At 34.9% G+C, this 131,458-nt stretch overlaps 12 protein-coding genes across 14 annotated transcripts; 9 read left to right on the top strand and 3 right to left on the bottom strand.

The window, feature by feature from the left end:
• Positions 1–6,812: 6,812 nt before the first annotated feature.
• On the top strand, positions 6,813–9,022 carry LOC100249482 (adenylate isopentenyltransferase 5, chloroplastic). Its single transcript, XM_002277555.4, has 2 exons — positions 6,813–7,324; positions 7,418–9,022. Exon 2 carries the CDS (start codon positions 7,441–7,443, stop codon positions 8,431–8,433), a length of 993 nt encoding a protein of 330 aa, XP_002277591.1. The 5' UTR covers positions 6,813–7,324; positions 7,418–7,440; the 3' UTR covers positions 8,434–9,022.
• Positions 9,023–12,685: 3,663 nt separating this feature from the next.
• Positions 12,686–14,458, top strand: LOC100254593 (glycine-rich RNA-binding protein 3, mitochondrial). Its single transcript, XM_059736832.1, has 3 exons — positions 12,686–12,968; positions 13,073–13,141; positions 14,045–14,458. Exons 1-3 carry the CDS (start codon positions 12,761–12,763, stop codon positions 14,203–14,205), a joined length of 438 nt encoding a protein of 145 aa, XP_059592815.1. The 5' UTR covers positions 12,686–12,760; the 3' UTR covers positions 14,206–14,458.
• A 4,281-nt stretch (positions 14,459–18,739) lies between these two features.
• LOC100252921 (DUF21 domain-containing protein At4g14240) lies at positions 18,740–26,756 on the top strand. Its single transcript, XM_002280138.4, has 13 exons — positions 18,740–19,194; positions 19,848–19,924; positions 20,452–20,535; positions 20,658–20,771; positions 21,870–21,953; positions 22,102–22,173; positions 22,758–22,825; positions 24,732–24,819; positions 24,957–25,030; positions 25,124–25,496; positions 25,594–25,640; positions 25,729–25,810; positions 26,444–26,756. The coding sequence occupies exons 1-13, from the start codon at positions 18,951–18,953 to the stop codon at positions 26,552–26,554; spliced, it is 1,518 nt and encodes a 505-aa protein (XP_002280174.1). The 5' UTR covers positions 18,740–18,950; the 3' UTR covers positions 26,555–26,756.
• A 7,136-nt stretch (positions 26,757–33,892) lies between these two features.
• LOC100258051 (uncharacterized) lies at positions 33,893–38,981 on the top strand. The gene is made up of 6 exons (XM_002280107.5): positions 33,893–34,254; positions 34,861–35,097; positions 35,895–36,006; positions 36,084–36,258; positions 37,412–37,652; positions 38,527–38,981. Exons 1-6 carry the CDS (start codon positions 34,080–34,082, stop codon positions 38,820–38,822), a joined length of 1,236 nt encoding a protein of 411 aa, XP_002280143.1. The 5' UTR covers positions 33,893–34,079; the 3' UTR covers positions 38,823–38,981.
• A 2,711-nt stretch (positions 38,982–41,692) lies between these two features.
• On the top strand, positions 41,693–57,743 carry LOC100259704 (uncharacterized protein At5g19025). The gene is made up of 2 exons (XM_010651557.3): positions 41,693–42,616; positions 57,400–57,743. The coding sequence occupies exons 1-2, from the start codon at positions 41,982–41,984 to the stop codon at positions 57,443–57,445; spliced, it is 681 nt and encodes a 226-aa protein (XP_010649859.2). The 5' UTR covers positions 41,693–41,981; the 3' UTR covers positions 57,446–57,743.
• Positions 57,744–59,145: 1,402 nt separating this feature from the next.
• LOC100264888 (pentatricopeptide repeat-containing protein At5g19020, mitochondrial) lies at positions 59,146–61,684 on the top strand. The gene has a single exon (XM_019219962.2). It carries the CDS (start codon positions 59,507–59,509, stop codon positions 61,589–61,591), a length of 2,085 nt encoding a protein of 694 aa, XP_019075507.1. The 5' UTR covers positions 59,146–59,506; the 3' UTR covers positions 61,592–61,684.
• A 1,719-nt stretch (positions 61,685–63,403) lies between these two features.
• LOC100247741 (mediator of RNA polymerase II transcription subunit 33A) lies at positions 63,404–80,360 on the bottom strand. Of its 3 annotated transcripts, XM_019220042.2 has the most exons (13): positions 80,273–80,360; positions 79,750–80,148; positions 78,316–78,426; positions 76,426–76,764; positions 75,818–76,137; positions 75,626–75,717; positions 74,692–75,052; positions 73,111–73,321; positions 67,083–67,197; positions 66,714–66,890; positions 65,906–66,560; positions 65,384–65,590; positions 63,404–65,016 (listed from the first exon to the last, which is right to left on the bottom strand). In XM_019220042.2, the coding sequence occupies exons 2-13, from the start codon at positions 80,022–80,024 to the stop codon at positions 63,899–63,901; spliced, it is 3,981 nt and encodes a 1,326-aa protein (XP_019075587.1). In that variant the 5' UTR covers positions 80,025–80,148; positions 80,273–80,360; the 3' UTR covers positions 63,404–63,898. The 3 variants fall into 3 exon arrangements, with proteins under 3 accessions (XP_019075587.1, XP_010649855.1, XP_019075589.1); XM_010651553.3 differs by lacking the exon at positions 80,273–80,360 and having other exon boundaries at positions 66,714–66,875; positions 79,750–80,214; XM_019220044.2 differs by lacking the exons at positions 79,750–80,148; positions 80,273–80,360 and having other exon boundaries at positions 78,279–78,382.
• Positions 80,361–83,747: 3,387 nt separating this feature from the next.
• Positions 83,748–90,357, bottom strand: LOC100263189 (ribonucleoside-diphosphate reductase small chain A). Its single transcript, XM_002279907.5, has 9 exons — positions 89,938–90,357; positions 88,244–88,404; positions 87,667–87,715; positions 87,456–87,582; positions 85,675–85,740; positions 85,443–85,559; positions 85,101–85,263; positions 84,939–85,009; positions 83,748–84,216 (listed from the first exon to the last, which is right to left on the bottom strand). The coding sequence occupies exons 1-9, from the start codon at positions 90,092–90,094 to the stop codon at positions 84,105–84,107; spliced, it is 1,023 nt and encodes a 340-aa protein (XP_002279943.1). The 5' UTR covers positions 90,095–90,357; the 3' UTR covers positions 83,748–84,104.
• A 2,354-nt stretch (positions 90,358–92,711) lies between these two features.
• On the top strand, positions 92,712–94,849 carry LOC100252854 (endo-1,3;1,4-beta-D-glucanase). Its single transcript, XM_010651730.3, has 7 exons — positions 92,712–92,868; positions 93,026–93,047; positions 93,871–93,997; positions 94,087–94,177; positions 94,256–94,345; positions 94,408–94,508; positions 94,592–94,849. Exons 1-7 carry the CDS (start codon positions 92,712–92,714, stop codon positions 94,736–94,738), a joined length of 735 nt encoding a protein of 244 aa, XP_010650032.1. The 3' UTR covers positions 94,739–94,849.
• A 2,803-nt stretch (positions 94,850–97,652) lies between these two features.
• Positions 97,653–102,495, top strand: LOC104879244 (endo-1,3;1,4-beta-D-glucanase). Its single transcript, XM_010651552.2, has 7 exons — positions 97,653–97,907; positions 99,041–99,062; positions 100,196–100,322; positions 100,747–100,837; positions 100,987–101,076; positions 101,319–101,419; positions 102,167–102,495. The coding sequence occupies exons 1-7, from the start codon at positions 97,760–97,762 to the stop codon at positions 102,305–102,307; spliced, it is 720 nt and encodes a 239-aa protein (XP_010649854.1). The 5' UTR covers positions 97,653–97,759; the 3' UTR covers positions 102,308–102,495.
• A 4,904-nt stretch (positions 102,496–107,399) lies between these two features.
• On the top strand, positions 107,400–118,392 carry LOC100246022 (mitogen-activated protein kinase 15). Its single transcript, XM_002279683.5, has 10 exons — positions 107,400–108,218; positions 109,868–110,276; positions 110,454–110,581; positions 110,731–110,790; positions 114,232–114,381; positions 114,494–114,649; positions 114,764–114,975; positions 116,494–116,595; positions 116,712–116,872; positions 117,485–118,392. Exons 1-10 carry the CDS (start codon positions 108,195–108,197, stop codon positions 117,772–117,774), a joined length of 1,692 nt encoding a protein of 563 aa, XP_002279719.2. The 5' UTR covers positions 107,400–108,194; the 3' UTR covers positions 117,775–118,392.
• A 703-nt stretch (positions 118,393–119,095) lies between these two features.
• Positions 119,096–129,996, bottom strand: LOC100240933 (BTB/POZ and MATH domain-containing protein 1). Its single transcript, XM_002279512.5, has 4 exons — positions 129,380–129,996; positions 126,132–126,480; positions 122,995–123,271; positions 119,096–119,578 (listed from the first exon to the last, which is right to left on the bottom strand). The coding sequence occupies exons 1-4, from the start codon at positions 129,793–129,795 to the stop codon at positions 119,394–119,396; spliced, it is 1,227 nt and encodes a 408-aa protein (XP_002279548.1). The 5' UTR covers positions 129,796–129,996; the 3' UTR covers positions 119,096–119,393.
• Between the last annotated feature and the right edge of the window lie 1,462 nt (positions 129,997–131,458).

The raw sequence follows: 131,458 nt of genomic DNA, 5'->3' as shown, positions 1-131,458 counted from the left end.
TTCTTCTACTTTTTCTCTCCCATTTTCCTTTAAATTTATTGGAACCAAACATAACCTAAAATTATTAAAGCAACTCCCACATGTTTTGCAATGGATTGCTCCACTCATTCAAAAATTATTTTATTATTATTATTATCATTATTATTTGTTGGTTTAAATGCTTCAAATAAAAATGTTACCATTGACCAATACCCATCTCAATTCCTTCTCATTTTTTTAATAAAATAAGAGAACCGGCTTGTATACATGTGCATTGAAATGGTCATAAAGAGGAAGGCTGAATGATTCTAAACCCTAAAATATGTATATATTAGATGGGTTTTTCTTTTAAGGTTGATAAATCATAAAATATACTTGTGTGGATTCGACTAAAAACTATATATATGGTAACCCCATTATTGACCCACCTCATGATTTCCTTTCCCAACTTTTGATGTTATGACCATGGGAAATGATTCTGAAAAGATAGAAATGAGAAGAAGAAATATTGAAAGGACTAACACTTGGGTTGGACATGGATGGTTGACCCTTTTGCACTTTGTTCTTCTTCAAAGAGAGCGTGCTTATAAAAGCACATAATGGAAAGGCTAGTGGAGAGTATATTTGACATGCTTTAGGATTTTAGCTTGTCCTTGATGACTAAAAATATATTATCATTGTTATAGTTGTTTTAATATCCATCTCATTATGTTGTTCTAGTGGCACTCCCATTTGAATGTTATTTAAAAAGTCGTTTTATGTGCTCTCGCGCACGCACGCACACATGAAAATTAATCATTTCATACCATCATTGTCAAGAGAAGAAACCATTTTTTTTATGTGACCTCTTTTGTGTCATTCCATTTCTTTTTTCAATATAAATCGATCTTCTCATTTGACATATATTTCTTTGTGATCTTCAACATAAACTATGAGGCAAGTTGATATTTTTGGCATAAGATAACGTTCAAAATTCTTCTCCTTATGATCATTTCAAAGTTTTGATTGAGAAGATCTAAAGATAAATATTGTTTGCATACTTGATATGGAGGTTACTTTCTATTATATTTTTAGTTATTTGGCATTTCCCATTTTTTAACTATTATGGGTAAATCCAATTAAGTCGAGGCTGAATCAAAAATTGATGTGAACATATGGAAGTAAATATTGGTTGCACACTTGATATGGAGGTCACTTTCAATTATATTTTTGGTTATTCGGCGTTTCCATTTTTTAACTATTACAAGTAAATCCAATTAAGTCAAAATTGACTTAAAATATGATGTGAAGATAAAAAAAAAAGTAAATATTGATCACATACTTGATATGGAGGTTACTTTCAATTGTATTTTTAGTTATTCGGCATTTCCTTTTTTAACTATTTTAGGTAAATCCAATTAAGACGAAGTTGACTCAAAATTTGATGTGAAGATACAAAAGTAAATATTGATTGCATACTTGATATGAAGGTCACTTTCAATCATATTTTTAGTTATTCGGCATTTCCATTTTTAACTATTATAAGTAAATCCAATTAAGTCGAAGTTGAGTCAAAATTTGATATGAAAAATAAGTTGATGTGAATTGAATGAATTATTATATTGGTATTAGAGTGATGTATTAAAAATGAATTTTATATAGGGTCGTAATGATTTGTTAGTTATTTAGTGTAGATGGGTACTCTTGATTGTGGAGTGCCCATCATTGCGAATGTGGGTTATTCAAATACTTAAAAAGAAGTGATCATCGTGATCTTATTATAAGATGATGCCACTTTAGAATTTGAATACCATATCCTCTCTTGGCTTGCTTTGGTTAGATGTAGTAGAAGCCCAATGAATACTCTATGATTTTCTATCTACCCTACTCTAGTCCCAAAGGCCACAGGTTTTACTTGATTATAATATTCAACACCTATTTAGTAGCTACTAAAAAAAGAACCCAGAAAGAAATAACAAGTTGATACAACTATCAAAATATTTAGAAGCCTTGAATAAGATCACCTCTTTATTACCATATGTTAGTATGTTAGATTCGTCAACTTAGATTAGTAATTTTATTCTAGATATTATTGGATTACTCTACATATTTTTTAGTTTTTGAATATCATCAATTCTTTTAGGGTTTGAATATAATCAATTCTGATTAAGGGTTATATATTTGGAGCATGAGGTGCTACTTTGAAAACATTAAGACAAATATAGGTGCTAGTTGATGTAAGACCCTTGGTTGAAGGTAGCATTTGGTCCACGTAAATGTATGTATTTGATTAGATCCATGGTTTTTTTTTTTATATTTGCAGAGTTTCCAATAGGTTCTTTAGGTGGTTTTCTATATATATTGCATATTATGAGTATTTTGATTGATTTGTTTATTCTTATTAATGAATATATTAATTTGATTGTAATAATTCATAATTAAGTAAAAATTAAAATTTTCTACTTAAAAATCAAGACTACCTATTCAACCTCTCTAGCTAGTTTTGTGAATTAAGATAATAATATTCAATTGGCAACAAAACATATTAAAGTTTAAAAATTAAAAATTTTCTGAGTCCTTAATCTTGATTCATCTCGTCGCGACGAGTAGGATCATCCATAAATAATGTATCTTACATTTATGGAAACAACAATCACCATTGAAAAGCTTGTATGGAGTTTTTCATAAAAATTATAACTTAAATGGGTTTGGAATTCTATTGAAATTGAATGGAGACTTTCAACAAAATTTGATGAAACTAGTAGATCTACGAGAAAACTTAAGTCGAATCATAGATGATATAAATTCAATAGCAAAGGCAGTAAAGCAAACATTAGGGCCTTTAACAACACCTTTAATGATGTAAACCTTAATAAATTTCACATAATAGTAACATATAAAAGTGCTAAAAAGGATGATCCTCAAATCTAAGATGTTTAAAAAAAAATTAGAACCATTAGTGAGAATTTGTGATGTCTCACATCGGATAAAGGAGAAAGTTTATAATGCTATATAAGTATAAATTCCTAATCTTGTAGATACAATTTGAAGCTCTAAAGTCCCATTTGGACTTAGAGACAACAAATATCTTATAAAAAATGGCAAGGAAGAAAATCGGCACCTCATAAATTCACTTTTAATTTTTGTATATGTTTATCATTTTAATTTTTTAGCTTTAATTTTTATTTTAAAATTAAAGAGATAAAAGTTATTGGCAAATAACTAAAGCATAAAAAAACTTGTTTACTATTTTATAAAATATAAATCTTAAATAAAAATTAATTTGATAAGATAAATTATAAATACAACTTTCATTAATTTTAATAATTTAAATAAGCTAACAACAAAAAATAATCAAACAAATTTTTTAATGAAAGTTCCAAAAATAACATTTTATTTAAAATCTTATTTGAAAATTTGAATAATTTAATTTTTATTTAGAGTGTAATAAATAATGTGTCAATAAAAATAATAATTTTATTGTTAGTTTTTATTTGACTATCCTAAACTTAAAAATAGCAAAGAAAGTAATACAAAGAACTTAAAACGAAATTGAGTATGATGATTGTGAATTAGATGACTCCTATAAAAATAAAGATGAAATTATTTTGATTGTTTTTGTTGCATTTGAAGTTGGTTTCGATTATGATCTTCTTTAAAGAATCAAAATGATGAAAGTGAATTCGATTATGGTGATATTACTCTTGCATTGCCATGCCTCGTATGAGGAATGCCTAAAGATAAAAGTTGAAAATGTTAAAATGAGTAGAAAGACAAGAACTTTATTACAAGAAAGAAAATGTTTTTAATAAGGTGAAATTTCTTGAGATTAAACTCTACGTTGTAATCGATAAAAATAAAGTTTTGACACTTGAAATGATGAGAAATGACATGCAGGTAGTAATGAGATTTTATCTATGGCTCAAAATATTGAATGAAATAATTAGTAAAGGAAAACTAATCACTAACAAACGTGGTCATGTTTATTTTAGTTAAGTTTGAGATTCTTGCTAAAAGGAAAACAACCTTTGTAAAGGCTAAGGAGGGTGTTCCGTTTATGAAAGCATCTTCTAATACCATTTCCTTCTACATTAAATCCAGACATAATGAAAGTATTACAAAAAAAATTATTTAATAGGTTTAAGTCTCACATAAATAGACTAATGAATGAGTCAAACTTGCTATAAACCAAGAGTCAAATACGTATGTCTCTAAAACTAGGTAAATTTGAGTTAAGAAAGATTAACTTAGGTGTAATGTAATCCTCAAGCTAAATTAGCTAGTTTAGGTTCACAATTTTATTTCCAAATATTACTAGATTTACTCGATGTGCTTTTTAGATTTATAGTAGCCTTTGACGACATAAGATTATCAAATTTGACTCAAGTTCATTCAAGTAAGCATATTAATTGTTACTTTGATGTGCATAAATTACAAGATGGAAAAAAGAAAAAAATACAAAATTTGCTAAGGAGCGGTTAAGCACCTAAGTAATTTCCATTTTTTTTTTTCATTTTGTTTTTTTATTGATATTATCAAATGTCATCCAGTAGAGTTTTCCTAATATAAATACGTCTAATTGCATTGAAAAAATGTGTCCTAAATTATAATTATTATTATTTTATGTATTTATAATACCCTCAAAAGCCTAATGCATATTCAAGCCAGAGTTACAATGGTTGACTATATCCCCATATATTTATCTCATATAAATAAATACATCTAATTGCATTGAAAAATGGGTCTTGAATCACTATTATCATTATTCATATATGTATTCACAATATGTTTAGAAACCTTACGCATACTCAAACCAAAGTAACAATGATTGACTACATCCCCATATATTTATTTTCTTCGTCATGAAACTCTTTCTCAAAGTTTCAAAATTTAAAATAAAAAAAGAAAAAAAAAAACCCTAGTATCGAACAACCAAGCTAGCTTGGTACCACAAATAAAAATGCATTTAAATCTTAAAAAAAATAATAAAAAAATCTTGAGAGAATAAAGGATAAAGGTTGCACATTTCTAGAGAACTAAGCTAATTAAGTAATAATTAATTAATATAAAGTACTTCAACAGTAATTTCACATGGGTTCTCCATTTTTGTTATTCTTCCTTTCGGTAGCTCCTTAGAATTATGGTCCTCACGACTGCATGAAGACAAATTATTTTAATGGTTCCTCAAGTAACATTTAAAATATTAACAAAAGTAGATAAAGGAAAAAAGTTACAAGATTCTGGAACATACAAACAATAACAATTTGGAGCATTAATTCACTCTTAAAAGTCTATTAAGATTCCAAATTTTGACTAATTACACCTGAACAGTTCTCAAATTCTTTCTCCCTCCAATTAAAAATTATATTTTTTTGTAGAATTGGAAAAAAGAAGGAGAAAAATGGAAAGCAGAATAATTGTCATTTGAAAGCTAAATAATATTTGTTGGGCGGTGAAGAAGATAGAAAAAAAATTAGTCAAAGTTTCCAAATGGAAGCTAGCTATTGGCCATTTCATGATAGGTGCCAAAATGATAATTTAAATTTTTTATAAAATAATGTGATTCATCCATTTTTCACCCAATGTTGTAACTCCACGTAACACTTATTATTCCCATGTGTAAATAAAAAATTAATTAAAGCAAGTGAAAAAAAAATTATTTTTAAAACATCCTAAAACAAACCTTAAAATAATTTTAGAATAGAATTTCTTTTTATGAAAAGCAACTCTAAAGCAACTATACTTACTTTTACTCGTATTTATAGCTCAAAATTAGAATCATTGTATGTCTATATATAAATACCTAACAATAGGGTATATATATATTTAGTTTGTGTTCAATTGTGAAGTCTATATCATTTTATTGTGCTTCTTACGAGATATCAAGAGTTGAGCTCTTGTTGGGCTTATGGGAATCAAACTATCCGATCATTACATGAGGTTGAAAGGAATAGTGCATCAGAGAAATTTTTTTATGTGATAAATGATAAATTTATCTCTATTATATATTTAACTATTTTTTTATTTTTTTTATTTTATGTTTTAGGGTTTTTGTTTAGAGAGTACAATCATAACTAAAATGGTTTTTTTTTCCAAAAATTTCGCCATTGTACATTTTTTTTCTTTGATTAATGGATTGTTGAGTATTTATATATTCTATGTAGAAATTACATTAATCATCGAACCATGTTAAAATATCGTGTGTTTTTTTAAAATTTTCTACTCATTTATATGCGCGGTTTTGGTTAACACTTTGTAGTACTACAATATAATATATGTTGAATTTATTTTTTAAACAAATTAATTTTTAAAATAAATTTCAGGTCCTTTCACCAACTTTTTTTTCTTTTAATTATAATTATAGAGAGAGCATCAAAGAAACACAGTGATAAAAATAGATTATTGTAAAAAGAAATTTTATTTATTTTTCAAATTGTCTTACTCCAAGAGAATTGTTTTGAAAAGGTGGCAGAGACTAGATTCTCAAGAAAGCTTACATATAGATATATAAAAGAAAAGGTATCCACACCCACTAAAATGAAATTCTTTTTGCCCACCTCTTTTTGAAAACAACTCTGCCTGCCGCCCCATTCTGATTCTTGTGCAGTGTGGCTCTGTTTATCATCAAACGAGGACATGAACTCCAACCCAAACGAGGAACAAGTCATTTACAACACAAACAAACGCAGCCTTACAAAGACTCGAAGGTTACATACAGACTTACGGAGTACTGGAATGTACGCAAAAATTAAATTTATAAATTAAGATAGAAAAAATGGAGATAGGTGAAAAAAAAGTTGAGGGGAAGTCTCCATAGAAATGATGGGAGCTGTCCCATCTGAAAAAATTCTTGGTTTTATAATATGAACTATATAAATCTATGGAACCACTTGGCACAGGCTTACCAGTCCTCGGCACTTCGCCACAATAAATAGCCAGCCCCATCTTTGGTTGCTACCTGCAGCCAGCTGATTATTATTGAGAGCTTCCAGGAAGGTGATCTTTCTCCCTCTCCATTTTCTCTCAGTCATTGTCTTAATCATCTTGACAAGCCCACAAACAAAATTTCATTTTCTTGACCCCCTTATTTTCAAGTAGTGTTAATAGAGATACAAGATAAGCATTTGTGTACAGTCTTTTGTGGGTGGTGCTCAGCTTGTGAGGAAAACAGTAGTGGCTTTTGCGTATAGTACTTTTGAGAAAGCCCTTGGGTTTCTCATACACCTTTGCTTGTTTGTTGATTTCCTTCACTATCGTCTTTTAGCTTTTTTTCCGCCATAGCCACTACTCCGCTCCATCTGCAGATAAAGTGCTTGGTACAGAGTCGTACAGTGTTCGGGTCGCCGCGTCGTCTGCGATATTTAAGGTATGGTGGTCCTGGAGAATGGGTGGGGTACAGTTTTTTTGAATTTTTTTTGAGGGGTACTAAATTTTGTTTTGCGTTTTTCTTGATGAGCAGAAGTTTAAGATATACTCTGCTCCATGATGAGGACTATCTTGTCTGCCTGCAAGCAAGCACAGACGCCCCTACTGGATATTTCAGGGCTCAACATGGAGCTCTTCAATCCGCGGCGCCGGAAGGAGAAGGTGGTGTTCGTGATAGGAGCCACCGGCACGGGGAAATCGAAGCTTTCGATTGACCTCGCCACGCGTTTTCCATCTGAAATCATAAACTCCGACAAAATGCAAGTCTACAAGGGCCTTCACATAGTCACGAATAAGGTGACAGAGGAGGAGTGTCGCGGCGTCCCTCACCATTTGTTGGGGATAGCTGATCCTAATACCAACTTCACCGCCATGGATTTCTGCCATCACGCATCACTAGCCATCCAATCCATCACCGCTCGCAACCGCCATCCCATCATCGCCGGTGGCTCCAATTCATTCATTGAAGCTCTAGTGACTGACGTCCCTGAATTCAAATCAAGGTACGAGTGCTGCTTCCTCTGGGTTGACGTCTCATTGCCTGTACTTCACCGCTTTGTATCAGAGCGAGTTGATCGGATGTTGGAGGCGGGGTTGGTGGAGGAAGTAAGAAGAATCTTCGACCCGGAGGCCGATTACTCACGGGGAATTAGGCGGGCAATTGGAGTTCCGGAAATGGATCAATTTCTAAGAGGCGAAAGAATTGTTGGGGATAAAATTGCAGCTCAGTATCTGAGAAAAGCCATTGCTAAAATCAAAGAGAACACCTGCAAACTAGCTTGTTCCCAATTAGACAAAATTCACCGGCTGCAGAACATCAGGGGATGGAAAATACATCGCCTGGACGCCACTGAAGCCTTCCTAAAACGAGGGGACGACGCCGAGGAAGCGTGGGAGAAGCACGTGGCAGGGCCGAGCATGGACATCGTCGGCTGTTTCCTCCGCCACCAAGACTGTGTGCCCAACATTGTGGTTCCGGTTCCGGTTCCGTCCACTGCCATCATCGGCTCCACCGTGCCCATGACCGCTGTGGCGGCCGCAAGTCACTAAAGGCTGTGGGACCCACAAAATCTTACCCCCGCAGTAATAACACGACACCACCTGGTTGGCCGCCACGTATCATATTTTTCCGTTTTTGTTTTTCTGGTTTTTGCCTTTCTGGTATTTTGGAGGTTGGTAAGATTAAAAAAGAAAAAAAATTACGGCGGCTCCAAAAAGGAGATCGCCATGATGGCCGTTAAGCAGCATGCTTTGTGCAGCCGTACGATTGGAGAAGGATCATTTTAGAAAACAGAGAGGGTGCCTACTTAAAATGCGGGCGCCTATTTTCCGTACAGACTTTGGTGCGTGGCGTTTGTGGAGGCACTTTCTTTGTGGGGTGGGGCCCATCCCCTATTTGTGAATTGTCGATGTGGGAATAGTAATAAAGGTATGGACCCACTGTTGTGTACCATTTCTTTCCCATGTATGGAAGTGAGACGAGAGAGAGAGAGAGAGAGAGAGAGAGAGAGAGGGGGACAGGATGAGATGAGAGAAGACATGGAGAGAAGACGTTTTTGGTTCTACCTGTGTGCCACCTTTGACATTGGGTTGTATATGTATTGGTTGTATGAGTCTATGGAATATATATAGTTTTGAATATGATTCCAACATCTTTAATTTAAACCGTTGAAAAATGTCTCAAATTTGGTATTCTTTTACGCTTATATCAAATATTTTTTAAATTGATATTTTATTATAACTAGGTTTTTAATTATAAAATAAAGTTATAAGGACATTTTTATAAATATTATAAGTAATGAGTAAAAAAAATGTTATAAAATATAAATGAAAATATGAAGACTATATACGATAGATAAAGACGTAAAAATAAAAAGGAAAAAGATATTTGATAAAAATAAGAAAGGAAAACACGAAATGTTTCGAGACTAATAGTTATATTTGTTTCCTATTATGTGATAACATTGTTATTTCTAATTTGAAATGATTTATCTAACTACATTAAAATTTTGTGTGCCTTTATACATATATTATTTGATCTTTGTATTCTTACGTTTATGTATGACATATACATAACACAAAGTGTATAGAATTTATATGGAATGGTAGATCAAAACAAAAGCATAAGCATGGTAGGCACGCGACCTTTGGAATATGCAACAGGGGTCGGTTTTGTAGTCTTGAAGAAGAGTGGTCCTTTGAAATGGTGGAGTGAAGGGTAGTGATTGAACCTGTGAACTACCCAATTATTTTATGAAAAATGTAAGGGAAATTTTGGTGGGAATCAGAGTGTATGGACAAAAGAAAAAAGGGGTTATGTATTGGTAGGACCAATCCAGAAACCATTGTCGTCTTCATGCCACATGATTCCAACTATATAATATGATCTCCATTCTCTCCATATATCCCCACTCACCACCCCATATTCAAAAGCCTATTGTGGACCCACTATAGAAAAAAACCTCTTTTGGCTTTTAACGGTCTCTTATCACAAAAGTTCACCCGTTGGATCAATATTACCTTTTGCCTTCTAGCTAGCTACCCTAACCTTACCTTTGCATCCCAAACAAAAGGAATGTAATCATTCTAGTTTCTAAGCTTCTAAAGTCATGGGTAGTGATAGTAATACATGTACAAATGTGCTCATGAATGTGTAATCAAAATAATATTTTTACATTGAGATTGACAAAACGAATTGATACATGCATCGACCATAAAAGAGCAAAGACCAAGGGCAATTTTGTGTTGTCCTTTATTTTTTTCCCCTTTCTCCTCTTATCTTTTTCAATTTATAAAAAGTTAGGGTTGATTGAGATGTGATGAATTCATGTTGACCGGAGAAAAAATTCACACCTTTCATTACCATATCAAGTATTTGTTCTTAGTAGGCAAATTACAGAATAAAGGTCAAATGGAACACTTTCAATCACTATCTTAACATACATCCAGAATGGTTAAGTAATGCATATATATGTTTAAATTGACAAATTTGTAGTTTTCCAAAAGAATCTAATTTTGTCTTTTTTTTCATTCATATTAATCAAAGATTTACACATCCATCAACGAATCAAGCATTTGTTTTCAATGAGCAAATTACAATATACAAGTCAAATGGACCACCTTCGATTGCTATCTTAATATACATCCAATATAGCTAATCAATGCATATATGTCCTCAAATTAGCAAATTTATAGTTTTCCAAAAGAATTTAGTTCGTCCATCTTTGAGAGTACCCACAAAGGACACCGCATTTCTATCATGCAATAATGCACGGTCTCGACATGCCCTAAATCAACCCAATATAATTATTATAATTTTTTTTTATTAATTTGTCATAAGTAAATAGATTATACGAAGGGTGTTTGATAAATCAACTTATTAACATAATATAAATTAATAACTTAATTTAAGTTATTAAATGTATTAAATATGTTTGATAAAAAAAACTTAATATTACAATCTAAAATTAAGAATAACTTTGACGTATCATTTTAAGTATAATTTAATTTAAAATTAATTTAAATCATTAATAATTATGTATTATATTTTATCAAACGTGGTCAACAACAATAAATTAAAATTTAAAAAAAAAAACCGTATATACAAAAGGACAGAAGTGTTAGGCTAAAAAGAGAATCCATAAGGTGGCAAATGCCTCCAAGATGTCTTACTCAAGATTGAATCAACATCCTCCGACCTTACTCTTTAGGAGGGTGAAGAGCCTTTGGTTTTTTGACTTTTTCTCTTTCTTTGAAACTATTTTGGCAGGTCTCTTGTACTATTTTCATACACGTAATTGCTCTTTTGGTTGGGTATTGGTGGTCTCTTTCATATGATGAATGTGCCCAACTCAAAGGACAAAGACTGTTTTGGCTTAAGAATTGAGACATGGGACTCCATCCACATGTCCTTCAATTCTTTAGCCAATGGAAATTGATATTAACTTACCTAAAGTCTCATCCCCATCCAAAGGAATCCACGTTTACCATTAAACTATGCATATACAGTAACTACCTTTTTAGCTCTCACATTAACACATTAATTAATTGGTTAGCTATTTTTATTATTTATACAAATATTGTTTGTTGGCTTAAAAACCCGTACCTTTAACAAACCAAATAAACTAACTCTCACATTAAAGTTAGGGATCAATTCCGATATTATTTGTAATGATTTATTCTATCATATGTAGATGTTGGGGTACAACAATGTCGCTTTTAAGCTCAAGAATATGTTATTTAAATGATGACTCTTAGAACAAGTCTGTGTCATATGATGTCAAATGTTACAAAATGTTTGACCTATTTTCATTGATTATCAATTGGTTTTCAAATAAGATAGTCAAAATTTAATCTAAAAATTAATATTAAAACCAAAGTCATGAGTTCAAATCATGGGAGCCTCTTATTGGGGAGCAACAAATGAGATGACCAAAGCCTGATCCAAGAGTAAATATTATCTACTCTAAAATCAAAATATTTTCCCGATTTTAAAATGCATTTATATGAATAAAAACAATTCATACATATATAATACTATTTTTTTTCCCGACACAAGATGGGATGTCACAATATGTTTGGCATATTTTTCGTAGTCGGGAAGCAAAGACACAACTTATTATGCTGATTGAACTATTTTGTATAGTTTGTAAAATGATCCCTTGCCATTAGTGGCATACTCTAATGGATGCCTTTTCCCATATTGCTTCAGTGGTCTAATCAACATATATCACAAACTTCTACCAGACCTTAATCAGATACAGCTAGCTACAAGCATCTTGGAATAACTTTTTCCGTTCGGTTAATGGAATCAAAATTTATCTTTGTCGATTCGATACTCTCATCTGAAAAGAAAACTCGATCAGTTTATTATATGAATTGTTATTGTGGCTCCATGTTTTTTCTTCTTCAAATCTTTTTCAGTCCTTCCCCTGATAATATTCTATTCATCCAACGTGCTTGATTTTTATTTTTATTTTTTTTTCCAAATCAACTTATTCGATGCACTGTCATAAAATAAAAGACGTGAAACAAAATTGTCCTTTCGATTTTTTACTTGGGCTGTGTTTAGAATAATTTATTTTTAATTTTTAATTTAAGTAAAAATTTTAAATTAGAATAAAATATCATAATTTTTTTGAAGTTAAAATGGGATTTTGGCTTCTGTGAGGTTGATTCAAACAGGGCCTTAATTGGGCTTAATTGGGCCGAATTGGTTTACCTTTCTGCATGGCAATCTAAAGAGTTGGGCTTCATTGGGCCTATTTAGCATTTAACCAGGCCTGACATGAAACCTTGGGGCTGGGTTTTGGAGGCTTTCATACTTGGTTGAAAGGGTGCTTTTGGTTCGTGTAATTTCTGTAAATTAGGGTTTGGAATGGCCCTGTTTGGGTGGTCTCCATCGTCGTTCTCATTGCTTCAATCCCATAAACATTCTTCTAAAACCCTAATTACAGTTTCAACAACCACCAATCGCAAAATCCATCCAGTTTCAATCTCGTCTGCGTCGCCCGGTCTCCGTTATCCATGTCTCCGGTGCTGCGCAACTGACGATGAATCTTCTTCAACAAGAATCTTTATAAAAGGTGTCCTCGCCTCTTCACCGGAGTTCATTGCCAATTTGCCACTCATTCTTTTAAATCCATTTTACATGAAAAAATGAACTTGTTGTTTCTGGCAACTGTTGCAGGACTGCCACAATCCACCTGTGAGGGAAGTCTGAAGAAGGCATTTTCACAGTTTGGGGAAGTCAGCAAAGGTTTTTGTGTACACATAAGAATACCTTATTCAACAATACAGAAATTCATAAATGTCTTCAATTTTGCAATCGAATATATTTCACAGAGAGTACCAATCCCCTAATACATGCCACTAATTGAATATTAGTATGGAGAAGTATCTTTTTCTTAGATTATTATCAATTTTGTGTACACTTCATACTTTTTTGAGCTGGAGTTTTGAAACTTGAGAAAACTTGACTCATATCTATGGAGATTAGAGGCACCCATATTAGGAACACTTCCAAGGGCTATTTTGTGTATATAAATCATTTGTGTGGCAGTTTGACATTTATGAAAATGGTTGGAATGAATGAAATTACTTGAAAAGAGGCTTGCAAAGACGTGTACGGTGTATCAGCTTATGAATGGGGAATTTTAGTCCATGGGATGTAGTAGGTAATCCATGGAAATAGAGTTAATGGGTTTTATGATGTTTTCATCTGAACAAACTTGAGGAAAGAGATGGTTAAAAATGAGGTTTGATTTAATGGTTGCTATAATGATAGAGAAGCGAGATAGGGAGGTGCATTATCAGCTCATACTATTAAAGGGTGTCTCAAAAATTCAAGCTATCAAGTCTCTTTAAGCTTGTGTAGCCTAGCCACAGTTAAATTTGTAAGCTTAGACACATTTAAAGGAAGTGAAAACTTACTTCCCTTCAGAAAGAAGAAGAAGCATTACCACATTTGGAAAATTAGAAATGTGTGCAGTTTAAACTCATCCAATGAATGACTCCCATGCTAAATATTGAGATGGAGATATTAGAATTTAGAAGTCATTTTATGTTTGAAGTTGCTCCAAACACATCCATTCTAATGTTACACATTCCTGCCAATCTGATCATTAATTACTCCTCTCTCTTTCTAATCATCATCTTGCAGTGAGAATCAAGAGAAATAAAATTTCTTCTCAACCTTTGGGATTTGCATTTGCTTGGTTTACAACTGAAGAATCTGCTCAATTGGCTGTGAAAATGATGGATGGAAAGGCATGCATCTTTGATAATATTTTGTGTTTCGCACTAAATTTTTTGAGGCAATAAAGCCCTTTTCATCAATTAAAAATTGGTTTCCTGTTCAGTTTTTTCATGGCAGGTTTGTATTTGTTAAAATTGCTAAGCCTGGACCTTCCAAAAGGCATGTGAAGGCAGCACCATACAAGTTCTAATGTAAGGATCTTCCAAAATTCTCTCTCCTTTCAATGTGTTCAGAAGTAACTCCCAGAAAGATTAGCTTCTCATTAGATTATCTGAATTGCTTATTCAACAACAAAATTCATAAATGTCTTTTATTTTGAAATAATGTACAATTTCACAGAGGACCATTTTCATAATGTATGCTATTATTTGAATCTTGCTAATTTGGAATGAGTGAAATTACTTAAAAAAAATACTTGCAAGGACTTGTATGAATGGGGAATTTTAGTCCATGGGACTTGTTTGCTAATTCAGAGATACGGAGTTGGTGAGTGTTATGATGTTTTAGGCAAAAATGTTGGTCTTGTGATAGTTGAATTAGTTATCCAAACTAGAACAATATGAACCTGAACTACTATCAACAAGCCTTATATTTGTGAAAAAGGGCAAGCATGTTGTTGTACTCACTCAATTGATCGGGCAGAGAATTGTCCTCTGAACAAGCTTGGAAAAAGGGTGGTTAAAACCGATATTTGATTTAATGGTTGCCATAACAATAGAGAAAGAACATAAAGAGGTAGTAGTATTCTTTTTGGTCAAAAGGGTGTCTTAAATTCAAGCTATCTTTTGTTGATTTCAAAGGTACCAAGTCTCTTTAAGCTTGTGTGGCGGCCACCTACTTTCTAAGTTCATACCTTGAAGGAAGTGAAAGTTTTCTGTCCTTTAAAAAGAAAGAATATGACTCCATTGTGCTGTTTAACATCATACAGTGATAACTGCCGTGATTCCTTCACATGGATAATCATTTTTTGTTTGAAGTTGCTCCAAACATATTCATTCTGATGTTACAAATTCCTGCCAATATAATCATTGATTACTCTTCTCTTATGCTAATCGTCATATTATAGTGAAAGTGACCTGCCAATATAATCGTTGATTACTCTTCTCTTATGCTAATCATCATCTTGCAGTGAAAACGATGAGAAACAAAATTTCCAGTCAACCTCTGGGATTTTCATGGATTACAAAAGAATCTGCTCAATCGGCTGTGAAAGTGATGGATGGACTGAATGGTATGAATCATCGGTAATAGGTCGCATTTCTCACTATAGTTTTTTTTAGGCCATAAAAGCCTTTTTCATCTAATGAAAATTGGTTTTTCTGTTAGGTGTTTCCATGGCAGGTTTGTATTTGTTACAGTTGCAAAGCCTGGACCTTCCAAAAGGCATGCAAGGGCAGCACCATACAACTGTACAAGTTCTTACATGGACATGTTCAGCTCGGTTTGGAGTTGTAAAATTGGTAACACACAATTGTTAGTGTCTTGGATGTTCTTCGGTGTCACTCATTTGAGCTTTACCTCTCCTCCATTCTTTCCCTATTCATTTGTAACTTGCGATCTTCAAAAGGGATAATTTCATTTACATCCAGTAAGCTCGTGTAAATATATTTAATCATTGTAAATTTATTTTATTTATAATTAAAAATATTACTCAAGATTAATAAAAATATAAAGATTAATTAAAATTCATGAGGGCAAATATGTCAATTTAATAATTTGAAATAAATTTTAAATTATTTTTATCAAACAACTTTCATGCTTAAAGTAAAAAAATCAGTAATAAGTTTTAAGTTAGTAGTTTAAGAATAATTAAGCTTAATTTTATGAAATTTAACTAAATAATAAATTTTTAGTAAAGTTGTCATCATGAAAAAACTATTGTTTTTGTTTTGAGCATGAATTATTACTTAAAAATAATCCAACTATCATCAATTTTAATGATAACTTAAAAATAATTTAGAGATTAAATATTTATTAAAATCAATAATTTTTATTAATTTTAAAAATGAAAAAGTTAGGAGCAAAATTCTGTTAAAAAAATCAATTATAAGAAACAATTTTTTTGAATTATTGTGCATAAAGCTACTAAGTTTTTTTTTTATATAAGTACTGTTTATATTTTTAATTGTCAATCAAAATATTGTATAAAAAATAATTGAAAACACTAAAAAAAAAAAAAATCTCAGGAAAACAACCTATTTTCATAATAAATTCTTAAAATTATATTTTATCTCAAAAATTTATCAAACTTACTTGTTTAGTAAAAGTTTTGAAAAATAGTTGTTTAGAATAATTTTTTAAAATTGTTTTATGATATTTTATAAAACAAAAATTTGTTGAAAACTTAAAATATTTTTAAATGTATTTTAAAAATAATTTTTATGAGTAATATTTTATTTTAATCATTTTAAATATTTATATAACTCAAAGATGTTTTTTAAAACATTTATTTTTTATTCTTAAATGAAAAAAATAGAAAATAAATTTAAATGAGGTTTTCCAAAAAAAATTTAAAAATAACAAATTAATTTTAAAAATAGTTGCGTCCAAAAACAGTTTTGTACTCTTATTTGTCAATTTGAAGAATAAAAGACTGATGAAGGAACATGATAGCAAGAATTCTAGAGTTTTGGCTCAAAATGACCCATTTATTAAAAAAAAATATAACATTTAACCACTTTTTGAAACTTATGTTCAAATTGGCCTCTTTGGTGTCACATATGCGCCATGACATTAAAAAATATTTTTTTTCATCATCATTTTAGTTAAATACTCATTTGACAACTGAGACTTTATTTTTAAATCGAAGCCTCAATTGACAATTGAGATTTTATTTTTGAACTAAAGTCGCAGTTGTCAACTAAGACTTCATTTTAAAACTAAAGCCTTAGTTAGCAATTGAAACTTCACTTTTAAACTAAAACCGCAATTATCAACCGAGGTTTCATTTTTTAACTAAAGTCGCAATTACCAATTGAGATTTCATTTTTGAACTAAAGCCGCAGTTGCCAACTAAGACTTTAGTTATTTTTTTTTTAAATTAAAATTTTAATTAAAAATTATTAAATTACAATTTATGATTGAAATTTAAAAAATATACTTAAATAATAAATTATTTATATTTAAACTTAATAATCTAGTATTACTTCAATAAATATAAATTGATAAATAAAATATATTATAAATGAATATTTTATTTATTAATAAATTAATAATCTTAAAATAATTAACTTATATAACATATAAATAATATATAAAATTGTATCATTTATTAATTTAAGATATTTAATTTGTTGTTTTTTAAGATATTAATTTATTTATATTATGACAAATTTATCTTTATCAAAATAATAGTATACTTTTAAACCACAGTTACTAACCATTTCAATTATAATTTTTTTTTACTTTCAAATTTAATTAAAAACTATTAAATTAAAATTAAAATTTATACTTTAAAAATAAATTATTTATATTTAAACTATTATGTCCATAAAGATAAATTTGTCATAATACAAATAAATTAATATCTTAAAAAACAAAATATTAAATATCTTAAATTAGTAAATTATATAATTTTATATATTATTTATATGCTATATAAGTTTATTATTTTAAGATTATTAATTTATTAATAAATAAAATATTCATTTATAATATCTTCTATGTTCAAGTAATACTAGATTCTTAAGTTTAAATATAAATAATTTTTTATTAAAGTATATATTTTTAATTTCAATAATAAATTGTAATTTAATAGTTTTTAATTAAATTTGAAAGTAAAAAAAATTAGAATTGAAATATCTTAATTAAATTTGAAAGTAAAAAAAATTATAATTGAAATATCATTTAGCAAATGCGGCTTAAAAATATACTATTATTTCGATAAAGATAAATTTGTCATAATACAAGTAAATTAATATCTTAAAAAACAATAAATTAAATATCTTAAATTAATAAATAATACGATTTTATATATTATTTATATGTTATATAAGTTTATTATTTTAAAAATATTAATTTATTAATAAATAAAACATTCATTTATAATACTTTCTATTTATCAATTTATATTTATTGAAGAAATATTAGATTCTTAAGTTTAAATATAAATAATTTATTATTTAAGTATGTTTTTTAAATTTTAATCAAAAATTATAATTTAATAATTTTTAATTTAAAAAAAAATTAATTAAAGTTTCAGTTGACAACTACGACTTTAATTCAAAAATAAAGTCTCAATTGGTAACTACGGTTTTTAAAAATGAATTCTCAATTATCAATTAAAACTTTAGTTTAAAAATGAAGCATTTTGATAATTGTAACTTTAACTATATTTTTTAAATGGTATGACACTTACGTATCAAAGAGTTCCATTTGAATTTTAAAAAGTGGTATATATTTTTTTAATAAATGAGACATTTTGACCCGCAGCTCGGAATTCCATCACGTGTTACCGAGTGTTGACTTACAGTTTTGCCTAATTTGTCAATTAATGCATTATTGCGTGTACTGTGTACAGACAAGCCCTAAGTTTTAAATTACAGTTTTACTCTTCCTTTCAGATATTTATATATGAAAGGAAAAGGTGATGCATGAATATACCATTTTACCATTTTATCCTTTGAACCAAGTATCATCGCAAGAAAGGAGGACAGAAAGCCCCTACCCTGCATTCAACACGTGTACAGGAAGTACCGCGAGTCTAATTCTCGTTCTCATTCGGGATACTGCAACTCTCTACCAAACCAGGAAGAGAGAGAAAGGGAGAGAGAAGAGTCTCTGGAGCTCTGATTCTTTGAATCTGAATTCGATGCAGCTGATTAATGCTGTGGCCATTGCTCGGATGGCGGCGAGAAATCTCGGCGCCGAATCCCTCGGCGGTGGTGACATCGCCTTCGGCTCCTTGTGGTTCTTCATCTATGTCGGGATCTGCTGCTTTCTCGTCCTCTTCGCCGGTATTATGTCTGGTCTCACCCTAGGTCTCATGTCTCTCGGCCGCGTCGATCTCGAGATTCTTCAGCGCAGCGGCACTTCTGACGAGAAGAAGCAAGCAGGTCCCTTCCTTTCTTTCTCTCTTCTACTTTTCCTCCCAGCTCCGTTTGGTTTGTTGGGGAAATTAGGAATATGAACGTTTTGAAACATCTGTATTTGGTAATTTTGGTTGAGTCGATGCAAATTTTTTTCATTATTGCGAGATAATCGCCGTAAAACCATGGCATTTAGATGTTTTTTTATCTTATTTTCTTTCCAAAATCTGTTCAGAAACGAAATGTAGAGTGGTAAATACAAATCAATCATTGAGTTGTAATTAGGTGGATTGAAAAGCCTCACAATGGACAGTGTGAAGATCAATAGGAAACATGTAAATAAGCCAGAGAAGCCTGACAGTGGAGGGAGATTTTATAGCAATCGATGAAAAAGAGGTGATAGATATGCATTGAATTCAAGCCTGGTGATTGGAAATGGATCCTAGGGGTTATAGAAAATGGAGATTTTTTATCAATACATTTTTTTTCCTCAACCTGTATTACCGAGCATAAATGAGTGGCTAGTCCTAAATATTAGCAGAAGGCAAAAAAGGCTTTATTCTCTCTTCCATCTTACTCTCCTGTGAGGTTTTAGCACAATAAGTAGGGTTTAAGAAAAAAAGCTTGCTTCATGGCATTATTTTTCTAGACTGTGTTAATATTATTTTTTCTTTATTCAGCTGCTATCCTTCCAGTTGTTCAAAAGCAACACCAGCTTCTTGTGACTTTGCTTCTTTGCAATGCCTGTTCCATGGAGGTAACCGTTTGAGATTTCTCTTTTGGATGCATATGTGATAGGCTCGCTTGTTTTCTATGGAGCTTTAATTGTAAGCATGTCAAGCTTCTTCTGTTTCTCAGAATTGAGATATCTTCCAAAATCCAATTCATCTGTTCATTCTGCCCCAGTGAAAAGAATATTATGTGTTAATCCTGCCATACAGGTTGGAGACAGAAAAAAAAAAACAAATTAAATGAGAACCAAACATGTTACGTTGTGCAATAGAAGTTTTTAAGAAAGAAAGTAGAGCGAGAAAATAGCGAAAGCTGAAGTGTTCATCTAGATCTGATATTGTTTGAAGGCAGCATATTTATTAAATGAGTTATAAGGGGCCAAGTCACAGACATTAAATGCATAGTGCTAATATACCCACTGTTAGCTTTAGCTGATATTTATTTTATATTGATTTCTGAACTGGTATTTGCTTTCTGTTAGAACTTAGAACATTCTGACATAAGCTTGAGTTTTACTGATAGCAGACTGCTTTACCCATGTGCTGCCTGCAGGCCCTCCCATTATACCTGGATAAGCTTTTCAATCAGTTTGTTGCTATTGTGCTTTCTGTTACTTTTGTCCTAGCTTTTGGAGAGGTACATTGCAGTTTTACACTTCCATATCTTTTTTTTTTTCTTTTTTGGATAAGTTCTACACTTCCATATCTTGGCTTTAAGTTAAATGGAGTTTGATCCTTCCTTTACCATTGCTTTATCAGGTTATTCCACAAGCAATATGCAGCAGATATGGACTTTCTGTAGGTGCAAATTTTGTATGGCTTGTCCGTATTTTAATGATAATTTGCTATCCAATTGCTTATCCAATTGGGAAGGTAATTTTCACTATACTTTGTTGAGATTTCAGTAACTTTTTATGAACCTGAGTTTGTTTATCAAGATTGCTTAGAAAAGCTCCACTTCCTTATAGTTCATTTAGTAGACCGTTTTTGTTTTCTTGGGTCAATCATTGTCAAATAGTGGGTGATGGAAGAGGAGGTTGTCCATATTAGAGAAGGATAAGTGAACTTGTGAGGTGGTTTGGGGAGTTGTAGGGTCAAATTGCTCCTACATATCATATGAGGGGATAATTTTATAAGGCAACTACAAGGATTATAATCATGTTCCATAGTAGGAAATGTTGGATGGTCAAGAAACAACTTGCCCATAAAATTTGTGTAGCTTGAAATGGTTGTTGAGATGGATCAGTGGCAAGACAAGAAATTACAAGATTAAAAATGATTGCAAATCATGAATATTAAGAGGCAAAGATGAGATGAGAATGACATGAATTAGGAGCTAACATGTGTAAATCTGAATAGAGTAAAAGGTTTTGTGCTATCAACAAATGGTTGGATGAGCCTCTGTTGCACATACTTAAGATATTGATAGTTTTCTCACTTTTATAATGGATATTTTGTTGGTGCTTTGCTTTATTTGTATATTTGATGCTTCTTAATTCTCTCCCATGCTTTCCTGCCTTAAATATATAGAAATTCTGGATTTTGATTAAGTTTGACAGCTACAACCATTGGAATTATTGTTATTAAATAAAAACAGTAATGGTGGAGGGCTGCACTTACGCTCAATGTTAAATCACATTTTGAAGAAATGCATGCTTTTCCTCTCTACCTGTGAAAATAAATGGCCTTCCAGACCTCTTTCTTGCCTATTGATTTATCTTTTGTCCCTGTACCTATATTCACCTATGTAAACCTGGTTGTTGCAGAGTGAAGCCTTTACCTAATTTTAGCTTCCTTTATTTATTCCTGGAAAAATATAAAACCAAAAGGTTTCACACCTGTTAACATCTTGTTACTAATTTGAGGTTTTCTTTACCAACTCAATTTTTTATATTGTTTAGCATGATATCTTACTGGCTAACACTGAGAATTTGCAGTAGCTATAAATTGAGTATTATGATTTGACTCCAGATTCTAGACTGGGTACTTGGTCATAATGAAGCATTATTTAGACGGGCTCAATTGAAAGCACTTGTCTCCATCCATGGCCAAGAGGTAAATTAAATTCTGGAATTTGTTTCCAGCATTTCATATATATATATATATATATATATATATATATATATATATATATATATATATATATATATCATATCATATCATGTCATGTCATATCATAACGTGCCACAATCATTATCTCTAGGCTGGCAAGGGAGGTGAACTCACACATGATGAGACAACAATTATAAGTGGGGCTCTCGATTTGACTGAGAAGGTAGGAATGAGATTAAATTTTCATGTCAGATGCTGTTGGTTTATTGTTTGATTGCTTGTCCAAACATCATTGCAACACTTCTGACGGTGCAGCCATTTATTTATAGAAAATAAACACTTGGAAATGCAGATGAAATTATGAAAGATGTTGCATACTCGTCTGTTCATCCTTGTTCTTAAACTTGCACTTTGCCCATAGATAGTGGTTGAAATATGCAAGTGGTGGTTCTGTTGTTTTTGGTACATGTAAATACTAGTTAATCCCTTTCTTTGTGCAAGTCATGATTCTTCATCTTTTTCATGATGGAAAGTTTAACTGTATGATATGCATTTTATGAACATTTTTTTCCCCTTAGCCAAGGGTGGGAGAATTTTTGGGATAGTGAATTAAGTTTTCCCATCAGAATTTTATTGTTAATTCAAATTAAGTTGTGGATATTGCTTCAGAACTGGTCCCACTATGCACCTCGATCCAAAATGGCTTACCTTTGCATTTAATCCTCACTTCTGACTTCAGTCTTAAAATATTGAGACAACTGATACACTTGCAATCAGCATCCTAACGTCCTTTTCTTTGGCGAGCAGACTGCTGAGGAAGCTATGACACCAATTGAGTCAACATTTTCCTTGGATGTCAATTCAAAATTGGACTGGTAAGTCCTAACTAAACTTTTGTTGCTGGTATGCTTTTTGCCTTTGTCAATTTGTCTTGCTTTTGTTCTACTGGTTTTTGGTCTGTTAAGCTCTTAGGATTAGGACCCTGATTAACCTACTACTGCAGACACTTATATGATCCTGTCAATAGCATATGTAATTGAAAGGAATAATCTTGAATCTCAAACAGTTGGGATAATATTGCAAAGATCCTTATAACTACCAGAGACATGTTGGCTACATGGATCCTTTTTGCAATTCTGCTATCCAGGAGCCATATCTATTGTTTAAGCCAAGGCCATGTAAACTTTGAAACCAAAATTCTCAATACACAGTGCAAACACATAGATATAGTGGCTACATGAATCCTTTTTTCTGTTCTGCTTAACCAGGGACCATATCTGTTGTTTAAGTTGAGACCAAATTGGAAACCTAAGTTAATATTATTTTATTTTATGTTTTTTTTTCAATTTTTTATTTCTGGAAGTGGCTAACAAAATTAATTTTAAAGTTCATAAGGGCCTGCTGATTTCTTCCCTCCCCTTTCCTTTTTTCTAAAATGAGTCTGGTTATCCACCCTAAAACTGTCCTCCTTTCTCCTTAAGTAACATCGGCAGTTGTGGGGCATAAAGAATAAGGAATTTATCTTAGGGGAAGGGGTGGAGGATGTAACTAAAATGCAAAATTTAGTCTATTAGTAAGTGTATTTTGCCTTCTCAAAAGAGGTCAAGGGTTCAATCTATCCACAATCAATGTTTGACTTTATTTTTTTGGGAGGGGCATGTGTCTTCCTGGGCCTAGTTGCCTCCACTAATGAGCAGGGTTGGGGTAAGGCGTTGATGGAATTAGTCACTTAATTGGTATACACACATGGCACATGTATGTAGAAGCCCTGGTTTAAAATCAGTTCTGTATATATGGAATCAATTAATATGTTATCAACACTAGAATCATCTCATCTATAGTTCAGCTCCCAAAATTTGTGGAGTATAGCCCAATGGCAACTATACCTCTTCCTCCATTTTTGCAAAACAATCCAGATAGCAACCATTTGTAATTGGTCAGTCCCTGTTTTGTCATCCCTCAAAAATGTAATGGCCAGGATCTTATTAAAAAAAATGAAGAAAAAAAAAAAGCAAGGGCTAGGATGTAGTTTTATGTGTGGGTTTTAGTTCACTGGTTGACAAAAGCATTAGTCATGACTATCTGGCACAGCCTGGGTTACAGGGCTTCAGTGGTTGCAAACATTGTTATAGCACTTAACTAAAACATTGAACACCTCATGGATCACATCATACAGGAATTCACTATTATGATGATGAAAAGTATATATATTCAGGCAGACACCTGAATCACAATTGTCAATTATTTGTGCATAAATGGTGCTTATGCATACTGTAATAATGTCAAAGTGATCTAGACAAATAACTACATATATCAATAAGAGTGTCACATTGATGAGCTTGAGTTTTGATGCCTGGATGGTCTAAAAGGTGGCAACCATATTTATGGCATGTTGCTCTAAAACTTGCACAATTGGACTTGTATACTCATCAAAGAATAGGCTACACTTGTGTCATAGTCAAGGTTGTTTATTTGTTTATTTCATTCTGCACTTTGTTGTGCTTGGCCTAGAAATGAATGGGTTTTGGGAATGCAATGAAAAAATGTCTAAATTTCTTTTAACATATCTCAAAAGATGCAACTGCCCAATAGTTAGTGTATGTGTCAATAGTTGTAACCATTCCCCACCTTGAAGATAAAGGCTTTGTATCTATTGGATGCCTGAAATTTCAATGATCACCACCTGTTTTCCATTTTATTGTTATTCTGACTAGAAATTATGGAACAAAAGTATATATCATATCCAATATGTTTTCTTTAACTTTTTTCTCAATAAATCAGGGAAGCAATGGGGAAGATTCTTGCTCGTGGTCATAGTAGAGTTCCTGTCTATTCTGGTAATCCAAAAAATGTTATTGGACTTTTACTGGTAAGTAGTGGAGCTTAAAGCTTTCAACTAAGTTTCATGTGTTGAATGTACTTTTGGTTGGATTTGAGCTGACCTTATAAAGGGGTGGCTTTTCTCTTTGCTGGTTCTTATCCTTCTCAATCACTGGTTGGAATTAGGTGAAAAGTCTTCTCACTGTAAGAGCTGAGACAGAGACCCCGGTTAGTGCTGTTTCGATCAGGAGAATTCCAAGGTGTGCTCACTTCACTTTAAATATGCACTTATATGCTATTTCTAGAACATAAGCATGGGATGTGAAGTGTCCATTTGCGGGATGTTTCCTCAGGGTGCCGGCAGATATGCCTCTATATGACATATTGAACGAGTTTCAGAAGGGTAGCAGTCATATGGCAGCTGTGGTGAAACCTAAAGGGAGAAACAAAAATGCTCCACAGGTCATGGATGGAAAAATAACTGAAGAAAACAAAATCACAGGTGCAGATTCCCAGTTAACTACTCCTTTGCTATCCAAGCAGGATGAAAAGTTGGAAAGCATTGTTGTTGACATTGAGAAGGCTTCAAGGCCAACCATTATAAACAGGCAATCTCAACATAGTGATGCAGCAACAAATGGATTGCCACGGTTGTCTGAAGATATTGAAGATGGTGAAGTTATTGGCATCATCACCCTGGAAGATGTATTTGAAGAACTTCTGCAGGTAATCCAGAGTCCATTGATGTCTCACTTCCATTTTTTTGAGTTTCTCCTTTTTCTTATAGTAAACCATACAGTAATAATTTTCTTTACTTACGCAGGAGGAGATCGTAGATGAAACTGATGAATTTGTTGATGTACATAAAAGGTATTGTTGGATTCAAGAAGGGTTTAGTTGTAGTAATGTAAGGTGATTGCCCAAAAAAAATAAAAGGGCTTTTCCACTGTTTTTGCAGAATACGTGTTGCTGCTGCTGCTGCTGCATCATCAATAGCACGGGCCCCATCCATTCGGAGGTTAACTGGCCACAAGGGAGCTGTAAGTCAATATTATATATTACTTGTTTTTGCCCTGGTTCACTTTGCATTCCTTATTTGTCAGCATACTGGCATAAAGTAAACAATATTTAACCATTGAGAATCAGGTTTCAATGCACATTCTGTTGTGATTGTGATTGGATGCTATCTAGATTGCTCAATACTTTAAAATCCTACCAAACAGGTCAACACTGATTTTGCATTTGGCCCTATAAGAAGGTAAATCTAGTTATTAAAAAAAAAAAAAAACAGATGCTTTAGGAACATGGAACACCAGAAGTAATCAGGGTTGAAAATATCATTAGTATGGTCAGTGGTTTGTTTCTTAAATAGTTTGCATTAGAAGGTAAATTTAACAAATAAAACAGCCTTTATAATGAAATAATGGCTATTACATTTCTAACTGTTATATTCAAATATGTTTACATAAAGATTTTGGAAAGATTGTGAACCGGCAATTAATTGGTGATGCTTTCTTCACACACACCACATATACAGGGAATGGATGTAAAAGATTTTGTTGCATGCTGCATTCACATACTGCACTATCAAATATTATTTCCCTTTTCAATGCTAGATTAAGTTCTCCCAGTGAGAGAAGCTTATTTTGTTGTCTCTTGCAACAATTCCTCAGGGAGGGCAAACTAAGCAAGTGCAATCTCCAAAGAAGTCTATTGAAGAAGATTCAAATTCTGCAAGGTTACATGGGAATCCCGGGGAGTCCCTTCTTGGGAACAAGAGATGAAGAGAATTTTGGACTGGAATGTAAGTTTCCATTAGGCTTGGAAAGTGAGGTTATCAACATTTTGGGAAGAGCATTGTATGATCAGATTATGATGTTAATATGCTTTCTTTTTTTATTATTTCATTGTACAAGATGAATTAGTGGCAAAACATGTGAACATAGTAATACTGTTTCAGTCTAATAGAATAAATTTTTTCAGAAAGAGAAGGTCAAGCAGGCTGTCATGTAAGAGGTACAAAATACTCGCACAGCCTTTCTCAGGGGCTGTAGATGATATATATTCTTTATAAATTAACTTCTTGCTATATATGCCATACAATTTTTTTTCACTCGGAGGGATTGGCGATGGAGAGGAAGAAGTGCATCTGAGATGGGGTTATGTGCAGGGTATTTTGGATCAAACACAAACAAAGCTGTAAAAAGGGTGAGGTCTCCCTTTTATATAAAGTCACAGAGGTATTATATTGACAGACATGATACATATACCTCTTGACATACAAAGACGAAAGAAAAAGGGAAGTGTAAACCTCTATCATACACTGATGTTTCAACACCAGACCAACCTGTCTTACCAGGACATGCTAACACATCAAGCTTTGCACCCGTCCCTTGAAATTCAAATGCCTCAACCCCAAAACTTGGTCATCTCAGCTATCAAAAACCACAGCCCAACGCCGAATACTCCACCCACCAAGTTTCATCATCGACGGCATCTAGACTCATTCATTCCAACGTAGAAGAATCACCACACATCTCCATATGATATAAAGCCGGCCACGCTGCTCTCTGATGTGCTTTGAACACCATCGTCTACACTGTCGCCATGACCGGAGCTTTGGCATGCACAACGGCAAGTGCTGAGCCATGTGTATGCGCAAGCTACTTGAGCTTTGAATCTTTGAATGGCGTAGTGGTGAAGGTGATTATGATCTGCAGGCATGGACTTATATAGAGAAGAAAAGATATGTGAAGAGACAGTAGATGGTGGGTGACAAGTGTTTGCCCCTAATTGGCCCAGCATCACCTTGACCCATCTAGATTAAAAGATGACAAAACAAACCAGTCAGCTTGTCCCCTTTGCCAAACTCCGGAAAAGGACTAATTATATAACTTATACTTTGTTGAACAAGCCATCTTTGTCTCCCCACGCCTCCCATTTGTCCTACTGTGTGTTTTGTAGCAGCAGAGGCACCCAATATCCGGATTTGTATGGCTGCATTCTTTAAGACGTTTCCCACTGTGTTTGCCAAAGTTTGGCAATTTCAATGTCTCCCTGGGCTCACTCACCCCATTACCAAGTCCAATCGAAGGATGTCACTCTCTACACTCCTCAAAAAAACCCACAAAAATAAACCTCTCAGCCTGTTACTAGGATTATTTCAAGAAAACCATAAGCAATTTTGTAGTATTTTTTTTATGATTGCATGGGATTTGGATGAATGCGTATTAGTCTAAGATAGTCGAGGTGAAATCATTATGGGCTTAACCCCATTTTTCCATGTATACATGGGCTTAAGCTCATCTTGGGTTCTGTCTCTCACCCTGCCCGACAAACCTAAAGGTCTGAAATCAAACAATTTCGCCTTTTGACTACTTTTTCCTTTTCAATCACTGAACTGATGCTCTTTCCATTGACAAACACAAACCCTCCTGTAAGTGAACATCAGATCTCCACACATTATCATGAATACCTTATTCAGACTTCGCAGGAAAAGGTAGGCTGTCGAGTGTCGACACGCAGTTGGGCGTAGATTAGCAACAAGCAATATGCTTCTAAAAGTAGGAAAAACAAAAACATTAACACCAACACACGTGCATAACGTTTACAAATTACAAAATTACAAATCCAGACTTGAAGAACAAGCGGCTGCATCATCTTTGAACTCAACCATGTACATGGTATTATGAGAATATCGTATAATTCTTAGGTTATTCTCTGTGTTTGCTTTTTTATAACGGTTGATCACTGTGCATGACAGAGGAAGAGAGAGGGAGAGAGAGAGAGCTGTTCAAGGCAAGTTGTATTCTTCCATTGATTCTATTGTTTTTGGGAGTCTACAAAAAGTGGAGGGTATACACACAGACAAAAGGAGCTAACAAACCCTAGACAAGGGAAGGAAAAATTAAACAAGAAGTTAGTTACCACCCAGAACTGTATATAGAATATATATTAGATTGAGGTGATGATATCTAGGAGTACTTGTGCCAACGTAGAAGCATAGAGATGCAGACCCTCATAATGTACAGCTTCCCTTTCTGTTGCTTCACCATTCTCTTCCACTTTGCAAATCTCTTGCCCATTACTTTCTAGTTTCGCTAAGCATGATTGCTTGAATGTAGGGTAAATTTATTGAGAGCTGATCTGAGGGTGACAATAGATTCTACTAGCAAGATTAGATCCACCTGGAGACTTAGAGGTCTGATCATGGGGTCAACTTGTACCCTAAGAACACATCTGCATCACGTGCACTTTCTATCTCGGGTTTTAACTTCACCGATTCCTCAATCAGTTAAACATGCCGGCCACTCATCGCCGCCTGTGCTAAAGCAGTTGTAAATAGCAGACAATTGCCTTATCTTCTGTGGGTGCCAACCCCACATCCATCATCTTGTTTTGGAGACACATTTTTTTAAAAAAAAATACTGGCTTCACAAACAGATACAGTGAGTGAGAGATAAATTGGGTGTGGAACTTTTTGGAGACGACCCCAGGGAGGCGACCCCATCCCCCTTCAAGAACAACCTCACATGAACTCCTCCTATCACGAAATCGGTGAGAGGTTGAGAGCTGTCCAGTGTAGCTAGCACACAGTCCTCCCTAGTCATCAATGGGATTCTAATCAAGGGTCCCATTCCACGCGTCCGTCCAGGTCCCAGTGCCATGTTAAAGAATGGCAAGGAAATGAATCCATACCTTATCTTAAAGCAAAAGGATCAAGGATAAGATCTTTATATTATATCATGTAAATTTTGTGGACCTTCGGGATGAACTGAAATGATATCCAGCTAATAAGGGTCATGACCTGCATAAGTTTCAGACAGTTTACTCTCATCCATTGGAATGGAACTTCATTCAACCCAAAAAAAGAAAAAAAATCAAACCTGGTGGGGAGTCTCCTTTTGTTGCATCTTGATCGTATCGGGACGTACAATAATGGGGGAAGCAAGCAAAGCCAGATGTGACCAGATGATCAAGCACCAAAATCACAATATTCCTTCTGAAGGAACATCAGGGGAAAAGAACTAGCAGAAAGAGAGGAGCATGCAGGCTCTTGAAGTTGAAGTTGATGGATGAACTTCCAACTCAATAATTCCATTACAATCTCTGGTTGTTACCTGAAAGTATGCTATAGTCCAAAAAACTTACCTAAATCAGATCTGGTAACAGATCTTAAGGAAAATATTTGTTAATTTCTATAGAAAGTAAAATCTCGACAACAAGTGGTATGGGTTGATGGTTGTTGGGTGGTGTTGTAGTGTATGATAGTAATGACAACATGCTCTTTATCATTCAAATAATGCATGGTTTGGTGTGGATACAGATTGTTCCAAGCCCACCATCTCGTGAGGTTCAAAATGAATGATTCCATTTTTAATTCTTCATTTCATTCAATGCAATGATAGGATATGCTTCAACCAAAGAACAGGACAACAGATATTTAATTAGGGGTGCATGGCAGACAGTGGAAGGAGTACTTCCCTTCCCTAGCTTGCTTCTTCTCCGGAGCATTTCACATGAAACATCATTATGTCTTTGCCTTATACATACTTGATCCACCTTAATGTTAGGTTTACTTTTTATGAATTATTTCCATGGCCTGTTGGTCCTCCTGTATATACCACGTCTAGTTTTCTCCTTCACATGTTATCGGACTCACAATATCATATGGGGCCTCGTTTTTATACTACCAAACTTTAGAAGGATGATTGCAGCAAATATCATTTTTTACAAGTCTAAGAATTGAAGCATGCCATTAATCAAAATCTCCACTCTTAACTAAATGTTCTACCAACTGGCTTGAAAATTAATCTTTCTCAAAGACACCAAAACTGCCATATATTTTCATATTTTCTTATCTTAATTTGTTGAAGCCATTGGGTGTTTGATGAAAGGCCTTGCATGTTTTCCTTTGGTTGCTGTTATCATCAAGGACCTTAAGGATGGCAAAGGGCTCATCCCAACTCTATCCCTTTAGGCTATGTTTGGTTCTTGGAAAATGAGAGGAAAATACAATAGAAAGGAAAAGTGAAAGAAATTAAAAAAAAAAAATGAAGAAAAATAAAAAATATATTTAAATTCAATAAATTATTTTTATATATTACTTCAAACTCGTTTTAACCTATTTTAATTCTTTCATATAAATATTAAATAATTTGAAAAAGTATACATTTTTAATTAATCATAATTATATTTGATTTTCTTTGGTATTTTTCATAGGACAATCAAATATGATAAAATTATTTTTCTTAACATTTTTTCTTTCCTTAGTACTTACCGGCAATCAAATAACTATTCTAATAAAAAATTTAAATTTATTTTTTTAAAAAAAATAATTACATTAAAATAAATATATTTTATAAATAAACACTATAAAAATTTATAATTTATTTGAGAAATAGCTTTTCAAAATTATCTTATGTGTTAAAAATGGAAAAATGAAAAAAAAACATATAAATAATTGCATCACCTTTTAGCTTGTCATAACCAAGCATGAGGTGTCAAAATACATGTAACCAAGGATGATGTGTCACAATGCATGCAATCCATGCATAAAGTATTGGAATGCATGCAACCAAAAGAACACTAAGTCGTTGTCATCATGTGACACCTAATTGGACATGGTGACTTATGGATCTACCTCACCTACTTAAGCAATTATGAGGATCAAACACATCGTCACATATCATCTCTCCATACAATAAGAAGGATAATAATATTTTCCTTTTGGTCAACATCTAAATAAGTTATGTCATAAGCTAACTTGTTTTAGATTTCTATTCACACCACTATAAATAGAAGTATGAAAGAACTCTTATAATGTTTCTATTATGAAGGTTGGATATTCGAATCATCATAATAGAAGTACTACGATAATTCCAGTTTGAAATTCTTGTTATGCGTGATCTTATAATGCATGATTGTACTTAGTTTTAGAATTATATATCTCATGCTTATACTGTCATATGTACATATTATTTTTCAAACATCATAAGATATGATTCAAAAATGTGCTGATCAAATGCTATGTTTATATATATATATATGTGTGTGTGTGTATGTGTGTATGTATGCATGTATATTAATAGTTAAGATGGTTCTAATTTGTTGATCAAGAAATGATGTGTATGATTTAAGGAAGTTCTGTCTAAGGAGGTTGGATTTTAAGCAAACCTATGGTAACCCCCTCTAATATTTCCATGGAACTTACCCAACACGTATTATATATTAATTGAAAATCACTAGTGCTATCATTAGCATTATTTTTTGTGCTTTACTACCATTGCTGTGATTGTTACATACCTTAAACCATTATCATGTCATAGAGATGAAGGGGCATATTGTAGCCAATTGATCTTGTGATCTTTTATGCAGAGAAATCAAAGGGCATTGAAGTAGTTTATCTAAGAAGTGCACTAAGAGATCTAACTAGGAGCATTGTGTCTATATGACACCATGTTATAGGAGATTTATATCGTCTACGGACACATATATGATATATGTTGATGAAGGAAGGGACAAGGTAACAACAATATTTACATGGTATTGAAATGTGCTATTAGTTGGAATGACATCGTACCCGTCAATAATGAATGTGCTTGATTGTTATGCATCGAGTTATCCAATACTGTATATCTAAGTGATTATTGTACTATATATTATTTATTATGAGTGTTATTTGCATGATGAAACTGTTTTTCTTGTTTAGATTGACCATCCTAAAACCTATATTAAAACGTCAACGTCAAGACCACCTAAACATAGTCACTACCCACACATCCCAGTTGTCGTATTACAGTTACTATTGGTGATGTACCCCCCTCCTCCTCTTTCTTTTGCACTATTGTCAATTAGTAGCCATGAGTTCTTCAAATGGAGGTGATCTTCTCCTTGATGATTTGCATAATGATTATTTTGGCTTTATGTTTATCTTTTTAGGCTTTCTATATTAGTTTTGGGCTTATTTTATCAAAATGGACTTAATATTAGGCTGCTTGTGGGCTTTAAGGATATTGGACTTTATTTGAATTATTGGGTTTATGCTGTCTAATTTCAGTCTCATTACTTTGGCTTTGAGATTTTAATTCTTGTATGCTTTACATGTTATATTGGACTTGGTATTTGTTTCTAATTTGAGACTTGGCTTCTATATTACATGAGCTTATTTGTTGGTGAGAGGTGACTTTTGGAGGAAACTTGGATGTCCACGACGTGAAAGGCTAGATGAAAACCAAGCGGAAGGCTATCCCAATAGCATTCTTCTATACTATTGCTTGCTATTTTTGCAAATTACTTATTATTAATAAATTTAGTTTAACTTATTTGTTACTAGGTTTTTTTATTCACACACGAGTTTTTAATTATTATTATTATTATTTTTAACTCGAAAGGGGTTTGAATATTTCTTTATCCCGCCTGATTATATATAATTGTTAGGTATTTCTTTCAATAATTAAATTAAAAGTAACTTAATTTAAAATTGTATTTTTCTGTTTGTAACAAATAAAATAAGATATTATTTTTTCATAAATTAATTATATAAAATTATAATATTTATTTATCTATAAAATATATTTATTTTTAATACAATAATTTTAGAAATTATAAAAAAAATCAAAATATAAGTGGGATATACTAGAGCAGGGGTATGATAATTACTTGGATCTTACCTCACTTCAATTTTTTTGGAATAAGGGTAAGAATTAATTTATATTAATAGGACGAGGGATGAACCCATATGGAGTTTTGGGTCCCTATGGAAATTCTTAAGGATCCTTTCATATCCAAACCTCAACTATAAATTATTATTTAGCTATTTATAATATCTTAATTTAGTTTAAATTTTGGTTGCTTAAATATAGATACGACGCTTTTTCATTAAATCATAAAGTTATTAGAAAATTTTATCAATAAATAATAATTTATAGATTTGACCCACCTAATCCGACGGTTGGCCTGTCGATCCACTACTACCGGAAAGTCAAACACAACCGATTGTAGAATCTAAAATTACGCGTACAACATGTTATCAAAACTCCTCCCCTCCTACCAGTCTAGTCTGGGAGCTAAACTTTGCCACATAAGCAAGCGCTCACGTGATATTTCATATTAGACACAATGGTGACCGTACAAATGGCTAATTTTTCTACTGACGTGTCATTTTCGTGGCAGGAAGTGTCCGAACCGGACAACAAATCTTGATGATAGCAAACCGCAGAAGAACGGGATTTACCTCAATCCATTGCCTGGAGACTACTTTACAGGTGATCTAGAGGGAGAAAGTAGAGACAGAGAGAAAGCAAAACGATGTCGTGTTTAGCGTCATGCTGTGCGGCTGCCACGTGCGGCCTCTGCTCCTCCGTGGCCTCCGGAATATCCAAGCGCTCGGCGAGACTCGCTTATTGCGGCCTTTTCGGCGGGTCACTCATCGTGTCCTGGATTCTCAGAGAAGTTGCAGCTCCTCTGTTGAAGAAAATCCCATGTGAGTCCGAGTTTTAGAACGATCCTTTTCGTTTTTCCGCTGTTATTTTGATTTGGGTATGTGGGTTATTGATTTTTTAGCTGTGATTGTTTGATATTGTGATTACTGTTGGAAATTGACTTTGGGTTTGTTGTGGCTGATGATGTTTTTGTATTTAATGGAGAGGAGGATTTTCAATCTATGAATGATGATTGAAACTTGAAGATGTTGTAGGATTGTTGATTTATTTACTGAAGGGCTCGATTACACGCTGTTTGAAGCTGAGAGAGTTGACTTTGATGAAATTATTGGTCTTAGTCCATACAAAATTGCCTGTGCTTGAAGATATATTCTTATAGAGTGGGCCTTTCCTGTGGAGCAGTACTAGGAGTTCACTTGAATTAGGGAAATTTTGGAAATGGGAATGCCTTTTTTAAAGCTAAGTGAAATTGTTTTCTTCTATTTTTTTAATAGGACGTCAAGAGCAAAGGTGTCTTGGATTTGCTTTGTTGTCTCTTTTTACTGGATGAGCTTGTGGAATTGATTTGAAATTTCCTAGAGATTGTATACAGTTGAATCCAGTTCTATTGCTCTGTGACAAGATTTTAGTTTGATTTTTTATTTCAGGGATAAGCACTTCTCAGACTCATTCAACAGAATGGTATCAACAAGAAGCTGTTCTCCGTGTTAGTTTGGGGAATTTCTTGTTTTTTGCCATATTTGCGCTTATAATGATTGGTGTTAAGGACCAAAATGATAGACGCGATTCATGGCACCATGGAGGGTGGGTTGCAAAGATGGTGATATGGGTTTTACTGATCATCCTCATGTTTTTTGTTCCAAATGTTGTCATCTCAATCTATGGTCAGTTTCGCCCCCCATGGTGGGAATTTCATTTGGAGCAATTATCAAATTTCCATTTGGTGCAATTATTATTGTTGTGATTCATGTAAACAGTACAGATGTGTTCTTGAGAGATCTAAATTTGGTTGCTTCCACAATTTTTCATATGATGATTGGCTGCTTCCACAGTAAATGAACTGTCTTACATGGCCGTGGAACTTAAACATCTCTAGAAATACTTCTCTTAAATATGCTTTTTTAGCACATTTTTACAAAACTTACAGAGGAAGGGACTGATTTTTTATTTTTATTTTTGTTTTATAAAGATCTATGGTTTTTATTCATGGAGCAAATTAGTTGTCATCGTTGAAGCACTTCTATTTTGGCATGTGCAACATACACAGAGCACGTGTTGGGGTTTCAGGATCCACCATTTCCCAGTTCACCCATCCATCTCTCTCATAGGTTAAAACTAATTAGATGGTCACATAATGAGTAAGAAACTTTCCTTCCTCGTTATGATAAATTGATAATACATGGCACCACTGTTATAATAAAATTAAAGTTTAACCAGGTGATGATGATCCTATCTTGTCAACTGAATTTTCATCACAAGATTCTCATTGTTGATACCAACCAATAAATTTCTGGTCATATGTGGTGCCATGCGAACCACATTCATAGGTGGTAGGAGTGGGTGGGTAGGTAGGAAGGCAGGACAAAGTTACCCATTTTCCTGCCAATTCTCAAATTTGCACTTATTTTTGGATCGGTGCCAAATCCATAACTTGACCTTCATGAACTTACTGTCTTTCCAGGAACCCTATCAAAATTTGGTGCGGGATTGTTTTTACTTGTTCAAGTGATTATATTACTCGATTTCACACACTCATGGAATGATGCATGGGTAGAAAAAGATGAACAGAAGTGGTCAGTTCAAGTTTCTGTGTCTCATCATTTTCACTGTCATTCTTTTTGTTTGATTGCTAACCTTGTTGGATATTTAGGTACATTGCTTTGCTTGCCGTATCAATTGGATGCTACCTTCTAGCATTTACATTCTCAGGGATTCTGTTCATTTGGTTCAATCCCTCTGGCAATGACTGTGGTCTCAATATCTTCTTCATTGTCATGACCATGATTCTTGCATTTTCTTTTGCAGTGATTGCACTGCATCCAAGGGTAAGGGTGATATTATGTTTTTTGTTCAATTATGCCCCTATGTTTTGATGTGCTTGTATTCATCACCCCTTATCTGTTAGAATTTTTATCCATGTGCTTATTTTATGAAGATTCTCTTCATCCTGTAGTCTTTTTGTTTCTCCTGAAGAAACTATCATTATTTGAAAAGTTAAATGAGAAAATACATGTAACTTGTCTATTCAACAATGAAAATGATCTCCAAGGATATCAACCTGGTATAAATTCAACCTGAAAAGTGCTTACATGTTATTAGTTTCTTCATACTAATTTCATTGTTGTTTGCTTAGGTAGAAAAATCCATGAACCCCTGAGTTGACCCCTTCTTAACACAATTTAATTTTTCAAAATTGACTCTTTCTTCACAAGCTTCTAATGAACTCATAGATGGAGTGATTTGATATAAGTCAAAGGTTCCACAATAATTGGCACTATTGACTCTTGGCCTTGTAACATGTGGAATCTGGGTTTGGCCCTTTTCAGCTGAACTGTGCTATATAAATTCTAGGAACCACTTACATTGACCAGTCTAGCATAAAACAAAAAGAACAAGGACTGGCAAACCGGTTTTCCCATTGGGTTAAGGACAAAAGATATTGGCCTAACCAGATGACCTTCAACCATCTGCTTGACAAGGCTTGTCAATCTCTTACACTGCAAGAATTAGATTGAATGGCTAACATCATCAAAACACGAGAGATGCATGCAGACATGATCTTCTAAAAGTGGCCATCAGGCGAAGGGCACGTTCCCTTTAAAATGTTGACATGCCAGCAGATGGTGGCATCAAAAGTTACAGCATGTTCCTTTGACCTCTTGGCTGGTTTTTGTTTTTTTGATGGGTTGCTAGTTTTTCTACTGTATTAGAAGTTCTCTGTTGCTCAACCTGTGTTTTGCATGAGCCTCCTACTCCCTGGTTCATGCATTACCAATTCCTACTTTCCCATAATCATTGTTGGGGACATCAACCAGAAAATAGCTTACTGGTGATGCATGTGATGCCATGTAATTGGTGTCTTGACAAACTGGGGAGGCTGAGGCTCATGCTAGAGAGGAGCAATTTCCTTAATTAACTTTGAAAAGTGAAATGGTATTTATTACTTACAAGATTATTGTGATTGGGGATTCCTCACAGGTCAACGGTAGCCTCTTGCCTGCTTCTGTAATATCACTTTATTGTGCTTATGTCTGCTATACCGGTCTCTCTAGTGAACCTCGAGATTATGCTTGCAATGGTCTCCATAACAAATCTAAAGCAGTCTCCACAAGTACCCTCATTCTCGGGATGCTGACAACTGTTCTATCTGTCCTATACTCTGCTGTGCGTGCTGGATCGTCAACTACGTTTCTATCCCCACCATCTTCACCCAAATCAGGTACTGAGAACTACATCAAAGCCTTCTTAACTTCTGAATTTTTTAACGCAGATGTTTTGAAATTTATATCCTAAAAGTATCCAGTTTCATATTTTGGCTGTTTAAAAGATCAGTACCAAACTAAAAAATTGTTTGGCATTGGCCCGTGCTAACCGTCAGAAAATGAGATTTCAGAAGTGCTCCTTGATCATATGGCAAGTATCCCATTGGAAATCCCAAACCAAGTACCTCCCTACTTTAGTTGTCACCATCATTCAAATTTAATGGCTATATTTTGGGATGCATCTTTGCTAGTTTTCTCTGGCAAACCAAAGAGGTTGACTGGTTAGGTGTTAAATACTAAAGTATTCTGGTGATTGGAAAATATATTTTAAAGTTCTATCCAACAGCTTGTTGGGCCTCATGTGCTCTAAATATGGTTGATGCCTGATGGGATGTTTGGGAACTCCAAATAAGATTCCTGGGGCATTTTTGGATGACCACTTGGTAGAGCTGGTATATTTTTGAAATCCAGGATTACTTGGATAGCTATCTTGTGCAAAATTAGAATCAGAGAGACATAAAAAGGTTTGTGAAATCCAGAACTTTTGAGACACTTCGGCACTGAGTGGGCAAGAACAATTACCCATGGGTAAAAGTTTCCACTTTCCAAGCAGCTTCAATGACCTCTTTTTAGAAATAATGGATTCCACCAGTTCTCAGAATAGCTGCCACTACACTTGCATACTAGGGTCTTTCACTTCTAGACTATCTTCTAGAATGCTTAAAATTATAAGATTCACCAGAGAAAAAGGAGACCCCCTTTTTTTTTTTTAGGTTCACAATGTAATCTTGATGTTGCTAAGTTATTAAGTACTTAGTTCTTGGGTTGTAGGTGGCAAGAAACCTCTTCTTGAATCAGAAGACACGGAATCAGGAAAAGAAAAGAAGGAAGAAGAAGCAAAACCAGTTAGTTACTCCTACACATTCTTCCATTTGATATTTGCTCTAGCGAGCATGTATTCTGCCATGCTTCTTTCTGGATGGACGTCCAGCAATGATAGCTCAGACATGATAGACGTTGGCTGGACATCAGTTTGGGTTCGGATCTGCACTGAGTGGGTCACTGCTCTGCTTTACGTTTGGTCCCTTTTGGCCCCTATACTCTTCCCTGATCGTGAGTTCTTTTAGGCCTCCTATTTACAATTGATCTGGGGTTTCGGAGGCCATAGCTATTTCAAACTCTTACCATATCAGTATGAAGCTTATTTTGTTATAACCTTCCATGCTTGAGTAGTGTGCATGTACAGGAGACAAATATAATGAAAACGATTTCTCCATTTCAAACTACCATGCTAGGTAAGGTAACATAGTTCCCCATGCTAGTGTGTACTTATTTAGCTGTTTATTTATTCTTTTTGTCACTTTAAGTCTCTGAAGTCTAATGGAGTGGGATGAGTAATGGAAAATGCCCTGGAAAATTGATTTCATATCAGACTGGGTAAAATGGGCAGAATCAAGAAACCTTTGGGACTCCTCTTGTAGATCACACCACTGCAATAGTTGGTTTTACACTTGCCTGTTTGTATCGAATTCTGAGAAGTCAAAAGCTCGTTTTTAAGCTTTTATATCTGTTTAGCTAATTTTGTTGAAAGTGCTTATAACTTAAAAAGGAAATTGATATGAAAGCCATGAAAATATTGCTTTTTGCAGAAGCTTTATTTTGGTTTTATATAAGAAGTTATTTCGTGTTTGATAAAACTTTTATAATATGATATTGCCTTTTAAAGATTTTGACTTTGCCTTCAGCTTTTAATTAAAGCAAAAAATAGGAAGTTACCCCAAATGAGACCTTAAAATTGCTTCAGTTTTGATCTTCTCTTTTGGGCTCAGATTCTATATTTGTTTGAGCCTCTGCTTCCAAGTGCTTCTCCTCTTAAATAACCTGTGCATAAGTTGAAAGCTCTTTATAATTACTTGCTGTTTGAAAATTTTGGCCCTGCTTAAAATGATCCACTAATTTAAATTGTCTTTACTTTGTTTGTAGCTTTTGAAATATGTGGTTTGTGTTGTTGTGATAGTGGAAGCATTAATGTAAACATATTAATGGAAGAACATACCATTATTAAGTCGCAAGACATTCCTTTTTCTCTCTATTCTTTGTATCACCACCTTTAACATAATTCCTTTTACACCACCGGGGTGTCTCTCACTCTTCCTCTCATTTACACCTTGGTCCACACCTTGATGAGTCATCTTTCTCCATCGGGTGTATATATAATCCTGTAATCTCATCTTTCTTAACTTTTTTCTCTCATGTCCTAAAATATTTATAAAAATATTCCTATTAAGTATTAATTTTCCTTATTTTGTAAGAAATCTAAGACAATCATATGTGAATTTAAGAAATATTCTATATAATATTTAAAAAAGAAATATATTCTAAATAGAAATTTGAGACATTTTTCTATATTTTTCACCTTAAATCAAATTTTATTAAATCAATCTTTTATCTCTTCATAATAGATGATTTACTCATGTATCTTGCTTTCCTCTTTGCCTCGGTTCCTTCATGTACCATAATTTTATTGTATACTACAATATTCTTATTTCTTATATCACATTCTAATGATAGATCGATTGTCTTCACCTTAATCAAAATTCCTTTTATATTTGTCTTTTTGTGCTATGTTCTCTTTGCTCTTTCAAGAATTTGTTAAACATCTCTAACCAAAAGTTTTGATATCATTTATTATGTCAATGAAAGCTTTAATATAAACGTATTAATTAAAAAAAAACAAAAATATAACAAACAACACATAAAGGTACATAAGGTTTTAATGTAGTTCGATCAATCATATCTACCTTAATGGTTGAGAGAGAACATTTTACCATGTAATAGAAAATATTATATATGATAAAAACAAATACAACTATTGAGTCTCAAGACATTCAATTTTTCTCTACTTTTCGTATATGTCTTTGACTTTTTCTCACACCTACATCCTAACGAACCTTTTTGCTCAATCACATATCTCTCACTTTTCCTCATATCTCTAATCTTATACAATTATCATAAGTCTATTTTTCTCTCATAATTTTTTCTTATTCTATATATCTTCACCCCAAATCATAAGTTTTTTTACTCCATTAAGTGGCTCACACTCTTACTCACATACATCACATACATGCTCTATCGAGTAATCTTGCTCCATCAAGTATCTTTCACCTTTTCTCACTTTTGTATTCATCACGTATAGTTTTTACAAGCTCATATTTGTCTCGTAATTATTTTTCTTTATAATTTAAAATACTTATAAAAAAATATTCTTATTAGTTTTAAATATTTCCTTCGCAAAATAATGTATTTGTTAGGAATTTGAAAGGCTTCTCAACATTTTCACATTGGGTGGGCTCAGTCATTCATTGAAAGTGTTACTCATTGGCATTGGCATTCTGCCAATTGGGCCATCGCCTTCTAAATCATCTGACTTTATTTTGAGCTTTTGATAAATATAGACTCTTTTGCCCCCATCTCTTCCCCTCTATTAATTAATGTGTAAATTATTATTTCAATTATATTTATCCTAAACAATTGGTAGATAAAAACTTGTGGGAAGCTTTGAATCCAGTTATGACAAAGATTGGGTAATAGATGGGGAGAATATGGGTCATCATCATCACCTAATCAAGCTGTGCGTTGCAAGCCCAGTCGTATTCAGAAGCAGTGAACTGCACGCTCATCTCTGAACCTGGCATTTTTGGTCACGCAAGATTGTCCTAAATCTGGTAAAATCTGCATCCTTGGAAAATTCCTGGAAGTTTCATTGTACTTCAAAAGGGGTGGAATTGGACCAAACATAAAGTGAATATTACTGTTACTTTTTTGTTAGCTGGTAAATCTAATGCACATGGGTTTGAGTCTTTGGGATGAGGTCTTGATGGAATTTTTATTATTATTATTTTTTTAATTTCTTTAAGGGGAAAATATATTTTTATTAATTTTAAAAATAAATTACTAATTATTTAATTAATGAGAATATATGACTATTATTTGGAAACCGTCGGCAGTCGGCTCAGGGCACCTGAGGCAATTCTCAGGGCTTTAACCGACGGGGAGAGATTCGAAGGTGTTCAACACTGTCCGAAGGCGCGTGGCCGAGGATCTGATCGGATAGCTTCTAAGCGTGCGCACCCTTGGTCTAGACTTCAGATAGATAATTTTACTAACCTGCGCACCCCCGGCACTTTTGCCTTTCGCTCTCCCTTTGGGTTTAGCTTTCGTTTCACAAGACACAGCTGAACAACAACTCTCTTTCTCTCTGCAACACATGCGCCGAGCTCACTAACATGCGCCATCTTCTGTCCACCATCACCGCCATGCCCGTCACTTCATCTCCTTCTCCCAAACCCAGAAAACCCTCCATGAACCCTAATGCTAACCCTAATTGCTCCTTACTTTGCAAACACTCTCCCTCCGCAACCCTTGACATTCTCATCCTCATCCTTGTCCTCTTCTCAGGCACTTTCCTTATTACCTCTTACTTCTCCTACATCGTGCAATCTCTCTCTCTCATCCTCCCGTCGATCATCCTCTCTCACTCCTTATCCTTCCGTGAATCGCCCGGTCCGTACATTCTAGGGTTTCTGGTGTTCTTTGCGGTGTTCATCGTGACAATTGAGCTCTGCTGCGGCTATAGGTCGAGGAAATGTGATAACCCGGGATGCAAGGGTTTGAAGAAAGCGATGGAGTTCGATTTGCAGTTGCAGACGGAGGAGTGCCTGAAATCGTCGTCCAAGGAGATCGATGTGTTGCCGTGGAAGGGTGGGAGTGAGGCGAATCCTGATTACGAGTGCTTGAGGTCTGAACTGAGGAAGATGGCGCCCCCGAATGGCCGGGCGGTTTTGCTGTTCCGCGCGCGGTGTGGATGCCCAATCGCGAAGCTCGAGGGGTGGGGGCCGAAGCGAGGGCGGCGGCACAAAAAGTGAGTTTGATTTCTGGTTCAGTGCAGTTGAATTTCCAGTTATTTATGTTTGGTTTTCTTTGATCCATTGCTTGCGTGGCATCTTGTTTGCTTCTTTTCATCAATATTCATGGTTAAAGTTGTATAGAGTTGGGAAGGCATTTTCCCAAATTCATGTTTGGTTTTGCTAGTGCAATTAGGCATGTGATAATGTACATGAGATGGTATTTCTTTTCCTTTTGTGGTTAGGGGATTGAGTTTAGTCTTAGATTCATAATTGATCAGTCGGTTTTCTAGGTTGTCTGCCAATGTTTTGCTGCTAACATTAAAAAAGATATTTTTTTTTCTTTTGTGGCCCCTTGCAATGTTACGCCGAACTTGGATTGATGTTCTTTGCAGAAGGAAACAGTTGCACAGTGTACCCCTTAGCCCAGAACATGACAGAATGTTATTATCATTATTATTTTTTATTTTATTTTATTTTTTGTGATAAATGACAAAATGTTATGTTCCCTTCCCGTGTTACATGGTACTTGGATTGCGGTGATACTTAGGATAAATTTGGTCACACCATACATGCCTTGGCCCAGAACATGGTTGGTTGAGTTGGAGACAGGCTTGTATTGCATTTTCACCTAACCTATATTGTTGATAGCATGCCAAGTATCATGGATCTTTAGTTTGGAACTTTAAGACCCTGATTTTATTTGTTCCTGTCAAGTTCTTGTCCATGCTAAGTTTGCACTACAATATCAATCTTGGAAAAAGAAAAATTTATCAATCAGCAAATGATACAAAACAAAGCTAAATTCTTTTGCATGAATTCTGATCACCATTCTGAGATTATTGAATAGGTTAAACCTTGATCTTGGTTTTGTGTATGAATAACTTCTTTGTGCTTATTTTGGATCTTATGGAAGGAAAGAAAACAAAGAGCCTTTGAAGATCCTGAATTGACAGACCATGCTATTTTACTCTCCTTTATGTACATGGTTTTAGAGTGGGTCAGGGTACATTTAGGGTCTTGCTTCATTGTCTTAATTTGACTTCATAGATTGGTTGGGCTGTTAGTGAAGTGAGGGTGTTGTTTTTGTGTATCCTTCCCTTTTTTTGGGCTTGTATGCATTGTGTATATTTTAGGTGCTTTTAATACAATTGTTTGACCTATAAAAAATGGAAAAACCTTGATCTTGGTTGTTCGGTATGGATTTAAACAGCTGCTTATTTTGTAAAGTTCCTAGGCAGTAATTTCCCTTTTAATTTTATCGAACTGATTTCATCCTAGAAAATGGTAACTCAAAGTTTATTCTGTGTGGTATTATTTGATGGGTCCAATTTTCATGGAATATCTTTTCCATTCATGTGATTCAGTGGAAGGAGAGTTGAATCTTTGATGACAAGGACTTCTTTTTGCAAACCATTGTGTTGACAGAAATGTTCTCAACATGCCTTGTTTTCAGAAGTGGCAAGATTTAGGTTTCATAAATTTTCAAAATGATGGGAATGTTTTGTATAGTTAGCTTCCTTGCCAAGTTGCTTCTTTTGAGAGTTTCTTTGCAACCCCCAACTTCATACTTTTTTTTCTTATTAAATTACTAAGGATTTTGAGCTGTCTAAATTATGGAGGATGCGCTTGGATGAGGGGTTTGGATTTTCTTAAAGAATGTGAATGAAGGGATTTAACATCATAGGAATCAAAATCCCCGGGATTTCTTAGTTCCAACAAATTGGTGGGGTGGGATGGGATGGCGGTGACTAGACGATGGGAATTGTTAAGTTGGGCATAGTTATGGTATGTCTACCCAATTCTCAGAAGAGAGGATTTGGAAATGATTCTTATACATGTGGCTTGTAAAGAGTGGATTTGGGCTTCAATTCTCCCAATTTTTTTTTAAAAAAATCCCTATAGCTACATGCCAACCAGTTTCCTAGGTATGGTTCTCCCCCCTCATTTCTGCGGTGTGGGCCTATCTCTTCTTCTCCATCTCCTTCTAAGGGCAAGCTTCCAGTGGAAGGGTTGAGGGAGTGTTTGTCTAGCCAAAGGGGTATTTTCAGTGCGCCCTCTGTTGAGCCTGAAGGTGTGTTGACTAGGCCTTTGTGCATGATTTTGAATGATGGTACATCCGTGGTGTTCTCGAGAAACACTCTAAACAATGGTAATGGCAAGGAAGGAATGGGTTTGGAGCAAGAATTTCTCACTTTTTGGGACTGCTTTAGTAAGCTAGCATCTTTTAGTACATTTGTTGGGCTGCTGATTGATGGTTTGGAGGAAAATTTTTTGGCCCTCATGAGGAGAATGGAGCAAAGAAAAAGGGGCAATGCTATGGGGATCAAGAAAAAACCAGACCTTAGGTCTAAACTCGAGAGGGAATTGTGGTGGCTAGAGTGCTCCATCAGCTTTTACTCTACTTTAGGCAAAGTAAGGAGTGGCAAGGGCAATTGAGAGATAGCCAAGGTTTCTCAATGAATTTTTTCATCCTTCTTTACAATGTTAGAGGGATAATGAGGGGGATAAGTGAAAAGTTATTAATCTCTTATCTAGTATCAGAGGGTTGACCTTGTGTGTTTGCAAGAAACTAAACTCCAACAGATGTTTGTGCAAATGGTGAAGCGTTTAGGTGTTGGTCCAAAATGGGGGAATGGAGGTTTTTTAGGGAGCTTTGTGATATTAGAGGGCTTTGGAATAAACCATGGTGTATGATTTCAATATAGTTCGATTCCTTATTGAAAGGAGGAATTGCCTAAGAATTTTAACAACAATGAAGTGTTTTTAGAAAATTATAGAGGAGCTTGCGTAAAGGGACCTTCCTTTGGCAGGTGGTCCATTTACTTGGTGTGGTAGTTTGAATAATCAATCTTCCTCCATATAGGTTTGCTTTCTAATTTTCAGAGTTTGGAAGAATTATTTCAATAGTTTGACTAAGCGCTTTTGGCCAAGATTGGTTCTGAAGTGTTTTTAGAAAATCATAGAGGAGTTTGTGTAAAGGGACCTTCCTTTGGCAGTTGGTCCATTTACTTGGTGTGGTAGTTTGAATAATCAATCTTCCTCCATATAGGTTTGCTTTCTGATTTTCAAAGTTTGGAAGAATTATTTCAATAGTTTGACTAAGCGCTTTTGGCCAAGATTGGTTCTGATCGTAGTCCCATTCTATTAGATGGGTGGGATAAAGAGTTAAAACCTTTGAGCATCTTTTTATTAGGTGTTATTAATATTTTCTACATTTACGTATAAAAAAAAAAGGAGTAAAATGTCTTTTTTAGATTTGAAAATATGTTATTGAAAGGGTTATGGAACATCATTCTTGCGTTGTGTGGTGTACAGTGGGTCTTTCCAAATTCTGTAAAGGAGGTCCTTAGTAGTTGGAAAGGCTCTTTTGTGGGGAGGAAAAGAAAAGAAGTGTGGAAGGCCATCCCGTTATTCATTTTTTGGACTATATGGAAGGAGAGAAATAGGCTAGCTTTTAAAGGGGGGGTGTTGGCTTATCAGAAATTAAAAACGTCACTTGTTTACATTATTTGGGGTTGGGGTAAAGTGTACATTGATATGGAGTCGAATTCCCTAATAGGTTTCTTGGAGTGGTTAGCCTCCAATTAGGGTTTGGTTCGTTTTGTTTTTTGTTTTGAGGGTTGGTAGCTTTGTATACTTCCTGTATGCCTTGAGGCTATTGGCCGCTTTTATATATCTTTTGCTTATCAAAAAAAAAAAAAAATATGTTATTGAAAGAGGAAGGGTTCAAAAATTCAATTAGAAAGTGGTGGGGGAGCTACTCTACTATGGGTTTATACATACATACATATATATATATATATATATATATATATATATATATATATAGGCAAAAGGAGGGCTTGCATTAAAAATGCCTAAAGGATGGCGAAACAAGTACACATGAAGTATACAAACAAAGCCCAGTAAAGGCAAAGATGTAAGGAGTTTTTTTTTTTAAGAAAAAAAACCTTCTCCTTACTTGACATTTAACTAATCTACAAAATCTAACAAAGACAATGTGTATATATATATAAGCAAAAGGAGGGCTTGCATTAAAAATGCCTAAAGGATGGCGAAACAAGTACACATGAAGTATACAAACAAAGCCCAGTAAAGGCAAAGATGTAAGGAGTTTTTTTTTTTAAGAAAAAAACCTTCTCCTTACTTGACATTTAACTAATTTACAAAATCTAACAAAGACAATGTGTGTTCCTTTATATACACCCTAGCCTAATTCACAAAAGTATACATGAAAATAAATTTAATAGCTTGGTTGGACTACTCTATGTCCTTGAAAGTCCTTCTATTTCTTTCCTTCCAGATAGTCCGCAATAAGCATAAGGGAGCAACCTTCCATCCTTTCTTCTTTTTTTTTATCCATGAAAGAGCTAACTGATGAATGCTAAACCCATTGCACCCCAAAAAGAGAGTAAATCAAGTTCCACAACATACTTGCCTTGGCACAAAACAGGAGTGAGTGATCTGCCATTTCCACCCATTTTTTTGCACTAATAACACTTATTTGGAATATTCCTACTCCTTGTGAACTGGTCAAGAGTAAGAAGTCTACCCCAAGATGTTTTCCAAGCAAAAAAAACTAATCTTCACTAGGTTTGTATGGCCACATTTTGGAAACCAAGCTAAAAGCCTTGAAATGTGATCTTAAAGCTTAGAATAAAGAGGTTTTGAGAACGTTGCCTCCAATAGAGATGCAACTTTGAATTAGATTGATTTTTAGGGGACAAAGGAAAGGGAATTCATTCTTTCAAAGGAGGAGAGTGAAGCTAAGAGGAAGACATTGGTGGAGTATTTTAAGTAGGCAAAAATGGAAAAAGTTTCATGGAGGCAAAAATCAAGAGAATTATGACTTAAAGAAAGAGATAAAATACAAATTTCTTCCATAAAATGACTAATGCTCATAAAAGAAAGAATCATTTGGATAAAATAAGGTTAAATGATTAAATTGTTGTCCAAGGAAGTAGACATAAAGGATGGGGTGGGTGGTGCTTTTTATAACCTTCTTTTTGAGTCGAAGGATTGGAGACTAAGCATCAACGAAAAAATTTTTGAAAAAAATTGGGTAGTGAAGATTCAGGGCTTCTAGAGACTTCGTTTTTCTGAGGAGGAGGTTTTTGTGGCTCTTTCTAGTTTGTGTTAGGGTAAAGCCTTAGGAACATATGACTTCTTTGTGGCTTTTTAACACTTTAGTTGGGATTTTCTGAAAAATGAGGTGATGGGCTCTTTTAGGGAATCCTATGAGCTGGGCACTTTTGAGATAAGTTTAAACACAACTTTTATAATATTAATCCCATGTTGAAGATTTTAAAATTTTCATTCCAACTAGTTTGGTGGAAGGGTTATACAAGCTTTTAGTAAAAGTCCTAACTAATAGACTCATAAAGGTGGTGGGAAAAGTGTTTTTGGCCAGGGTTGCTAGGGTTTTGGGATGTAGAGTGAGAAGTCTCCACACCAAATATCCAAGCCTTCTGTTCAGAGCTCCATTTAGACCATCTTGGGTTTGGGATGTGGTAAAGGAGAGATTTCAGAAACAATTTGTTATGTGACTTTGATAAAAAACACTTTCTCTAGCTTGCCAATTTACTTCATCTTTCTTTTTTTTTATTCCAAGGAAGGTTAGTACAAGATTGGAAAAGATCCATAGGGATTTCCTTTGAGGGATGAGGCTTTTGAGAGCAAGCTGCATTTGATGAATTGGTCAACAATTTGCATGGAGAAGAAAAATGGGGGCTTAGGTATTAAAAGACTGTCTATCCTTAACAAAGCTTTACTCGACAGGTGGTATTAGAGATTTGCTTGTGCAAGTGAATCCCTTTGGAAGTGGCTAATTTTAGGGATGCATGGGGAGGAAGAGGGGGAATGGTGCTCTAGAGGAGTGAGGTGGGCATGTGGAAGGCCATTAGAAGTGGATGGGATCGCTTTAGAGTATTACGGTTTTTTGGGTGGGAAATGAGTGGGGAGTGAAGTTTTGGATGAAGAGATGGATGTTGATGAACCCCTAAGAGAGATTTTCCCTATGTTATTCTTGACAGCCACCACCAAACATGCATGGCTAGTTGGGTTATTGGAGTAAGAAAGGGAGGGTAGTTGTTGGAACCTAAGGTTCACAAAATAGATCCATGACTTGAAGCTAGATGTGAGGTGGAGGCTTTTTTTAGGTGATTGCAGGCGCATATGATTTGTAATGATATAAAGGATCAGATGTTTTGGCTGAACTCAAAATGTGGAAATTTCTTGTCTATCAAAAAAAAAAAAAAAAAAGAAGTGGAAATTTCTTAGTTAAATCTGTCTATTCCTCTTTATCTAATGAAAGATTGGATGCATTCCTGTAAGCAGGATTTGGAATCCTTGGGTCTCGGTGAGGGTGAGATTTTTCACTTGGGAAGCTACATGGATAAGAATATTGACATTGGACTAGCTTAAAAGGAGGGGATGAAATATTCTGAATACATGCTATTTGTGCAAAAGAGAAGAAGAAACGATTGATCACATTCTCCTTCATTGTTCGAGGCAATTATGCTTTGACAACAAGAGGAAGAAAGTTTGGAAAGCGACCCCTTTGTGCTTATTTCAATCCATTTGGAAAAAAAAAAGAAAAAAAAGAAATAAGAGAGTTTTTTTTATAATTTTGAAAAAGCAAATCAAACAATCAAACAATCCTTTTTATGTAATTTTTTGGAGTGGATTAGAGTATACATAGGAGATGGCTCCTTGTCCATGTTGGACTTTATTGATTGGCCGAGCTCTAAGTAAGGCGGGAGAGTTGTTTAATTGGCTTTTTAGCACTTTTGCATACACTGTGTATACTTCTGCCCACCCTTTTGTTGGTGCTTTTTAATATATTTGTTCTTTGCCTATCAAAAAAGGAAAAAAAAAAGAGTTACATGCCAAATGGCAGAAATAACTTTTCAGAACAATTTCTGATCCAACTGCAAACTAAAATGGGATGCAAATTTTGATTTAGAGTTGAGAGTTGGTTCGGAGAAAGGGGACAACACAGTTTGAGCCAAATCCAAATAAGGAAAATTCCCTATTAGTTCCTTATTTGAGGTGTTGGGAGTGGGTTTCACAATAAAGATTCTTCATTTTGTGGTCCACTTCAGAAGATAAAATTATCAATATTTTTTTTATAGGTAAATAATCATGGTATTACATAAAAGTGCCAAAAAGAGCTCACCAAAGTACATAGAACGTATTCGACGGTCGCCAAAAGGTGTCAGAAAAAGGAAAAGGGACAATAAAAAAGTAATCATTCCCTCAATGAGAACCCTACCAATCAATGAAGTCACATAAGGACATTGGGCTTTTATCACTATTCACATATGGTGAAAAGAGCTAGGCTTATACCTGAATGATACTATACAAATGAGAACCCTACCAATCAATGAAGTCACATAAGGACATTCGGCCTTCATCACTATTCACATATGGTGAAAAGAGCTAGGCTTATACCTGAATGATACTATACAATTGGGGCACATAGACTGCACTGTCGACTTCTGCACTCTTCAGGGGCCTTGGATCTGTGGTCATTAATATTTAATTGCTGTGAATTCTGTGTTCTTCAGAAGACAATTATCCTGTATTTGGAATGGACAAATTTGAGGAGAAATGAACTGATTGAAAATCTGAATTCCAATGTTAGAAATGAAGGAAATTTTTTGAAAGGAGAATTTGGGAGATTTAGAGTTTTTTCATCCTTCAAAAACTGTTGAAATTTTTCTAGATTTGGAAGCATTAAGATTGAAGTTGGGTGAACACTTCCTTTCTTTGAACATTAATTTTATCGTTCATCTTCATTACCCTCTTTCTTTATCCACTTGTCACATCTTTATGTTTTTCTTTACCCTCTTTCATTCTGGTCAACCTCTTCTTTTTTATCCATGATTATTTACTATTTTTGTATTAGATTTTTTACAGATTTGATATCAATATAGAATACTTATCATCGAACTTTTTTTGAGGTTTTTTTTACATATTTAAACTTTAAATATAATATACAAAATAAAACAAGGTTGATGACATCCTTTTTTTTTTCAATAATTTCTAATAAATATTAACCTCCAAACCATAATTTAAAGTTTGCTTTCAACTGGGGATTGCAATTTTTTTGCAATATATATATTAAGTTCCTGTTTGGATTGAAAGACAAAAAGGATTTTCCTCGAGAACTCTTGTTTGTTTAGTCCTTTTAGGATCTTCATTTTAGTTATTTTATTACTTCAATTTTACTAATGGGTTAGCCTCTTACATTTAAAGTTTGTTTATTATTTTATTTATTTTCTGTTTTCATTTTTCTATCAAAGCTGGGTTATGATGGTTAAAAAAAGGTTTCTTTTCCATTTCTTTTGCAAAACCAAACAAGGGAAACTAAACTGCCTTGGATTCATTTCTTTCCCTTGCCAAACAAGAGGAAGGAAACAAAACCCTATTCCTTTAATTTCATTTTTGCTAATTGGGTTCCTTTCCTTGAGAATTTGGTTCCAGATAGTGGGTTAAATTGTTAATGGCTTATTGATTGATGGGCATGGGAAATTTTTGAGGAAGAACAAGCCAGAGATCTATTAGAATTTTATTTTTATTTTTATTTTTATTAATTTGGGGGGGAGGGGGTGTTGCCTGATCTTGCAAGCCATGTTCACTTTGAATTGTATTGATGATATGTATTGTGCTACTTAATTAATTTGCATTTATTATATTTAAAAAATAAAAAATAAAAAAAGATAATAAAATTACTCAAAATTAGCTTTTCAACATCTAGACAAGATAATACCTCTCACATTTTCACTTATAACCTTAAACATTTTCCTGGGTCATTAGTCCTTTTTTTTTTGATAGGTTGGGTCATTAGTCCATTTTGTTGCAGGTTTGGTGCCTGTAGTGGTTTACATTATGAAAATATTATGGTTAACTTAAAACAAAAGAAAAGCTGAGGGAGGTTGGAAGCTATGAAGAGAATGGGAAGTGAACTTCTGAGTCTTTGGTTTTGATAAATGTGCTAAAAACAGATTAGTTGGCCAAGTAAAATATAGAATCGCATGAAGATCATTTCATTGGGCTTTCGATGATGTGCAACTAACCTTTAGGCAACCAGTGAAAAAGGTTGTACTCAGGAAAGTTGACTGCCCAATTGTTGATTTAGCAAAGAACTCGTCATGCTGATTTGTTCTATAATTTTACTCCTAAAGGTCAGTTCCTGATCTTGCATTTCAACAACAATCTAGTCTTCTTTTGTTAGTTCAAAAAAGGGTATTGTTTTCTTTGGGAACCCTTAATGGAGTTAATGTGCATGTTTTTGCAATTTTAGAAACATTTTACAAAATTCAATTTTAAAAACATTTACAAAAAGAGGGTGTAATTCAAGTACACAGGGTGAGAACACACAAAGACTAAAGCCCCTATCCTCCAACCAGTCCCAGCAATGAAGTTCTGGAGCAATAATATTTGCATTTTCAACTCCAACCCTAGACACAACTCAAACAAGGAATTGATTAAGTGACGGGTTAGAGTGCTTCACATCTTCTAAAGTTCTGTTATTAAGCTCTCCCCTTACGTATTAAAACAAGCAGAGAGGCTAACTCCCATATTTTCCTGACCACTTGCTGACCCCTCTATTCTGCAGTTTGACAGTAACTCCTTAACGAACAATTGGAACATCCACCAAAATTCAAGCAAGAAAAGCAAAAGATCTCAAAGCAAACACCAAGTTGTCTAGATTTTCTGTGTTTCCAATTATGATAAGCTCACTTTCTTTCCAAATTAATTCTCAAATTAGAAATGACTTCCAGAAATAGGAGAATTGACATAATACGTGACGTTAGAAAACATGAAGGGAGGAGGGAGTGTGCTTTCTATATTTTATTAATCTTAAAAAATAAAGATTGTAGCAGCACTCTATACAGTTCTATAATCATCCGATTACTCCATATAATACTCTTGCTAATAAACTCTAGCACCCCCACTCCCTTTCAATCTGAAATATAAAAGTTTCATTTCCCAATAAGGTTAAACAAATAGCCAAGTAAATGTCTCCAAGCTAGTCTTCTGATATGACTTAAGAAGTGACTACATCATGTTTCATTATTGCAAGAATGAAATGACAAATCACCTCAACATGTTTAGTGCACTCATGAAACATAGGAGGATACTTGGAATATATGTAGCCATTTGACTATTACTAAGTAAGAGGGAGTGGGTAATCAAAGCCAATCCTCCACTGCGATGTGGACCTTTGTTTTTTGGTCTTTCAAATGGTGTTTGCTTGCTTAGCCCTACAATCTTGTGGAACACGATGAGGATGTTGTGTTTACATTTGGGTGGATGAGGTGTTAATTGTGATATTTCACATCGAATAGGAGAAAAAGTTTTTGACACTATACATGTATGAGCTTCTCTTAAGAATGTAGATGTGTCATGGAGGGATTGTGACATCCCACATAAGATAGAAAAAAAAGTTCCTAACACTATATATGTATGAGCTTTTTTTAATTGTGTAGACCTATTTTAAAGTCGTAAGGGTTTTATTGGGTTTAGAGCGAAAAATATCTATATGGGAGGGAGTGGATCGTTATATTGGTGCTCTAACTTTGGCTCTGTTGTGACTCCCATAAGCTGGACAATGTGTAATGGAGAATAGCCTAGCATTTGGTGGTGCCATTGCATGGAAGGAACAAGAGCTTGTTTGGCAACTGGAATTGGAGATGGGTCATAAACTCCATTAACTTAATGCCCTTCACTAATCATCTTCTTCATTAAGAAATCCTAAAATGCATGGTAAGAAGAGAAAAATGTCATAGAAACATAAAGAGATTTGGTTTAATTTTCTTGTGAATAAAAGATTCACAAGAAAGTTTGAAACATATGACTATGAGGTTAGGAGTGAGAAGATAGTTCCTTTTTCCAACACTTAGGATTTGGAACCCATCTACAAGGATGATAGATGAATCTATGGACAAATTAGCAAAGGTGGAAAAAAAATGGAAAGCCTACCAATAGTGAATTGTGTGAGAAGAGGCTCCCAAATCTATAATCCAGAAAGGAGAATAAGAGGCTAAAAAAAATAAAGTAATGGAGAATAGTGGTCGTTTATATCTACTTGTGCAGTCATGATTGGATCTCTAGCCTTACTAGAGGAGAAAAGAATAGACTCAGAAGTATTACAACTTTGTCAGATATCACCTGATTTATCTGGGCAGTTTTACCAAACCTGTCCAAACATTTCTCTATCACATGATTGGTCTTGCCACAATGCAAACAATATCTATCTCTACACACTGTATAATGTCCTCCCTTTTACTCTTGGCCTGTTGCTCAATTGGTAAACCTATTTATCTCACAACCATTTGAAGAAACAAGAACAACTTATTTATTTGTTCACTATAGGAGAGGCTCCACAAAAGAACCCAGACTAACATGATTACTCTAGACAGATAAGTGTTCACTGGAAAGGATGTTGTTCAACATTCTTTAGACCTAGACCAAGACCTGAGAAATTTATCTTCTTCAAATTCCTCATATTGCTTATATAACATATTAATATTATTAGTGAGAGGATGGTACACACAGTTTACCTTGCAGTCCATAGTACTGGTAGAAAGAAACCCCACTACTTGTACATGGGAAAAGAACTGCTTATAGCTCATAAGTCCTTGAAATATTTTTTAATCATAACAGTGTTATGAAACATGGCAGTGGTAGCAATATGAGGTTCCATATATTCCATAAACAGGGTTTTTGTATCCCCTCTTCTCTTTTGCTTTTGCCTTTAGGCGCTTGTTATGTACTCCATGTATGCTTTGGGTTGGGCTTTGGGCGCCCTTTGTTCTTTATATATTATGTTGTGTTTTTACCTATCAAAAACAATATATTCCATAAACAGGTCATGATTATTAAATTATCCTTATGCCATTTTCATTGTCCTTTAGGTCATCAGATATAAACTTTAACTTGTCCTTGCCTAAGAGATACTTTTAGAGCTTTGGTCTGAAATAGATGGTTAGATTTTTTTATTTATTTTATTTTTTAATTTTATTGTAGTAATTTGGATATGACTATTGTCTCTAATTGACTGGGGTGAAATCTTGAAACTACCATCTAAATCCATGAAAAGAAAACAATCAAACATTGCAACAGATTGGAGAAACTTACTTGGACAGTAAAGGAGGTGAAGGGGAATAGGTAGCAGGCACACAAACAGCAGAATGAAACATACCCATTGACAGTACCTATTCAATAGGCAGTCACCATAGAACACCTAGTAGAAGAAGAGGAATTCTAGAGGTCTATTGGTACTCCACTATTAAGAAGATTTCATGATGAAGCAGCATTCTTAGAATCAAGAAAGAAACTCAGCCCAATCTGGACAGAAGTGAATATAGCAGACGTAGCTGGAGTTTTGATTTCCAGGGCAGGTTGTGGATGCTAAAAATTGGGTCTAGGGTGGTGGGTGCTAGCTGGATGGGTCAGATAGAGTTATTAAGGGTGATAGGTGGCTTTGTCTATCATAAAAAAAAAAAAAAAATGGTGCTAAGATAAGATGTTAGAGAACATGAAAGAAGAGAGGTGGTGTTTTTTTTTTATATATATATTTTATTAATCTTCAAAAAATAAATCAATAAAGATGATAGCAGTAAATTATACACACACACACACCCACCATAACCCTATTACTAAAAGTACAAAAATAGAATACGAAATGAACTTTAATAGGTGATAATTGTTCTCATAGAAATGAAGGCTGTCATTCACATGTAAAGAATGGAAAATCTCCATTCAAGACTTGGCCCTCCCTCCAATCTGAAATCCATGAACAAACCACTTCCCTCCATCATTCTTACAAAACAACTCAATGGCCCCATCATCAATGCAAATGTAAGGAGATGAGGAAAAAGTGGATCTTCTTGCCTTTGCCTTCTCAAGCTTTTGAAAGAACTTGTTAGCATCCCATTAACCGATATCAATCATCTAATCATGAACATACAATTTAATCTAGTCTATATCTATATCTAACTTCTTTTTAATAGACAAAACAAGAGTATATATCAATAGTCAATCTATCTCTAACTAAACCCTGTCTTGTCAATTACTGAAAGTAAGAAGTCCTAAATCACACTTATCAAAAAAAAAAAAAAAAAATCCCAAATCACATGATCATGTGTCCAGAAGCTCATACAAACTACCAACCTGAGAAATATGGATGTGTAGAGCTGCCTTTCATTCTAATGCACTTGTGTTTTATAAACCTGTTTTCTTTTTTTAGTCACCAACATTCCTCAAGTGGCCTTAAGATTTCTACTGTGCTGCTTATTACCAAGCACAGATTCATCCAAAAAAAAAAAAGACCAAATTTGCTGCCTTGTTTGTGTAGACCAGCCTCACCTGCAACTGTTTTGAATTATGATATGCTAGTCCTAACCAACAAAGGCATTGACCTATATACCTATAAAAAAAAAAGGCATTGACCTTTATCAGATGTACTTTGGTTTGCATTTTGAGTTCGAGTTCTTTTCTGGGGAAATAGCTTTGTTTTTTTTTATAGGCAAACAAAGCATATTATAGATAAGAGGAAAAGATACAAGAAAGAGCTTATACCACCCTAGTGGGTTCAATTCCCAATGATGACTAGCTATGCTTTATCCCATGGGGAAAATAGTTTGAGCCTTGATGGACTCTTAATTGTGGTGGACAATAATGCAGACGTTTCTCAAGGTTCAGTAGATGTGGTTGAAAATGATGTTATCTTTCTGCCTGTTAAATCAGTCACAGATAAAAACAATGAGCATACTCCAGGTATATACCATTACTATTGGTTTGGGTATCAATTCCTATGTTTGAGGTGTGCTATTCATGAAAAACCTATCCTCAGGTTTTTGGAAATTGGCAAAAGAAACCATGATCAAGATCATTTTTGCCTCCTTTACACAACTGGTTAAATACTAGTTGGCAATCTGGATACAATCTACCCGGAGGAGTTTTCTTGTGTTGTACCAACTGAACTAAATGTTTAATTCTATTAGGAAATTTGAACTTCTTTTAGGATAGAGAAAAATGCCATTTCTTTCATATTGAACAAATCTAAAGCAGTAATGGTTTCTACTATTAGGTTTTACTGGTTAAAATTTAATTGCTTGGTACAGGTTTCAATTGATCTATTGAAACTTATTTCTCTGTATGCTCCCTCTCCCGGTCTGAAATTCTAAAATGCATGTGTTAAACAAAATTTGGATTAGGCTACCTCTAACAAAAATGTATATTGTTTTACTTGATAATTATTATTATTATTATAACCGTAGATATCCGGGCCAGCTTACGTGCACCTCAACTAATCCCACGGGGATCTGAAGTTAACGGGCCCTAAGGGGACTCGAACTGGTGACCATTGGGGAGCAAACCCAAGGCTGGACCAACTGAGCTACCCCTCAGGGTTTTTACTTGATAATTATGACTGCTCACCAGTAGAAGGAGTTGTGGTTATGCATGAACTTGTGCCTGTGCTAGGCTGTAGGTCTAGCCAAATTTCATTTCAGTATTCTGTGATGCATGGCATTTATTAATCACTTGGATGGTTGAAGATTGAAGGCAATCCATCCATAAGATTATGGCCTTCTATCGTTCAAAATCTTAGGAACTGCCAACTTGCATAGTGGCAAACATGTTCTGTTACCTTGCATGCTATCAATATACTCAAAACATTAAATTTTTCCCATTAATCGAGGAAGTTTTTAAATTTATTATTAATAATATTTTTTATAGTTCTATTGAGATGGGTATAATTTTCAAGTATGCTTGGTACTTGCAGGGCTCTGGCCAGTCTGGCTCTAAATGGAGGAGGAGACAACCGTTGATTGTTTGTGGTGGTTTCTACCATTGGGTTCCATTCACATATTTCTCCTTTACTGTCTTGTTTTGACTTTAAGATTTTGAATGTTCCTTTCTTCTTTCTGGAAGAATTCACATTTGATTAGAACCTTTTTTTTTTTTTTTTAAATCGTACAAACTTACTGCAGACTTTACCAATGTCTGAAGCAACCTTTAATGTGTCCACATCACAGTGGAATGTTGTCTCTCACTGCTACAAGGATATACCAGATTGATGCGAATAAAGATGTGAAGTAGCAAATGGATATTCTATCACTTATTTTAGCTGTGTGGCATCCATTCTTATTCTTGGTTAGTTTTCTTCTTTGGGGAGCACCTCAACAAGGGGTATGGCTATTGAAAAAGTATCAATAACATTCAGAAGTATAACTTAAAAGAGTTTCCAGGGAGATAGGGTACTCAGCAATATTCTGGGCAAAACTTTGGTGTTATGGACTTTGCTCTCCTCTGCATTTGGCACTTCAATCAGTGGGTGGTGGACAGCAACAATTGCTGCCACAGCACATGGCCCAATTAGGAGGCTTGATCGCTTTAAAGTCCTTTCCATCTCATATGAAAATATTGGTTTTTATGAATGTCAATTTTTTATATATATAAATAGATGTAGATTAATCAAAATATTAATAAAAACTTAAACGAATCATAGAATAAAAAAAATAAAAATACATATATTCAGGATATTTTATGAGTATAATTGATATTTGTATGATATAATATGTAATATTTGATAATTTTATTATGTGTGTTGATTTCCCCCTCTCTCTCCTCTCCGACCTCACGTCCTAATTGCACCCCTTTTTTATTTTTTTTCCTCGATCCTCACCCCACATTTTAGCATTCTTTTTCTTTTATTTTTATCTTCATTTTCATCTTTACCCACCCAATCCCCCATCCCACGTAAACTTTGTTTTTTTTTTTCTTTTTATTTCTTTTATTTTTTCACACTCAATTGTTTTTCATATTATATTTTAAAACAAAATAAATTTTTTAAATAATAAATTATAAAATGATTTTTTTCACCAAAAGTATATTATGCAAAATGATTTTATTATATTCAATGTTTTAATGTGAAATTCATAACTCAATTTTTTTAAATAAAAATTATTATTAAGATTTTAAAAAGGAAAAGTAATTTAGTAAATATTATAAACAATAAAAAAATTCAATTTTTATAATTATTATAAGCAAAAAATTTAATCCAAACACTGCCATCGGTGGTCGCCGACTTCCATCCCTTCTTCAAACCCTAACCACTACCGTTGCTGCTGCCTCCTAGGACATTGGAGCCCTACTTAGGTCGTCGGAGCCCCACGCAAGTCGCCCATTTTTTATTTATTTTTAATAAATATATATATTTCTTTATTAAAAAAAATGCAAGTTATAAATCTTACTTAAAAATTATCATCAGATGATTGAATTTTGTCATTTATTATATTTCGTATGTAATTCACAACCAAATGAGGTTAGAGAGAGTTTTTTATTAAAAATTGTATATGTGGAAAAAAAATATATGACAAAAAAGTGTTACGTTTAGTAAAAAGGATGTTGCAAATAGCAACCCCTAAAAATATTGTTAATTTTATTTTAAATTTTCTCTTTTATTTTTCGTTGGCTCTTATTGTGTGATCAAGACAATGGTATATATAGGAAAATAAAATTTAAGGAAAAGGATGGGGGGAGGGAAAGGGGAAGGAAGGAAATGAGAATTGGGAAACGAAGGAAAGAAAAGAAAAGAAAATTAGAGAAAATAGGAAAGAAATAAAATTAGGATTTTGGGCGATGGAGCGTCGAAAAGTTGGAAGAGACGATGTTTTAATTATTAGATGTGTAAATTTTATTTTTAAATAAGATGGTGGATGTAAACAGTTTCAGCCGATGCATTAATCAAAGAATGGGAATCCATTTTCAGTTTTTTCTTGATTTCCAAACATACCCTAAAAGCGGCCATGGGTTCACCTCCGAAAATTTGTTTTCATTCGAGAAATTAGAATAAATATCAAAGCGAAGAGGTCTGATGGTCACGTCTCATGATCGGATCCCCCAAACCCAAATTCATCTTTGGGTCTTTGATACCAAATCTGAAATGGGTCTCCGCAGCTCCCTCTCAACTTCCTCCACACCCAATAGATCATCTCCGGGCTTTCTTCAATGGGAACAAGGACACCCAACACTCCGATTACGAACTCACTTTGGTTTCAGCCCTGAAATCATGTTCATCCCTCCTAGCCCTTTCCCAAGGCCAGCAAATCCATTCTCTGGTCTTCAAATCCGGCCTTCTTTCCAACATTTTTGTCAAAAATAGTTTGATTAGTTTTTACGTGAAATGTAGGCTTATTTCCAATGCTCGATCGCTGTTTGACACTTGCTCGGTGTTGGATCCGGTGTCTTGCAACATTATGCTTGCTGGGTATGTGAAATCTGGGTCGTTGGACAATGCTCGCCACCTGTTCGAGAAAATGCCCATTAAAGGTTGTGTCTCGTACACTACTATGGTAATGGGTTTGGCCCAAAATAATTGTTGGCTTGAAGCAATTGGGGTTTTTAAGGACATGAGATTCGCAGGTGTCATCCCAAATGAGGTGACATTGGCGAGCGTGATCTCAGCTTACTCGCATGTGGGTGGGATTTTGAATTGTCGAATGCTTCATGCATTGTCATTCAAACTGGGCCTTGAAGCCTTGAATATTGTTGCAACTAACTTGGTTCACATGTATTGTGTTTGTTCGAGTTTGGGGAATGCCAGGGTTCTATTTGATGAAATACCTGAACGGAATGTAGTTACCTGGAATGTGATGTTAAATGGGTATTCAAAATCAGGGCTTGTTGATTTGGCTAGGGATTTGTTTGAGAGGATCCCTGCAAAAGATGTGGTTTCGTGGGGTACGATAATTGACGGGTATGTGCAAATTGAAAGGTTGGGTGAAGCTTTGAGGATGTATCGATCAATGCTTCGAACTGGGGTGGGACCCAATGAGGTCATGATTGTGGATTTGATTTCAGCTTGTGGACGGACAATGGCAGTGAGTGAGGGTCAGCAATTTCATGGTATAATAGTAAGAACAGGCTTTGATTGTTATGATTTTATACAGGCAACAATCATTCATTTCTACGCTGCTTGTGGTGAAATCAACCTTGCTTTTCTGCAATTTGAATTGGGTAGTAAGGACCATGTCTCTTCATGGAATGCCCTCATTTCAGGATTTGTAAGAAATGGAATGATTGAGCAGGCAAGGCAATTGTTTGATGAAATGCCTGAGAGAGATGTTTTTTCATGGAGTTCGATGATTTCTGGTTACTCACAGAATGAGCAGCCTGATTTGGCTTTACAACTCTTCCATGAAATGGTAGCTGGCGGGGTCCAACCGAATGAGATTACTATGGTAAGTGTCTTCTCAGCAATTGCCACTCTGGGCACTTTGATGGAAGGAAGGTGGGCTCATGAATATATTCTTAGCAACTCCATCCCTCTCAATGACAATTTGAATGCAGCACTTATCGACATGTATGCCAAGTGTGGAAGCATCACTATTGCCTTACAACTGTTCTATGAAATCCAGGACAGGGTCTCTTCTGTCTCACCATGGAATGCGATTATATGTGGGTTAGCCATGCATGGCCATGCAAATGTGTCTCTTAAACTGTTTTCCCAGCTGCAGAGGGTCAGAATTAAACCCAATTCGATCACATTCATTGGGGTATTGAGTGCATGCTGCCATGCCGGGTTGGTGGACACAGGGGAGAAGTATTTCAAGGGCATGAAGAATTTATACAACATAGAACCCAACATCAAGCATTATGGTTGTATGATTGATCTCTTGGGTAGAGCTGGACGGTTAAAAGAAGCTGCTGAAATGATAAGGAAGATGCCGATGAAGGCAGATGTGGTGATATGGGGTACACTGTTGGCAGCTTGTAGAACACATGGGAATGTAGAAATAGGAGAAAGGGCTGCCGAGAATTTGGCAAAGTTGGACATATCTCATGGGGCAGGTAGGGTTCTTCTATCCAACATATATGCAGATGCAGGGAGGTGGGACGATGCATTTTTGGTAAGGAGAGCAATGCAAAGTCAGAGAATGAAGAAGTCACCCGGGTGCAGTGGTGTTGTATGATGTTCTAATACACTGTTAAAATTCCTGCTTAATTATGAACCTGACATTCCCTTGTCTCTAAGAATCTAAAGAAATGAGAAAGAATTTAGTACACATCAGATGTCTTCTTGAATATAATTTAGTACCAACCAATCCTCAAACAAACTACTAACACCTCCAATGTGGAAACAATAAGTGTATTGATAGGGTTAACTAACTTTATGCAAATTAGCAAGTTGTTATTAGCACATCTAACTAACTACTACCCTTAATAGGTCCCCTCAAACTTATAGAAGATAAGTTTTTCTACTTTGAGTTTGCCTCTTGGAGATTGGAACTTGGAACTTCAAAGAGGGCACATGATGCAGCTCTATCTATTTCTGCATAAGTTTTTCATCGATAAAACATAGATCTAGTTGTATATAGTTGGTCCTTACATGAATAACAGGATTTGTCATAAGCATCAATATGCTTAAATTATCACTACCACAAAATTGTACTTGGGTAAGGTTGACTTGTAATACCAAAAAAAGGTCTGTATCCAAGACATTTTTGCAACTAAATTTACCTAACTTTTCTACTCAGCTTCAACGGAGGATTTAGAAACCTTGTGTTGGATTTTAGAGTGCTAAGCAATTAAGTTTGGTCCTAGACACAATAGCTAGATAAAGACTTCGTACCTTGCACCGTCCTAATTTAATGCCCAATTTGTATCACAAAACCTAACAAGGTCTAGAGTAGTGGGTGATTGTCTAGGTAGCAAGCCAAGCTCCAAAGTTCTACCTAGATATTTTAATACTTCGTGTGTACTGCTTTCATCACTTCTAGGTGTTTCTAATGCAAGCCTTTTATTACCTATCAAAAAAAAAAATGTAAGATTATTTTAACTTCTTTCCAATGAGCCTTCAAAGGGTACTACTGCATGAATTGACACATCTTATTAACGCTGAAAGCATTTTCAGATCTTGTGATGTTAATATACTGCAAGACCCCAACTAAGCTTTTGTATATCTATGCAATGTTTACAAGATCACTTTCATATGTTGTAAGTCGAAGTCCACTTGTCATTAGAGGATTGACTACTTTACAATATTGCAACTTAGCTTGACAGAACAAATCAGTAATATATTTTGTTTTGGAAGGTGAAGTCCCTCTACAATGTATTTCACTTAGATGCCCAAGAAATAATCCACAACACCAAGATCCTTTCAAGGCAAACTTCTTATTCTGTTATTCAAGCTAAGTTTTCAATTCCTGCACTACCTTAGTGAACAAGGCTAAAGAAATTCTACTTTGATCGTTGGGTTTCATCTGTAGTGATATGGTTGGTCTCCCCTAAATTTTTTTTTTTTTTTTTTTTTTTTTTTGTATATATATATTTTTTTTGATAGACAAAGAGGACCATTAGAATAAAAACACGCCAAAAAACAGGGGACGCTCCATATGTACACAGGCTGTGTACAAAAAAGGCCCAAAACAAGGCAACAAAAGAAAGATAAAGCCTAAGAAGAAATAGTTAAACAACAACCCGATCACTAAGGTAATAGTTGAATCCGGAGACTTGTTCCCAATCCAAGAACTTCGGATCAATCTTGTCAATTGCTTCATCTCCAAGCTCCAAGAACTTCAATGGAGGTGATTTCTTACCAAAAAAGGTGTCAAAGCCTGCAAAGAGTCACAAGAACTTGTTTATGCCAAATAACAAAACTGTTTTTGTCCAATTTCAATTTGGAGAAGGATGAAGAAGCTGCCCTGGCAAAAACAAAAGAACTTTGATTCAGAGGAGAGTTTGGCCCTGATGCCATTTCTAGAATCTAAAGAAACAAGAAAGAATTTTCTGTGAAATGAACTTTCATTCCTACGAGTAATTTATACATCAAATATCTTACATAGAGCTGATTACTAACCAATCCTCAGACAAACTACTAACACCTCCAATAGAGAACAACACATCTATTGACAGGTTCAACAAACTTAATACAAGTTAGCAAGTTATTATCAACACATCTAACTACTATTTCTTAACAGCAGTACTCAACTTTCATAACTCCAGTGCTTGTCCGAGTTCACTAGCATATCCACTTCATTGAAGATCAGCCACTTCAAGGTCATGGTTCCAAGTTCCATGTTAGTACATCACCTGAACCTTCCCTTTTTTCTTTAACAGAGAAGTTGCTACTACAATTCCTTGAAAATTTTCCGCTAAAACAAAATTCAGAACCTTCATCACAAAATGAAGTTTATTTATGCACAAATTTTCCTGGACAAGAGGCAGTGAACACTACTATATTCTATGGAGCACAATTACCATCATATATTGAAAAAGAATTATATCTCAGTTTCAATTATCAGTTCAGCAGCTGCAGCCATTGTACCAACCCCACCAATCCCCAGCAAAGCCAGAGCAAGCTCTTCTTCATTCCACTGCCTTAGCCCCTTGCTTAGTCTCTTCAATACATTGACGTCAACCTCCAGGACCCAGGTTGGAGTGCAACCAACCATCAGGCTTACAAACCCTGACACATATGCACGCCAAGTGGCACAATCACAACCCAGTGATATGTTCCCATCAAGGGCACTCGCAAGGAATTCCATATGGCTCCCAAGGATTTTTGGACGTCGCTTTGATGCTGATGATGATGAGTCCACACCCCACACAAAAGCTCCACAAAGCACTGTGAAGTATGCAAGTGCATACCCCCCAAGCATTGCAACCATTCCTCCTGACCCCTCTTCTTGTTCAGACCTGTGGACGGATATAAACCAAGATGGCAGAGTTTCTTTTATCAATGACTGAACCAGACCCAAGCCACCAGAGAGCCATACTAAAGAAGCTGCAAGTGAAGCAATGAGCTTCACTCTTGCCAGTGCTGCTCCAAGTGAAATTTGGCCATATTTCATTTCATTCTTAGCCTTCTTCAGCTTCTCTGATCTCTCTCCAGAAAGCTGACTACTTGCTATTTCTCTCACAAAATGCATCAAGAGGGAGACAATCTCTTCTGCCATGAAGACTACATCTCTGATAGACCGGTAGGCACGTAGATATAGAATCCCTGGGGCAACTGGAGAAATCCCACCACAAAAATGAGATCCAAATCCATGGCCAAGAAGGGCTCCCACACCACCATTGCTTGATATAGGAGTGGTTTTCAGGCCAAGTGTGGCAGTGAAGCAGCTTTTGAGAAGCTGTACCACTGCATCGCTGTTGTGGAGAAAGACTGTACGAGAAGCAGAAAAGACGAGAAAGTCACTCCAGCGCTTTGCCTTTTGGGTCCATAGGGAAGCTACAATTGGCATACAAGGCCATGGGCAATCTGCAGCAAGTGCCTCCAGGGCTGGGCCAGCCAGATTCAGAAAACGCTGTGAGGCTCTGTCAATCTTATAGGTTATGGTGAGGCTAGCAAAAGCAGCCAAGGGCAGTGGCAGGGTAGCTGGAGAGTTTCCTCCTGCAGAAATACGAGTTCCAGTCATAATAATGAATAACTATCATCTAACAACAGAACAGTAATCATTCTAATTCATGCCATTTCAACAGCCAAAACCTCTCCCTGACAACATTTAAGAGGATTATCTACAGACAATGCTTCAGCTCAAAATAAAGGGTGAACCAAGTGTTCTATTCACCAAGTGTATTTATCTATACTTTCAAGGCTCCCCACTTAAGGCACCATTCACTAGAACAGTAAGTCCAAGATGCTGCCTATGGGGTGGGGTGGGTTGGGGTAGGGCCCTTTGGTTCTTTTTCCTTCAAAGCATGCAATTTCATGAAACAAATAGAAGCATTAAGAACTTGTACTGGTCACAAGAGAAAACCTGCAGCAAGGCTTGGGACATCAACACCAGTGGCAGCTAGGATTTTCCTGATCTGTTCCTCAACATTAGACAGATTTGCAGCAGGGCTTGGCCAATCTGTTCCATTCATAAAAACTGGATTCCAGACACCTCGTGTTACTTCAGCCGAGAAGTAACTTATAATGGTTGCTAAAGATGCAGGAAGAAAATCAGCTAAATCTTTAAGCCCTGAAACAGTGAAAATTTCAAATTATTACACATATATACATGAAATAAGCCATGACAATTAGTGATGGTTTCTTTAGGATCGGGGACCACATTGAACCACACTGAAACTTTTCTTATTTTCTTGGGTTCCCAATTCAATCAAATTACAATGTCAGAAAATATCTTAGGTACCCTGTTGGACTGACTTTTGATCGTCTGCCAGGAACTCTCAGGTGAACTTTATTAGAAAGGAAAAAAAATCCATGTGGTGTCTCCCTCTGAATGTGGATTTAGATCACAACAATCACAAAAAATGAAATGAGACACCAGACTGACCTGTAGCCAGTTCACGAGGAGACAGCCTTCCATGGGCACAGGCTGTTAAAGCAGCATCAACCACAAAAGGTACAACTTCCAGGATATCCCATGCAGGTAATTTAGGTCTTAAAGGATCGTCACTTCCAGGTCCAGATGAACTACTACTTCCAGAAGTTACAGAAGACAATGACTGACTCCCTCTATTAATTTTTCTGAACATCATGTTGAGAAGCCCATCAACAATCTGATGAACAGGTGTTCCATGAACAAGACCTGAGAGGGTTGAAGCTATACATGCTTGATGCTGTCGATACCAGACTTTTAGTTTTGGAAATGAGTCCAAAAATATGGGTTGTTCAGATGATGAACTTGCAACACCTGAGAATCTTGTTTTATTTCGATTGTGGATAGTTCCAGAAGATACTAGGTGGGAGTTTCGAACTAATAGGAGGTATTCAGGAGTTAGTTGGGACCCAACTGGGGGTACATCCCCCACACCATGTTCGAGAGGTGGATGATTAAACCTCCATAGCTTTAGAAGAAGAGTAAATGCATTTGAAAAGATAGCATGGGCATTGATTTCTTCCCCTGTTGTGAGTGTCCATGAGACATTGGGCACACATGACCCAAAAACTTCACAGATTGGCATCAATGAACCAGCTAGATGAGGTACCTGGAAAGCATGGTAGAAAAACCTCACAGATTAGCTGACAAAACATGAACTATGCAGGAAATACCATTGTTCATCAAAGTATCTGGTCAAACCAACTAAAATTTTTTTCTCTATCAGCATAGTAGATGTTTGGTCAGTAGAAGCTTAACATACCAAGCCATGTAATGAGAAAATCTGGACACAATCAACAGAAGCTATTCCAACAAGAAGTATGTTCAGCATTGGAGCATAAGCTATCAAATGGCTGTCACTCCCAGAATAATCTGCTGGAACTGGTGGAGAAAGTAATCTAGTAATGAAATGAACAATGTGTTCCTGCAAGCATGCAGACTAGAATGTAATTACATATTTAGGGCAGATGGGTAGTCTGCAAAAAATAAATAAATCTTTAAACAATGAATAAGGATGAGTTTTGGGTTGGAGATTTAAATAAATATACAGGCATTTATGAATATTGCCTGGTGGAATTAGGTATCAAAGATTTAAAAATTCCATTCAAGTGTAAAAACATTTGCCTCATACCTGTATATTCCAGCCCCGAATCAAAGAGGCTCCACAAAGGATAGTAGCAGCAGATATCTTCTCATCATCTGATCCTCTGACTGCAATCTCAAATACTTTCTCGAGCTCTGCTAAACTTCCATCAAATTGATGAGCTTAAATTCAGTTGCTTTACTGTTGAGTAAATTTACAAAAAAGAGCATCTGATATACCTGGCTTCAGGAAAGAAAACAGTGTAACTGAAGACCAGGCCATACGCAAGTATAAGGGAATCTAAAAGTTATCACATAGAGGTTACCCTTAATTCTTTTGTTGAATGGAACCATCATCAATTAACAGAATGAATTGAACATAGAATGTCCAACCTCATGATGTGGTCAAAATGTGCTTGAGGAACATTTTTTTTTTTTTGCTTGATAGATAAAATGTGCTTGAGGAACATGGAAGTCAGTTTCATAATTTGCTTGCCCATCAAAATTGGTATCTAAGGGTTGGCTTGGGCATACAACCCCATCACTAAACCCCGAGGCATATCTTGCAGAGAATTCATCATTTAGAACCCAGTAAAAGTGATACCACAGGAATGTAAAATCACCAAGTAACATGGAACTTGACAAGGTCATTGACATGATATCTCTGAGTCTCAAAGTCAAAAGAGGAGCAGATATGAAACTTGATGACAGCAACTTAATAGGGAGAAGCTTTATGCAATAAGCCAAAACCCTAGGCCTCTTTTGTGGAATAATCATCATTCAAAAGTGAAGAAACTAAGAATAATTGAATTGGATATTCAATCGTATGTTTTTACATAATTGGGTTTCTATTTAACATGTACATAGAGAGAAAAATATGGAAACAAAAATAAAAATATGGAAAAAATAAAATCACACAAATCACCACAATATCTACCACAATTGGGGCCTCAATCACAATATCCTACAAATCACCTACAAATCATACCAGATTTCCACACTCCCCCCCAAGTTGGATCATGGATATTAATCATGTCCAACTTGCAAATAAAATCTTCAAAGCTTGATTTATGTAATCCCTTGGTGAATATATCTGCCAATTGTTCCCTTGTAGGGGTATAAGTCATGCAAATAGTCCCCTTCTCAATTTTCTCCTTTATAAAGTATCTATCCACTTCTATATATTTGGTCTTGTCGTGTTGAACAGGATAATGAAAAATAATAATGGCGGTTTTGTTGTCGCAATAGACTTTGCTGGGGAGTTTCTACTGTAATGTGTAGTTCTTCCAATAGTTTCTGCAACCATAGTTCTTCACACATACCTTGTGCAACTGCTCTGAATTCAGCCTCAACACTGCTTCTGGCTACTACACTCTGCTTCTTACTTCTCCATGTTACTAGATTCCCCTAGACATAGGTACAATATCCGATAGTAGACCTTTTGTCTTCTGCTGATTCTGCCTAATCTGCATCTGTATAGATCTCTACCTTCTTACTATCACCCTTCTTAAAGAATAGTCCTCTCCCTGGAGAACCCTTTAGACATCTGAGGATCTTATACACTGCTTCCAGGTGACTTTCCTTTGGTGAATGCATGGACTGGCTAACCACACTTATGGCGAAAGCAATGTCTGGTCTAGTGTGAGAAAGGTAGATCAGTCTACCTACTAGTCGCTGATATCTCTCTCCATCCATGGGTTTTCCGTAGCTTTCCGTCCTTTTTCTTGCCTTGATAGGAGTATCGCTTGGCTTGCAACCAAGCATGCCAGTTTCAGTCAACAAGTCAAGTACATACTTTCTCTGGGAAATACTAATGCCCTTTCTTGATCTGGCGATCTCCATTCCTAGGAAATACCGCATTTGGCCCAGATCATTTACCTCAAACTCTGTGGCTAAGACCTTCTTCAACCTCCCTACTTCTCCTGTGTTATCTCCAGTGAGAATGATGTCATTGACATACACGATTAGGATGGTCATCCTTCCATCGTTGGACTGTTTGAAGAACATAGTATGATCTGACTGTCCCTATTAGTATCCTTAGTTCTTAATCACCTTTGCAAATCCATCGAACCATGCTCTCGGTGATTGCTTGAGACCATATAAAGATTTCTTCAATTTGCATACCCTAGTTTCTTCTTCTTTCTTACAAAACCCTGGTGGTAGTGTCATAAACACTTCTTCTTCCAGCTCACCATTCAAAAAGGCATTCATGATAACGAACTGATGGAGTGGCCAGTCTAGGTTTGCTGCCAAGGATAAGAGAACTCGTATAGTGTTCAGCTTTGCCACTGGTGCAAATGTCTCGGTATAGTCGATGTCGTAAGTCTAAGTGAAACCCTTTGTAACCAGGCGTGCTTTGTATCGTTCTACTGTGTCATCCGCCTTATATTTCACTGTGAATACCCATTTACAGCCCACTAGTTTCTTCCCTCTTTGCAAAGTCATCACTTCCCAAGTCTCGTTTTTTTCCAATGCCCTTATTTCTTCCATCACTGCCTCTTTCCATTTTGAAATCTCCAAGGCTTCTTGAATGTTTTTAGGAATCTGGATTCTATCAAGGTTAGTTGTAAAAGCACGACACTTTGCAAAAAGAGCATTATAAGACACAAATTTCGAGATAGGATGGAGAGTACATGAACGAGGTTGCTTCCTAACAGCAATAGGTAAGTCATCTGTTACCTGATCAGGATTGGAGCCAGACTCCCAAGGGGTTAGAACTATCACCGGTTCTGACTATTTTAGTGCTTCGGAGGTGAGTATCTCATTGGACTTCGATTTTGACCTCCTTGAGTAGACGAGTGTTTCCCTATTTGTCTGTATTTCTGTATCTCTCTCTGAGTTCAAGTGTCCTTCTATATTAGGCGAAGGGGTAGATATAAGGCACGGAGTGGATTTGAACACAACAACATCAAGGTAGTCTAATGTTAAGGGTGGTCTAGCTTCACTCACGGACTCCCCCTGAAGCGAGTAGTAGGGAGTATGCTCAAAGAATGTGACATCTAGGCTAACATATAATTTCTGTGAAATTGGGTCATAGCATTTGTAACCCTTTTGTATGGAAGAGCAGCCAAGAAAGACACATTTAAGTGCTGGGATCCAATTTGTTCCGCTTAGGTGCGTGAATGTGGACAAACACAGTGGACCCAAAGACACAAAGTGGAAGATGTGCACCGAGTCTAGAATGGGGAAAAAACTCTTGGAATTTCTAGAGGGGTGTGACAAAAGATAGGACCCAACTAGGCATTCGGTTAATAAGGTATGTGGCTGTCAAAATGGAGTCACCCCAAAATTGTGAGGGCATGTGAGAGGTAAACAACAAGACACGAGCAACTTCAAGAATATATCTATTTTTCCATTCTGCAATCCCATTTTGTTGAGGGGTGTCAACACAAGAACTTTGATAGATAATACCATTTTCTTGTAGGTAAGTGCTCAAGAAGTGATTGAAATACTCAGTACCATTATCAGTATGAAGAATTTGAATTTTGATGTGAAACTGAGTTTGTATCATAGAGTGAAAGTTCATGAAGACTAATCGAACCTTAATTGATTTTATAGAGTGGGTGTGTATGCATTAAAGGAGAGGATTTTTTTTGTTTTTTCCCTTGTTGTATGGACCTTTTTGTAAGGGGGTAAGTCCCTTTATACTGTAATTCGGTGGGTCGCTATTTTAGCGCCTCTTTGCAATACAATTATATACTTATTGATAAAAAAAAAAATGAAGACTGATCGAACCTCAGTTTTTATCAGTCAACAAATATACCCAACACAGGCGAGTGTGATCATCAATAAAAGTAATAAACCATTTTTTATGAGTCCTATTAGGGGTACGTGAGGGTCCCCATAGATCACTATGAATTAGAGTAAATGGTATGAATGGTTTATACTTAGATTTAGGAAAAGACGCACGATAGTGTTTGGCAAGTTCACACACTTCACACTGAAAATCTCATGAAGCTTTATTTGAACATAGTGAAGGAAATAAATGTTGCAAGTACTGAAAACTAGGATGACCCATCCTTTTGTGAACAAAAGTTCACTTTCCCTAGGACGAGATGCAGAATTACAAATAGTAGGACACTATCCAAGCACATCAATTTCGTCGAAGTAATATAGACCCTCACGTTCCTTAGCACTGCTAATCATCTTCCCCGATAATAGGTCCTGAAAAACACAATGAGAGGGTAGGAATTTAGCTGAGCAATATGACTATTTGGTTAACTGGCTAATAGACAGTAAATTGCAAGATAAATTAGGAACATGTAGGACAGGGTTGAGAGTAAGACTCAGAAATACAAATACGCTCTTTGCCAACAACTGGGGATAAAGTACCATCTGCAATTTTTACTTTTAAATTACCGGCACAGGGAGAGTATGTAGAAAATAAATTATGAGCATTACTCATATGATCAGATGCACTAGAGTCAATAATCCAGGGAGTAATATGAGACATGGTACTAAGAGCTGTCAAAAAGGTACCTTTATGGGCTAAAGAACCAGAGGACAGAGTAGTAGAAGACTGACCAGAGGCCTAGAAATTAGAAAAAAGCTCATATAATTTCGCAAACTGGTCGGAATTAAACCCCACACTAGAAGTTGACTAATGAATTTCTATGGGTGTTTTGTCTACCTGGGTTTCGGTGGAGGCCTGATGACTATGGGCTTTATTGGGTTGTCTGGGCTTCCAATCCGCGGGCTTGCCATGTAAAGTCCAACAAGTGTCTTTAGTGTGACCCATTTTGCTCACAATAGGCCCTTTTCGATTGTCTTAGGCCTGATCCAGCGTGAGGCCCACCAAATCCAGCATGAGGCCCACAGGTTACAAGGGATGAAGCCTCGAGCCTAGTCATGAGATGTTCCCTCAACACCACTCTCCTTCTGCTTTCCTCTCATTGCACCTAGGAGAAGACCTCTCGGATGGAAGGCAGCGGCCGACAACTGAGAACTCTGTGTCTGACGTTGTCAAGCTCGCGGTTCAACCTCGCTAGAAACTCGAAGACTCTCTCGTTCTCCATCTTCTTCTTGAAGCACACACTGTCGCCCGTGAACTCCCATTCCTCTTCGCAGTTGAGATCGAGATCTTGCCACAAACCTAGCATCTCGGTGTAGTATTCTGTGACTTCCCAAACTCCTTGCTTCATTTGCCAGAGCCACGTCTTGAGTTCAAAGATTTGGGAAACATTCTCGGCATCGGAGTATGTTTCCTGTATCGCATCCCACACATCCTTTGTCGTCGGGAGAAACATATACGTTTTGCCAATGGTTGGCTTCATGGAGTTAATCAAGCATGAGGTGATGAAGGAGTTTTCGGACCGTCATTTCTAGGATGTTGTTGCATCGGTCGAAGGTGGTCGTCGAGTCTCGCCGGTAAGAAACCCTAGCTTTCCCTTTCCGTCAATTATAAGCTTGATTGTCTGTGCCCACTCTCTGTAATTTTTACCATTTAATTTTTCAATGGTAAGATGGAGTGGGGAGTTGTCGAATGCACCGGCCGAGCCCATTGAGGAGTTTATCTCCGACTCTCTTTCATGGGTTGCCGATTGACTGGACTCATGGTTATCTCCTTTTTGGGCAACCATGAATGATTAGGGTTTTAGAGCAATCCGGGCTCTAATACCATGAAGAAACTGAGAATAATTGAATTGTATATTCAATCGTATGTTTTTACATAATCGGGTCTCTATTTAACATATACACAGAGAGCAAAATATGGAAACAAAAATAAAAATATGGAAAAAATAAAATCACACAAATCACCACAATATCTACCACAATATCTACCACAATTGGGGCCTCAATCACAATATCCTACAAATCACCTCCAAATCATACCAGATTTCCACAAGAAGCAAATTACAAAGAAACTGCATCAATGCAAATTGCCGTCAAATGGAACTACATAGGGTCATTGCTATTGTAATGGACTAATGGTAGCTCTAGTTCTCAAATTAAGCAAAGAAGCACAGATGATTGATGGCAATAGATCAACCACTAGAAGTGTTGTACAAATGCGACTCCAATTAAAATAATATGGATTAATTAGCTGTAACCTTTAAGAGGGATAAGTGTAAGTTTACCTTGAAGCTGGAGTTGAAACCAAAGCATTTATCATTACTGGAGAAAGTGGGGCCCCCTTCATAAATGATGACCAACCAAGCACTTGAGGAGGAATGCTATGAGGTATTTGGTTGATGCGTCCATTCACATAGCCTGGCCAGAAATATGCTGATGTGTCCAACAGATTTCTGGCAATACAAGCCTCAACTATTAGATGGCGCATGTTTCCAGCTGCAAACAAGGATACAAGATGGACTAGGATTAAGAAACTTAATAATACCACAAACAGAAACACTGATCCAAAAGCAAAAACAACATGCAGCGTAACCTTGAAGTCAAATAGGGACCTTAAAATACCTGTGAGTAAGAGAAGAACCTTCACAAATTTCAAAACAGAGATTATAAAGTTAAAAAAAATATCTTAGCTACCCAACAAGTAGATCAAAACTATATGATACATTCAAAGGTCTGACCAAGAGGTCAGAATTTCAGATTTTTTTTCTTTATTTTTGATTGAAGAGAATGGGTTCAGTTCATTAGAATCAACTGTTGTGCTTCAATATAGTTTATTTATTTAAAATTTCATTCATCCTAGATTAAGCAGATAGTTTATTGGAATTAGCCTCACTGGCCCTCACATGGTTTTTGTTAAACAGGCATAAAGGGTGGTGTGTAGGCATACTGGCATAGAAAATCACTTTACCATGTAAGATAGAAAAGTTAACTCTCTCTCTCTCATGAGAAATTCAGAAGATTTACCTTTATAAGACATCTAATCCTATTCTATTTGAGGTGTCTTTGCACTGCCAACCTCCTCACATGAGGCCGCTTAGGGAGGCCTCCAGATACCAAACAAAGAAGAGTATGTTGGTGTCTCTTCTTCTGTAAGTTCATTTACAGACCAACCTCTCCTGTATACTTGTTCTTCAAAGAAAAAGCAATACTTGTCTAGTTCTCTTCAGAAAATGCTAATACATTTCTATCTGGTTTCTAGGAATGGGAAATCTGAATGAGGCACAAATGCTGTCAAGGATTTACAACAGTGTTTTGCATTTGATCTCTACTTTCAATCTCCCATTATTTATTTTACAACTTCGAAGATTTTTCAAGACTTCAAAAAGATTCCTATTCCTATATTGTAATCATCATTTCTTAGTCGGGAGATGAATAAGATCGCAGGAGCTCTGTCATGCATGCAAGTATTAGGGGTTTCAACCAACAACCCCACAGAAACTGATATAGTAAGGATAAACTCCAAGGAACATGGAAGTGGAATCAAATGAAATCCAAGTCATCACGGTGGGGTTACTGATTTGATTTTAAGTTGCCTTTGTTCTCTAACATCAATCTCATCAAATCATCATCAGGATATTAGGTTCCTTTTGACAGCCAAGAAAAATCCAGTGAAGCATGGATCTAACAATAAGATCAATCAGAATGACTCACATAAGATACTCATGGGAGGCACTCTGAGTGGACCTAACCTCAGTACCATGCACCTAAACTACATGTGATATAATACAATGTTAGTTTAAACTTTTCCCAAGCTGAAAAGTTTCTTTGAATTTCCTGATGACATATAAGAATCATATTTTACTTACAACAGTTGATTGGCATATCTTTCATGCTGATGAATTCAAAGTATGCACTCCCAACATTGATGCCTGAAACAAGCATCATCGCTTTTGCAGCAGCTTGGTTGGCCGCAGAAATAACAGATTGGGGTGGAGTCAGCAAGCCCTCATAGTCACCCAGCATCTGTAAGCTGGAAACTAAATCCTTGCGACACTTCCCTGGAACATGCTTTTCTTTCCAGTGATTTGTGGGGTGGCGTTCTGTCTCATCATTTGGTGCACTTTCCTCCTCCTCAATAAGATCAGCAACCACAAGAGTCGTGATAGAGAGTAACAAGCACAAGCGAGTATCAAGGCGAGGCATAGGACCCTCAATGGGATCCCTTTCCTGACAATAGTAGAAAAATAGAATAAGAAACATCAATTAAAGAAACTTCTTGAAATAGAAATATGTGACACCCACTAAAACTCAGAGGATGATGCTCCCTCACACTCACAACGGTCAATCCAGTCCTCCAGTTGATCAAGATGGTTCAATAAGGAGCCACTTACACAGGTATAGAGTAAAGTTCTCAGATCTAAAGGACACATCCTCAGATGCATTCTCTTTTACACAATCACCAGCATCCACAATGCTGCCAACCCCAAGGCAAGATCTAGGTCAATCCTAACCCCAGTTGACATTGAAATGAATATCCTAGAATTTCGTTACAATACTGAAATTTTTCAGCAAAACCACGCAAATTAACTAACCTAGCATTAAATTAACTTGAAATTTTTAAATGTTAATTCAAGGTTGGTTTCAGACTGAAGAACCACAAGGACTGTATAAGGTGTAGGGGCTTTTGCATGAATACATCAAGGAAGCAACATAATTTTATCATCATGAAAATTTAACATAAATTTGTATCACTATTCATGGAAAAATAAAGTCATCGGTTCAGCTTTAATCAGTCCTGACCCTTTGAACAAGACGAAGAGCTGCAATCCAAAGACCCAAAAAGGTGTCATGCCAGGTGGTGCCATTAATTGCTTGAAGAACCTTTATCAAACCTGTACAAAATAAAAACATGGATTTACATTATGATAGTTACTGTTTTGTATATTCCAGTGAAAAAAATATTTCAAGGATACAGGACAAAAACTTATTTACCTGTAATAGTTTCAATAGCACTTGTTGCAGAAACTAGCGATCCATCCATGGCATCTTCTAATACTAGATCAAGAGGAAGCCAAAGAGCAGAGCGACTAGCCCCATGGCAGAGACCAGCAGAAGAAGCCAGAGATCCAAAAGCCATAACTGCATGGAACTTTTGCAGGGAACTTGATTTACATTTCCGAGACAAGACTATGCGAGTGTCTGATGTCAAGTGCAGAAGAGCCTCCGGAGTTATAACTTTTGAATTTCTCAATGCAGATGAATTTGCTCCAAGCAGCTGTATCCGCTGGAGGAAAACAACCCAATGTGTGGGCCTGGCAAAGCAGCAAAGGGGTAAAAAGTAAAATATCCCTCACTCAAGTCAAATTCTGTGGGGGACAAGGATTTAGTAATGGAAAAAAACATGATAACCTGTACAAAAAAAATATGGCCCTCTATGGAATAGAAAGGCAAAGTAAACTTGTGCAGCGAATCCCAACTAGTTGTGAGAAGATTTTATAATGTGAATTGAGTTGAGTATTTTGCATTCAAAAGATATGTCAAAATCCAAACGAAATTCACCAATAAAAAAGAAGAATTGTAGAAGGGCACACAGTTCTTACATGTTTCGGCGTGCCAAGTATAAAATCTTAGAAGTTGCTTTATTTTGCAAAAATTGCCCAATTAAATCAATGGCCATGACCGTATTTATTTTCTGCAATCTTTCATGAAGGTCAGTCCTCTTCTCATCATAATCATCATGACTGTCTATTTCCATGTCATTAGCCCATTTAGACTTCTTTTCTGGGGTTAGTTCAATCAATCCTTCGTCATCTAATGATGCGTCAAGCAACATCAGTACCATCGAAAAAATAAATTCAACCACAAGAATCCCCGGTTCACTAGCTTGCAGACCAAATGCCAAGGAAAGATGAAGAACACTGTCTATGAATTTCATGTCTCTGCATGAAGAAAATAGATCAGAAATCACAAAAATAAATAATGATCATTATTAGTAGAATATGATATGGAACATCACTAATAGTCATATTTATCTTCTTTTTTTTTTTTTTTTTTGATAGGTAAACAAAAGTGTACATATATAAAGAAAGGGGGCCCAAAAGGCATCCCAAAGCACACAGGAAGTATACAACAAAATCCTAAAGGCAAAACCAAAAGCAAAGAGGGGTGACAAAAAAACAACACCCGCCCTCACCTAGAGCTCAACCAATCAAAAAACGCTTTGTCCAAGACCAGAAATTACAAACAAAAGAGTTTTTTAACCTCTAGATCGATAGCTTCTCGTTCTCAAAGGCAAGCTTGTTTCTTCCTTCCAAGTAGATCAAGTAGGTCAAAATAATTTTTTGAAGCAGTTAGGCATATTTGTCTCATGTAGGTCAAAAGAATAGAAAATCAAAACAGTAACAATCATAATGTACTAACTGCTCAAGTAGGACAAAAGAATAGCACTAACTGCTCCAAAACAGATTTTTTTCTAAATGGCTTAATAATTGACTAAACGTGTAGGGAGCAAAAAAAATTTAAAAGAAACAAAACAAGAGATTTCATGCAACCTAAATTCAGGATTGCATGCATTTTCTGAAACAGATTACAGACATGCGAAACACTAGAGTAAATAAATATGTTGCAGAAACTTTTGATAGATCTGGGCTGCAGATGGAAGAAATGATAAAATAAAATGACAACTTGGTGGCAGTTGTATGCCACAGGCACTGATCCTTAGAGCAATTTTCAACTACCTCTCGGTATTCTACTTATCTTGAATGCTCTCTTCTTCAACATCACCAAACCTTTATGATTATCATTCTACAACTATTTTCTATGTCCTTTTTATTAGTTTGACTTGAAGTTGACAAAGTTGCATACTATACCCAATACATGGGAAAGCATTATGATGAGAGTATTTTTCAGTTGTCAAAGTATGGAGGTCAAACACACAGTCACAGAATACTAGATAGCCACAAGTATACAGCCCATTAACATTTTGGTTAGTCACAACAGCTACATAGTACAGAATTCTAGCTGCGCAAGGCAGCAACCTGGGTGTTGCCTAGTTTAACTCTAAGTATATATTAAGTAATCCAAGTGTCACTTATCAAAAAAAAGTAATGCAAGTGTCACATGTAATACACAATTCAGGAAATGCAAGTGTTACAAGTAATCCAAATATGATTAAACCACAGAAGATTTGCTACTAATGCTCATTGTCGAATTGAAACAATATTCCTAACTTCGACTGAATGCAATATCTTCATGTCATGTTCAAGGTACCTACATGAATAAATCAATAATAACATTTTCCTGTTTTGGCATATCCATCACAAGGTAGAATTAATCATCAGGAAGAGTAATAACCACATAATATTGATAAATTCTCTTATATCTGAAGTTTAAAGAGGACAAAGTAGCAAATTAAAGGATATTGACAATGTGGAACAAGTAGAATATTACTTACTCTGTTCTTCACATAGCAAAACAAAAATCAAACTCACTTTTGATAATTTGGGCCATCAATTAGAGATTTAAGTGTGAAGGCATGTCTCTTAATGAGTTCCAAATAAAGCCTATATGCTGTTGGACGAGAATGCCGACTTGGAATGACCCTGTAAAAATTCGACAATATAATGATTGTCATAATGATGCACCATTGAAAAATAAATGGAATAAGAACTAGGAAACAAAAATACTCTTCAGGAAGCACTTTGTTATTTGACAGAATGTAATACCATTTTGCAATTCTAAACTAAATTATACTGATTTCAAGAGGTGAAGAAGTACAAAATGACAAAAAGGCAGTAAGGCCTCAGAAATTGTGGGATTACAAAGATACCTTAAAAAACAAATGAACTGCAGCAAAACCAACAGATCCAGATTAAACATACATGGAATTTGTTCTCATCCCAATGTTATATTAAACTCAAAGCCACCACAAGAACAAGAAGAAATTCAGGCGGTTACTAACCTCAAAGCCTAGAAACTACCAAAATAGTAAAGTCATTAAAGTCATCATTGACATTGCCAAGCTCCTCCATACAGCAGAAAATAGTCAAAAATTGCAAAGAGTTCCCAATAAATAAGTACTACATAGGAGGATGCAAGAAACTTAAGGCAGAAGACTAAGAAGAAACCTGTGGACAGGAGGAAGCGAAAACTCCATGCAACTGTACTTAACCATTTGACTTCGTTATGTTAAGTTCTTCACATTTGAGAAAAAAGAAAACACAAAGACAACAAAAACAACAACAAAGACATAAAACTCAAAATTCAGTTTCCTTTTCTTTTCCTCCATGTTCTCATAAAAAATTGTCTGCTACATCAGTGGACCCATTTTAAAAAATGTCATAAATGGGAGAAACAAGCGTATTATTAAAGAGAATGACTCCAACCAGCACGGAAACAACATGTACAATGGTAGGGATTCTGCCAAAAGAAGAAAAACGGAAAGGAAAAAGAAGGAAGAGAAACAATCACTACCACCTACTGGTTGGTTGCCGAGAAAGATGAAGACAGAAAATGAAACACAATCTTGAGAATTTCGTCTTTTGATCCTTTTGTTTTCGAATAGCTGCAAAATCTCCGCTCAACTAAGCCACTAGTTGTAGGTAGCAACCTTGATGGGAGTTTTTCCATGTTGCTTTACCAAACAGTGAAAAAGATCAAGATTCAAAATTCGATTTTCTGTTTTGCTTTCCCACAAACCAATCACCGAAACATGCCAACCCAAATCAAAACTTATGAAAACCCACATAGTAAATGATAAAAAAATTAACATAAAAACCAATGCAAACAATCTCCAACACCCCACCCATTTAGAATCATTTAAAAAAACCAAAAAAAAAAAAAAAACACCCACAACAGAACCGCCAAAAAGCTCCCCATAAAACAAAATCACAAACAAAACAAAAACAACGTCCGAGAAGAGAGACCTGGTAGAAAGCAGAGCTAGAACGGGCATGGGAGGCACGATCTTTATCATCAAAGCCTTCTCCAGAAACTTCCAGGCAATTGGAACATTGTTTCCCCAACAGATATGCGAAACCAGAAGGTTTGCGACCTCCACCGAGGGCAGCGACACTCCTGCCGAACTCAAACTCGACGACAACTGTACGGCCCAAAGCAGAGGATCACTACCCTTTTCCTGTGCCACGTTGGTGTGCTCTAGGATATTGTCCCATATACTGGTGTGTACGGACACCGCCATTTCTCGGTCCTGTGTCGGCTCCGAAACGCCGAAATTTCGGGCTGAGAATTACAGATTTACAGTACGTCGGCCATGGCCGGGCCTCTGGTCTTCGTGACTCCTGAAATTTGCAATATAATTGGGTCTGATATGTAAAAAGTCAACAGAATGAGGGGCATCAGTGGGATTAAAATATCATTGTGAGACCCAATTAATAATGAACCATTGTAGATCATACTTTATCACATCCTACTACACTGTGAACTTACCATTTTGGCCCTGTACAATTGTAGGGTTTACTAAAATGTCTGGGGGGCAACTTGATCCTTTTAGCCACCCTTTTGAGAAGATTTGGGGATTATACGGCGGCATCCAAATTCATTCCCCTCTTGGCTACCAAGACCCAAGTTCCAACTTCCAAGTAACCTTTTCCCTTTTGGGGTCAACATGTGAGGGTAAAATTGTAATTTTATTAATTAAATTATGAACCTATTTCACATATTAGGTAACTCTCCCTTTGGAAAGCATCTTACCGTTTAAAAAAGGTAAATGTCAATTATATCTCCATTATAACCCTTCACTATCTATATTGAAATCTAAATCTTTGGATGATCGTATAAATAAATAAGATTAAAATAGAATAGTATGATTGAACGAGACTCGATATACAACCATAAAACTTAAAAAAAAAAAAAAACGAAAATATATATATATATATATATGACAACTTGATCAGATATTTTTTTAATGAAAACTTAATTTTTGATATCATATTATTATGGTATGACCCTTTAAAAATTAAGATGAATATGTATAACAAGCCATGAAACATGTTTTTTCTCGATAAGGAAACATAGTCAGCAACCTCTTCTAATTTTTTAATTAACTAATGAACCTATTTTTTAGGTATATAGGAATTCAATCTATTTGGATAATTTTCCAAGTATTACATGCTAAATAATCGAATCGATATCTATCAATTTCTTTATGTATCTTTGAATATGTATAATGAAATACGAATCATTGAATCATGTTACAAATAAATAAGATTAAAATAGAATGGTAAAATTGAATAAGACTTAATATAAAGTATATATGTGGCACCAATTGATTAATACTTTTTTAATTCTTATAAAAAAAATAATAAATAAATAAAAAGCTTTTGATAACACAAAATTATGGTACGACCCTACAAAATTTAAAATGAATGTCACTTATAAACTAATAAATGTATATAATTGTATGACAAGCCATGAAACAAGTTCTTTCCCTGCGAGGAAATAAAGTGAGCAGCCTCTTCAAAGTTCAAACCATAAATCATTATCCGATCTTTTAGGTTTTTCTTTCCCCCATCTTCCTCATAATGCCCACCACCAAACCCCAAACACTCGATACAATCCCAACCCTCTCTTTTTCAGATTTTTGCCCACTGTTCTTTATATTGTGGGACAGTGCCCTTAAAAAAATGTGGTGGTTAGGGTAGGTAGGGGATGAAGACAGGGTCTTGTAGACATAACACGGTTGGTGGTGGCAAGTGATGAATCATGACATTGCTTTGGATATAGGATAAAGTGAAAGCCCTTTTTCCCCTCTTTTCCAACCGAACCCTGGTGCTGATTTATGGCAAATTCGTCCAGACCTCACCTTATATGCAAGATTCTCCCCGGTAGGTAAGCCCTAGTGGCCTCATCACTCATGAGTTAGGCTTTCATGGCTCATTTGACAATGAAATTATGGGACCATCTCCTTCCCTTTCGTCATTTAATCCCTCCAAATTAATGGTATGATTAGGTGAGCATGAAAGTCATGGATGGGAGTGGGTTTTCTCCTTTTCTTTTCATGGGGTAATTGTGTTCGTAAGTTTGATTAAAGATAGTAAGGTGATGGCTTGGGGGAATATGTGGAGGGTTGATAAAGAAGTGGGTTTGGTGGGAGGGGTTGGTCAGCTACACGGACAAATCAGTAACCGTAAGCATAAGGAAATCCAAGTTGGTACGATTTGAGGGCGGCGGATCACTCTTGCATGAGAAAAAGAAATGGGGGGTTGACGTTTTGTATAATTAATGTGGGGTGCCGTAGGACCACACCTTAAGCCTAAGGCTGCCAAGATAAGCAAGCAGGCAAGCATCATGGGAAGTGGTCCAAGTGGGGCGTGAGATCTTTTTTAGCATTGACATAAAATAATGGGGGAAGAGGAAAGAGCAAGAGTGGAGCTACATAGCTCATATCTCCTCCTCACACACCCAAATGGAATATCAAACACAGGCCAGACAAAATTCAATTGTTTGGCAAATAGGATGTTCGAAGTTACAATTTTGAATGTACGCTTTCAAACATTCTAAGGGTTATTTGTTTTTTGGCTTAATAAAAAAAAATCTAAGATGGTGATTGTTTTTTTGGTTTTTTACTATAAGCAATTTGTTTTCAAATTTTAGATGGTTTGTTTTTCTACTTTTTTATGACTTATTATAAAGTTTTTATTAAATAGAAGAAACCAAAATACGTAGCTTTTTTCTAAATAAAAAAAATAATATATTGATTTTTCTTTACTTTTTAATACTTAATAAAAATAAAATATTATAAAAACAAACAACCTAATATTTAACACTATTAAGCATTAAGATTCCATTTAGAATTAAGTAAAAAAATAAACACCACCTAAGTCAAAATATTTTACTTTTTCTATTTAGTAAAAAGTAAGTTGTTAATATCAACTAATAAAACTAAACTGAACTCATTGATAACAAATTCACTTTAATTATATTGGAGGATATCAATATATTACTTTCAGTTGAATAAAAAAAATCAAATATATTATCAATAAAAAAAACAAACATCACCTAAGTATGTATGAAAATATAATACCGAACATTTATAAAACATCTAACTCTACAAAATATCAAATACCATTCCCAATACCTCATTCTAACTCCAAAAATGTGAAAAAAAAAAAAAAAAAAACAAATATTATTAAAAAAAAACATATCTCTACACTTGTACCACCATTGCTTATTCATGAGTGAAAAACACAACTTTTTTTGATAAATTTTGTTAAAATTATAAAGAGATTAAAAAAAAAAAGTAAAAGACAAAGAAGTGAGTGACTAAGGAATATCATCAAGGGGCGCTTTTATCCTAAAAGATCATAATTCCTCCTCCTCCATATGAATTTTGGAAAGAAAAAAGTAAAGAGGAAAGAAACGAAAATACTGGCAAAAGTCTCAAAAATAAAATGTATTTTTAAATGATATTCAACATTTTCCCTTTTTTTTTTTTGGAGTGGGTGAAGTGGGGTTCCCACTCTTAGGCTTCTAATATTATACACTACAAGACAAACTTTTGCAGGCCACCGCACCACCTTTTCATTCGACGAGATTCTCTTCAAGCAACAAGGATAACAAACCCAACCCTCCGGCATTAAAATATTGATGTACCAACAACATGTGGGTGCTAAACCTAGGAGGAAAACCTAATCCAGCTTATCATTCTAATCCAGCCTCAACCAAATGGAGTAGTTAAACTACTAATTTGAGGGTTAGTACAGATCTCTGAAAACAAAAGCTTAGCCAAATTTAAAAGTAACATCTAGCACCAAACAGGACCTAATTTGAATATGGCCCATACCACATGAAAATGATCTTCACTTCATTTCTAAGGACATGGATCAATGATTATGTTGATTAGAAATAAAAAGATTCAGTTCCAAAAGGAGGGAACACAGTATGATTGCAGGGTAAGACTATATAAGCCCAAACAATATAGATGACGAAATGGATATATAAGCAAATAGAAATCAACACAAAGTTCAAATAAGAACAATGATACAGACCTTCCACCTTGAGAGGATTTATTCAAAAATATCATACATAGAAAAGCATTTTTTGATCGTGATTGACTAAAACTACACCCGAAGGAATGTAAAGATAGTTTAAAAGGACGGGCAGATTGTTATATACGATTTCTGACCATATACTGCTGACTTGGAAGTGCATGAAAACAAAGTTCAGTGTAAGCAGATGTTACCACAAAGAATAGTAACAAAATTTTGATGCCCAGATTCAGCATCCATTCAATATACTTGAGGGTTCGATGAACTGATGACTAAAAGTCCTCATCTATCTTGAAGACATAATTCTTTCCACCATCTAGACTTGACATTATAGATGCCTTTTGATAATCACCCACCCTTCTCTCAAAGAAGTTTGCTTTACCCCTGCTCAGTCAAACAAACAGGACAAAAATCAAGGAAATCAAGCCAAGTAGAAAGTGGAAGAAAAAGTAATGGTTATCCGGCAACCAGGGCTTGGAGCAAAAGTCATAAAAAAACGCATAGGCTGAAAAGTTGAAGCATGATAAGTTAAATAAGAGAGAAGGAATTTTGATCTTTTTCTTAAAGGAATCCACTTCCAACATGTCCTCAAACTCAAGGAAATGAGCTTCTAACCATCACTTTCATCCTGTAGTTCCAGATTCCATCTTGCACATCCCCATGTGAAAACTTTAACTAATGGGATAATTACAAGATTGAGCCTTGAGCATCTTGTTTTGTACATACATGAACAGAAGATAAAAATTAATATTTGAGGGTCCTAGAAGAAGGCATCTATTAATTAAGGTTAGGATGATAAGACTGAATAGTTTTACTCAAATGTGTAAAAAATAAAAATGGTGGAAAGCTCCAAATCAGATCAGATAGTTTAAAATTATCATGATGTAAAGCATGAGAGGTGTCAAAAGAAGCACCCTCTAGTGGAAGCACAGCCTGGTTGAGCATGTGGAATGTCTCCTATTATTGAAGGATTAAAAACCCATTTTTGAGTCAAAAACCTAGTAAGCAAGACCTCCCAGATGTACATGTTTCTGAAATAAATAGCATTTTAATAGAGTTCAACAACATAAAATCAGAATCCAAGACATGCACTCATCAATACTCACTGCAAAGAAATAAACTCCATCCAATCAAATGGATTTTCCACGTTGTATTTCCTCTCATACCCAAGGGCAACCTTGAGAAAAGAAAAACAAAACAGTTTAAGTGAATAAATCTACCAAAACAATCTGGCTAAAAAATCTCAAACCAACAAAATGGAAATATACCAAAAGGCGGTCAGCGACAAATTTTATGTACTGGCTCATGAGTGTTGCGTTCATGCCAATCAATGCACAAGGCAGGGCTTCGCAAACGAACTGGGTTTCAATTTCCACTGCTTCATGGACAATGTGATGAACCTTTTGCCAGGGTAGCTGCTTCTGTAATAAACTGTTAACAACAACAATGATCTCAATTTTCAAAATTTTTTATTTTCCAATTTTTGGAGGAACTAAAACTGAACCCATGATTTCAAATGAAAAAAAGAGCAGCATTAGGTAGAATTATGATTGCTATTCTAGTTCCAATCATCTAACATGAAATTTAAATATTGATTAAGAAAACACCACCTGTACAGAAGGCAAGCAAAATCGCAGTGAAGGCCCTCATCTCTAGAAATAAGCTCATTTGAGAAAGTCAAACCTGGCATCAATCCTCTCTTTTTAAGCCAAAAAATGGCGCAGAAGCTGAAAACCAAAAAGAAAAGGGGGAAACCCATAATATGTTACTTAAACCTTTTGACTAACAAATATGATCCATATTGAAGAACAAAGAGGATCCCATGATTTGTAAAGAAACTACCTTCCTGAGAAAAAGATTCCTTCAACACATGCAAAGGCAATAAGTCTCTCAGCAAATAAAGTGGAACTGCAAAAGGGGATTAGCACAATGAGAAAAAAAAAATTAAAGCAATAAATCCCATGCTTCCCTTATTGAGAGCCAAGGTTCAAAGTTAAAAAATGGAGCTGAACTATCATGATCAGGAAGCCCAAAAAAAATCAAACTTGAGGTAAAGAATGTAGTAAAAGCTTCAAAATTTGATGCTTGCTCTGAGAGTTTAGGATACATAACATTACAGAAACTACTAAACCCAGGTCCAAAAATTTATTTATCAAGTGTTTTGTCCCCCACCTCCCCCCCACCCTGCCCCAACCCACACACAAGTGCTTCCTCCATGCAAAACAAAAGTCTAACAATGTTTTGGGATACAATAGCCTCTGTCAAATTCACATAAACAATCAAGCCCATGACTCAAAAACCCGGTGGCTAGACAGGTTTCTAATTTTATAGCTTTTGTCATACACATGTTTTCATCAATGTTTTCAGAACTAGACAGGTCATTGAACTGGAAAAGTTATTGGTTCATAATTCACTGGTCGGACCCGCGGTCGAACCAATGGCATCATAAATAATTAAATATATAATTTATAAATTATTAAAATTTAAAATAATTATAAAAATAATAATAATAATTTATATATAATTCAAAAATTAAATTTTTTTTTGAAAATCAAAAAATTAGTTTCAAATTAGAAATAAATCAAAATTATAATAAAAAAAATAACACATTAAATATAAAATATAAAAATAAAAAATAAAAAATTTCACCTTCCAACTACTGCCACTGCTTGGAGTGGGGCTTACAGGAGGGAAATTTACGATGGGTTGGGAAAGGGATTGGTGGGGAGGGAGGGAAGGGGCCTTTACACAGGGGGTGGTCGCGGCAGGAGGAGGAGAAGGATTTATAGCTACTGGCCACTAGGGGGTTTTCTAGCCGATGTCGTCGGGGGGAGCTGTTGTCACGGCAGGGGAGGCTCATAGCTAGTGTCAGGGCGCCGAGAGGGGTCTTACACAGGGGGTGGTTGTGGCAGGAGAAGGGGGATTTACAGTTGTCGGCCGCGGGGAGAGCTTCCAACCAGTGTCGCCGAGGGGGAGCTGGTGTCGGGATGGAGAAGGCTCACAATCGGTGTCGGGGCGCGAGAGGGCACGACGACAGCTTCACACTGCAAGGGGTGGGTTGAAGGTTGAAAATGGGAGAAGCGGCATCGTTTTGCCACTTAAAAAAAAAAATGGAACCATTCGGTTTGAAGGGAACCGGCCGGTTCGTCTGGTTCACCAGTCAGACCATCGGTTCAACCAATTTGATCCCGGTTCAACCACTTTTTGGGTCAATTGACCAGACCGGCCGGCAGTTGGACCGGCCGGTCCGGTTTTTAAAACCATGGTTTTCATTAAGTTTCAGATTTTATGGTTTTGTTATATTTCACAATTTTGCCCAATCTCTATGCTCTTAAGAGTTAAACAATAAAATAAAAAAAATGAAATTTTAGCATACAAAAACATTAAAAGACATCATCCAGTGATGCAGTGCAATGTGCAAGTGCTTTTATGCATATTACACATTTATATAAAAGTTCAAGTATGCAATCAACGCCTTTTGTCATTTGAAATTGCTATGCATTGATGCCAAGAAATATGGTATCTTGCCTTTTCTATTTCTCTTGTTAAGATGTTTTTATTGCTTATGTCTTCTTATAAAGAACCATCACACACAAAACTACAGAATAAGAATGGGCTAATACCTCTGAATCCAATCCAAAGCCCATTTAGCCTTCCCAGCTACACAAGATATGCTTTCAATTGCATTAAACAATCTATGCTTCTCCTTTGAGTCCTTGATATATGTCTCCAAGAGCAAACTGTACATCTCTGAGAATATGAAGTTGAAATATCCATGATCAGGCACAAATTGTAGAGAGAACAACCACCAAAACATCACTTACAAAATAGTACCAGAATGAATATTCTCCATAGCAATTTGAAATCCATAAAATGCCCGTGCCTTAAAAGAACAAGAAGCCTCAATGTTAGCCAATTTCAGAGCAGTAATGATAGTCAATGGTGTTCAGGAATTATACATCCTCACTTATTGAGAACAAAAGGAAAGAATTCATAAGGAACAATGGTTTTCTATTCCTTCCAATAGATGCCATAACATGCAAGGGGAATGATGATACTCTATAACAGAAAAGGTCATCTCCTTTACCTTTTTTGAAAGGATTTAAGAGGATAATCCTCAAAGATGATGCTTCAGATGACAAAGCAAAGCTCACTTCTGTTTCCAGAATGAAACAGGTAACAAGAAATAAACACCTTGTAAAATATAACTCTTCCAAATGACCACCACAAATACATAAAAAAAACATTTCAAAAACAGTAATAACAAATAAGTTGCATGTGTTTAATTTTTACAAAAATGAATGAAAGAAATAGCACATATGTTCTAATTTTGTGATTAAACAAAATCTATAAACAAATACTTGTATTGAAAAGAAATATATATGAACCAGAGATTAATCAAGTTGCTTACTTCTGGAATTTGAATATCATGTAGAAATCTTGCAGCCAAGTTCTCCAAAACAATCCCATCAGATGCAGCAAAAAATGCTAATACATGGCTTATGAAGTGTTTCTCAGAATTGGACAGGCTTTCCCACTGCTGCACATCATGGGAGAGGTCAACTTCCTCAGCTGTGAACCCATTGATACGTGATTAGAATAAATTGTGGGCAAAAGTAGTGTGTAAAAGATAAAATATAAAAGGCATAAATATAGGAAAAGCAAGGTCATGGGTTGAAATTTCATCAAAATGAAAAGTATTAGTTCAGAACAGATAAATCATCCTGTTCTAAATATCCACCACTTAAGAAACTTCAAATGAGAGAGAGAGAGGTTTTGAATAGTGTGATAAGGCACAAATAATATCCTGGAGGCACTTGGTTTTGCTCTCAAAGGCAAAATACAGGTGCTCATGTGCCCTGGAAAGTGCACCTTTAGGAAAAACAACAAGATTTTGCCTTTTCCTTTCCCATACCACTATCATCCCAAGTACCAACACACTACAACTATCATCATCACCACTGCCACCAAAATATCACCATTTGCACCACTTCTACTATCGACATAAACCTCTCCTGCTGCTATTTTGTAACAACCAGACAAGTGATATGGCTAATTAACATCAAACCCACACATTCCTTATTTCTTTTTTTTCTTTTTTTTCTTTTTTCTTTTTTTGTGTTTAAGCAAAATCACAGAAGGTACGGATCCTGGATATTCCCATCTAATAGAAAAAGTCAAATGACTTTAGCTTGAAATGTGACCCAACTCATGCATCCTATTTCATTAATTTCATCTCCCCAAAGGGTAGCTCACCCTACTTTAGGTAGAAGACTCATTTGGGAGTGTTTTAAAAAAGCACTTCTAACCTAAAAAGTGTTTTTGAAGAAGAAAAATTATAAGTTTGAAAAAAGTCAGAAAACACTTTTAAAAAGTTAAAAATGACTTGTAGTGCTTATCGGAGACATAGGTGATTCTCCCAAAAACACTTTTAGAGATAATACTTCCACTGAAAACACTTTCAATAAAAACAACAGATATTTGAAATTGTGACCAAGTGCAGGTAGCAAAGTCATTTCGAGCTTCTTTCACCGTGACTCTAGAAAGCATTTCTAGCCCTTTTAGCACTCGAAACAATCTTTTTGATAACAATTTTCAAGTGCTAGAAAGATTAGAAGTGATTCCTAAAATCATAACCAAACAAATTCTTCATCATCGTGCTTCACACCCGCATATGACTTAAGGGTTCTTGTTTGGAAGCAGAGCATCAAGCATTACATCCCTCCAGGCTGCACCAACATCCTTTTAGCCTGTTTGAGAAGTGGTGGAGTATTCAGCATTATTGAAACAGTTTACACCTGCAACCCCTTATGCTTTTGTGTTTACAAATTCCGAAACCAACCCAAATTCTCACTGCTCTAGAAACTCTTACCAGAGTCGGTGTTCGAGTCTGAACAACACGAGACTAATAAATTAAATTGGTAGAAAACCTAGTCAAAGAAGAAAATACACAAACAAGAACCCTGCTTTATCAAACAGTAATGACATATAACAATGAATTGAACATACCCATCAAATAATGATAAGATACCCATCAAAGAACAATAAGATATGTCGAGAAACCCAAAATTGGCACACAGAAACAAGGAGAAGGAAGGGAATTACCAGTCCAGAAACTGGCTTCAGCCTTCTTGTACATCTCCCAGAGTTGCCTGTATCTGATGGGGAACATACAAAATCTCTGTGAATTCTTCATCAAGATAGGCTCTTCCTCTTGTTCTTCATCTGGTCTTTTATCAATACCATTCGTGAGAGAACCCATTTTCTCTATCTTTACAATTGTACAGCGGAAGAAGGAGAAACCCTACAAAAACCCCCAGGACGAAACAGAGCTGTGGGTTGAATTTTTGACAGCGAGTGGCAATCTAACCGCGAAAGACTATTTTAGATTTTCTCTTTGTCGCTTTGCGTTGTGTGTGGTTTTGTTCTCTTGCATGGGTTGAGGGTTTGGGATTCCATGGTACTGGCCTCAAACGGCGTCGTTTTTCAAATAGACCATCAATAGATTGTGGCCTACATAGCTTCAATCTACGGCCATAACCCAACGGCCATCCATTTATATATATATATATATAAAGAAATAGAGAGACTTTTTCTTACTCGGAATGTCCTTTTTTATTTCTAAGAACCCTTTATAAGCTTGCAAAAATTGATAATTTAATATCTTTATTTACTCATCTTAAATGTGAGTATTATTGGGAGGACCTAACATGTGATGACTTAACAAAGATATAATATGATGATTTAACGTGGTAATATTCATTAGGATTTAGAAGACTCCCCCCATTGGATGTTTACCGTACTAAAGGATCATATCTTGTTAAAATCTTACTGGTAAAAAGTTCTAAGAAAAAACCTAATGAAAGAAAATGAAGTATAAAATTCTTGTAATTATTTTGATTGTTTTTTGTTTACAAGGATTAGCTCATTAAAAATTTGTCCTTAAAACCCTATGGATTAAGAGAAAAATAATATAATACACTAATATCATTTTATAAACATTTTCTTGTTCATCTTCGTATCCTTGAGTTAGTGCATTTCAATATTATATATTAATTTATTAAATATGATGATTGACAATGACTTTGTGAATAATTGTGTTAAATTATCACTTGAGCATATTTATTGAATATTAATTTCATTACTCTTTTACAGTTCATGTGTATAAAAGAATTTTGTTAAAATATATGTGGTTCCATCTCCTTTAATATATATAACTATTTTTAATTCATGTAATGCACATAACATTATTCTCATATAATATTGTCAGGTAGTCTTTGAACAAAGATAGTCCACAAGATTCTTGAATATGTTGGACCATAAATTTTAGCAATATACATTTATAATTTGTTTCATAAAAATTGTAATTATTTTTTAATGATTTAATGACGTGACCATCACTGATTGTTTGACAAATCTCCATGAAATAGAAATTTCATTACAATTAAATACATATTTTGTTTGTGATCTAACTTTATGCAAGTTTGAAAGGTTTTTTGTATTTGCGTATCTAAGCATTTATAACTTTGATTGTTTTGAATAAAATTGACTCATATAAGTAGTTCTATGAAGATGGTGCAACATATGTTTGATACCATTCAAACGTCTTACAATTGTAACCTAACTGAATCTTGTTAATCAAGAAACAAATTGAAAAAACAATATATGGGCTTGTATAATTAGCAATATACATAAAGCATGAATAACACTTAAATATGGTACTTTGTGACCAAGTAATTCTTTATCATTTTTGCAAAGGCCAAGCAAGTCTTTTCTCACAAAGACAAAATTCTGTTTTTTTTTTTTTAAATCTTTTGTCTCAAATTCCTTTTTATAAATAATTTGTTGCTCTTATGTGATCTTTAGGAATCTCAATAAGATTTAAGTCATTAATATACATTATAATAATTGCAAATTCAATTTCTGATTTCTTAATAAACATGTATGGTTATATATGTTATTCACATACCTTTTTTTAATAGATATTCACTAAGGCGATTGTACCCCATATGACCAAATTGCTTCTACCATACAATAATCATTATAACTTAATTGAACTCATGCTATGAGGCTTTCCATGGTTTGCTTCAAGCAAATTAAAGCTATCAAGGAATTATCTACTTCAAGCATTTTTAAATCTTTAAGAGATTTTAGTATATCTATGGATCCTAATAGAAATATGTAAAATTTATTTTATATTAATAATTTTAAGTTTAAAATAATAAAATTATCCTTAAAGTAAATCGTGTTGATAATATGTTATGTAACAAGATAAATGAAATGCAAGATATAAAAAGAAATATATGAATATATAATGTAAAAAGTTTAGAGAGGAGAATTGAGAGAATCATATACAGAAGTCGTCGAGAGAATTCTTCTCGTTTGGGATGTCATTATTTTTTCTTTCTAAAATCATCTTATAAATTTATAAAAATTTAAAATTTAATACCTTTATTTATTCATCTCAAGATAATTACTAATAGAGGATTTAGTATATGATGACTTACGAGAACATAATATAATAATCTAATGTGGTGGCATTCATCACTTAAATATAACGGGAAAGAGAACATAATATAATAATCTAATGTGGTGGCATTCATCACTTAAATATAACGGGAAAGAGAATAATTTATATATATATATATGCATATAGTCCAAGCATTTCTTGTAACAGTGGAACAACGATGATTGAACTCACCTTTTGTCGTATTTATTTGTTTTTGATAACTATATTACAAAATTTGGAGGGAAGAAATGACGTTGTAGATGGAATGATGCCATTGTTTCTTGTATAAAATCAATGGTTCCCTCCACTTCTCCGTCTCAGTCGTTGAAGTTATCGATCGGAGACTGGAGCTCAGCTTTTCCCCGAAGAAATGTCAATCTCTCGATGCTACGAAAACCCACCAAGCTTCAGCCCAGGCTCGGGCGCAGGGACTGTTCAAGAGGTAGGAGGAGGCGGCCGTCTCAAGGCGTATGTCACCGGACCCCTGGATTCCAAGCTTGCCATCCTTTTCGTCTCCGACGTTTTTGGTACTATCCATATCAATCTTCTCCTTTCATTTCCTTTAATCAATCTCCTTTCTTACAGAACTTTTTCATACAAGTCTGGAAGTCCTAATTGAGTCAATGATTTGGAGTAGGGAAATGGGTTGATTAATTAATCCATTTCGTTGGAAATTATTTGCAGGGTATGAAGCTCCGAACTTGAGGTCAGTTGGATTTTTGGATATCTTGCTGATTATTCTTTTAAGTTGCGTAAGTATTTAAAGAGAGGTAGTTCATAGGATAAAAGAATTCATGATACCATATTTGTATATGGTTTATTCTTTAACATGCGAGCGAAATTTTATTTCGTGCTGTCTTTATTTGGTCCGGTTCAGAGGGGATAATATTTACATGATTGGAAAGATTCATATACAAATGGGATTAGAGTTGACCTTCAATCCTAATATGAGAATAAATTTAATTATTTCAAATGATGAAGAGTAGCTATTCCGATTGCAAAAAAAAAAAATTAAATAGGGAAATAGTCATGTTGGTCAAAATATCAATTTGCTTTCAAATCGAAGTCAATACTATGCAACATTACATTTTTTACATCAATAATTAATTTTAATTTAATAATAAATTTGATTCTTTCTAATGATTAAGTTGAGCAATTCTGATGGTAAAAAAATTCAATTAGGAAATAATTACATTTTTCAAAATCATCGTAACGAAGTATTGTCTAAGAAGAATAATCGGATTTCTTCCAAATCAAATTTGATTTATTGGACGGAACAATATAATGGTTAAAAGGGTCCATTATGATAGAGCTAATCCTCCACCCCAATATGTATGAGATATCCTACATTGGACTATGCATATATGAACTCCTCTTAAGGTCGTGAGCGCTCATTCAATGTAAAACGGATACTATCCGCACCATGAAGGGCAAGTCATCACAGCATCACCTTACATGGTTCACAAAAAGCTTTCCCTAGCAAAGGAATATATTGAAAACCCATTGATTGCATCAACTTTATTGTGAAGGAAACTTGCAGATAAAGTTGCAGCTGCCGGATTCTTGGTGGTGGCTCCTGACTTCTTCTATGGTGACCCTGTTGATCTTAGTAACCCCAACTTCGATCGACAAGTATGGATAGCGGCTCATGGAACGGTTTGTAGTTTGCTTATATAACTTAGAATTCTGTCCCTGAAATTAATGTTCACAAATGACATGAACTTTAAATTCAAAATTCCTCTTAGGATAAAGGATGTGAGGATGCCAAGGCAGTAATTGCTGCCTTGAGAAGCAAAGGGGTGTCAGCCATAGGGGCTGCAGGCTTTTGCTGGGGAGGTGAGTAATTCTCAGTCGTGTTCAATACTGTTGAAGGATCGCTCACATGTGAAGATTTGGCTCGATTCCATCTGTCAGGGAAGGTGGTTGTTAACCTGGCAAGCTCCGATCACATTCAGGCTGCAGTGGTGTTGCATCCTGGTCGCATCACTGACGATGAGATCAATGGTAAGGATCATGTTTCCCATTTTCCGATATCAAATATTTCCAACCCATGACTGGTTTTTCAGAGGTCAAGACTCCAATTGCCATATTGGGAGCTGAGATCGATGATGCTTCCCCACCTGAACAATTGGAACATTTCGGAGAAATCTTATCTGCAAAATCTGGGGTAAGTTGCTAAGATTGCTATTTGGCTGTCCAATGAAGATTCTACATACAAAATCTCATTGAGTTTGAGATTTGTATCTGCAGATAGATTGCTTTGTGAAAATATTCCCCGGTGTTGCTCATGGGTGGACGGTGAGATACAGTGTGGAGGATGAATGGGGTGTAAAGAGTGCGGAAGAGGCTCATGGTGACATGTTAAACTGGTTCAGTAAGTATATGAAGGAAGAATGAACCGCAGATCAGTAGAAGAACAACCTGTAATGATCCAGAGTTCATAATGCTCGTTCATCTCTCTATGTGCTGTTTCAGGATTGATCAGTAGCCATCTGAAAGCTTTTTTCCTATGTCTTAGATAATTTTTTTTTTTTTTTTTTTTTTTTGGTGGTGGGTGTTTGGTTTTATTCTTTAATGATTTAAATTGATTTTAAATTAAATATTTTTAAATTATTAATTTAAAATTTTATCAATTATTTTTTACATGTTGTTTGATAAAGTAAATTTAAAATTTATTTTAAATAAATAAACTTAAAATTTATTTTAAATAAGTAAATTTAAAATTTATTTTAAATCATCAAATTGACGCATTTACACTCATTAATTTAAACTACTTTTTATCTATATTGATTTTAATTTATATTTATTTTCATTAACTTTAAATAATAAATTTATTTATAAAACATTTATATTTGAATTATTGTGGATATATAATATAACTATAGAATATTTATTATAAAAAAAAAAAGAGTCATAAATGTAGAATCATAATTCTAAAATATGCTTTCACCGGTAAACAAATGAGACAAAAAAAAATATTTAAAATTAATAATAAATTAATTATTTTGATTTAATACCTAGTAAAAAACAACTTAAATTATAATATTAAGTTATTTTATCAAATATACTTAATTTATTTAAATATTTAAATTAAATCATTTAAATCATATTAAGTCATCAACTTAATTAAATCTATGTTGTGGTATAAATAAATATGGACACTCAATTGGTACGAATAAATATGGACATTCAACTTGTCTCGAAACATGATGAAAGACTGGAAAAGACTTTTCCCTTCAAATTGAAATTTTTTGGCTCTTCAAACATTTTAACCATAATTATGTTCTCTAAATAAAAACTTATGTTTAAGAATGTTTTCTTTCCTCCTTTTTGCTCGTGAGTTATTGCTCGTATTCTTGAAGAGCTACTATAAATTGACTAAAAGAATGATATGGTGATTTAAGCATGGTAAATGAAAAAACTTTCCATACTTTCAACTTAAACTATGTGCAATTTTTTTTTCAACCGTAAAAGAGAGTAATTACTCTTTAAGAAAAGTTCATATCTCATATATACCGTGTTAACACCAAATATCATACTAAAAATGTCTTTTTTTTTTTGTGGTTTTAAGAACTCATAAAGTGACAAATCCATCATTATCCATCTGTAATTTATATTGCTAAAATAAAACTTTTACTCCCCTCATCATCCTTAATTTTTTCAACAGGTTATTCTTCATTAAAAGATGATAAAGAACATCAACACCATGAATTAAGGGAAAATTTTGACTTCACCATAATAGAAAATTTGTGATGTTTAGCTTGATTTCAATCAAAACTAAAACATTAATGAAAAACTTGGATATTGATTTTATTTTTTTTAAGAGGAAGACATGGTTTGTGAGGGTATAGGTTAAAATTAAAGAAAATAAATATTATTTTATAAATAAAAAAATCAACATTAATAATATTTTATTGTTCTTGATATATGAAAATATTGATTGAAGTAAATTATTATATATTACCTTTATTATTATTGTTTATGTATCCTATCATTCTTTCCCTTAATATCCTTCACTTGTCCACTTTTGTCATCTTCTAGGTTTTTTCTAAACTCTAAAGATGGAAAATCATCCATTTAGTATTCATTTGATTAAATAAGAATGAATATTTTTAATTCATTATTTTATTAAAAAGATCATTAAAAATCCAATTTTAGAAATTTAACCCTTTTTTTTTTACCTCATTTTAACAAAAACATCATTATTATTTTCTTGTAAAAACAACCCTTTCTTTAGAAATGGTTAGATTCGGTGTTGTAGTTTTTTCAAAAATTTGTTTGGTTGAACTCCTCAATTCAATGGCTAAAATAAGATTAAATAAGTTTTGGAATAAATTTTTTAGGGAACTAAAGAAGACTTAAGTTTTTTCCTTAGAAGAAATTTGCAAATAAAAAGTTTGGTCACTTCTACTACTTTTTAAGGTTTGTACAAGAGATGACTTGATTTCCATGGTTTGGGGGTGTTGCATCACCAAATTCTTTAAACTAGTTACAATCTAGAGGGGTAAATTTGTATTTTCATAGTTAAAAGTATAAAATAAAATTTAAATAATTAAATAAAAATATAAATATATAGTATGGTCCACATGATGTTTGTTACTTAGCCAACTTAGGTTGCTTTTGATAAAAAGGTTTTGTGTGAAAGTGGTGTAATTTTTTAAATAATTTTTAGAAAATCGTAACATGAAAAATAATTTTAAAACTATTATATTTTGAATTTCAAGTAGAACTCGTATTTTGAAAAGATAGTTGAATGAAAAATTGAATTCATCTTCGAAAAAAAGAGTTTAAAATATAAAATAAAAAAATTGATCAAAAGATAATTTAATACAAATAAATAAACTTGACTTTTGAAAATTCAAAATAAAAAGAGTTTCATTTTATTATAAGAGAAATTCAATATAAATTACTAAACTCGTCTTCTTTTGAAGAGACGAGTTCAAAATAAAAAAAAATTCATCTTTTTAAAAGGTAAATTTAATATAAATTAATAAGCTTTTCTTTTAAAAAGGAGAGTGGGTATAAGAAGTTAATTTGTTTAATAAAAATTATAAAATAAAATAAAAGCATGGATGAAAAATGATGTATTTTGTATTTATTTTTTAATAATATTTTTTTAGATAAAAATCTCTTGATAGATGAGGTCATTGATGATGTGGCAATCAGCATGCTGGTTCTGACGTGATTTTTGTCAATGGAATGAATTCAGTAGGACACGCCTGGTGCAAAGGTTGCCACGAGGCATCTCAAAACGGTGTCGTTTCAGAGAATGCCTAATACTTCTTGTCTTCTACCATTTAGTATTTAATATATTTAGGTTGCATTGCTTACCCCTGAGACTGTATCTGGAAGGCTCTATCCTTCGATTCTCCTGTTTGTCTGTGTATACTTGGTGTGTACTTCGGAAGCAAGAAAGCAATGTCAGGGCCTCAGTGCTGCGAGCATCCGCCAAGCCTGAACCCCAACAGCGGATCGGGCCATGTGGAACAACTTGGAGGCCTTTCCTGTTATATTGCTGGCTCTCCTCATTCCAAGCTCGCTATTCTTCTGGTTTCTGACATCTATGGTATCCTTTCCCCAGCACCCACTTCCATATCTTTATTGCCATTCGTGATCTGTTTTTTTTTTTTTCTCTTTAATCAAATTTCGGGTATTAGTATTTCTGTGATTATTATTGCAGTTCTTGGACGTGGGTTTTTTCAGTTTGATTTTCTGTGTAATTGTTTCTGATTTCTTAATTTTATAAGTGGGCGTTCGTGGGTTGCTGTTAGATTTTCATGCTCAGTAGTGTCTCTGCTCTAATATTCTATTATGGGAATGTCATGCTCCGTTTGGTTGCCAAGAAAATATAAGAAAATCGAGAATATTGGATTTTTTTATTCTTTGTTGATTGAGGTGGATGAAAGTGCGAAACTAAAACTGTGACATCCACATCGGATAGGGGAAAGTTCCTGGCATATGGAATCCTCAACCCTTTAAACGGGTTTTAAAACCGTGACGCACTTTGGGTCCAAAGCGGACAATATCTACACAGTTGGGAGCCGGTTGTTACAAAAACGTAATTCCATTATTTGATTTTTTATTAAGTATAGTTTTTCATTTTTCCTGGATATCGCACGAACAAAAAGTAATTTCTGAATGGATTTTTTTTAGGTTCCTCATTTTTCTTAGCAAACCAAAGCTAGGACTAGGGCTTTTGTTGTATGATTGCTCTTTTCCACCTTTACGAGGGCTTGGCTTGGGGCATTGTATCAGGTTGAGTGATGTACAACAAATTATTTCTGGTATAGTTAAATTTTATGAGAATTCAATTTCATAATTATGTTAATAAATTGATTAAGATCATAGAAGATTTGACTAGGTTGAAGCAGTCTTCTTTCCATATCACTGTTATTATAATCCATGTGTAATCATAAGCAGCTCTCTTTTCATAAATCAGGCCACTGTTAATAACCCTCTCTTTTTTTCTTTTTCTTTTTTTAATTTATTTTTTTGGAATCTGATTGGAATTTTAATGGAGAATGATTGTAAGGAAAACAATGAATTTTATATTTAGATGCATTGCACATTGATCATTTTAATTCCGATCATCATCATCATCATCTCTGCCATTGATCATTTCATCATTCTGATCATCATCATCTCTGCCATCTCTTTCATATCATTGTCTAATTTAACATATGTGGTTTAATTTTGCAGGATATGAAGCTCCAAACTTCAGGTATGGCAAATGCCCAGATAGTTTTATGCTATTAATTGACTTTTTTATTTATTTATTTAGGCTACAACACAAACTGCTTTAGTTGCATGGCTTCAAAGCCGGATATAATGAAAAATAAGTAATATTTCATGTGCCCTAAGAGAAGTCCCTGTCACAATATGTTGCAGTCATGATCCCTCAGAAAACTGAAAGTCTAAAATCTTTGAATTCTGATCTGTTGACCACATGGACTCTCCTGAGATGTGTATTATGTGATGAATGAAAAATAAAAGGAACATAGGAACTCCACTTGGGGTTTGAGGAATTAGTTTAAATTATGTATAGCTTCCTTGTACTCATTATTTGTCTTAATGCTTCTTAATCTTAAATTGCCGTTCCTGAATTTTAAATAAGAAAGATATACAAGATGAATCTTTTTTTCTTTTTGGAATTAAAATTTGAAATAGATCAATGCTGCACTTACCAAAATTTTTTGAGCATTACATGTCAAATTGTGTTCATTCTTCTGAGCATGCATGCCCCTGAAGGAGAAATTCCTTTCACTTGTACCTTTCAAGTTAGCAAACAGATTGAACAGATGGAGTTACCTTCTCCAATCACTGGGCCCTTTTTCTATTGTGGATTGAGTTCATTTTCCCAGATTCTTCTTCCTGATAATGGTAATGAAGTTTAGCGCTTGTAGAAAATAAGAAGGGTTATTCAGTGCCCTTCTTTTCCAACGTGTCTTGGTAGGTCCTTCTGGTTGCACTTTTTTTTTAATACACATTCTGTTTTTAAAGCTGAAGACAGAGGGAAAATTTTCTGGTACAGTTAAGTTTCTGGAGGCCAAAAATGTTGAAGGCTAGTCAAATAAAACAGAAATCACAAAATAAAAACATAGAACACAGTCAACTAGGCCCTTACTTTTTATGGACTCTGTTTTAAAGCCTGATATGTAGCCTCGGGGATTTATAGCTCAGTGATCCATTTCTATGGTTTTAGAGCATCACATTTCAACACAATTGTATTTTTTCTGTTAATATATGAAACAGTTATGCTGAGTGAAGAATGTAGCTTTAGTAATCCAATGGCAATTATAATATTACTTTGTACACTTCTCTGGAAACTAATATTGGCAGCTTTGTACCATAAAGGAAGCTTGCAGACAAAGTTGCAGCTGCTGGATTCTATGTGGTGGCTCCAGACTTCTTGTATGGGGATACATATGTGCCTGATAAGGCTGAGAGGCCTTTTCCTGTCTGGATAAAAGATCATGGCATGGTTGGTTTCTGATCTTAATAATACACACCTGGAAATTCCTGTCATTTTTATTTTGATTTTTATGACCATTATTTGTTATATACAGCATTATTTTTTCTGTTCTTTGGACATATTTATCTTGAGGGGCTGTTTAGAAGCTTTATCTTTTAGGCTGTTTGAAAATGTGGGCAGACCTGCAGGCCCTGTTAATTTCACTGAAACAGTGGTTTTTATTTTATTTTTTATTTTTTATTTTTTGTACCACCAATATCTATTCCTTTCTTAATTGCATTCCATTTTTTTTCTTTTTTTCTTTTTAATTTTTATCAAAGGTTGAAGTCAGGAGGTAAACTCTTGCAGTTTTCCAAATGGCTACAACTTTTTGATTAAACAGTTATGATACACTAACAATTCCTGAAATCCTATCCTATTACTTTTCTTATAGGATAAAGGTTTTGAAGACACAAAGCCTGTCATTGAAGCTCTTAAAAGTAAAGGTGTATCTGCAATTGGAGCTGCAGGCTTTTGCTGGGGTGGTAAGATTTTTTTATTTTATTTTTTCATTTTTTTAAATAACTTTCTCATCTTTTGTAAATTTTTTAGTGTAGGCTCCTTTGGTGATTCCAATTGCATGATATACAGTTACTTAATACCATAACTGGCTAAATTCCTTGAATCCTTGCAGCCAAGGTGGTTGTCGAACTTGCAAAGTCTGGTTATATCCAAGCTGCAGTGCTGTTACATCCTTCATTTGTTTCTTTGGATGATATCAAGGGTATGGTTTCACTTCTAAGCATCCCAATATTATGTTCTGGTTTTCTTTGTTTCTTGGATTAAGATTTCTAAGATCCCTTGAACTGGGTGATTGGGGACGACTCTGCTAGCCAATGGAAGCCATCAGAATACACCCATATTTATTTTTTCTTTTGTTTTGGGGTTAGCAGTATTTTTATTTTTAATCTGGTGCAAAACTGATGCCTTACAGCCCAAGACACTAATAATTCTCACAATTTTCAGGGGTTAAAGTTCCCACTGCAGTCTTGGGGGCTGAGATTGACCAGATGTCTCCACCGGCACTCGTGAAACAGTTTGAGGAGATTTTAACAGCCAAACCAGGGGTAGGAAAACAGTTTGAGGATTCATCAAGCAACCTATTTAGTTTATTTTTCATGTGCCTTTGAATTTATATCCTACCACAGGCAGATGTTTATAATGAATTTTTTAAATTAAAAACATGACTTGAGGGATATTTACTGACTTTGTTCAAACATTGTCCGGGCATGCTTCTGTTTTCACAATTTTGACAATATAGGTTAGAAGGGGATGGGTTGTTCCCTTCAAATGCGCAAGCCATTTGATATCAAGTCTGCCCAATGGGTTCAGTATTATTTTTGCGTTTGTGTCTGGAAGCATATCATTTGTTTGTTTTTTTTTTTTTTTTTGTGGTTTCTTTGTTTTGTTGAATAGCATGGTGGAAAACCATGTATGCAATTATTCAACTTCAAAATCGGCTTTCTGCAATGCAACTATTAGCTGCATTTTCCGTTTCAAGTATTGAAAAAGATGAACTGCAAAAACACCCTTTCTCCACACTTACAGTCAGAATTCACCACTCTCTGCTACATTGATGATAACACCAAACCTCACCCACAAGTTTTATGTTTTTGGTTGTTATTATTATTATTATTATTATTATTATTATTATTATTATTATTATTATTGTTATTATTATAACCTCACCCACAAGTTTTATGTTTTTGGTTGTTGTTATTATTATGTTTTTAGTTTTAAATATTTTTGGTTGGGTATGTGTGATTAAATGACTTCTGTTTCAGTCAAAAGCTAAAATGATGAGTTCTTTGCAGGTTGATGGCTTTGTGAAGATATTCCCAGGAGTTGCACATGGGTGGACAGTGAGGTACAATGCTGAAGATGCAGGGGCTGTGAAGTGTGCTGAAGAGGCTCATCAGGACATGCTGGGTTGGTTTTCTAAGTATGTCAAGTAAGAGCATGGTTAAATGTTGATCTATGTGTAATTCCTAGTCTTCCACCATTACAACTTGCTAGAGACAATAGACATCTGAATCCTATGGAGTGTAATTATCTTTAAGGTTTGAAGAAGAAAAAAAACTACAAGAACACATATAAAATAATATTGCATCATCATCTAAAGATATGGCTTTAACCGAGTAAAGTGGTGTGCAATTATACTTTGATGCAAAGGTCTTGTGTAGGATAAACGTTTTTTGACAACATGATGGAGGAGAATGTCATCAGTACTGTCACAGGATTATGAACAGATTATACGGTTAGATTGGTCAGCGGGTACTAAATTACCTCTGCTCTAATAGCTCATTTATTTATTTATTTATTTATTTATTTATAAACCAATGAAACTGGAAACACAAGGTTGTAATGCAATCAAGCATCTGTCAAGTGCCAAAGGCAGCATTCAGTAGTGCGGATTGATACTTAGAAAAAATTATGCCATAGCAGTGCAAGTGATATGTAGCCTTTGGTTAGACCTCTCTCTCCTTTTTATCTCTCACCGCCCGTAAATATTGTCTATTTTAAGCTCATAGTTAAGATAAGTCTGTTACATATTACTGTCAAAAACTTCTTCCCCTAACTGACAGTGGATATCAGTCATAGGTGTGTGTTAGAAGACGAAGTGGCTATTATGCTACCGTAAAAAAGTTTCCTGGTTGGTTTCCCTATATACATACAAACAATGGAACCATAGCCGGGAGATTTCGATCCAAGGTTCAACCTGATCCTTGCCATTCACATAGAAGTGAAAGGGAACAGAGCGGTGGTTGCCACTGCTCTAATTGTCTGGGGCAAACCATGCATGCTGCTGAACCAGAGCAGTCAAGTAAAACCTCTCAAAACACCATCAAGGCTGAACTCTAAAATGTTTTAAACCTCTCTTTTAGCAATTTACAGTGAGATAGAAAGATTGGTACACAAGGGTGAACCTGCAGACATGTCTTAGTCAACTTGCAAGCTAGTTATAGACATCCAATCCAAGCCGTATGCCCTCCTTTTTTGGACACCCTTCTGTTGGGACGTCATTTGTTTTTATTTTTGGCTCTGTGTCAGTTAAGGGCATCACAGAGTGGCCTCCCTAGGATTTGAAATCAAGACCAAGGTCCTTTTGGTTGCCCTCTTGGTACCATCTGGGCTACTGTTCGAATCCTGGGGAGGCCACTCTGTGATGCCCCTGACTGGCACAAAGCCAAAAATATACTCTGTGGCCTTGCCCGGACAAAAACAAATGACGTCCCAACACCTTCCACACTGGCCAGCCTTGTGTCTTAAACCCAACAACATATGAAGCTGTCCAGAGCCTCACCAAATCACCCTCAAGCCCCATAAAGGCAGTCACACCAGATAGAAGCTTGTGACTACTGAGGTAACTAGGCATACAAAAAAAAGGAGCATGTGATGGTGGCACTGAAATCATTATATTCTCATTATAATTTTTAGGAGCTGATTGCCCACATAGATAGGTTTTCTCCAACTGCCACGTGCCCATCAAGCTCACATGATTGGATTCAGAATATGGGGCATGAATTCATATTCAAACATCTAGATATGTGTAATCTAATCACCTATGTTGGGGATTTTGGATTTAAAATTGGTTCTAGGGCTACCCAATGTCCCAATCCATTCACAGCCCCCACTGTCAGCCATGTGGCTACAAGTCCCTGCAGATTGTCCACCAGTAGTACTATTACCCCCTAAAAAAAGGTAACTTGAATTGAGAAAATGGATGAGTGTACACAACTTTAATCATTGTATATTATCCTCCTGATATGATCCCAACAGTCCTCCTTTTGGAACTCCTACCCTGGAAGCATCTTTTTTGTAAAAGCAAAGCTTGAGTGCTCCCCCCATTTACATAATGTGCCCACAATTTATAAGAAAATAAAGGAGGAAAGCTCCTTCTTTTCAACTTTGAACAGCATCTTTTGTTTAAACAACTAAAAAAAATTTCAGAATTTTAAAAAAATTAAAGTAAAATAAATAAAATTAAAGATTGACCTGATAATCCTATTGGTTGAAGTGTGATCCTGATAAATGATATATGATCTTAGGTTCGAATTCTGTCATTGATGATATTCTGAATTTATCCTATATTGTTTGTTATAAGGTTACTAATTGTTACAGGGGATCAAAACTCGAGAACTAGATCCTCTATTAGAATCCTAAAAGGTTTGTCATTAAAAGTTACCAGGTTAGAAAAAAAAAATCAAAGATTGGGAGTGGTAGTATCCATGGAAAACTGCAAGTGCAAACCGAAGCAGAAACCAGCATATGGAAATGACTTGTCCCTTGTTGTTCTCCCCATATGTGGTCACTGTTTATCAGTCTCTTTTCACCACTCATTTATGTGTCCACTGGCCCCCACTTTCTCCTCCACTTATCTTATTGACTATCCAACAAAACTACCAAAAAATAAATAAATTAATTAATTAAAAATAATAAATTAGTTCATGCTTAATCTTCAAAAAGTATAACCAATTTCTTTGTATTGTGTTCAAGTGACAACAAGGATGTTTTATTTTTATTTTTTTAATGCAATAAATAATATTGCAATTTTTTATTCAATAACCCACTTTTACAAGCCTTTTCAAGGACTTTTTTTAGTGCCAACTTACTAATTTGTTAGTAAAAAAATGATGGTGAAAGAAAATATATGTTTAAAAAATATAATTTATTTTATTATTATTTTTTTTAAAAAAAAGCAGAGAAAGAAAGAGATGTGGCGAAAATGATTGAAATGAACCCAAGTTTGATCCATGTGATGGGAGGTCCCCTAAATGGATGGTCAGGATTCCGTGGACGGAAGCAGGGGTCACGCGGACACTCATCCCCATCCGCCTCTAAAGTACGTGGATGACACGCTCAGTTATCAAGTGACACAAAACGCGCCGTTTCAGTCATGATTCTCGTGTGGGCCCTCGTCATGACAATCGCCACTCCGCTCCATCAATTGAGGAAAGCGCGTGGAATTTGGATACCTCCAGTTTTATTATTATTACAGCTTATTCTCTTGGGCCTTCAATCACCTCCTATTTCCTTTTTCTTCCTTTAAACTCCCTCTTGTCGTGGATTATTACTATTTTGCCATTCTTTCATTTATTTTTTTAATGATAAAAATTAGAAAATGGAAAATCAAACATATTTTCATCCACCTTAATTTTATAAATTATATTTCGTACAATGCACGTGTAATAATACAAATATGATCCCTATTGTCATATTCCACATTAGATAGTGATATATATATAATGCGCTTCTTTTAATTGTATAAATCCATTTAAATTCATGAAGGTTCATTGGATTTAAAGTAAATAATATTGTATTGAAGTAAGTGGATAATTACAAATTGTATTCAACCTAATCATCGATCCCATGTAAAATTTTGTCTATTTGATCAAAATGTTTGTTAATTTAGGCTATATTAGTATAAGAAGGTAGTTATAACATCTTATTAAAAATGAAGTATGTTGGGGTATAACAATGCAGCTCTTGAGGTCGGAGATATGTTACCCAAATGATGGTTCTTAGAATAGGTCTTAGGGTATGATATTGAATATCATAAAAGGTTTAACCTACCTTTATTGACCATCAAGTGGTTTTTAGATGAGATAATCCAAATTCGATTTAAGAATTTGTATTAGAGTCAAAGTTAAGTGTTCGAGTCACAGAAACATTGTGTTATGAGAGAAATGCGCTTTCAAAGTTGAAAATTGATCACTCAAATGATGACTTTTAGAACAAGCTTGTAGGGTATGATATTGGAAATATTTGACTTTCTCTCATTAACCATTGATTGGTTTTTAGATACAATTATAAATATTTTACTTTATCAAGCAATATTCTCCACAACATTAATAAACATAACAATAAAAAAAAGGGGGGATATAATTAAATTAATAAAAAGAGAAATGGCATTCCACTTTTTATTTTTGGCTTATAGACTAATATCGTTGGACAAGGGGCATAAGAAGATGAAATTAAAGTGCACCAATTCTTGTCTAATGTGTGATAGGTAGGGTATGGAAGCATATGTTACAAAAAATGGTTTGGCAAGTAGTTAGGTTGTGGTAGGACGCATCACCTAATTCTTCTACTTGCCTAACTGAAAATGAATATAAACCTATCTCTATATCAATCATTTTGTTCTAAAATACAAAGAAACAAAAACATTTTCAATTTTTCAAGGATACGAAAAAATATAAATAATAAAGAATTTTTTAGATATCAAAATTTTAATAAAATAAATTATCACTAAATTGTTCCTCAAAACTGTACCTTCCCAGTTCAATAAAATTTGAACTTGATAAGTAATAATTAACACACGCATTTAACAAAGGGTATGTACTTGAAAGGTGACACATGATGATATTCGAAAAGTTATAAAATTTGGTATTACAAATAAAATCAAATATTTCAATTGAAATAAATTAAAAAAATAAATATTATATTGGTAAAGTTTAGAAAACAATCAAGGAATAAAATTATTTAAATTAAAAAATTAAAGCTCGGGGATTCTAAATTTAATTCCTTAATTTCATTGATAAATAAGGGTGACTTTTTTTCAATGTGAGGGCTTTTTGGAATAGCTAAAAACTACTTTACACAAGAGAACATGTTTCACAAAGAATAAAAAATTCGCACGGCTTGATTGATTTTCAAAATGAAAAAAATATTTTTATCATCTACACGTGATTTTCATCATTCAAGTAAAAAAATTAGGTGTAAATTCAAAATTGTTTTATAAAAGGAGACTCTTAATATTATTTCCATTCTATATAAAAATAATGATTTTAAAACGCAATATTCTTTTTTATACCCAAGTAAATAAGAAAATTTATTTAATTAGTTTGAATTTTTTTCCCCTTTCCATTGGATTAGAAAGGAAACCCAACGGTCATAAACGGTCATAATAAAAAATGTTTTCCTAAACATATTTAGAATAAAAAGGAAGATATTTGAAATTAGAGGGAAAGGTGAGTGGCAAAGATGTCATTTCAGGCACAAATGAAAATAGATATCTTTTATTTGGTTGGTTTTTAATATCGAAAAAAATGGAGGAAAAAAGAAAAAATAATTTCCATGCCTCTCGTGGCTGTCTCCAGCTCAAAGCCATTCTCTACTGGAAGAAGGCAGCAGAGAGCAGAGCCTCTCTCTATGATTTTCCATGTTTTCTCTCTCTAGAGATTCTCAAAAATTTCTTTCTCTCTCCTCTATCTATCGCTTTCTCTCTCTAAACTTTCCCATTTCCTCCCTACTTCTTTTTCCATCTGTTTTTTAAATGCATAGAAACCCCTTTCATTTCCATCCATCTTCTATATAGTAGAGATCACCGCCTTCTTGGATCCTCCAAACTATCGATTTTTCCGCTTAGTTTAGCGGAAATTATTAAGAAAATTTGCTCTTCTTTTTCCATTTCTATCCACATTTTCTGTGTTCGCCCCAATTCTGCTCCCTGAAGTTTCCCTTTTCTTTTGCTTTTGTTTGCTGGTCCTTTTATAGTGCAAAACCCGGGTTTTCATTCTTCGATTTAGTTCAAAATATTGGTTGCTTTATCCCCAAATTTCGTTGATTTAACCTTCTTTGAAGCTTCACTTTTGCTTTTCTCCTTTTGTTGCCCCACCACTTTGGATTCTGAACTAGGGTTATTGGTTTGTGGTCTTAGCTTGAGGACTGTAGATCGTTGTACCCAGGAGTACAATTTGTTTTGGCTTTACTGGTTCTTGTATGATCTTGCCATCTGTATTGGGTGTGAAGTCAACGTCGTGTTGTTTTTATACTGATCCGGCGGTTGTTAGATGATCTTGTTGGTTTCTGGGTTTGAAGGGTTGATGCTTTGTTGACAAGATGCAGCCCGATCAGCGACGAAAGGTAAAATTCATCTATTTCTAATGATTTAAGCCGATTATTTTCCTTTTGGAGGGTTTATTCAAGCTATCATTGTTGGGGAAAAAGATTTAACTTCTTGGTTATCAAGGTTCAAGAAATGCAAATTTGTATTTAATTGATTATATTTTATGTTAATTGCAAATTCTTTTGTGGGTTTAATCTGCCCTCTGGGTTGAATCATAGTGAAACTCATAATCATGTTTACATCTCAGCTTCAATGTGCCCTTGCATCTCGGGTCCCACTAGAATATTTTTGTGACTTAAAAATTTCATAAGTTAAAAGATCTTGGTTTTAGGCTTACTAGTTGCCTATTGGATTTGTGGTTCTTGTGCAATGGAAATTTTTGTGGGGAAGAGGAGCTCAAAAGTATTGTGGATAGCAACTCTGCGTTTGTTTACCAGTTTCATCGAAAATTTGAACACCTTGAGTGCTCTGATCAGGCTTTAAAAGAGTCTTACCTTGATGCCCTGGTTGATTAGTCTAGGGATTCCTTGGTGGTCCATAACCTTTCTGTCATGGAGTTTCTTGATCTCCTTTGGGAACAGTTAGGCCAATTTAAGGCCTTTTTTTTTCCCCTACCTTTTTTTGTAGTCCTCTGGAAATCTCTATATTCTTTCTGTATACCAGGGCTGCACCCCCTTTTTGTTAGATGCTAAATTTATCTATGGCTTTTCCCTTTAGTCATTTTCCTTTTTCTCCCTTTATTGCATTACTGTTCTTGAAGTGAACCTATAGCCTTTGAATGACAATTCCCTTCATGGAACTCCAATTTCTCTGCAGTGAGTGACTAAGTTATATTTCCTTTTGTAACAGGTTTATTTTTTTATTTTTTTATGTGTGTGTGTGGGCTGTAGATGTCACCTACACTTGACCTAGGAAGAGTATTTACGACAGATTCACTCATGATCAAATCATAAGCATTCTTTTTATTTATATTATACCTAAATTCACCAAATTACCCTGAATTTACCCAGTGTTGGTTGTTGCAGGACAGTTAGCACCCCAAGGTTTGGGTCCCCATGGAAAGTCCTTAGGGCTTGGCCATGGAAGGTTCCTTGGTTATAAAAAAAAATCACCAAATTACTGCAGCAGAAGATGTAAACTAAAAATTACCTTATTTCGTATATTTACTACTAGGACAAAAGTCATTCTGAACAAAAAATGTATCCTAGATAAAGTGGCATGGCAAAATCTGATTCGCATAGCAGAATCTGAGCATTTGAAATGATTTATTAGAGAAAGGTTCTTTCTCAATGATGTTGATTTCCATTGAAACGTTTCCTCTTTCCTTCTATAAAATTTTGGATTCTCAAAGTTAATCTTAATGCATTTACTGATAGTAGTCGCACATAAATATGCCATATGCGGCCATCTTTTTGTTTGTTTTTTTATTTTTATTTTTCAATCTCTGATAGCTAAGAAGGATATAAATATAAAATAAATGAAATGCCATAGAGGATGAACCTTAGTACACGGGGCTTATACCCAGGATGCCAAATGTGGTTATGAATTGTACAGCTGTAGTGGTTCACTTTCCTCTCTGTTATCTTGCCGGCCATTTCAATTGCCATCATTTCTGTGTGTTGTTCATAAAATGTCTTGCTTTAAACGGTCCTTCCTGGCGACACAGGCATCTGTGGAGGTAGATTTCTTCACTGAATACGGCGAGGGAAGCAGGTACAGGATAGAGGAAGTAATTGGTAAAGGAAGCTATGGTGTCGTTTGTTCTGCATATGATACTCATTGTGGGGAAAAGGTTGCAATTAAGAAGATCAATGATATCTTTGAACATGTCTCTGATGCCACACGAATCCTTCGAGAGATCAAGCTGCTTAGACTCCTGCGTCACCCTGACATTGTGGAAATCAAGCACATCTTGCTGCCTCCTTCCAGCAGGGAATTCAAAGACATATATGTGGTTTTTGAACTCATGGAGTCTGATTTACACCAGGTTATTAAAGCAAATGATGATTTGACTCCAGAACATTATCAATTTTTTCTTTATCAGCTTCTGCGAGGCTTGAAGTACATACACACAGGTTATATGATGCTACAATATTGTATTTTAACTTTTTGGCCTTGGTTTAGCATACTTTATTACAATCTAATTAGCTTGTGCAGATGGCATGAGTAATAATGTTTATAACTTGAAGTGGGTGCCCGGATATTCAGTATTCCGGTCCTGATTTTGCCATATTTCTTTAATTCTTTTGTAGCAAATGTCTTTCATCGGGATCTGAAACCAAAGAACATCTTAGCAAATGCTGACTGCAAACTCAAGATCTGTGACTTTGGTCTTGCAAGAGTAGCCTTTAATGATACTCCGACTGCTATATTTTGGACAGTATGCTTCTTCCCCATTTGTGTGTGTTTCTTGTCAATCAATTGCAATGGTCTATTTTTCTTTGTGACTTAAAGTTGTGTATGGGTAAATAATGATGTTTCCCTATGAATATCTCTAGAATTGACAGCTTTAATTTCATGTGATTACAGGATTATGTTGCAACAAGGTGGTACAGGGCACCTGAATTGTGTGGTTCATTTTTCTCCAAGGTAAAAGGATTGTCACCACTTTCTATTGATTGCGCTAATAGCTTGAATTTTCCCTGTGTCACCATTATTCTTTTTCTATCTAAACTGCTGAACCTTTTTTATTTTTAAAATTTCCATTTATCTTATCATTTTTCCTCTTAAATTTGTGAAGAAAGTTCATGTCTTATATCATCTCCTCTTGCCACATAATTAGGATTGGTGCCATCTTCTATAAAAAACATCTAGAAAAGGAGTTTACCTGATTATGTGCATATTTGATATGCCATTAAGGTATTAATCTATTTCACTCAATTTGTCATATGACACTTATTGATAAACTTGATATATAGGAGCAGTTCCTGGGCCTTGTTTGGGATAATGTTTCGTTATTAGCTTTAGCTAGAAATTGAAGCCAAAGTACAACTACAATTTCAGAAATCAATATTGATGTTGTAAAGATTTCATTAAATATGAAATAACCATCCTACATAAGCCAAAATAAAGGTTCCATATCAAGCTCTTTTTAAAGCCCTAAGCTCTTTCAACTAAATTAGTCATATAGGTATAAAAGTTCTTATTGAGTTTAACAAAGAGCTTTTGGAAAAAAAAAAACTTAAAAGTGAAAGAAAGCTTTCCGTTACCAAGATAATGGTGAGAGGGGGTAGCTGTTGGTTTGTCGTGGATTAAATTTTTTTTTTTTTTTTTTTTTTGATAAGTAAACAAGATTGCATTAAAAAAGGCTAAGCGCCACAAAGCATATAGGGAGTATACAAGATGGATACAACCTCAAAAAAGAAAAGGACCAGAAAGAACTACCTCCCCTCAAGTGGAAGCTATCCACTCCAAGAAACCTATAAGGGAGAAAGCCTCCTCACCTAAGTACACTTTGGCCCAATTCCATAAGTTACAAACAAAAGAATTCTTTAATCTCTGAACATTCACCACACCCCCCCTAAAGGCTAACCTATTTCTCTCCTTCCAAACCGTCCAAAAAATACACAACGGAATGGATTTCCATATCTGTTTCCTTTTCTTCCCAACAAAAGAACCCCTCCAGGAGGTTAAAACCTCCTTAACCGTTTCTGGGAGGACCCACTTAATATCTAACAACCCAAAAATAATGTCCCAAAGGGCTCTAGTCACTATACAGTGTAAAAGAATATGATTTACATTCTCTTCTTCACAACCACACAAAAAGCAACAATTTGGGAGTTGCACCCCTCTTATCTGAAGCTTATCCAGAGTGAGCACCTTCCCCCAAGTAGCCTCCCAAGCAAAAAAGCTAACTTTAGTTGGTACCCTATCCACCCATATTCCCCTTGCGGGAAACAATGTGGCATTAGGTTTATCCAACATCCTGTAAGCTTCTTTAACCCTGAAGAGACCATTTCTTCCTTGCCTCCATTTGACTGAGTCATCCTCCAAGGAAGGCCTATGACCCCTCAAAATTTTGGAGAGAAGCAGGGGTTTCTCATCTTGGATTTGGTTTAGGGATGGGAGCCTCAAGAGACTATTGGAAGGTATTGAAGAATGTTGTAGGGAGGAAAAGGAAGGGAGAGTTGTAAAAGTTTGGGAGGATGAGGGAAGAAAGTTCAAATTGGAGAGGCGCGTCAATGGGGCGGGGAGGTTTATCCTGTGCTCAGTACTCAATATAGAGGCAAAAAGATTTTGTTTAGTGTTCCCTGAAGGAAAGGGTTTGCTTGGAGGCTGCGCCACTTTGGCTGAGAAACTTAGATCCCTTGGGGTATTGTTGTTGAAACGAAGAATGCCCCTATGCCTATAGTTGGAAAGCTCGATAAGAGAGTTGAAGAAGACTATTGGAAGGTATTGAAGAATGTTGTAGGGAGGAAAAGGAAGGGAGAGTTGTAAAAGTTTGGGAGGATGAGGGAAGAAAGTTCAGATTGGAGAGGTGCGTCAACGGGGCGGGGAGGTTCATCCTGTGCTCAGTACTCAATATAGCGGCAAAAAGATTTTGTTTAGTGTTCCTTGAAGGAAAGGGTTTGCTTGGAGGCTGGGCTACTTTGGCTGAGAAACTTAGATCCCTTGGGGTATGTATTGTTGCTGAAATGAAGAATGCCCCTATGCCTATAGTTGGAAAGCTCGATAAGAGAGTTGGTAGTGTGGAAAAGTGTGAGGAGAAAGCTTTTGTGGAGGTGGCTAGAGCGCCGGTTGGAAGGATAGGTGATGCGTTATGGCTTCAGCTTGATGGTAAGGAGAAAAGGAGTAGGGAGGAACAGTTGGGTCATTGTTTGCTTGGTAGATATCTCCAAGTGAGGGAGAATCACCTTGATACGAAGCATGCTTTCTAGTTTGCCAATTTAAAAGTTGTACAACTATTCGTGCTTATGCAGTCCGATGATTTATTTACTCATTTTCTTGCTTGAAAGTTGTAGCACTGTCAAATTGCATGTTTAACTATTGCCCACTATGTCCTTGCTCAGAGTATGTATATGTTAACATGGGAAACCCAGCCTACATTTCTTTTGGTCCAAAAATCCGGTCTCTCTGACCTAAATTGAGTTTTTTTGTAGGAGGAAGAAAGTCTTTCCTTTGGTTACTTTAAAGGGCCAAATTTCTAATCTTATCAAGTATTTGATAAAATAAAAATAATTAAGTTGGTTTTATGGTTGTGAAACAATTGTGAGTTTATTTATCAATGTGTATGTGCAACCAGGCTTTTGTGCCAATGAGTAGATGGTTTTTGTGTTCAAGTGTCACATCAGGCTTTTAAGAGCTGTGATGTGGTGGGCAGGTATTTATGCACTGTAGTGAGCACAACTTTTAACCACCCTAAGTTCAACTAGGGCTTTCTTTTTGCTCTTGTGAAATTAAATCTTTTGTAAAATCTGACACTTTTATACTTCGTATGTACTTTGTGCTGACTTTTTTTGGCACTTATTAATATATTGCTCTTTTGCCTATCAAAAAAAAAAAAAAAAAAAGAAAAAATCTTTTGTCAAATCTTTTCAAGATGAAGGCACACTCTTGTACATAATCTAAAATAAATAAATAAATGGATAAATCAAAATGAACAAAGCAAAACATTTCTTATCCTCTAGAATATTGTCTGTAATTGAAGCAACCTTAAAATCCTTGTAAAACCCATTTTGTTGTCCCCTTGGCAGCAGCAGCCTCCTCTAAGAACTCTTAAAGTTATTCTTTTTTTAGCCCATACTTTATAATTGTATGAAACAAATTCAATTACTAATTACCAAAGCATCTATCAGATTCTCAATTTATTGAAATCACTGTCAACAATTGTGGGTTTTTTGTCAATTTCTTAAGTTCAGGACTCACTACCTAATCCATGCCTTAGTGTTGAATCCCGTTGTTTACTACTTTTGATTCCAAAATGATACTTCTCATGATTCAGTGTCCATCATATTGACAATAGTTAACCATACTCTAGGTATGATACCTGTGATCTGACTGTCATTTTCGTTTTTGCTCTTTCATTTTCAGTATACACCAGCAATAGATATATGGAGCATTGGATGCATCTTTGCAGAGCTTTTAACTGGAAAACCTCTCTTTCCTGGAAAAAATGTTGTTCACCAATTGGATCTGATGACTGATCTCTTGGGAACCCCGTCTGCAGAAGCCATTGCTAGGGTCTGTTTCCTATGATAAACTGGTTTTACTATTCACTTTGGTTCCATTGCATGTCACTGTGTCTATGCGATAGTTCGCTTTGTTTGCTCAACTATTGGTCTTATGAGGTCAGGTACGCAATGAGAAGGCTCGGAGATATTTAAGCAGCATGCGGAAGAAAAAGCCCATTCCCTTGTCCCAGAAATTCCCAAATGCAGATCCCCTTGCACTCCGTTTGCTGGAAAGAATGCTAGCATTTGAACCCAAGGACCGACCTTCCGCTGAAGAGGTACTATCTGCTTGCTTAATATCTTGTTACAGTGAATGGTACTTATTCTGACTGAACCTACTTATAAAAAAAAAACCTTATTCTGACCGAACCTATCATGCTGCATGTTTTCAGGCTCTTGCAGATCCATATTTTAAAGGTTTAGCCAAGGTTGAGAGAGAACCCTCTGCTCAACCAGTTACCAAGTTGGAATTTGAATTTGAGAGGAGAAGGATAACTAAAGAAGACGTACGAGATCTCATTTACCGAGAGATTCTTGAGTACCATCCAAAGATGTTGAAAGAGTACTTAGAGGGAACCGAACCAACAAGCTTCATGTATCCAAGGTATTGTTATTTGAAACTTTTAATTGTTAATTTTTAACCCAACTTCTGGGCCAATTACTGTATTGAACATCTTTTTAATGTTCATGACCTCACCTGATGCTTTTGGTGAATATTATTGTCATCCCTAGTCAGCTAGTCATGCACTTGCATTGATGTTGTTGGGAAGCATTTTATATCTTAATTGTTTCATTGTTAAAAGAACTTCATTCACCATAGGAAGCTTTTGACTGTAGATGATCAGATCTAGAATGGCTAATATGATTACTAACCATATTCAACCATGTGGACTTAACAATTGGAATTCTGATTGTTGTTCCAATGTATTTAAATGAGCATCTTTTAGAAAAAGCAGTGGTCCTGTCCTTAAGGTGTGGCTCTATGTTCATCCTGCCATAACTCTCTTCCTTCTCCAGTCTCTTGACTTGATGCATGAAGTGGTAAAATGCATCTAAATTACTGTTTCAGCATAGAATGCATGTTGTGTTAAGGGGGACAGTTTATAGGATCATTAAAAGGTCTACTATGCCTTTAGGTAGAGAAGGTTGGCTAGTTGAGGGAGCAACATTTAAACAAATTTTAGAGCTGAATAAGGATAATAAGGATGGCTGAGGAGAAGGTGGCACTAAGTTGTCCTTTTTATATTGATAGTTTTGGCACTAAGTTGTCTGTGATCATACAGTCTTATTTAACGAGGAAAAATGGATTGCTAATACTGTTGAATAATTTTCAATTTGAAGGTGCCCAAAAAACAAGGTCAAAGAAAACATGTGCCAAGCCAGTGAGAAAATAGCTATGATTGTTAAGGATTTATTGTAGGATATGTTTCTAGATAGAGCTGAATAGCAAAAGAACATTTCTTTTCAAAGCAAAAAAAAAAAAAAAAAACTGCTAAGAGGTTTCATGTGGCTGATCCACACTAGATGGGATTTAAGATTTTGTCGAGTTTTTGGCTCTTTTGGTTGAAATATGTGGTCTAAATCTCATCTTGTGATATTGTGCTGTTGGTAGTCTCTTTTTACAACCATCATTAGTTGATCAGAATCATAGTGTTTGTTGTTCTACTTTAAATAGATTTAAATGAAAGAGGCTGATACCTAATATCAGTAACCCTGAATTCTATTGTTGTTCATACTTGAACCCAAACATACAGTTGTTTCTTACATGACTCGATCTCAGAAGCTATGAGTTGGTTTTGATTAGATACTTAGATGCTAAACAAGGAAAGGCTAATATCATGGTCAGTTTCTGAAAGCTTACACCATAAGCTGCTAAACTCAAGCATGCATTGCGTAGAATTATGGATGTGTAATGATATTGGATAAATGGATTGTACCCCTTGGCAGCAATCTTTTAAGGCACCTCTGAGGATTGAAAATTTGTAGATGGTATTAGATGCATCATAATTCGAGTACTCTAAAATTGTTTTCTTTATTATTATTATTATGTTCTGTAGTATTTGGAAGTTTGAACAATTTTCCTGTGATGAACTAATTTATGAATATTTTCCTCTCTTTTTAGTGCTGTTGACCAGTTCAAGAAGCAATTCGCTTACCTCGAGGAGCACTACGGAAATGGTGCAACTGTTGCTCCACCTGAGAGACAACATGCATCATTACCAAGGTATCCGTCTTAGCAATTATCTATTTGACATACTCTTATCCATTTTTTTTGGTATCACCTGCTGCCTGTCAAAGTTGGGTGTTAATCAGGCCACTAATGAAATTTTGTGATTACAGGCCATGTGTATTATATTCAGATAATTCATTACATAATTCAGCAGAGGTCGCAGATGATCTCTCCAAATGTTGCATTAAGGAAGTCGAGAAGCCACATATGGACAGGAGTTGTGGAATCCCCATGGCAAGGCTTCCTCTCCAAGTTCCTCAAAGTACCCAAGGTGGGACTTTCTTATCTGTTTGCCTCTGTTGTACAGCCTTCTGTCTAAATGGTTTTATGCATGCTAGTTTCTCAATTTGGGTTCTTTTTGTGTTCCATGGTGTACTGCTGAACTTCTTCAAAACAAATATTTGTAAGGCATTTTTTTTATTCCTGTTTTTCATGCGCTTAACATAAAGTACTGAGTGTAGATTTTAATGACCAACAGACCTCCACAATCACGATTCTGTTTGCCGATTTAAAACAAATTTACCATTCTAATTCACACACCCGTTTTTGGTATTTAAAAATGATAGGCTGAGGTCCTCCAAAATGCTTAAATAAATATATGCAGCTAGGGAATTAGGGTTTTGCATTCCAAGTCTCTGACTTTTAATAAAGCTTTTTTTATTTGTTTGTCTTTTAGTAACCCTTTTAGTGATGAAGTCTTGGAATGTAGAAGCTTTAAGCATTGATGTTGGCAGTTAAATCAGTTCTGGTTGCAAGATAAGATAGGTTTATTTTAAATTGTTGCTCTCATGCTCTTGTTCCTTCTCTTGATCTTTGCCATCCTATCCTTTGTCACCAGATCTTAATAATTGGCTTCTCTAATTATAAACTGCTCCTAGTGCAGGAGGTGCTGCAAGGCCTGGAAAGGTTGTTGGTTCAGTGTTGCGTTACAACAACTGTGGAGCAGCTGCAGCAGCAGAGGTTCTTGAACAGCGGAGAATGGTTAGGAATCCACCTGTCGCAAGTCAATATAATGCGTCTAGCTGTTCATATCCAAGAAGAAACTCGAGCTGTAAAAATGAGAGAGGAGACAATGAAGGGGTAGAAGGATCTAATGGGTTGCAGCCAAAGCCTCAATACATGGCAAGGAAAGTGGCTGCTGCTCAAGGTGGATCTGGAAGTCACTGGTACTAATTCCATGGTGGTGTTATGTTCTTATGGCAGACTCAACTAGATATTTTGCATATTCAACACACAATGAAGGATCCTCAATCACACCTCCCTACTGGTTGGCTGCCAGCCATGACTCGCCAAAAGCAAATGGTATATTTTATCTTTATGCTAATTTACCAGCACTGACGCTTGAAGATACTGAAGTTTGTTGAGGAGGGAGTTTTAACTACCACCTGTAATCTATATCACTGATATGAAGTGTAGAAAGGGTTGGTGTGAATACCTATCCATCAACCCTGTTACTCTCTGATTCGAATCAAGGATAGAGATTCGAATAAAGGAACTCTTGGATGAGGAAAAGGATAAGTTAATCTGTTGGCTTATCAAGTTCTTCCTGTTTCCTTTTCATTCTCCGCAAAATGGAAGTAATCAATGACTTTTTATCTCTCTCCTTCTGACCATGGCAACTGCAATATAGATTGTTGTACCCTCTCGGCTATATTATTTTGTACTTGAAATAAGGACCAGTGTTTATGCTTCTCGCTTGAAAATGTATCTTTTGAGTCAGGGAGATATGGAAATGACATTGTTGAAAAGCTAGGATCTGCTGTTAATCAAGAAATATTTTAGTTGCATGTATCTACTATGACTTCGGCAAATGAGATTTATGTGATGATTCTTGGCAAAAATGCTAGACATCACCATAATAGTGCGATTCGTTGCAGGCTGGTGAAGCTGCATGTATGTTTCTCTTTAATTGCAATATCTGAAAGCCAAGAAACATATCTGCCATGAAAAGTAATAATTTGTGTGCATGTTCTTTGCTGTCTGGGGAACCTTTTCTATAATGAGTTGGTGTTCATAACTTGTGCTTATCTTACTGATGGAAGTATTTCACAACATTCGACTTCTGAGGTTAAATTTTCCTATGGCAACCCATTTCAAATTCTGTCTAGCTATATAATTGTGTGGCGACAGCCTTTCTGGCTTTATTAGAGCATTAATTTTTTTGGTCTTCTAACCTTATGCCTATCACAGGCATATTCTATGACTAAGGCCAAACGTGTCCAAATATGCATATAATTCCTCGCTCGAGGCACCTACAGTTTCAAAGTAAAGACCCCAAATTGATGGAGTTATCAGTTTACCATGCAGCCAAAGCAATAAAGTTTTCCTCTCAAGAAGAGCTGCAAAGCACTGTTTTGCCATATCACTAGTCTCACCAGCAAAAACTTCCTGACGTGATAAGTGATGTATTGGCCAATATTTTTTTGAAAAATTTACAAGCAAAGACTTCCTGCTGTACCAAGTAGTGAAATATTAACAAAGCTTTTAGAAAAACTTAGAAACAAGAGCATAATAGAGATTTTCAATAAACGCCAACGAAACCATTGGAAACAGAAGAATGCCTGATCAGTATACATCCATTTTTGTCCCACTAGCCACGAGTATTTGATTGTACAGGAAACTCAGAAGAGAGAACATAAATATGACACCTAAGTGTTCAAAAAGTTGGATCAACCTACTCAACATGCATACACTAACCCTCAATTTCTTACATAAATTGTTAGTACAATCCAAAAAAAAGGGTGTATAAATTCTAATAAGATCCTTTCTTTTTATTCTTTTGACATGAGAACTCAAAATATTCTTTGCTTCACTCGCCTTCCATTCACATCACTGCCATCTAATAAGATGTTCTCATTTCCATGTCCACAAACAATCACAGAATGCTCCCCGATTCTAGCCACATATTCAAGTAGTTCAGTGAGAACAGAAGGGCAGCTTTGCTTCAAGTAGTCAAACCCATCTGTTTGCATCACGGCTGAAAATAATAATTCACAACCTTTAGTCATTCGCTTATTCATGGAAAAAGGGTTAGTCAATTAGATGATTAATCACCAACAAAATGTAGATCAACTTCAACATCGCTTGGCATTTTGAATTATTAAATTTAGCATTAGAAACAGTTTTATTTAAAATTCTTAAATACAATTTAAAATTGTTCTCGCTTGACCAACACAATCTAATCTTGACCCACAGCTAGCTCTAATGCTAATTCAAATGAAATTGACAATGTTTCACTCATGTTGAAATCAGATGAACAACATGAGAGCAGATTGTAACAACCATTTTTCTGACCCTCCATGCCCCAAGTATGCTGTAGTTCAGAAGGCAGGAATCTGGATATCATCCCCTCTACTGATTAGTCTAACTGGTGATACATCCTAGGACTGGTGCTCAGAAGGGTTCAGAAAATTCTCAAGTGAGTCTTACAAAGGGTTTGCCTCTAAGAAACTAGACTGTAAAGGATTCCTTGTAGCAAGAACTAAGAAGTTTAAGGCTGGGAAAATTTATGGATTGGGTCAGTTTATTGGCAAATATTTCAGCATGGGGCTTACCTTTTTAGACGAGAGGTAGTCGGATACAACTAGAGGATAGATGGGAGCTTTCTCCACCCTAGTCTGATTAGAACTCTGAAAGATGGTTTTCTTTAAGTATTCATGAGGTGTCCTGTTCTAGGAGGTGAGGCAATATTTTCTATGGGAAGCTATTAGGGACTTACGGAGTGATCCACAGTGCTTAGAAGGAGACTTTTAGTTCCATGTCCCTCATGAGAGTTTATCTTGCTCTGGTGTCTCTTTTCTAAGGAGAAGGTTCTCAGAGTTCATTAATAAGTTTGAGCAGATCACTTGAGTAGGGAGGCTATACCTGGTCTAACCAATCAGGAGGCCATGTCAATGATTGATCACTTTCAGTTGATTGGGAAGAGAATGAATTAAGTACAAAGAATCTTTCTAAAACCAGGTTCATATCACTCCCCTATTCTATTAGACAATGGAAACCTAGTGAGAATTTGAAGAAGTAGTTTAATTTTTCAAGGTCTGCTGACACGGTTTGGCTCCCCTCAGGAACTTGGAGAGAGTGGAATAATGTGGGTTGGCAGGATTGAAGCAAATCAATTGGAGGTAAAAGGGGCAATAGAAACACAAATTTTCATTGAGTGGGAATTGCTTATAGGAGAGGATTATTTTGGTAAGTTGAAGGTACAAAAAAAGTGGCTAACTTCAGATGATGAGGTCAACCACAAGATTAGTCAGTATTTTCAGGGACATTACTTTGATCCGGGGGGGGAGGCCATGATTGGACGGGTTGGTTTATGACTCAGTCTTGTTTAACGATGGTAAATGATAAGAAAACAAATTTGAGAAAGCTAAGAAGGCATTGGGTCAAAGATGGATTTGCCATGTCATCTTAGCAACAAAATAGGGATAAAAACATGCTGAAGAAATTGTTTCTTGCTTTTCATGACCCTAGATGCCAATTTTTACTGTGCTTGTGCCATAGCTTATTAAAGAGGCACCTAAGCTCACGACATAGGGAATCCCCGGCTGCAGCCAATGGCTGAGCCAGAAAATTCTATTGGAGGTGCAACCTTCAAGAGAAGACTAAGAATAATTCTATTCTATAGATTTGCAATCTCCTCAATGAATTTTCATATTTTGATGATTATCAATCAACAAACAAGCACTGTCTAGACATAACAATGAAATGTATAAAGTAAAAGAAGTAAACATTTGCAATTTGCAAATATTATCACATATAATAGTCAAAATACCAACTCAAAGTTTTTACTTTTATGAAAAAACACTTGTTTAAAAAATTTAAAAGACAAAAATTTCTGTGAGGAAAAACTATTCGATTAGAAAAATTACAAACAAATAAATAAATGTGGTAAGAAATTCCTCCAGTAATTCCAATAGTTTTTTTTTTTTTTTAACAAGTCAAAGGGTAAATATTATAAATGAAAAGGACGCTTTACATCAAGGTATATAGGACGTATACAGATGGTACCCAAAAGCACAACCCTAGAGAGAGAGGACACCAAAAAACTAATCCAATAAACTTTTCTTCAAAAGCTCCAATAATTTTTTTTTAAATTAGTAATTCCACTAGAAAACTTTTATAAAATTTTTTTTACAAGACAGACAAAAAAAAAATTGTAAATAGAATGTCAAAGAACATTCACATATTTTTGGAATCCTTAAAAAGCAGATTAGGATAATGATTCTTTTCAGAGTTATCAACAGTGTAGTAGGACCAGAAGGGTCTTGTTTAAAAGATTTTTTTCCCAGACAATTGACGATAAAAATATTTTTTCTTCAAATAATTGAAGAGTAATTATTTATTGTGCCTAGTGATAAGATTTATCAACCTAGGATAATAAGATCTACCACTCAGTAATATTTTCAAGGGTAAAGCATCACCTTAACTTATCTTGGATTGAGAAGCAGGCCTTGTTGAAAAAAAAAAGGATATATATTTGGCAGTATATGAGCAAAAAAAACTGAGAGAAGATTGGTGGGGTGGAAGAAAAAAATCTTAAGGAGAGGAAGTGAACCACATCAAAAGTGCATTGTTAAGCTTGCCCATGTGTATTTGAATCTCTATTAGGAAACAATTAAACATCCAAGGAGATTTTTTGTGGGATTGATTAAACAAATATCACAGGATACAGTTGGTGAGCTGGGATAGTATGTTCTCCAAAATGTAGCAGCCAACGGTGGATCAGCCAACTGGAAACACACAATAAAAGGGCTGTTAAGAATATGATTGTAGTGGTCAATGATGGAAGGGGATAGTTTCTGGAGGATGGTGGTTATAATGAGAGGGAGATGTTCTCCAAAATGTAGCGGTCAATGATGGAAGGGGATGGTTTCTGGTGGATGGTGGTTCAAATGAGAGGGAGATGGCAGACTAGGGATATGAGGAATCCGCCTAACTTCTTCTACCACAATGCCCAAGTGGCCTGATAACTTTGGACCCTGATATTTGGAGTTTGTTGGTTTTCCCTTTGCTCAATGAAGAGGTCTTGATCTACAAGGAAAAACAGAATCGCCAGTTCTTCTCTTGGAGTTTTAAGATTGTACCATTGTTCTCAGCGATACAGTTGGCTGCTGAAGATTAGGCTTCCTTTTTGTTTGATTTGTTTTTTTCCTCCACACTTTGTCTGGTGGTTTTAATGTCCACACCAACACCCATCCATGTTAGTTTCCTAAAGGATCAAACTAGTTATTGTTTTTTTTTTTTTGTTTTTTGATAGATAAAAAATTAAATATATAAAGATCAAACTAGTTATTGTTGTGATACAACTCTGACCCATTATAGAAATCATAAGTATTTTGGAAAAATTAATAAGTCCAAAAAGAGGTGGGAACTGTGGGGCTGAAGAACTCTTACCTTTCAGATTCTCAGGCAATGCAACAAATTTAAGACAAACAGCTTTCAGTTGGAAACAGTGGTGTTGCTCAGCCAAGGCTAAAGTTGTTGCCACAGTATTTATCGCAACATCCTCACAGAGTTTATCCTCGCAGAGCAATCTAAGCCTATCAAGTCCATATCGATCTGCAGCTGCAAGAAGATGTTGAGCCATCATTGTAGATGCCCACTTTGAGTTCATACCAACAAGCTCTTGCATGTCTGGCAATGCATCCCAGTATGTGAAATGAAGCAATGCCTGCAAGTACCGACCAAAGAGGAGAGAACGAGTTAACAAATCATGTGCACATGCCTAATTGTTTTGCAATGAACAAAGAATTGACAGGTCCTTCAAACCCAGCAGATTTTAAGCCTAATAGATTCAAATCAATGGAGATAGCATTATTAATGCTATCTTTAGAAGGCGATATGCTTGTGCAAATAAACAGTGGAACACAAGAAGATGACAGAGCCAAATTGAAGCAGAGTCAGCATGCCTTCACTTTGGCCTGCTGATAAAATCAGTTTTCCCTTCATTCCAACTTTCCATTTTCACTGGAAAATGGAAACTCAGGAACCTCAAGATCAATGAAGTTTCACAAACAAGTTGTTTGGATCCATTAAATCCCCAACCATGAGCACTTAGAAGAATACATAAAATGGAAATAAATATTAATTCAACCAACAAGATCTAGAATGAGTAAAAACATTTGTTTAGAATAGTCAAAATTTTCATCACAGGAAATAAAAACAGTTAGGTTAAGCCATGCTACAAGAACACTTAAAAAAATATCTCCAAAGTAATTACTGAATGGACCATGAAATTCAGTTGCAGGCAGTATGTAAGTCAAAACTATTTTTAAAATAATAATAATAAATAACAAAATGATAATAATTACCACTAACTTCATCAAGTTAAGGGAGTTAGATGCAATTACAGTAGCTGCAGTGAGGAAGGGGATAGGAAACCTCAGCTGGAGTAAGATTTGTATTCAAGAACAGCACCTTAGGAGAAGAGTAATCCTGTATGGCACCATAATTACTCACCCAACAAAGGTAACCAAACAACAAAGCTATCTCTTCCTACAAACCTATATAACATGATGAACAACAACCTGATAACTAATATACATAGTTCTTTGCTTTAAGCTGAAAGCAGAGGATATTGAACAATAGAACTCAGCACCTTCTTTTTCTCTTCCAAATAAGAAAAATAAACATTCACTTCCTAATTATCCAACTTTCATGTTAAAGAGTGAACTGGGAAAAGGAAACTGGCAATAATCACAATCACATTACAAAAGAGCTGAAAATATTAATTTATGAGGTTTCAATTTCCAGGAGCTAGAAAAGATGTCAATCTCATGGTACCAAATCTAAAGCCATGAAACAAAATAACCACATGGCAAAATAGTGGGTGAAACTAATATTCCTGTAAGAACTGACAGAAAAAGTTAGTACTTCGAATTGTAACACTTGGGATGACACCTAAGTTTTCTGTTTTTAGTTTGTTTTATTCATTTACTTTTTGAAGGAAGGGCAAACTAAACAAGCCAAAAACTTGCTTGAATAGCAATCTAAAGCCTGCTAACCAACATATAATTAATTTGACAAAGCAAATGCAAATGAACAAGCACAAGCAGCTCCATAGATAAGTTGCAAGGGGATAAGAACCAATTTACGATGAGAATCCATTGGGATGATGTCATAATGTTGTTAAGCCTAAAATTGAAATTTTCTGTAACCATCCAAGTTTGCAATAAGATGCTGCAAATATATTATCAAATTCATAAAAAGAGAGGCCTTTTTTTCCCCTTTAGGTAGATAGAAGGGAATTTACAGAAAAGCCCATTAAAATATTTCTAGGGCTTTGAGTTTATGTAGGAAATAGATATAGGAGGCAGCCCCCATTTGTGTGGCATTGAGCATATGAAGAGAACAGAATAGAAGAAATTTTGAAGGAACCAAGCTCTGGTTGAAACTAAAACAGAATGAAGGGGGCAAACTCTTGTACACAGGATAATAGAAGGCATCACCCAAAAGAAAGGGACAGCGGAAAACAAGGTTAGGACATCACTAAACTCTTAATGAATTAAAAACAAAAAGGACTAATTCCCCTCCCTAGACAAACCCTAAACCACATAAATAAAAACCTTAGGCACAGATCTTTAAGCCTAACCACCAAAAATTCAAGTGTATTGGGAGATACTCCTATTGTTTCTTCTGAACATACCAAACCAGATCACAAAAGGACTCGAACCAGTAATACCACTTGAATCAGGCCTGAAGGGAAACTAATACTAATCAATTATATTATTGTCCTTCCAAAATTGGTTCATGATTATCAAAAACAAAAAAAATAAAAATGGGTTCATGATTAAAGATAATCCTATTTGCAGAGCAAATATGATACAATTCCTACATACTGATGTAATTGCGAGTATTATGTATATAAACATATCTATGTGTGTGTGTGAGTGTGTGTATGAGAGAGAGAGAGTATGTACACCATAAATAACAAGAGCATAATGTGCATGATAAGCATTGATTCTTTTATTTCTTTGATGCCTAACAATAGTGGGAAAAAAATAAAAGAAAAGAAAAAGTGAAAGGCAATTAAAAAAAAAGGTTTAAACTTAAAAAAATTTCTCACAATCTTCCCCAAGTTTATTTCTTTTCTTTTCTCTCTTATATAAAAAATGAAGAATTTGAAAATTCAGAACTTTATAAAGAATTTTCATTATATTTAATTTTTCTTCATATTTCCCATAGTAAACCAAATAAGAGATATTAGTTTTTCATATGAGAACATAAGAGATTTTAAATTCCTTCATACCTTTTTTCCTTTCTCTCATTATTATCTCTGCTCCAAATAAAACCTAAAAAATTGTTTTCTTGAGCTAACTCCATGGTTATAAATTTTTTGATAGGAACTCCATGGTTATAAATGACTTATATATATATAATAAACTAATCTTTGTCTATCGTTTCATAAGTAGGAATATTGAATTTGGCATAGTAACAAAGATATCATGCATGACACATGTTTTGGCAGCTGGTATGTGTGTGGGTGTGTGTGAGAGAGAGCAAGTGAGTGAGAGAGATAGAGAGAGTGAAACCTTAAAAACAGGGGCCTCCATATCTTCAATTTTGATAAGCTGAGTGTTGCAATCCTTCATTGGACCAAAAAGTTGTGCCCTAAAGACAGGTGAACGTGCTGCAAGAACCAACTTATGGGCAGAAAAAATTTCTCCATCAACTTCAAAATTTACATCAGTTCCCTTTCCACTTTCTAAAAGTTGGCCAAAATGCTGACCAATGTTAGATGGCATTACTGCAATTGTGTAAATCTTTGGTCCCTCTGTATATGACTTAACGACACCAACACTACATCGAATCAAAAGGCAATCATTTTTGAGGTAGTCTGATGTCTCCAGAGCAGTTCTTTTAAAAAAGCGCTTATAACCCCTGCAAATTTCAACAGTTAGCCATAATGTAAAGTTCAACATCCACAATAAATCAGGCCAACATGGAGAAATTACTGGAAACCTAACCAAACAATGAGATTAATCATGGAGGAGAGACCAAGGGGGGGGGGTGTTGTGGGGGGAGAGAGAATAATTTCCTATGAAAAAGATAATGGGTCTGGAAAGTATGCATTGGACTTACTGAATAACCTGTGTTCAATTCCATTTACTTTTGATACATTGGGATTTCAATCCCAAACCTGCTTTTAAGTGAGCAATGATTCTAGAACCAATTTTTAGCTATGATATGAAGTTTGAGGGGTCTGTTCTGGAAGACTGTTCTCTAGACTAGTTCAGTATTGCAGCAAACAAAAACACTTGGATGTCTGGTTTCTGACAAAAAGGTGGGTTGCAGGGGTCATTAATTCCAAGATTCCTGAGGAGATTTCATGTTTGCAAGTTGGAGCTGCTGGATTTTTGGAGCTTATTTTCTGTTGTGATCTGACATACCTAAGTTGAATTGTAATGCTGTTCAAGACAGTATTTGGGCTAAAGATTAATTTAGGAAAAAGCAAGCAGATCCCAAGAAGAAGAGCAGAGCAAACGAAGTAGAGGGATAACAAATGTGGGGCTAGTATCGGGGTTGGGTGTGGGGTGGCCATGCTTCCCACCACATATTTGGGACTCCCTTTAGGTGCCTTTTTTAAATTAACGTTATTGTGAAATGAGGTGAAAGAGAGGTTTCAAAGAAGACTTGTGATGTGGAAAAGACTCTCCCTCTAAAAGAGGAAGACTCACTCTAGTTAAAAGTACTTTGTCAAGTCCACCAATTTATTGCATAGTATACATCATGTAACATTGTGTTTCTCTTCCTTTTTTTGGCACTTTTTGGTGGCCGTTGTATACATTGTGTGTACTTTGATGCGCCCCTTTTTGGCGCTTTTCAATATTATTTCCATTTACTAATCAAAAAAAGAAAAAAGAAAAGGACAGAGTGAGCATAGTTGTGTACTGGAAGGCCAATAAAGGGCATAGCGTTTTCAATTCAAAGTATCCTGAGAATGGTTGAAGAAAATTCCTTAAGCAAAGAGCATCTAGTCTCAACTTTCAGATAAAGAGCATAATGAGCGTGTTGTGTCCTGGAAGGCCAAATAGGTCAAGGAAAAGGGCATGTTCCATTAGCTACTGCTATGAATTATAACACCTTTGCTGAACAATTAAAATCCCATAAGAACAAATCATGACCCCAATTCCAGCAAAAGTTTCAAATTATTGGGCTGCAATTCCTCCAAATCCTCAGATGTTTTGAGTATAGAATTTTAAAGACCATAAACCCATTATTTTAAAAATCAGATATTTTGATTACTGCAAAATTTTGAGAACCAAAGACTTGAACAGCTCATATTTCAAGCAACATCTCCAGAAAGAACAGTAAAGCTGCACAAAACAATGTAAAGGTAAGCTTCTAAGTTCAAAGTCCAAACCAGTACCTAATCTAACTTGCAGATTGATCTATCCCAATTGAGCTATGAAACCACTGCCAAAGCCTCAAAATCAATCAAGGATGAGGAAAGGAGTTGGGAAATGCAAATGACAGAATTTTGGCTTCAGAGTAAAGAAGATGCGATGTTTGAAAAACAAGTGAAAAAAATGTGGAGAAAGAGACTGAAAGTAAAAGGTTTTATGTCAAATGGAGTGGCCCACTTGCTAGGTATATCCTGTACGGATGATGGGACAGTATATAAGTCTCTGAACTACAATGGAGATAAAATAGTGAATGCATTACATTCACTAGAAATACAGAGAATTCAAAACAAGGGAGGAGAGATGGACTTGAACAATGATATATAGGAAACTAGGAATATTTCAAATTGCCAGACCATTGCTTAGATAAGAAATTGCCAATTAGGAGATTAATACCACCAACTATAGAGATGGTTATTTTATACAAAAGGACCAAGCAGGTATCAAGTTAACAAATTGAAAACACATTTAATATAACGGGTGACTGGTTTAAATCTTTTTCTTATCTGTCTTTACAAGGTAAATTCATTAAAAGTGAAACAGGCCAAGGTCCATGTACTTTTAGTTTTAAACACATCTGTAAATGGTCTCCAAGTTTAAGATTTAGACCATGTTATAATCGGAGATTTGAATTGGATGGTTCCAGTTCAAGCAGAATCCAACCATTTTCATCTTTGATTTCAAGTGTCAAATATCCTTATCCTTAAACTACAAAATGGTACTTAACAAAATTCTAAATAAACCTTGAACAGTAAGCAACTCCTCAATTACAACAAAATTCTAAATAAACCTTGAAGAGTAAGCAACTTTTCAATTACATGTCCAATCTCATCACATGCATACATGTACTTGCAGGTATGCATACAACAGCATGAACATCTCCTATATCACTAAAAAAAAAATCCGCTTTTAGCCATCAAAATGCAAAAACTTGCTTTCTTGGACAATAAGCAACTTTCCATTACATGTACATAACACAGAAGTTGCCCCGTCTATAAATGAGTATCCCAAGCATCACAGAGAATTCAAGGCGTGTTTTTCAAAATTAAAATAATGTTTTTCTACACAAGTTTTTCACGAAGATCTAAACTAATCCTTTACATACGCATGTAAAATTCATATTCACTTCTTAGACAACAATTGTGCAACATCCATCAAGATTTTAAGGCATGATTGTTTTCATCTTCATAGTATTAACAGAAATTTGGGAATTCATCGTTATACAACACCAAAAAAAATTGAATAATAGTTTCAAAATTCATCCACCAATCGCCCCAAATTGAAATTCAATAAAGAAATTTGCAATCACTGGTTTTAAAAAATGATTAGCAAAAAACGGAAAAAGAAAAAAACCAAATTAAGAAGGCAAAACTTACCACATACTTCCTCGGTATTTAAGGGTGTACGGGCCACTCTCGAGAAAGCGACCAAAATGGCTATGCACCTTATGTCGATCCTTCCCGCTCTGATCCAAAAGCGACAATTCAAACAGCGCCCTTACGTCCGTGCCCTCGCTGGCCAACGCGATGAACAGCGACACGTACTGCGCATTATCCTCCACGCTCTTGCCGTCCGGGTAAAAATAAATAGCCCAGGCGTATCCGCCCACCATGAATGTGTCGGAAGCGATGTATCTCCCAATCCCCATCCCTTTCGCTAGCGAATAGCCATCGATTTTGAATTCGTGCGAGCCATTCACGGTTTCCGATCGGGAGGTGGAGGTGGTAGTGACCGGAGGCGGTGACGATGTCGAGGGTTTCGAGGTCTCTCTGCAAGCCCTAACCGTGCCCATCAACAAGATAGAGATAATTCAAATCAACAACAAAAATAACTGAATTGAAACGTTGAATTAAGGTTCCAAAATTGAGCTGATATAATTGAATTGGGGTTTCTAAATTTCGAGGGTTTTTCGGATTTTGATTTGTTGAATTAGGGTTTCGAAAATTTGAGGCTTTTGAATCGTATATAAATAGATGGGCCTGCGACCGGAGACATGGAAGAAAACTTGCATTAAAAAATTTCAAGTACGATTGAAATACCATAAATGCCCCTAGTAAATCATTTTCTGCCACCGCCCACCATGGACTTTTTTTCTTTCTTTTTTTTCAATTATTATATATGTTATATTATATATATATTTAGTTTATAAAATAAATAAAATAAAATATATATTATTTTTTAATATTCAAAATAAAAATTATATTACATTTAAACATTTTTTATTAAAAAATATGAAATTTCTCTTATATTTAATAATATTTATGATTAAAATATTTGAAATTTATAAATAAAATTTTCAATATATAAAACTAATTTTTATATATTAAATGATGCATATATTAATATTATTATATACTATATTTTATAAGTATCTTTTAGTTTTTCTTTTTTAACCACAAATTTAATTTGATAATCAAATATTTTATTTGCAAAATAAGAAATATAAAAAAATATTTAAACTAATAAAAAATTCCATATTATGTTATTCAACATATAAAAATAATTTTTATATATTAACATTATTTTACAATACATTTTATATATATATATTTTTTTAGTTTTTCTTTTTTAAATTTTGGTAAAAAATAAATAAATTTATTATACATAGGACATAAATAATAAAAAATTATGACATATTGTATTGCTATCTTATTTCATATTTGATTGAATATATAATATAATAAGTTATGAGATAACTTAGTCCATTATATTACTAATTAAATATGAAATAAAATATGTTATCCCTCATTTATTTTATTTTATAGTATGTTATCTCCAACCATTTAAATAATTAAATGTAACTTTACCAGCTAAAAGCCTCACTTTTAGAACCAATTCCTTATAGCATATTACTGATTTCTTTATTATAATACTATGTGGACCCGCATTGAAAGAGTCACAATGTACCATCAATGGGGACCCAAAAATAGTTTAAAGAAAACCTAACATCACATGCCAGGATGAATTTGGGTGGACGTGGACGTCATATGCCTGTATGACAAAATGGAGCATCTATAATTATGTTTGATTCCAATAATAATAATAAAAAAACTCAATCAATTTCACACGAAAAATGTGAAAGAAAATCAAATTTGATTCAAATTAATCTAAAACATAGTGTTTGATTTTTATTTATTTTTATTTTATAAACTTAAAATTAAATAGTATTTAATAGTATTAAGTATTACGATATTTATTTATGTAATATTTTATTTGTATTAAATATTAAAATTTAATTAAAAAAAATCAATATGTTACTTTTTAAATTTATAAAAAAGTTAAATATTTTGGTTTTTTTAATTCAATAAAAATTTTATAATAAGTCATAAAAAAAAACACAACTTAAAATCTGAAAGTAAATTACTTTTAAAAAACTAAAAAAACCGCATTGTTCTCATTGTTTTTGTGTATATTTTTTCAAAAACAAATCTCATGCTTCAATATAGCAAATATTT

This window comes from Vitis vinifera, chromosome 5 (assembly GCF_030704535.1).
Source record: "Vitis vinifera cultivar Pinot Noir 40024 chromosome 5, ASM3070453v1".
Taxonomy (NCBI): domain Eukaryota; kingdom Viridiplantae; phylum Streptophyta; class Magnoliopsida; order Vitales; family Vitaceae; genus Vitis; species Vitis vinifera.
This window is presented reverse-complemented; position numbering and strand designations above follow the sequence as displayed.

What these genes read in the sequence shown, in the direction of transcription:
- LOC100249482 (XM_002277555.4), top strand. Translation starts at nt 7,441, where the DNA reads ATGATGAGGACTATCTTGTCTGCCTGCAAGCAAGCACAGACGCCCCTA.
- LOC100254593 (XM_059736832.1), top strand. Translation starts at nt 12,761, where the DNA reads ATGGCCCTGTTTGGGTGGTCTCCATCGTCGTTCTCATTGCTTCAATCC. An exon ending in AACAAGAATCTTTATAAAAG is followed by an intron (nt 12,969 to 13,072) that starts GTGTCCTCGCCT and finishes CAACTGTTGCAG; the next exon opens with GACTGCCACAATCCACCTGT. An exon ending in GTTTGGGGAAGTCAGCAAAG is followed by an intron (nt 13,142 to 14,044) that starts GTTTTTGTGTAC and finishes ATCATCTTGCAG; the next exon opens with TGAGAATCAAGAGAAATAAA.
- LOC100252921 (XM_002280138.4), top strand. Translation starts at nt 18,951, where the DNA reads ATGCAGCTGATTAATGCTGTGGCCATTGCTCGGATGGCGGCGAGAAAT. An exon ending in CTCTCGATTTGACTGAGAAG is followed by an intron (nt 22,174 to 22,757) that starts GTAGGAATGAGA and finishes TTTGGCGAGCAG; the next exon opens with ACTGCTGAGGAAGCTATGAC. An exon ending in TTTGTTGATGTACATAAAAG is followed by an intron (nt 25,641 to 25,728) that starts GTATTGTTGGAT and finishes CTGTTTTTGCAG; the next exon opens with AATACGTGTTGCTGCTGCTG.
- LOC100258051 (XM_002280107.5), top strand. Translation starts at nt 34,080, where the DNA reads ATGTCGTGTTTAGCGTCATGCTGTGCGGCTGCCACGTGCGGCCTCTGC. An exon ending in TGTTGTCATCTCAATCTATG is followed by an intron (nt 35,098 to 35,894) that starts GTCAGTTTCGCC and finishes CTGTCTTTCCAG; the next exon opens with GAACCCTATCAAAATTTGGT. An exon ending in TGATTGCACTGCATCCAAGG is followed by an intron (nt 36,259 to 37,411) that starts GTAAGGGTGATA and finishes GATTCCTCACAG; the next exon opens with GTCAACGGTAGCCTCTTGCC.
- LOC100259704 (XM_010651557.3), top strand. Translation starts at nt 41,982, where the DNA reads ATGCGCCATCTTCTGTCCACCATCACCGCCATGCCCGTCACTTCATCT. An exon ending in CGAGGGCGGCGGCACAAAAA is followed by an intron (nt 42,617 to 57,399) that starts GTGAGTTTGATT and finishes TGGTACTTGCAG; the next exon opens with GGCTCTGGCCAGTCTGGCTC.
- LOC100264888 (XM_019219962.2), top strand. Translation starts at nt 59,507, where the DNA reads ATGATCGGATCCCCCAAACCCAAATTCATCTTTGGGTCTTTGATACCA.
- LOC100247741 (XM_019220042.2), bottom strand. Translation starts at nt 80,024, where the DNA reads ATGGCGGTGTCCGTACACACCAGTATATGGGACAATATCCTAGAGCAC. An exon ending in CTAGCTCTGCTTTCTACCAG is followed by an intron (nt 78,427 to 79,749) that starts GTCTCTCTTCTC and finishes GAATTTTTACAG; the next exon opens with GGTCATTCCAAGTCGGCATT. An exon ending in CTCTTCGTCTTGTTCAAAGG is followed by an intron (nt 75,053 to 75,625) that starts GTCAGGACTGAT and finishes TACTATTGTCAG; the next exon opens with GAAAGGGATCCCATTGAGGG.
- LOC100263189 (XM_002279907.5), bottom strand. Translation starts at nt 90,094, where the DNA reads ATGGGTTCTCTCACGAATGGTATTGATAAAAGACCAGATGAAGAACAA. An exon ending in GGAATCTTTTTCTCAGGAAG is followed by an intron (nt 85,560 to 85,674) that starts GTAGTTTCTTTA and finishes TTTGGTTTTCAG; the next exon opens with CTTCTGCGCCATTTTTTGGC. An exon ending in TTGTCGCTGACCGCCTTTTG is followed by an intron (nt 85,010 to 85,100) that starts GTATATTTCCAT and finishes TCTTTTCTCAAG; the next exon opens with GTTGCCCTTGGGTATGAGAG.
- LOC100252854 (XM_010651730.3), top strand. Translation starts at nt 92,712, where the DNA reads ATGTCAATCTCTCGATGCTACGAAAACCCACCAAGCTTCAGCCCAGGC. An exon ending in TTTCGTCTCCGACGTTTTTG is followed by an intron (nt 92,869 to 93,025) that starts GTACTATCCATA and finishes AATTATTTGCAG; the next exon opens with GGTATGAAGCTCCGAACTTG. An exon ending in TATGAAGCTCCGAACTTGAG is followed by an intron (nt 93,048 to 93,870) that starts GTCAGTTGGATT and finishes TTTATTGTGAAG; the next exon opens with GAAACTTGCAGATAAAGTTG.
- LOC104879244 (XM_010651552.2), top strand. Translation starts at nt 97,760, where the DNA reads ATGTCAGGGCCTCAGTGCTGCGAGCATCCGCCAAGCCTGAACCCCAAC. An exon ending in TCTGGTTTCTGACATCTATG is followed by an intron (nt 97,908 to 99,040) that starts GTATCCTTTCCC and finishes TTAATTTTGCAG; the next exon opens with GATATGAAGCTCCAAACTTC. An exon ending in TTCTTTGGATGATATCAAGG is followed by an intron (nt 101,077 to 101,318) that starts GTATGGTTTCAC and finishes CACAATTTTCAG; the next exon opens with GGGTTAAAGTTCCCACTGCA.
- LOC100246022 (XM_002279683.5), top strand. Translation starts at nt 108,195, where the DNA reads ATGCAGCCCGATCAGCGACGAAAG. An exon ending in CGACTGCTATATTTTGGACA is followed by an intron (nt 110,582 to 110,730) that starts GTATGCTTCTTC and finishes ATGTGATTACAG; the next exon opens with GATTATGTTGCAACAAGGTG. An exon ending in CAACATGCATCATTACCAAG is followed by an intron (nt 116,596 to 116,711) that starts GTATCCGTCTTA and finishes TTGTGATTACAG; the next exon opens with GCCATGTGTATTATATTCAG.
- LOC100240933 (XM_002279512.5), bottom strand. Translation starts at nt 129,795, where the DNA reads ATGGGCACGGTTAGGGCTTGCAGAGAGACCTCGAAACCCTCGACATCG. An exon ending in AAATACCGAGGAAGTATGTG is followed by an intron (nt 126,481 to 129,379) that starts GTAAGTTTTGCC and finishes TGAAATTTGCAG; the next exon opens with GGGTTATAAGCGCTTTTTTA. An exon ending in TGGAGGCCCCTGTTTTTAAG is followed by an intron (nt 123,272 to 126,131) that starts GTTTCACTCTCT and finishes CGGTACTTGCAG; the next exon opens with GCATTGCTTCATTTCACATA.